At 44.7% G+C, this 144,179-nt stretch overlaps 7 protein-coding genes and 1 long non-coding RNA gene across 9 annotated transcripts; 4 read left to right on the top strand and 4 right to left on the bottom strand.

Annotated features, from left to right (window-relative positions):
- Positions 1-143: 143 nt before the first annotated feature.
- Positions 144-823, top strand: LOC311310401. Its single transcript, XR_014630497.1, has 3 exons — positions 144-223; positions 355-478; positions 620-823. It is a non-coding gene; the product is annotated as an uncharacterized lncRNA (long non-coding RNA).
- A 21,485-nt stretch (positions 824-22,308) lies between these two features.
- Positions 22,309-25,186, bottom strand: LOC311310553 (bifunctional protein GlmU-like; the record flags this gene model as incomplete). The annotated part of the gene is made up of 3 exons (XM_084440062.1): positions 22,309-22,578; positions 22,987-23,172; positions 25,136-25,186. 3 exons carry the CDS (start codon positions 25,184-25,186, stop codon positions 22,309-22,311), a joined length of 507 nt encoding a protein of 168 aa, XP_084296188.1.
- A 33,507-nt stretch (positions 25,187-58,693) lies between these two features.
- insm1a (insulinoma-associated 1a) lies at positions 58,694-60,064 on the bottom strand (the record flags this gene model as incomplete). The annotated part of the gene is made up of 1 exon (XM_084440429.1): positions 58,694-60,064. One exon carries the CDS (start codon positions 60,062-60,064, stop codon positions 58,694-58,696), a length of 1,371 nt encoding a protein of 456 aa, XP_084296555.1.
- A 2,996-nt stretch (positions 60,065-63,060) lies between these two features.
- Positions 63,061-79,048, bottom strand: cfap61 (cilia and flagella associated protein 61; the record flags this gene model as incomplete). The annotated part of the gene is given in 25 exon segments (XM_084440061.1): positions 63,061-63,261; positions 63,476-63,572; positions 64,121-64,326; positions 64,415-64,503; positions 65,148-65,475; positions 65,580-65,872; positions 67,126-67,300; positions 67,515-67,683; positions 67,881-67,973; positions 70,237-70,364; positions 72,707-72,835; positions 73,409-73,618; positions 73,707-73,784; positions 74,487-74,613; positions 74,996-75,135; positions 75,305-75,344; positions 75,918-76,024; positions 76,112-76,174; positions 76,298-76,504; positions 77,557-77,689; positions 77,898-78,016; positions 78,087-78,162; positions 78,471-78,547; positions 78,650-78,800; positions 78,906-79,048. Coding segments are annotated over 25 exon segments (3,579 nt in total).
- A 422-nt stretch (positions 79,049-79,470) lies between these two features.
- On the top strand, positions 79,471-83,841 carry crnkl1 (crooked neck pre-mRNA splicing factor 1). The gene is made up of 14 exons (XM_084439293.1): positions 79,471-79,634; positions 80,014-80,166; positions 80,283-80,374; positions 80,498-80,656; positions 80,778-80,944; positions 81,109-81,287; positions 81,404-81,574; positions 81,705-81,896; positions 81,999-82,058; positions 82,186-82,266; positions 82,359-82,598; positions 82,715-82,816; positions 82,934-83,182; positions 83,308-83,841. The coding sequence occupies exons 1-14, from the start codon at positions 79,587-79,589 to the stop codon at positions 83,776-83,778; spliced, it is 2,364 nt and encodes a 787-aa protein (XP_084295419.1). The 5' UTR covers positions 79,471-79,586; the 3' UTR covers positions 83,779-83,841.
- A 272-nt stretch (positions 83,842-84,113) lies between these two features.
- On the bottom strand, positions 84,114-85,674 carry naa20 (N-alpha-acetyltransferase 20, NatB catalytic subunit). The gene is made up of 6 exons (XM_084439490.1): positions 85,604-85,674; positions 85,319-85,343; positions 85,041-85,131; positions 84,805-84,940; positions 84,559-84,704; positions 84,114-84,458 (listed from the first exon to the last, which is right to left on the bottom strand). The coding sequence occupies exons 1-6, from the start codon at positions 85,654-85,656 to the stop codon at positions 84,373-84,375; spliced, it is 537 nt and encodes a 178-aa protein (XP_084295616.1). The 5' UTR covers positions 85,657-85,674; the 3' UTR covers positions 84,114-84,372.
- A 24,677-nt stretch (positions 85,675-110,351) lies between these two features.
- sptlc2b (serine palmitoyltransferase, long chain base subunit 2b) lies at positions 110,352-127,621 on the top strand. The gene is made up of 12 exons (XM_084439941.1): positions 110,352-110,525; positions 114,271-114,465; positions 115,438-115,592; positions 116,154-116,302; positions 117,124-117,248; positions 119,037-119,130; positions 119,518-119,623; positions 120,234-120,453; positions 120,892-121,018; positions 123,682-123,817; positions 124,033-124,162; positions 125,250-127,621. The coding sequence occupies exons 1-12, from the start codon at positions 110,382-110,384 to the stop codon at positions 125,364-125,366; spliced, it is 1,698 nt and encodes a 565-aa protein (XP_084296067.1). The 5' UTR covers positions 110,352-110,381; the 3' UTR covers positions 125,367-127,621.
- Positions 127,622-128,263: 642 nt separating this feature from the next.
- LOC311309984 (isthmin-2-like) lies at positions 128,264-140,309 on the top strand. 2 transcript variants are annotated; one of them, XM_084439363.1, is made up of 7 exons: positions 128,264-128,474; positions 128,622-128,691; positions 134,062-134,310; positions 134,883-135,213; positions 137,429-137,569; positions 137,805-137,873; positions 138,174-140,309. In XM_084439363.1, the coding sequence occupies exons 3-7, from the start codon at positions 134,107-134,109 to the stop codon at positions 138,689-138,691; spliced, it is 1,263 nt and encodes a 420-aa protein (XP_084295489.1). In that variant the 5' UTR covers positions 128,264-128,474; positions 128,622-128,691; positions 134,062-134,106; the 3' UTR covers positions 138,692-140,309. The 2 variants fall into 2 exon arrangements, with proteins under 2 accessions (XP_084295489.1, XP_084295488.1); XM_084439362.1 differs by having other exon boundaries at positions 128,264-128,691.
- The last annotated feature ends 3,870 nt before the right edge of the window (positions 140,310-144,179 follow it).

Genomic DNA, 144,179 nt, shown 5'->3' with positions numbered 1-144,179 from the left:
AAAACCCAATACTAGAAGGTTCAGTGAAATTTGACTCTGTAGCGGTACATACTAGGAATGTGGGAAATGGGGCTAGATGTCCAAAATAGCGAACTAACCCTTTAAATTTGATTTAATATCTCCTCTCAGTTGCCTCCCCACCAAAGCAACCAGAGAACATTATGCTCTTGGTATAGTGACACTGTTCCCTTCCCTCAAGGATCCATATTCAAAGAAAGGATATGTAAGTCATTATTGTTTGCATGACACTACTTGCATGATGTGACATGAAGCTGTGTGCATCACACTGGCGTTTGAATTATCTGACTTCTTATGAGCGAAGTTTAACAATGTATTAATTTATTTACATTTCAGGAACACTTCTATGATGCTGCAAGCCACACAGGATTCCTTTCTTGGCGTCTGAAAACCGTCAGCAGAAGGCAGAATCGTCAATCATCTGCACTGCCAAGCAGCTCTACTGACCTTCCTTCAGGAGGTATAAGAAGAAGAAAATCCATACACAATAGCTCCTTTCTCAATGTAATCTAGTGACATTTCAAGCCACTGCTCTTCGAACAATGTTTTTTTTTAATCCAGCACCTGCCTGTGCTAAACTTTTTACTCTTTCTTTATCCAGGAGGCCCAACTTCCCAGAGGGCTGGGAAGAGCAACTTGGAAGAGCAACTTGATGGAGATGCTTGCAAAGAGGCCATGTCTTTACTCAACCATACCGCTGACAACTCCCTGATTTTCCAGAAGATGAGAGAGACCTTTCAGCACCGCCAGAAGCTTGTTAATGACCCAGGCAAAGGTGTTGATGTCCTCTCCCTTTTCCCAAGATTCCTGGATACAAAAGGGCTGGTACGTTTGAAATGCGATCTTTAGAATACTGCTACATTTGAAAGTAGTTCCTATTATTTATTATAGCGTTTTTCATGATACGGAAAATGCTTAAAATAAAGTGAGGGGGGTACAGAGGGTGAGGGGGAAGGGAGCCAACCTCATCACAAACCGAAACTACTACACAGCAATTTAATGTCATCTTTCTTAAAGGTGGAGCAAGACTTCACTCTCCTGTTTGGAGATGAGACCGCCTCCCAGCTGTTACAGAAATGGGATGTACTCTTCAAGCCATGCATCATCAAAGAGGCGTCACAGCTCACTTCCACACCAGAGTTGCAGCGCTTGGTGCAGTCAGCAGAAAGTCCCCCAGGAAGTGACCTTGATGATGCAACAAGTAAGTTGTATTTATTTAGCTTGTTGTTAACCATCGAACAGAACCAAAAACATCACCTGCCCCCAGATTTAATACCTCTGTTCTATCTATTCTTGTGACTCTTGTCCTCAGCTTACGACCCAGAAATGGCCTCCCTGTTGTTGCTGTTGCATCTCCTTCCACCACCACCAGGGGGACCGAAGTCTCCAAAAGTCTCTGCCTCTGATGCATTTGAGAGACTTTTAGTCTTTCACAAGGTAATATTTATTATTTGGGATGACTGTTTAAATAATCACTTCTAATCTTTGCAAATCCAGAATGACGAGTGGATTGGTTAAACTCACTCCGCTTTGCCAAGGGAGCCAGCTCTCTTGGCACAGTTGGTAGAGTAGCTTGACCATTGACATGTCCGTGTCTGCATGCGTGTCTGACTCTGCCCCTGGGCAAGGCCTTTACAAGGGTTACAGCTGCACATTATTCTTGTCTAATGTTCATTTTCCTTATGTCAACCCTAGTCATGCTGCAGTTTGGACGAGCACCTCCAGAACCAGCCTGGTCGGCAGCCGTACCTCCTTGCGGTTGGGCGTCAGAAGAGCAAGATTGACTGCTTCTACATCGCCATGGATAAGCACCTCATCCCATGCCAGGCAAACCGCTCGCTCGGGGCATTTGATGAACTTTTCAAAGTTCACTTTGTGTTTAACGTGTCTTACGATGCTGCCCTTGTTAGCTTCTACACATTCTTGCAGACAACGGTGTACAACATAGATGTGGGAAAAATGAAGGAGACACCCAGAGTCAGGGAGCTGAGAGCCAGATTCCTTAACCAATATGTGCTTGCATCCTTTGACTAGACAATGCTGATTTGTTTCCTGTGTCAGAATGTGTATCCCAGCAGTCAGCAGTTGAATAAATTCAGTTAAACTCAGAGCAGTGTTGTGTCTAATCCTTTAACTCTGGTAAAGAGTAAATCATAACTCAGAGCAGTGTTATGTGTCTAATCCTGCAGTGTTATTTTAACTCTGGTAAAGAGTAAATCATAACTCAGAGCAGTGTTATGTGTCTAATCCTGTAGTGTTATTTTAACTCTGGTAAAGAGTAAATCATAACTCAGAGCAGTGTTATGTGTCTAATCCTGTAGTGTTATTTTAACTCTGGTAAAGAGTAAATCATAACTCAGAGCAGTGTTATGTGTCTAATCCTGTAGTGTTATTTTAACTCTGGTAAAGAGTAAATCATAACTCAGAGCAGTGTTATGTGTCTAATCCTGTAGTGTTATTTTAACTCTGGTAAAGAGTAAATCATAACTCAGAGCAGTGTTATGTGTCTACTCCTGTAGTGTTATTTTAACTCTGGTAAAGAGTAAATCATAACTCAGAGCAGTGTTATGTGTCTACTCCTGTAGTGTTATTTTAACTCTTACCCTGTAGTGTTATTTTAACTCTGGTAAAGAGTCAAACCTTTAACTCAGAGACACTGGCACTTTAACTCTGGTAAAGGGTGAAAGAAGGAACTCTTGACATGGTGTTAAATGTTTAACTATTTTGAAAGTGTTGATTTGACTCAGGTGAGTGTGGAGCTATATAAACCCTGAAAAAGTGTTGAAATTGACTCTGTAAGAGTTAATTCAACACTGGACTTTTTGCTGTGTACTGGTAGTAAGAAGTAGAAGTATGCGATTCGGAACGCAGCCCGAGTCTTCAGGGTCTGGCAAAACCTACTGGCCAATGACGACGAGTGGCTCATGAGCCGCTTCCGCTTCTTTGCTGCCACGTTTGCCGTCATGTTAGATTTGGGCTGTGTCGATTTCTGTGAATTGGAGGCATTTAAATGACCATTTATAGGCATTCATGGGCGTTAAGAGGGTGGGACAACACGCGCGCTCATGTGCGCCAAGTTTAGAGTTAATTGAGATTTATAATGGGGAACCGGTGTGGGACATGTGTGCGCACTTCGTTATAAATCAGAAAATCGTTGTGGGTACCTTTTGGAACTTGCGGGTGTCCGCAACCCTTGGTACACAAATCCTGAGCAAGGTTTTATAAATGAGGCCCCTGATAAGCCACTGTCTTTGTCTACTTACTTCACCACCTAAAGGGAAGTGCATAGGGCAGGTAATGACTTTTGTCTAGAAACTGAAGTTGAATCAACCGCAGCAAAATAGCTTACATTACAGGAATCAACATTGTAACTGCTTTTTGTGAGCTCATGAGCTAACTGGCTATCACAGTCTTATTGTGCAGGATTAGCACTGGAACTGGAACTGATATGTCCAGGTGACAAAAACTATCCTAATTTATCAGAAATTATTTCAAGTCATTTCAGTTCACAGCTATTTCGGTGGCATGGCTTGCTGATTCCCTCCTACTAACCACTCCTTAAGAGAAACAAGCCAGCCCCACCCAAAGCCAGGCTGGACCTGGCCTGGTTCATTGTGTTGTTGGTGAAAACCCACTTTGAGTCCCTATAGTGCATTCATGGACACACTTTTACAGGTATTGCAAAAGACAACCACTGTGTGAGACGTGCTGACCCCCTGCTCTTCACTACATTTTTCAGTTGTCACAGTACATGCTTTCCCACAAACAGAACAAATCAGTATGACAAATTTGTGGTGCACACCCAGTAATAGATAGATAGATAGATAGATAGATAGATAGATAGATTACTATTCCTTTACTGGAAATGTGTTTTATCGCCTCACATGAACACAGATATACATGTATATACAAATAAACGTGTACACTTATCACCATACCCATGGAGTTGAAACTTCCTTGCTTTCCTAGCCTCAGAAACCCACGTAACAATTTATCTGCTAATAGCTTATTTTAGACAAACTGTTATTCAATCCAGCCATGTTTCACACTGTGACATTCAAGCATAGCCCCTTGTCATTAGCCAGGGGAATGTTGGCTTAAACATGAAAGCTATCGCATCAGTGTAATAGCTGTGTCCTGTTAGTATCTGTCTCCCTGGGGGGTCTGCCATGTCCCTGCTGGAGGACTTGCATATTGGTACTGTGTGTTCTCTGCTGTTGTGGGTTCACAGCCAAATCAGAGGCTGTTTAGCACACTCCTCCTAATGACATGGGCAGGGCTTGTTAGGGCTCCCGTGGAGGCAGGCTAGCGAGAGACGCCAGAGAGGAGCCTGACTCTGCTCTGTCCACCAGCTCATTACACATGTGATGTGGCTCAGGGACCAAAGCTTCAGTGGGAGAAAGTCACTAATGAGAAAACATCAGCTAAAAGGGAGATCTTTGAACTGATTTGGTCCTGTAACTAGGGTTGCAAAATTCCGTGAATATTCAAAGTTGGAAACTTTCCATGGGAATTAACGGGAATTTATGGGAATTAACGGGAATTTATGGGAATTAACGGGAATTAACTGGGAATTTGGAGGTTGTTTATTCCAACTGTATTTATATTGTCATAAACAGACATAAATATAAACATTTTGCTTTGTCATAAGCAGACATGCAGGCAAACATTTCTAATACATTTTTTTTAATTAAATTTTTTACTTAATCTATTTGTGAGTAGAACTTTAATGGATTCTAAAGCCCTCTTAGTGTGCAGGATGCTAGGAATTAGCTGCACATGTGATGGATGGATGCACAGTATAGGGTTGAAATTCAAATGAATTTGCATTAAATCAGGTTGTTTTAACAAAGATCATGCTGCAAGATCTAGAATTGCATTTTATGTTTTTTCTCCAACTAGGCTACATTTAAGTTCCCTATTATAGGGGTGTGCGGTGGTATAGCGGCTAATGCATCTTGTTCTGGTGCAGCTGCCCACTGGGAACCAGTGGTCTCGCCAGATCTGAGTATGGCCCAATCCCAGAGGGAGTGGCCTATTGGGCCACCGCTCCCTAAGGGTGGTTAGTTTAATCTCTGTTTGGGAGTTCGTCACACAACAGCAACCCTGTCTGGTGTTGGAATCATGGTTGTGAGCTGAGATAGTCATGGAGTTGTCTCTCCCTTTCACATTGCCAACCGGCCGGGTTGTGTGATGAATCCTCAACAGTTATTAGGGGGTAATTGGACAGTAGGTCAGGGTCAATTGGCTACCAAATTGGATGAAAATGGGATAAAATCCTAAAATAAGTATATAAAATAAAATTTTAAAAAGCAGTTATAGGCTACAAAAAAGGTCAACATTTCCAAAATTCCTGAGCTTAACTTCCCATGGTAAATTTCCAGAACGTTTCAGGAAATTTACCAGAGATTTTCCACCCCTTTGCAACCCTACCTGTAACACGCACGCATGCACAAATGTAAACCCATACTGTACAAACACACACACGCATGCACACACACACACACAATCTGCTTTTCTACACAAGAACTCATTGCCTTGTTCAGGGAGTTACACTTCACCAGATTGCAATAGCAATGTAGCTATAGCTGTAGATTTCAATAGCAATGGTAACATACCATTCCAACATACCTTAATCAAGAATGAGAAATGTATATTTTCAAAAGATTTCTGATAGGCTATACCAAGGAGATAACAAACAACATAGACATAAAAGGCCTATACCACCTGATAACAATTTGTCAAAATCCAGTCAATGCATTGAACAGGACAGATATTTTTGATATAGCCTACACCTTCCAGTTGGAAGATACTTTATTGATCCCCTGGGGGACATTTGTCCAGCCAAATTATTCCAGTTCCCCTTACTCAGAGCCCTCAACTCTAATCATCTGCCCACACTGGGATAGACACAACTGCCTCTTAAAACATGGAACAGGAAAAAGGATTATTGCTGAGATTTTTTTTGCTACCCTGCTATGAATGTATGAGAGATCCTTCACATGTAATGACACTCTTAAATGATTCATTAGCATGACTGTGTATTCAGGAGGGAATAATTTTCCCTCACCCTTTTCATATCTGTTCACACATGAAATGGAGGACTCAGTGCATTATTAGTCCAGCATTGAATGATAGCACCTACACCCCTTGGTTTAATGATGTCAGTGAGGACAATTTATGCTGCAGTGACACAAATGAAGATTGTCTGCATTTTAATTTTTTTATTACAGCCACACAGTGAGACACATTGCGTGGCGATAAATGACTATTACTTTCCTCATTCACATTTAAATAAGACTGTATGCTACTGTATGCTATTGTTCAGTGTGTGAAGCAGTAACACTATTCTTTGTTCCCAGGAGAAAAGTCATTGTCTGGACAGGCGATTGTAATAGACAGCAGTTCCGGAAGAAATACATTTGATGGAAGGGAACGATACATCAACCACTGATGTGTTTGAAAAGTACAATGCCAGTACTGTTCAGTAGAAGGGGGAATTATCATTCTGAAAAAGTTCACTGCATGATATACTGACTACAATTAGAATCTGGTCTTCAATTAGGTCAAATAAATTATACATAGAAGAACTCTTGTTGTGAGGGAACAATAGCCTCTTCCACAATAACGCAGTCTCTCCCTGTGTGTGTGTCTGTGTGTGTGTATGTGTGTGTGTGTGTGTGTGAGAGAGAGAGAGAGAGAGAGAGAGAGAAAGTAAGAGGGCAGAGAGAGAAAGAAAGAACGAAAGAGAAAGAAAGAAAGAGAGATACACTGTTCTACATTTGAGATCAGTTACTACACAAAATCAAAAATAAGACACTGCTGAGTGGATTTTTGCAGAGAGGGAAAGATTTCAATTAATTCAATTGATCTAATCAATTCTGGTGATGACAGGTCATTCCATTGCTTATACTTGATGCACAAAAAAGATGGAAGATCTTTTGAAAGATGGACTGTCGAAAGATGGGCTGGACGTGGGTCCGATTACTGTAGTTCAATCTATCAGTGTTTTAGAAACGACAGTACTCATTTTGTGTCAATATTAACCCTCGCAGAGGAGAGCGAGAGTGGGAAAGAGCGCGGGAGAGTAGTTGGCATGTTAGGCTACTGGAGCTGCTTGTGAATTTCCAGCACAGATCCGTGATCCTCACGAATGGAGGTTAAAAACAGCAGAGAGGAGCTCCACCCAGGGCCACTTCAATCAGGGTATTTGCATATAAAAGTTAAACATGGCTGAGCTTATTTGCACTGATACAGAAATGCTGAAAAAAATGTATCACAACTTAAATCCTCCATATGCCCGCTCGATCCTATCGCCACCATTTTTTCTAAACTATAATATTTGTTTAGAAAATATTTCTAAACTATTAATATTTTTTAAACTATAATAAACTATAATAACTATACTATTTGATTCTGTGTCTTAGGACATTCTAGCCATTGTAAACGACTCCCTGTTTATAAATATCTTCCCACCAGCACTCAAAACTGCCTTGGTGAGACCTGTTCTGAAGAAAAGTAACCTAGACTCTTCAGTTCTTAGCAATTTTAGACCAATTCCCAACCTTCAATTTTTGAGTAAAATTCTGGAAAATATATTTTCAAGCAGATAAATGATTTCCTAGCTGTAGGTTGTGCCTTCGGAATCTTCCATTCTACTTCGTGCTCATCATAGCACTGGCTACAGAGACTGCATTGGTCAAAGTTGTAAATGACCTTAGAATGAACGCTAACTCCAAAGCAACCATTCTATGTTCTAACGTGGACACAAGGATCAGGCCAATTTACGAAACTGGACCCAGGAGTGGAGCTGCTCCATGGATGTATTAATAGAACTGGCTAGGGTCACTCCTGGGTCACTTCACTGACTGCTCGGTAAAGTGAAGCCCTATAGGACCGCGCCATCTTTGAAAAAAACGCGTCATTGGCGCCTTTGACATGCGCAGTCAAGGCAAGTCAAGGCGCCAATGACGCGTTTTTGTAATCCACGAACAGATGTGAAATGCAAATGCTCGAAAAACATATTTTTTTATCCAGGCATGTTAGTTTTAACAGTATAATTGTGACTGAACATGTTTTGTTTGTTAGTAGGTGGTATTCATTCTGTTCACAACAATGCGATGGGCAGCCAAGCGAAATAGCTTAAGGGGACCTGGTCCCAGGCGAGTTGAACAGCTGTCATGGATGTATTAATAGAACTGGATACAGCCACTCCATTCACTGAGCGCTATCACAAATGAAGCCCTATTGAACCGCGCCATCTTGGCAAATTTGTAGTCATTTGACTATTTCCGGTGACTTTTGTACTTGCGCAGTTGTGCTTTTCTGGCTTTCCGGTGACTTTTGTACTTGCGCAGTTGTGCTTTTCTGTCCTATGCGCGTCCACGAACAAGTTCACGAAATGTAGATGCACGTTCCCAGCTCTCTCCACTTTAATTTAGCAATGAAAACCGGCTTGCATATTAACCTGTTTTTGTCAAATATATCCATTGGAGACATTCTTTTTTAATCCAGGCATCTTAGTTTTAACAGGTTAATTATAGCTTAACATGTTTTGTTTGCTAGTAGATGGTATTCATTCCGTTCGCGATAACGTTATTGCAGCCAGGCTAAATTCCTCCAGGGAGCCAGTGACAGGCGAGTTGAAAAGCTTCACTCCCCGCTAGCAGGAGCTTTGGCCGCTGCTACCGCATCTCGGATAACCCGCTGAGTTCGTGGCTGCTATTTCACACTCGCCCTTGATCAATCCCAATACCGATCCATGGTATATGGATGCGAAATAAGACAATAAATGGCATATATAAGCTACACAACGGCCAATCACCGCGACAAACACCTATAATAGGCATATTATATTATAATGACCGGAATTTCTCCAGTTTGTCCGGAAAAGTCTAATCTTCCCGGACACATTGACCGGTACCAATTTTCTCTAACGTAAACCCTGCCTACCACCTACTAGCAAACAAAACATGTTCAGTCACAATTATAGGCTACTGTTAAAACTAAGATGCCTGGATAAAAAAAGATGTTTTCCAACGGATATATTTGACGAAAGTACATTAATAAGCAAGCCGATTTTCATTGCTAACTCAGAGCGGGGAGAGCCATGAACGCGCGTTTGCATTTCACATCTGTTTGACTACACAAACGCGTCATTGGTGCCTTTGACTGCGCACTTTAGATTTCGAATCCTGTGGGCTTGAGCTACTCGGACGGCGCTTAGTGGGTGCGCTCCGCATATCGCAATACCCCTGCGCGGGCACGCATGCCTGGAGGCATTGCTCAATGCTCGCTGCCCGAGGGCCTCCACGCATATAGACCCTATACGTTATTTGCATCACTTGTATGATGCCGTCTAGAAATGACATTTGGAGTTGTATGATGCAGTCTAGAAATGACATTTGGAGTTGTGTGACGAGGTCCATTTTTGTACTACCTGTATGTGTTTTTCGCTGTGCTGTGACCGTTTGTTTACTCCCAACCCTGATGATTAGAGCTGGGCAAAGGGGGCGGCAACCATCGTCGGTGAGTGAGAGGACAATCAGGACTGAACCGGGAACACCTGTGTCTCACAGCCTGCTATAAAGAGCACACTGCCCCGGCAGAACGGGGGTTGTGTGGGGGACGGAAATCGGAGCGTGTGCTTGCCTGGAGGACTATCCCGGTGCTACGGCGGCGAAAGAGAAACGCGCACGTGAATTGACTGTCAGCTAACGTTACCTAGTCACCAGCTACAGCGCCGGAGCCGAGGAAGACTGCGGCGATCAGCGGGACCTGTGAGAGCGGTGGACCAGAGGGAGTTGCTGCAGACGTGAGCCGTCAGGGAACCGGAGCGAGAGAGTGCTGCTCGCTGGATAGCCTACCCCGATCAGCGGCCGGCCTGACTACGCCCCGATCCTGAACCAACCTGTGCTGGGGAGCGCGTCATACTACAGTGGAGTGTCGGTGTCCCGACATCCTCTCCGAAGTTAAGTAGGCTACTGTGCTCTGACCTGTTTAATTATTCGTATGGACATTAAGAACCGCCTTGCTATTTTAGTATTTTATAAGAGACATTTAGAAACAGCCCTGGCATTTTAGTAATAGCCTACATGGACATTGACTGGGCCTATTATTTTATATTTTGTGCGAATAAGTGTACCATACAGCCAGCCATTGACTTAAATCTTTGACTTTTTAATTGCCGCTTGGCTGGCCCGGCTATCTGTTTACCAAGTGGATATTGGATAATTTTGTGGATTAACCGAACACTCCTGGAAGACCCTGCCCTCTCAATTGGATTGCCGTAGTTGCTGTGATAGTTTTGTAGTGTTGGTTTGCCGTGGACACCCCCTAGTGGTTAAAGGACTCAGTGGTCCCCTTTTTTCGTGTGAGAACTGTCACTTGTTTCCAATCCGCAGTATACGTGGCAGGGTGGAGCTCCACCAACCAGCTCTCCCGGTCCAGGAGGCCGTCGGGAGAAATCCCCTAAGACTATCGATCCAAGTCACCCTGGGCGGTGAAAACCTCCTTGTGCACAGTCCTACAGTATTGTAAAATAAGAATAAAACTTAACTCTGTTCATACTTTGCAACTGTTTCAGAATCTGTATACTCTGTTCAACCCTGAGATAAAGAACTATAAAGCCTGGTAATAGTGGAGTGCTAATACTCCCAGAAAGTATTTAGCTGGCGTTGTCGGAACCACCTTTGGATAGTCCACCTTGGGACATCCTTTTTTGGCAGTTGTTGGCAGGACTCAGGCTTTGAACAGAGTACAGATTTGTAACATTGTGAATTCTGAACATGATGATGATGCCTGTATTCCCAGGTGCACCATGGGTGCCAAAATTCGGAGGAATAGACCAAACAGATTGGAAAAATTCAGAGGTATGGAAATACGAAGATTGGAAAGAGCAGCTAAAAGGGCTGGTTGGAATCGAGGGACAAACAGAGACTCAGAAAGTTAGTATGATTATGGGAGCACTGACTGGAGAGGCCAAAAGACAGATTAACATCCTAACTGCAGATGAGCGTAACACTGCAGCAAAGATTTTTACTGCTCTAGATGCCATTTATGCTGAAAAGTCTTCAGGTCCATTGCTCAGAGTACAATTCTATGGGTGCCGTCAAAGACCAGATGAACCTGTTAAGTCTTATGCCCTCAGGTTGAGAGAACTCCGCAGCCGGTTACAACGGCTTGATGAAGACGCAGCACCCACTGACGTACACATGAAAGAGCAGTTCATGCTTGGGCTGGAGGAGGGACCTCTGGCGCAGGCCATGAGGAGACATGCACGCCAGAACCCTGACGGAACCTTCAATGATCTCCAACGAGAAGCGTTCCTCCTGGACGAGGATGGACATGGACGTAAGTGGCCAGAGCTATCTTGTACAGCCATGGGGGGAACAAATAACGTGCGCTCTCACCCACAGAAAACCGACTGGAAAGCAGAAATCAAGCAGGAGATCCTTGCAGAGTTAAAGGATCAGCTGAAAGATTGGACACGTGACCTCCTAGAAGAGCTCCGGCCAAGAGGCCCACCTCAGCAGACTAACCACGCCACTTCGCGCCGCGCGCCTATGCGCCGCCAGGAAGTCCCTGCATCATCTAATAAATGGGCACCAGATGGTAGGCCGATCTGTAGGCGTTGTGACCAAGTAGGTCACATGGCCCGCTTCTGTGGAGACAGTCACACCCCCTCACATTTAAACTAGCATCCCCCACTTCTGAGGCTCGGGCGGTGGGGCTAGGACAAGAGGAGGAGGTACAAGGGCCATCGGTTATGTTAGTTGGGCAGTGCCCCCAGGTTGAGGTGGGAGTGGGTGTAGTCAAGTTGAAAGGGCTCTTAGACACAGGTTCCCAAATATCAATCATCAGTCATAGCCTTTTGAGCCAACACTTCCCAGAAAGCGAAGTTAGAGAACCCCCTGCTATGGTCAGAATAAAAGCGGCCAACAACCTCCATATCCCCTATCTAGGATATGTACAGCTAGATTTTGACATCGAGGGCCATCAGATCGGTCCGCGAGGGGTTTTTGTAGTAGAGGACAGATCAGCATCAGACCCCCTCATTATTGGTATGAACATCATACAGCCTTGCTGGGACGCTGTGTTCCGTAATTCGGAAGGGCCAGCCCGGTTGTTCTGTAAAAACCCCAAGTCCCAAAGTGCCTGGAACGCAGCATTTGCGACGTGTCGTAGGACTGGAGTGACGACAGATGATGGACACCATGGCTACGTCTGGGCAGCGCACCGCCACGGAGTGACTATCCCAGCCCGGAGTGAGGTGGTTGTCTGGGGACGGGCTGCAGCTGGCAGGCGGGACTATCATGGTCTGGTAGAAGCACTCCCTGAGCCAGGCGCCATTTCCGTGGCCCGGTCTGTAGCTGTGGTCAAGAATGGACGGGTCCCCGTCCGGATCCGCAACCTACACGACTTCCCTGTCTCCTTGGACCGCTACCAGAAGCTCGGTCAAGTGACTCAGGTCGATAGCCTGGATGTTTATGGTGTGCAGGATGTCTGCCTAGAACAGGAGGAGGAAGGTACAGTCAAGGTCAGTGTAGTGGATGTATGCATGGGGGAGGAGCCTGATCAAGCATTCCAGGTCCTTAAGCTGGCCGAGCGGCCGGACCTCACCCAAGATGAGCAGAGACAACTGGCTGCCCTGCTGCACAAATGGGAGAAGGCTTTCGCGGCCCACGAGGAAGATTTCGGAAGGACAGATGTGGTAAAACACTCTATCCCTACAGGCGAGGCACCGCCCATACGGGAACGCTTCCGACCATTACCCCCCTTGCTGTACCAGGATATGAGAACCCTGTTGGAAGGTATGTTGCAAAATGGTGTCATTACTGAAAGCTCCAGCCCATGGGCAGCACCCATAGTCATGGTAAAGAAGAAAGATGGCAGCTGGAGATTCTGTGTAGACTACAGAAAGTTGAACTCTGTTACACACAAAGATGCTTTCCCACTTCCCAGGATCGAGGAGACCCTGACCTCCATGACCCGCGCAGAATGGTTCTCCACGTTGGACCTGGCCAGCGGATACTGGCAAGTGGAGGTAGACCCGCAGGACCGTGAAAAAACTGCTTTTACCACCCCTGTAGGTCTGTACGAGTTTCAACGCATGCCATTTGGCCTCTGCAACGCGCCAGCCACTTTCCAACGCCTTATGCAACAATGCTTAAATGGCCAAATTACTGACTCCCTCCTAGTCTATTTAGATGACATTATTGTGTACTCCTCCGATTTTGCTACGCACTTAAAGCACTTAGAGGAGGTGTTTGAGCGTCTCTCGAAACATGGCTTGAAGCTACGCCCTGACAAATGCAAACTCTTCCATCGGCAGGTTAAATTCCTGGGGCATGTAGTCGACCGTGAAGGCGTGAAACCGGACCCCGAGAAGATAGCTGCTGTTGTCGATTGGCCAGCCCCTACCACTGCTAAGGAACTCAAGGCCTTCCTCGGCCTGGCCGGATATTACAGACGTTTCGTCCCTGGGTTTGCAAAAATTGCACGCCCCCTAAACTCACTCCTGGTAGGAGTGCCGAATGACAAGCGTCTGGGTTCTCATCGCATATCCTGGTCAGTAGAAGCTCAAACAGCATTTGATGCTCTAAAGAAAGTGCTAACAGAGGCCCCTATCCTAGCTTACGCAGACTTCTCACAGCCATTTACCCTCTACACAGACGCCAGTCACCATGGGCTGGGAGCAGTACTCGCCCAAGTGCAGGGGGGTAAAGAGAGGGTGGTTGCCTATGCGAGCCGCAGTTTGCATCCTACAGAGCAGAATGACGCCAACTATAGCTCCTTCAAGCTTGAACTCCTCGCACTAAAGTGGGCAGTTACCGAAAAGTTCAAAGATTATTTGACTGGTGCCAAGTTTGTTGTTTACACCGATAATAATCCTGTGGCCCATTTGCAGACGGCGAAACTGGGTGCAGTGGAACAACGCTGGGCAGCCCAACTGGCATCCTTTGACTTTGAGGTGAAATATCGTGCTGGCAGAGAAAATGTGAATGCGGATGCTTTGTCGCGATTCCCCACACCTAAACACCCCCCACAGCAACTCAGTCCTAGAGACGTAACCGCATCAGCTGTGGTGACCCACCAGGATGGCGCCCCAGAAGGCCGCATCGACTGGGAACAGGAACAAGTAGCTGACCCTGAGATCCGCACTGTGAGAAGGTATGTGGAACAAGGGCATTGCCCTACGGGCCGACAACAGGAGATACACACCACTGGGACAGCAAGGTTGTTGAAACAATTCAGGCGGCTCAGCCTACGGGATGGGGTTTTGTGTCGCCGATTCACTGACCCTAACACCTCAGAGCAATTGTTTCAGGTTGTGTGTCCAGGCCCCCGGCGTCAGATGGTATGGGAACAACACCACAAGTCTGCGGCACATGCTGGAGCGGGAAGGACGCTGCTGACGCTGAGGCGCCGGTTCTTCTGGGTAGGCATGGAGACACAGGTGCGCCAATTCCAAGCAGAGTGTGTTACATGCAGTTTGCAACGTGATAAGGTAGAACCACGAGCCCCCTTGAACCCAGTAACCGTTACCTTCCCCCTTGAGGTAGTCGCTCTTGACTTTCTAACACTCGGTCGACCAAACGACTACTATCAAAACATACTAGTGATGACTGATATGTTTACGCGTTACACATGGGCCGTAGCTACCCGCGATCAGACAGCCAGGACCACTGTACGAGCAATCTATTCTGAGATCGTGCGGCACTTTGGGTGCCCCGTCCGTTTTCATTCAGACCAGGGCCCCAATTTCGAGTCTGACTTGATGCAGCAGCTATGCGAGATGTATGGAGTCACTAAGAGCAGGACAACACCTTACCACCCTGCCGGGAATGGGCGTGTCGAACGCATGAACCAAACACTCCTTAACATGCTCCGTACCATGGGGGCCGAGAAACAGAGCCGCTGGCCAGAGTATTTATCCGAACTCCTACAGGCCTACAATAACACCGTACACAGTGCCACCGGCTTCGCGCCATCCTATCTGCTGCAGGGCCGACACCTCAGGCTCCCAGTAGATGTTGTGCTAGGGGTAGAACGGGAACAGCCAAGCAAGGGACTGACTGACTGGGTCGGAGACCATCACAGGAAGCTGACATATGCGTATGAGCTAGCACGTGGTAGGATGGACAAGGCGGCCGAGCGGAGTAAGAGCCGCTACGACCAAAGAGCCAACGCGACTCCATTGTTAGCTGGGGAACGGGTGTGGGTGCGTGACCGGGGCCGACGAGGGTTGGGAAAGCTACATGGGGTATGGGACCCCGAGCCCTATCGTGTCGTCGAAGCCAAGGGAAACACGGGCGTAGTGTACAAAGTACAGCCGGAGAGGGGTGGGAGGGAGAAAGTCCTCCACCGGAATGCCCTGAAACTGTGCACGGTTCCCCCCTCGCAGAGGCCACCAGTGACTCTGCCAGAGAACCCTGTGAGACCTGCGAGCCCTACGCTCTTATATATCCCCGTCCCTGTCCGACATGTACCCGCGCCTGACGCCAACCCTGACGCGGCCGCCGAGCCAAGGCGCGCAGTCCCTGTCCCTGTCCGACATGTACCCGCCAATGACTACAACCCTGACGCAGCCGCTGAGCCAAGGCGCTCAACCCGGCCAAATATAGGCATCCCACCACCCCGCTATAGACTCTGAATGGCAGAGACTGCCAACATTTCACAATGGGGAGATGTGACGAGGTCCATTTTTGTACTACCTGTATGTGTTTTTCGCTGTGCTGTGACCGTTTGTTTACTCCCAACCCTGATGATTAGAGCTGGGCAAAGGGGGCGGCAACCATCGTCGGTGAGTGAGAGGACAATCAGGACTGAACCGGGAACACCTGTGTCTCACAGCCTGCTATAAAGAGCACACTGCCCCGGCAGAACGGGGGTTGTGTGGGGGACGGAAATCGGAGCGTGTGCTTGCCTGGAGGACTATCCCGGTGCTACGGCGGCGAAAGAGAAACGCGCACGTGAATTGACTGTCAGCTAACGTTACCTAGTCACCAGCTACAGCGCCGGAGCCGAGGAAGACTGCGGCGATCAGCGGGACCTGTGAGAGCGGTGGACCAGAGGGAGTTGCTGCAGACGTGAGCCGTCAGGGAACCGGAGCGAGAGAGTGCTGCTCGCTGGATAGCCTACCCCGATCAGCGGCCGGCCTGACTACGCCCCGATCCTGAACCAACCTGTGCTGGGGAGCGCGTCATACTACAGTGGAGTGTCGGTGTCCCGACATCCTCTCCGAAGTTAAGTAGGCTACTGTGCTCTGACCTGTTTAATTATTCGTATGGACATTAAGAACCGCCTTGCTATTTTAGTATTTTATAAGAGACATTTAGAAACAGCCCTGGCATTTTAGTAATAGCCTACATGGACATTGACTGGGCCTATTATTTTATATTTTGTGCGAATAAGTGTACCATACAGCCAGCCATTGACTTAAATCTTTGACTTTTTAATTGCCGCTTGGCTGGCCCGGCTATCTGTTTACCAAGTGGATATTGGATAATTTTGTGGATTAACCGAACACTCCTGGAAGACCCTGCCCTCTCAATTGGATTGCCGTAGTTGCTGTGATAGTTTTGTAGTGTTGGTTTGCCGTGGACACCCCCTAGTGGTTAAAGGACTCAGTGGTCCCCTTTTTTCGTGTGAGAACTGTCACTTGTTTCCAATCCGCAGTATACGTGGCAGGGTGGAGCTCCACCAACCAGCTCTCCCGGTCCAGGAGGCCGTCGGGAGAAATCCCCTAAGACTATCGATCCAAGTCACCCTGGGCGGTGAAAACCTCCTTGTGCACAGTCCTACAGTATTGTAAAATAAGAATAAAACTTAACTCTGTTCATACTTTGCAACTGTTTCAGAATCTGTATACTCTGTTCAACCCTGAGATAAAGAACTATAAAGCCTGGTAATAGTGGAGTGCTAATACTCCCAGAAAGTATTTAGCTGGCGTTGTCGGAACCACCTTGGGACAGTTGTATGATGCCGTCTAGAAAAGACGTTTGGAGGCGATGGACAAAGGTCGAATTCTGACGTCTGGGTGATACCAGGTTGCTCCAAAGAGCTCTCTGTTCTAGTCCTCCTGGACCTGATTGCAGTTTTCGATACCATAAATCATATGATCCTCATTGAAAGATAGAAGAAGAAGAAGTGGGCCTCTCTGGTCCAGTCCTAAATTGGTTTAGGACCTATCTAACTGGTCGGGAATTTTTCATCGCCCTTGGTGACCACAGCTCAGAAAAGATTTGTATGACCTGTGGGCAAACCTGTGGCAGTGTTATTGGGCATTGGGAGGCACAGTTGTGCAGATAACAACCAAATAAATATTTCTGTAACCAGTAATTAGCCTACAGCTCCATTGACTGCCTTGTAAATTGTATTATGATTAGCCTATAAATGTATGGGTATCACAACATTTCCTCCAGCTAAACCACGACAAAACAGAGGTACTGATTATTGGTGAAAAAGATTAAAGAGATAAACTATCTGCACATTTAAAAACACCTAGTCTGGCTTCGCCAGACCCAATTCGCAAAAATAAAATGCGAAACTCACAGTTGCTTTTCGATTCCCAAGGGGCATTACCAACGGGCGTAGATCAAAATGCCTCTGGACGCAATTGGATAAACCTACAACCAATCAGCGAAAATGCCTCTACAGCGCTCTTCTATTGGTTCCGTCATCTTATTAAACCCATCCCATATTAGATAAAACAGTTATGATTGGCACGAACAAATCTCTGTTTGAGCGGATTCAGTTAGAAAGGTTAGGGATTGCCAGACTGATCTGTGGAGTGAAATAGAATGTGAGCTCGCGAGATCAGGCTGGCAACACTTGACACCAAATTCCAGGTTAAAAACCTAGGTGTCATACTTGACTCAGATCTTAATTTCAAAACCCACATATGGATATAGAATATTACTAAGACATCTTTTTATCACTTAAGAAATTATTTCATCACAAGCAGGCTGGACTACTGCAATGCTCTAAGTAGCCTACTAAAGAAAGCTATGTCTAAACTACAAATGATAAGAACGCTGCAGCACAAGTCCTCACTAATACTAGATGGAGGGCACACACACCAGTCTTAAAATCACTGCACCGGTTACCTATTAAAATTATTTTACTATCTTTAAATCTCTACACAGTCATACATACTGTACTCCTGAATACATTTCAGACATGCTTGTTAGGTACACGCCCAGTAGATCCCTCGGGTACTGAGCACCTAATAGTTCCAAAAGCCATGATCAAGAGACACAGAGGCAACTTTCAGTGTCTATGCCCTCAACCTCTGGAACACCTTGACAGAGAACCTAAGAAGGGCTGAAACTGTGGACATTTTTAAACGAGATCTTAAGACATACCTATTAAATCTTGCTTATAATCACTAGCCAGGACCAAGAGACATGGACAGGCAGCCTCCAGCCTGCTAGTCCTTAGTGAATCATTCGTGTATATCCATTTTATGCATTGTGCGTATATCAAGATGTTGCTTAGCTACTGGCCTGATTGGTCGATGAGGAACTAGAATCTAGTTACTAGATCATGCTGTATGCAGTGTACATGATAGTATCCTATGAGAGTATATATCCGAGTGTATATTCGTGCACTGTGTGTATATGCGGCTACTAACCCGGTCTTCCTCTCTCCTCCCTAGTGTTTCTCCCTCATATACTCTAACCAGGTCCTGTGGATGACCCCTTGTCTCCGGCAGGCCACCCTGTGTCCAGTAGAAATCCCCCTGACCGCTGTAAAGACCGAGTGTGGCTACTAACCCTGTCTTCCTCTCTCCTCCCTAGTGTCCCTCCTTCTTGTACTATGCCCAAGTCCTGGAAAGTCTTCCGCTCCTCCCTATTCCTGATCAAGGTCGTCCTAAGGTCCCCATGGCTCCCGGAGAGGCCCCCTGCCATCCTCGTGTCCAGCTCCATCCCACTGTGTCGCCAGTTGTCCCTACCAACTCATCACCGCCCCCCCCCCCCCTCCCCGCTTTCTTGGCTCTCTGCATTTTGTTTGATGGCTAACACATAATGTCTCACTTACATCTCTTTTATGAACTATGTTGCCCATGTTTAGTGCTCTGTAAATGTTCATAGCCAATAGATCATAGAGCATAGAACATTCTCCAGGAGCTTGCTCGATTGTCTCGTTGAGAGAGGTCAAGGAAGAATTTTTACATCTCACCTATTTCGGCTCCTGAGTGAACTGTTTTTTTGCTTCCCTCTGGAAAATATAGGGGTAGGATCTATGTCCATCCCCCTTTTATCTCTGTAAAGTGCATTGTGTTGCCTCTGTGTATGAAATACACTATACAAATTAAGTTTGATTTGATTTGAAACATTGTAAAGAAGGGGCAAGGCTCTCTCTCTCAACACACACGCACACATGCACGCACACACACACACACACACACACACACACACACACACACACACACACACACACACACACACACCATTGCCTGCTCCCATCCCTCTCTCCCTCTGAGCGGAAAGATTGAAAGGGAAACGTAATTGCAGCACAGCAGTATGCTTGTGCCAGAGGACAGTCTGCAGCATTTGATGACAACATCCCTGCTCATGTCACTGATGCTTAATAAAGGCCAAGACCAAAAAATAAAATCATTAAAATTGAGATAAGCCAAAACAACCAACGCCCATGGACCACAAAGAGCAGGTTGGAAATGGTGGAGCACACCTAAGGTATGATGCACAAAATCCAAGTAGACAAGAAGTAGACAATGCAGATCAAAAGGTGTCTTTTGAAGCCACAACATCCGTTTTGGGTCACTGTGCTTGCCTTGTTGATTTGCCACAAAAGAGGACTGAGCTGCTTAGCAGTATATGTAAAACCACCCCCCCGGGAGGGATTGGGGCAGACCACCAACGCATTCGGCCACCATGCTGTGTAAACTGATGAAAACAAAAGCACAAAGATGCCGCGGGAACTCTTTATATCCCCTCTTGATGTACTGCTTCCATGCAGACTGTGGGTTGTGTTGTTGGCCTCTGAGCTGTAATACTGCACACAGTCCCAATTACCTTTTATGTCTGTTTTGGTTTACAAATTCTTGTTTACTGTACCGACTGATTCTCTTGCATCTTTTCCAGACTAGGAGGCTCAAATCTGGTTTTGGATACAACTTTGGCAATAATAATTTTTTTGAAAAATGAAATGAACTTGATTAAATTAGCCTGAAGTCTAGAACAATAGACACAAGTGACAACACCAAATCAATAAACCAATGGCATGTGGGGTGTTAAATATATAGGAGTGATACATGAACAGAATTAGCATTCCAACCCAGAGTGGGAGTTGGGGGGCAGAGGGGGGCACTGAGTGGCACTGCCACTCCACCATGCCCTCTCAGAGCTGAAAGCACTGGGAGCCCGAAGGTAAGTGATGCTCTGGCTCATTTCAATGGCCACTTACAGTCTCAGCTTCTTTTCCACATACTGTGAAAATGTATCTGTATGATGCCCTGTAAAGTAAGTGAGAGTGTGTGTGTGTTTTATGTGTCCGTAATCGTCAATGTCAAAACACTGCACTGCTGTTCGACGACAGGCATACTTATGCACACTCATTTTCAACATTAGCTAAGTACACACAAACCACTGCGTTCTTAGTCAGTGTTTAGAGCTGCACAGCGCCATGAAAAATCTAGTAGTTAAAAGCTTGATATCTGTCAGTTCCCACCATAAAGCTGCGCTGATGAACCAACCAACCCTTCTACGGTATAATCCTCCATAACGTGCACAGCACCACTTGGTCTTCTGCGCCATGCATCTGTCTTCCACGATCAGCAGCCTTCAGATACTTTAATATGATCCACAGACAGACAAATAGGCCATACAATTCACTGCTTAGCTGCCATGCTAACATGGAAAGCAATTATGACATAGTTTTTCTATACAGTCTTGGCGGCTCACTCTAATCTGACTGTTACAGTGTTCATGTCTGTTAAATGTCCTTTCTCACTTTTTTATTTTTTAGGGGGGTGGGGGGTGGGTCGTTAATAAAGCATTTTGAAACTTTTAGTCTGAACTTAATGACTTGCCGTTTGATGTAAAAAGGATTCTAGCAGACTTGCTGTGTGCCAATAACTTGAGCAGCTTGTTAATGTGCAATTATGCCCAGTGTACATGCAGCACCTCTAGGAGTCACCATTGACTCTCTAACCTATTGAATGCTTTAAGCTACTGTACACACTCAGACTACACACAGGCATGCTTTCGGTGTCACAGGCACAAAGGCAGAGTGGAAGGGAGGCAAGGAGAAAGGCACACATTCCACATTGAAAGACACTCATTCCAACTCCACATCCTTCTCTCCATCTCTCCCTGCTCTTAAGTTTCTCTCTCTCTCTCTCTCTCTCTCTCTCTCTCTCACACACACACACACACACATACACACAAACAGCTTGGATCAGTGATATAAGTAGCCTCTAACTGGCTCGTCCTCTGTCAGAGACGGCATGGGGCTCAATTAAAGCCCATGTATGTCAACCCTGCCCCATCAAAAGGTTGTTACCACTCCCCAGTCCCTCCCCCTGCTGTGTATCTCACTCCCTCTGTCCCGTACGACAGCGCTGTGGACGGCTCCTTTCTTTGGCGGTGGTGTCTGTGTGGAGGTCACGGCTAATCCTCTGGGAGTTCTCCCATTGTCTTGGCAACCATGGGGGTCAGAGCCTTTGAAAAGACAGGGTTTAGTTAAACATCTATTAGTGGAACACTGGCCGGCCCAGAGAGGTGCTCCCATTGGCTGCTGCTACGCACAGGGGGAGGTGTTTAATGGAAACTGTTTCTCCCACAGCTGTTCGGTGTTACATCATTAGTCATCTGCCCCATACACTGTGTTAGGGCACAAAGGCACTAGGCAGCCTAGTATTTGGGGGGCGTCTGTTCACATTAGCAGAGGAGGTTGAACAATAGGTGGTGGAATATCTATTTAATTACTGTGAAATGGGTGTGTTTTCCTTTCCTTTTCACAACCCCTTGTGACAGAGGGCCAAAGTTATGTCTAAATGTGCAAACCGAGAAGAGACGACAATATGGAGGAGTAGTTCTCTAGTTAGTTCTGTCAGCTGTTGATATGCACCATCAAACATCCTTATCCTCTTGTCAGCTCTTTCCAAGGCCCATGGTTAGTAAAGACACTGTTCACTGTTTTTGTATGTGTCTCTGTAAGTGCGTGTGCATGTATGTGTTTGTGTAGGGGAAAGCACACACTGGAGGCTAAGCGAGGCTAGATAATAAACACATTATGCAGTGTAGAAAATAATATTTCCATTTATTGTGTATTTGGTACAAATGTAATGTTGCTGCAGGGCTTGATGACCAGCTCCGGGAAGCCTGTGCGATCGTCCACTTCTCTATCAAACAGCAGATTCGAGGCTTCACCAATGACCACCTCGGCTGTGGTGAACACCTCCAGGCCTCCGAGCACGTGGCCCCCCAACGTCTTCCCCTCTTTGTCAGCCAGGCAGATGTGCAGGTGGGCCTCCTTGTTCAGTGTGCCGACCAGAGACACAATCTCAAAGCGCCCCTGGAGGCTGATCACCTGACAATAGGACGTCGGGAGGGATACAGAATATGGAATCACATTACTGTGTTGCACTGCAAAGACTGCAGTACTAGTAGACCTCGCAGATGGAGAAATCGTGTCTCTGCTGCTGCTTGCAAACTAAGCACTGAAACTGAAACCTACCTAGCCCTTTCTTTCAGACAGTTCTTTTTTTCCAATCGTAACCATGCACACGAAGCTCCAGAACCCCTGATGTGAGTGCCACATTACAAGTTCCTAAGTATTTTGGCTCACTGTCAGACATCCCCAACCCAGTACTGACCCAAACCCCTTTGAGGGGTCACGTGGATGCCCCACAATCATGGCCTTTTAGTTTACTGCAACTTACAGCAGCATTAGCGGAGACATATGACCGCTGCCAGGCTCAGCCCTGCCAACAAGTACCTCATTGGTATTCTCAGCGGTGGCGTTTGCCAGCCGGAGCGTTGCCTTGGTTAAGCTGCCCACGCAGGTGATGACGAACGGTGCTTTGAGGCCTCTCTCCTCCACGAATGCCAGCAGGCAGCCCAGCAGCTCTTGTCCCGGCCCCAGACGCAGTGCGTGGACCCTGAGGGCCGAACCTGAGGACGCCTGGGCACCAGGGAGAAAGGGAGAGAGAGATATTAAGAGTCTGCATCCAATACAGGCCTCGTAGTCCTACTGAACAGTGAGAGCAGGTACAATCAGAATCAGATTTATTTAGCCCGGTAGGTTTTCACACATACTAGGAATTTGTTTTGGACTGTTGTTTTGGATGGTGCATGACACTAAAAAGACAACAAGGTACAAGGACAAGACAGGACAGTGCAAATGACAGGACAGTGCAAAATATTATAGCGCAAGAAGCAATGGGGCAAGTAAAATAATATGATTCCTATACTGAATGGAACATGGAGAGATGGGATGTTTGCATATGCATGAACTATGACTACTATGACTAAAACCCAGCAGGGACTAGAGAGTGTGCTCCTTGAGTCTCTAACAGCATGTCCTTTATAATCCATTTGTCCCTCTCTTGCTTCACTTCAGAGGACTTGTCAATGCTTGTCTTGTACTGCGAGGGCTTCCAACACTGAAAAGGCCTGTGCTGTCTAGGCCACCTGGAAGGAGGCTTGGCTTTTCAGCCCTGGGTCTTGGGCTGGGGGCCAGCTGTAACATTGTAAGCCCTAAACTTTATTCAACCCCCTCCATTTCTCTCTGCCCCTCTGGGGCTGCTCTCTATTGGTCTCTAGGCTGGCTGGCTGGAGCCATGATGTTCGGAGAGTCACTGAGCCGCTGTAAGTCAATTAATCACAGTTCACATCCTGGGCAAAGAGGAAAAGAGGCAGAGGGGAAGGCAAGAGAGGGAGGAGGGCAGTGAGGTGGACTTGAGAGACACACTCACTAAGATGGTGGTCCATTCATTCATGATGGTTAACTAAATATGAGTCTGACCCCGTAACCTGCACTGAAGACATAATGTCCTCCCTGATACATGCATATAAGTGAACCACCTCACAGTTCTTGCCTCAACACAATCCATAGCTGTCTCAAATACCCTGATAGAGCAGCCATGTTAACAGTTGTTTCTGTCTTATGTCAAAGTGTGGACTGGCACATTCAAAACATTAATTATTACTTGCACTATTCCTGGGTTTTCCGCATACAGGTAATTGGTGAGCTCTTTGTTCAACAGTAACCACTCTAAAAATCCAAAAAGGTGGTTTTGTGAAACCACAACAGTAATTGTAACATGGGTTTGAACTGTCTTCATGCCTTACTATGGAGCAGTGTTAAGCAGAGAGTGCCCTGATGATTGCATGCTTTTATAGAACATAATTAGCACCCCTCTCTGAAGCCCTCTCTAGCGCCGTCTCCCTGTTCATACACCCCAAATCCCCTCTCATGTAACACCACAAATAAACACTTGTGTATCCAGGTGATCAAGGGAATTCAAATATTTAGGCTAACGTGAACAAATATTGAAGGGTGGCTGTAGTGTGCTTGATTATGCATGGATAACACATCTCAGAAAAACAAGCATAGCCTAACTTTTAAAGAAGTAGGCTAATAAATATCAAAACAGATTTCTCTGCAATCTCATCAAAAGAGGAAATCTTGAGAGTTGTAAGTAGAGGAAGTTTTCTTGATTAGCCTAATTCAGTGTCATTGTTTGAGTTACGGTGGCATCTCTAAGCACAGCAAAAGCTGGTCCTTGAACTTTTAAGTTCCAAGGCTTCTGCTCCCTTTCCACTGTGCTTAAACCATGGATGTATTAATAGAGGCTTCGCCAGGAACTCAATCCCCTACAAGCCTTCTCAAACGGTCAGGTAGGCTAATGTGAATGAATAAAGTGGATTAAGTTTTATGTCCATGTCATCATAAATAAAAGTGTCAAAACAACCGTGTCTTTGAGGTGAGGAGGCTGCTCTTGATATGAGAATCTAAATTTAAGATGGGCTATTTATTTCCCCCCCAAAAAACATTAGCCTATGGATAGGCCAACAAATAACATGGCTACTACTAGCAAACACATAAGAAAAGCGTTTAATACGCTTGGGAGCTGTAAACTCACCATAAAGAACGCGTCGATATCATGGAGGTATAATATAACTGGAGACGGCATTGAAAATGGCTGCCTATTCATTTCAATGAAAGTTGCTCACCGGCGCATGAAGCCATTTGACCATGGAGGTATAATATAACTGGAGACGGCATTGAAAATGGCTGCCTATTCATTTCAATGAAAGTTGCTCACCGGCGCATGAAGCCATTTGACGTAGTGGCCAAAGCCCGGTATTGCAAGGCATGCGGCCCAAGAACCCTTATTTCCCATGTTAGTGGATGATGATAGATAGGGCTAGAAAAGGAAAACAAAATTTTTCTGGGTATCATTCAGCATCAGAGACCAATCTTATCAATATAAACTTTTAATTCAATGGGGTTTTGGGGTTTTTGAAGCCACCAATACCTGTATCGAGCCATTTAAACATGTGCTGTGCACGAGCCTCGGGGACGCGCTGGTCGCGCGTTCGTGAGTCCTGCGAACTCGGGAAAGCACGTGACCATAGGAAGACCCGCCCTACTCTGCCTCTGATTGGATAGGAAGTCATGTAATGACGTCGCTAACATTTGCTATGCTTTAGCAATGAAGCTTATGATCATGCTAATCAGAACGTATGTCTATGATGCAAATGATCATGACATGTGGTTACTTTAGGACATTGTTGGAAAAGATCTAGAGGGTAAGTGGGTCAATGTTGAATAACTTAGCTAACATTATCTAATGTTACATTTCTTTATATTAACATCAACTATATTGATAGGCTAGGGAGCTATGCTAACGGTAGCTAATGCTAACGGCTTAGGGTTAACGTTAGTTAATGCTAACGTTACGTTCGGAGGTCTCAGATGTATTTCAATTTTAACAATGTTGAGCATGATCAATGTGACATTGTTCATACATTGATTACAGTCTGTAATCTTGTCTGGCATTATTTAGCTATAGTGGGCTGATGCTTGCTGCTGCTACTATAGCATTTGCCACATTATACATCAAATTAATCAAGCATAGTGTTATTACCTGAAGGCATTATTACCATTGCAAGTAAGCATGCCATGTATATGCCATGCCTGGAAATCAAATTAATAGTGTAATTATTCCCCATCATAGCTCATTGTACACTGATATAATCATTCTCCTTGCCTTTGCTAATACTCATCTCTTTTATCAAACTTTGTGCTAGGAAAGAAATCTGGCTGTGATTCGTCGCTAGTGCTCATCCAGGCTGTTGTCATCTCCCGCCTGGACTCCTGCAACTCCCTACTTGCTGCCATCCTGCAGCGTTGGCCATCAGACTCCTGGAGAAAGCTGCTGCTGACCTGGTGTTCAACGGCCCCATGCTCTTCCACAAAACTTCCCTACTCTGTTCTCTGCACTGGCTCCCTGCGCTGTCCCATCCAGTTTAGGACTGTGGTTCAAGCCTACAGGGCAAATGAACAGCTCCCTCCGACCTCCAGGCTGTGGTCAAGCTCTGCTGCCTTGAGGTGATTTGTTCCCCAGTTGCTCCAAGCCCCCCTACGGCAGATTGTAACGGCCATGGCTTTTTTCTGTCCTGGCCTCACAGTGGTGGAATGAACTGTGCACTGATGTCAGAACAGAGCCAATAATACACACTGTTCATAGTGAGCCTAGTTATTATTGATTAACTTGGACTGTTTCCTCTCTCCTTGTCAGTCATTAAAATATGTTCAGTGTTTCACAATACTGATGTATAACATTTCATTATTTTGTCTCAGACCATTTCTGAAACAATCATCAGTGTCAGTATACATTTCCCTCCAATGTTATTGCTTGCCCATTTTTAACCATTTAACTACTAGACTGTACAAACGAATTGCACAACTATAGTATTTTCTAGGTATAGCCTACTTCTCCACTTTCTCTTAATGTTGGTATGAAATGGCAGTCAAACTATGCAATGATGTTCCACACTGTTTCCACCCAAATTCCCAACAAATGTGGCCACCACACTGTTCAGGACATTCACAGGTCTTGCTCTCAGGGATCGGTAAAAGAAAGGGACATGGTTCCTCCATAATGTGCTAAGGCTCTGCTTAGATCAAAGGCTTGGTCATCAGAAAATATCACAAAGACAGTGATCACAAAACAATTAAAAACATGTCAAGAGTGTATGCCTTAACCCTAGTCAAATTTCTAGTATGTGTGAACCATATACATGGCAGTAAACAGATCTTGAGTCATACAAACTGGAGGATGCTTGACCCATACAAACTACTTTAACTCAATTTCAATAAACAACTCCAAAATATGGCAGACAGAAGAGCTGAGCAGACTTGGTAGATGACTGGATGATCTTACAGAGAACCAAGGGAAATTGACTGGTATTAATGCTAAGAGTAATGAGGGATGAGGTGCAGCTGGGCAGAGTGGAGACAGGTGGCAGGTGATGCAGGAGATGGGAAGGTGAGTAGGCAACAACCAAGCATGAACAGGAACTGGACCACTGGCTCCCCTTGACTGTCCAACCCATCCATCAGCGCCAGCAGAGTGGACACGATAGAGCCAGAGAGAGAGAGACAAATGCAACGCAAGGTTAGTTTAGTTCCAATCGCCCATGTGCAACATCAATCAAGTACGCAGCCAAGCTGAAGAACCGAGTTACATCAGAGGCGGAGCGAGGCGGTGGCTCCGTGACAGACAGGCCTCACCTGTGTATCTGGTCCTGTCTGCTGGAGCATACTGGGGCCAGCCGGTCTATCTTGTGGAAGAAGATGAAGGAGGGTCTCATTAGGTTGACCTTGGGAGAGACCAACAAACAGCCATCACAAGCTCTCAGTCAACACTGAGGATGATGGTCAGGTGTCCTGTCCAATAATTATACCCCCCTCCCCCCACCGCCACAGTTGCCCCATTGGCTAACCTGGTCAAAGAGAAGGCAGAGCTGATTATGTGTTCTGATTCACCAACCCACTTGCTAAGGCAGTCAGCTCCTTTCCTTATAGACACCTTTGTGTTTCCCTGCCTACACTCGTTAGTCTGCACCCGCGCCACTGGGGTCTTGCCTGTACTTGGGGGACTGTAGATCAGAGCACTACACATCTGTAGGTGGGGGGGGGGGTTGGGGGGAGTATGTGAAAAACAGGGACTTCACAAGACAGCTCAAATTAGACAAGACAGCTTAAATACGGCTGGGTCTTCATATGTTTACTGGAGCAACGTACTGTAGTGTGGTCTCACCTAGGAGGTTCTTCTATCAGGTGATCGAACACAGAGGGGTTGCTCTGCTTCCTGTTCACTGACTGAAAAAGCAATCACAGTGGGATTTAGTGACATCATTATGCACATCAGGAATTCATTATCTCATCTAGTCAGTCAAAAAATGATTTTGTCCTCACCAATAGGTGGCGCCTCATATCACTGCATTTATCTTTTAAAACAGCAAACACTATGTGTAAATAAGGTTTTAAACTTCATCAACATCATTATAAATAATCAGCCCCTATGGCTGGATACAGGCGCAGCAGAAGTCGAGGGTGACAGTACTAGGTTTTTTAGCTGGCAGGTGCCCGTCAGGCTCAGTGAATATCTGGTTGAACTGGTTTAAACTCTGTCCTCAGTATTAGTACTGCCCATGTGCACAATTGATTCGCTAGCTTTTCATTGGGATAGCTGGTGGCAGTGTTCTAGAAAGGTGGTCATGTGCGTTCCTAAGTCAGAGGACCCGGGTTTGAACCCAGTGTGGGCAAGTGTGGTGGAATCAATACACCTGTTACAATCGCAGGAATTTTATGGGAAGGAAGGGGCTTCTTTTTTCTTTCTTTTTTTAAAGGTTTTGTACCTTCAATATTAGACACTTAAGCAAACAGAAAAACACAAAACACAACTATAAAAGGCCTGGCTTGGTTTAAAGCCCACTCACCACGTCAAGGTGCAGGCCAAGAGTGGGGACACGACAATCACTAACAGACAAACCCTGACAAATACACATGTAAAGACATGTAAAGAAACACGTAAAAACATATAGACTATACATATAGGAGTAGGGAAGTTGTGTGGAAGAGCATGGGGCCGTTGAACACGGGATTAGCAGCAGCTTTCTCCAGGAGTCTGATGGCCAACGCTGCAGGATGGCAGCAAGTAGGGAGTTGCAGGAGTCCAGGCGGGAGATGACAACAGCCTGGATGAGCACTAGCGACGAATCACAGCCAGATTTCTTTCCTAGCACAAAGTTTGATAAAAGAGATGAGTATTAGCAAAGGCAAGGAGAATGATTATATCAGTGTACAATGAGCTATGATGGGGAATAATTACACTATTAATTTGATTTCCAGGCATGGCATATACATGGCATGCTTACTTGCAATGGTAATAATGCCTTCAGGTAATAACACTATGCTTGATTAATTTGATGTATAATGTGGCAAATGCTATAGTAGCAGCAGCAAGCATCAGCCCACTATAGCTAAATAATGCCAGACAAGATTACAGACTGTAATCAATGTATGAACAATGTCACATTGATCATGCTCAACATTGTTAAAATTGAAATACATCTGAGACCTCCGAACGTAACGTTAGCATTAACTAACGTTAACCCTAAGCCGTTAGCATTAGCTACCGTTAGCATAGCTCCCTAGCCTATCAATATAGTTGATGTTAATATAAAGAAATGTAACATTAGATAATGTTAGCTAAGTTATTCAACATTGACCCACTTACCTTCTAGATCTTTTCCAACGATGTCCTAAAGTAACCACATGTCATGATCATTTGCATCATAGACATACGTTCTGATTAGCATGATCATAAGCTTCATTGCTAAAGCATAGCAAATGTTAGCGACGTCATTACATGACTTCCTATCCAATCAGAGGCAGAGTAGGGCGGGTCTTCCTATGGTCACGTGCTTTCCCGAGTTCGCAGGACTCACGAACGCGCGACCAGCGCGTCCCCGAGGCTCGTGCACAGCACATGTTTAAATGGCTCGATACAGGTATTGGTGGCTTCAAAAACCCCAAAACCCCATTGAATTAAAAGTTTATATTGATAAGATTGGTCTCTGATGCTGAATGATACCCAGAAAAATTTTGTTTTCCTTTTCTAGCCCTATCTATCATCATCCACTAACATGGGAAATAAGGGTTCTTGGGCCGCATGCCTTGCAATACCGGGCTTGGCCTGAAAGCCCATGGTGGCTTCAATGCGCCAAGCTGATCCTGGGGGCTTGGTCGATATAGGGTGGTTGCCTGGCAGATGACACGTGAGTAAAAGTAACACTGCACGTGGCACCAATCCAAACAATCCACAGCTACACACAAACGGTTGAACTGTCGCTCTCAGGCTGTTTAGGGTAATAGCCTATTAGACTAAGCCACTAAAATTAATGATTAGAAAATTATTCCCAATTTAGTAGGGACATTAACAGAATACCGAGGAGTAGTCTAGTCAGGAAAGACAAAATTGAGTGTAGGGATTTTGTAAGCTCTGATTTATTGGCCTGTAGCCTACTGCCACCTGCTGCTGAATACCGGTAGTCACGTAAATGACATAGGCTAGACTAGGCTACTTCCCTGATTGAAATTATTTGGAAGAGTTCCATACCAACCCTCTTTGCCCATACTGCACCGTCCATGCTAGCCCACTCTCTTGAAGTCATCCTCCTCTCTACTGATTCTAGCCTACTGGATGGTAAACCTCATCTGAATGTGAAAACATTCCATTTCCAACAAAGGAGAAGTCCCTTCAGGCATCATTCAACTGACATCTTGTAGGATAGCCTAGGCAGTAGCCTAGGCTACATTAACCTTTGCAGGAGGTGTGCTTTGTTGGCAGACCTAACGATTTGATCTTCAGCACACAAACCAAGCCTGGGTGCATGGGTCCCTGAATTTTGAAGACCTACCCAAGAAAGGACACCAAACGTTTACAGGCCCGTAGCACTAACATCCCACATCATGAAGACCCTGGAAAGGCTGATCCTGGCCCATCTCAGATCTCCGCTCAGTCAGAATTGGACCCCCTGCAATTTGCTTACCAGGCTCACCGAGGAGAGGACGACGCCATCATCTAGCCTAGGCTACCTGTTGCGCAGGTCTCACTCCCGTCTGGACAGAGCTGGTAACACTGTGAGGGTAAGGCCTATTGTACTTGTAGTAGTTGAACTTTACACGAGGTGCGCTATGGCCAAAGGTAATAGATACAAATAAATAACGCGACCAAGGCACTCTAGTGATGGAAAAAGTTGGAAAGCCTTTATCCCATGGCTAATGCATGTAGCAACATCTTTAAAAGAGCGGCAGTCATCCTGATGAAGGCCTGTGTGCCGCAAATGTGTAGGTGCTAGATTTTACATGCACTAGCCTTGGAATAAAGTCTTTAAAGTCCCTAATCATTGATGGGAAGCTATTTCACAAGAGTAGGACACCATGCCAGACTGTTGTTGTTTTTCCATCACTAGAGTGCCTTGATCGCGTTATTTAGAAAGTCTTTCTTTGTACTGTGAGGGTTGTGTTCTGTGATTTCTCCTGTGCCTTCAACGCCATTAAGCCCCTAGACCTACTTTTAGGAGACAATGCAGGGAGATGACGCGAACGCAATTCTTACGGCACTGAATTTTGTTTTGGGGAATTCTGCTTTCAAAACCTAAACAACCCTAACCATAACCATAATCCATAATCATAACCAAAATATAATGTATTTAAGCCTATGGCTAAAATGCTTGGAATCCTGTGTTGTGGAGGTGTGAATGTATGTATGTATGTATGTATGTATGTATGTATGTATGTATGTATGTATGTATGTATGTGTATGTATGTATGTATGATTGGTGCATCTGTTGCTGATGAGTCTTCTACATTCTACTCCCCCCCCCCCTCGTGTGTGTGGTTCTATCGTGTAATGAGTCTCATGGGCCCTAGATGGCACTCTGGTTAAAGAAATCAAGCAATCAATCAATCAAGTAATATAGCTTGAATCCTTTTTCTCTTTTGGGCATTTATATAGCCTATGTACACCTTTTATAAAATAGAAACCTAATTGCATCTATTTCAAGTTGAAATAGCCACCCGCAGACCCATTTTGTCTAATAGCCTACACTTCATAAATCAAACTAAAAGACTTAGTTGGTGCCCTATTGAGCATCAACAGTTATAGACCCCATATCCCAAGTCATTCTCTCTGTCTCAAACAGGAATACCAATAAAGACCATCACCTGGGTGGATGTCATAGTGCCCCCCTTGTGTATGTAATTTGGAGTAAAAGGATAATGCCATAGCCCCCCAAAACAATGACAGTAAAATGACACTCTTAACGAAAGTTTGAAAATGGATTGTAATTATTAGATCACTTTTTACTACTACTACTGGGCTAATCTTAACAATAATAATAATAATAATAAGAAGATGAAGAATAAGAAAAAGAAAAAAAAGAAGAAATGCATAATTGAATCAGATTCAGGTTTTATTTGTCACATGTAACATACAGTGTACAATCACAGTGAAATTTTGTTGCCGGCTTTGTGAGGTGATCATAGCAAATAATTACAAATACACAATTTACAAATTACACAAAAGAAATACAAATCTATGCAATATAAGGATAAAGATACCAGATACCAACATACCAGGATATAAATAACCTGTGCGTGGGCGGGGTGTGTGGCATGGGTGTATTATGTACATGCTATAGCTATAAATAATCCCAGGGGTGAGATATACTGTCCTCTGCATTATACATACAGTATATTGTGATGGACCTGTTAACAACCTTTACCAAGTAATTTGTAAATAAGCACATTCTCTGGAAGCTGAATGTGCAACAGCTTTGTAGAATGTGTAAATATCTTTGCATGTACCACATACACATACATTGCACCTAAAGAGCTGGATGTGCAGAGTGTGATGCCTTTATGAACCAGCATGGTCAGAAATCTAATGAGAACGTGCTTTGTAGATGCCTATCAGGAGAGCTAATGCAGAATGTTTTCAGTTTGAGAGGTAGTGCTCATGAGAGTGGTTGACAAACAGAAAACGGTACAAAACGATGCCAGCCTCTCTCACCATCCCAAGGACATTTAAGCAGCCTCTCCTGACTCAATGCTACAAACCATTCAGTAGCAGGAGAATGTCACACAGTATCAAATAAGGACCGACCAATTGTTGTACCACATAGCATCAGGCTCATACTGAGGGGCAGCCAATCACTCCCACGCAGATAAAGACAATGCTTTGTCATCACGGTGTACCTTTGTTTCATACAACAGTGTACCTTTGTTTCATACAACAGCACTTCAATTGAACCTTTCCCAGCAGCCATTTTGACACGTCATTGCAGAGGTCAGGTGTCAATTTAGGATTTAGGTGGGCCAGGGCCCTACTATTGTGCATACTGGCTTACTGGAATGGTGTGACACATTAAACAGAGCGGGACCATAATACATTTTTATCAATTACACCCATGTTTACCCTGCTATTCATGTCAATAGCTTATGGGAAAAGGGTTGGTTGAGACAATTATAACCTTGGATTCAAAATGTTTATTTATATTTTTTCCCTTTTTCTCCCAATTTGGTAGCCAATTACACCGACTTAATGTCCAATTGCCCCATTCTTCCTGTTGAAGATTCACCGAACAACCCTGCCCGTCAGCGCAAAGGAGAGAGACAACTACTTGACTCTCTTGAGCCTGTGACCATGATTCCGAAGCCAGGCTGGGTCGCTGTAGTGTGACAAATCTTTGAGCTGATATAAACTAACTCCCCTCAGGGAGCAGCTGCCCAACGTGCTGCTCCCTCTGGGATCTGTCCGTACTGGGATCTGGCGAGACCAGGGCGCCAACCCCAGGACGATGCATTAGCCTGCTACACCACCATGGACTGTGGATCCCCATAATACAGCTACAGTAGTTTTTGTTGGAGAAATACTGCCAGTTGCTTAAGTAGAGGAGGGGTCTAGCCCCACAGGCCTTTTGGGTAGAATCGGTACACTAATGCACACCATGGAAATGGAGCTGAAAAATGAAAAAAGCTCACTTTTCAATTTTCACACAACAGCCTTTCCTTTCCTTGCCTCTATGCTGGTCCTTCCCTCCTTCTCTGTGTAACTGCAGTAAAAAAAAAGAGGTACAAAGATATAAAGTGATTTCTGCCAAAGCTGCTGTTTACAAAGAGTGCCTGTAGAATTGATTGGTTTTCCAGGTAGGGCGCAGCAGAACATGGCAGGTATTTACAGAGGAGAGCAGTAAAGCGGACCCTGTGTTTAAACAGCCTGATTTGTGCATATGGGTGCAGGCAGAGGCAGATGGGGCTGGCACCAGGCTGCAGGCTAGAGTGCAGAGGGTAGAGGCTGGAGGCTAGTGCGGAGGGTAGTGACTGGAGGGAAGAGGCTGAAGGCTAGTGCGGAGGGTAGAAGGTGGAGGGAAAAGGCTGGAGTCTAGAGGCTGGAAGGTGGTGGGAAGAGGCTGGGGCTCAGCACAAAGCAAGCAAAGATAAAAGCCATGGTTAGTTGGGAGCTTTATGACTCCCTGCCAAGTCTGTGATACCGTAATTCTCCTGATCTACTCTCAGTCTCCTCTCCACTCTCCCTGGGTCCTTTTCACTCTAAAATCTCCTCTCCACTCTCACCCCCACCCTAGTCTCCTCTCTGCTCCCCTAGTCTCCTCCCCACTCCCCTAGTGTCCTCCCCACTCCCCTAGTCTCCTCTCCACTTCTCTAGTCTCCTCTTCCCTCCCCTAGTCTCCTCCCCACTCCCCTAGTGTCCTCCCCACTCCCCTAGTCTCCTCTCCACTTCTCTAGTCTCCTCTTCACTCCCCTAGTCTCCTCTCCACTTCTCTAGTCTCCTCTTCACTCCCCTAGTCTCCTCTAGTCTCCTCTTCACTCTCTATCTCCTCTCCACTCCTCTAGTCCTCTCTCCACTCCTCTAATCTCTCTACTTCTCTAGTCTCCTCTCCACTCCTCTAGTCTCCTCTAGTCCTCTCTCCACTCCTCTAGTCTCCTCTCCACTCCCGTAGTCTCCTCTGCACTCCTCTAGTCTCCTCTCCACTCCCATAGTCTCCTCTCTACTCCCATAGTCTCCTCTCCACTCCCCTAGTCTCCTCTCCACTCCCATAGTCTCATCTCCACTCCCCGAGTCTCCTCTGCACTCCTCAAGTCTCCTCTCCACTCCCCTAGTCTCCTCTCCACTCCCATAGTCTCCTCTCCACACCCCTAGTCTCCTCTCCACTCCCATAGTTTCCTCTCCACTCCCCTAGTCTCCTCTCCACTCCCCTAGTTTCCTCTCCACTCCCATAGTCTCCTCTCCATTCCTCTAGTCCTCTCTCCACTCCCCTAGTCTCCTCTCCACTCCCCTAGTCTCCTCTCCACTCCCATAGTCTCCTCTCCATTCCTCTAGTCCTCTCTCCACTCCCCTAGTCTCCTCTCCACTCCCCGAGTCTCCTCTGCACTCCTCTAGTCTCCTCTCCACTCCCCTAGTCTCCTCTCCACTCCTCTAGTCTCCTCTCCACTCCCCTAGTTTCCTCTCCACTCCCATAGTCTCCTCTCCATTCCTCTAGTCCTCTCTCCACTCCCCTAGTCTCCTCTCCACTCCCCTAGTCTCCTCTCCACTCCCATAGTCTCCTCTCCATTCCTCTAGTCCTCTCTCCACTCCCCTAGTCTCCTCTCCACTCCCCGAGTCTCCTCTGCACTCCTCTAGTCTCCTCTCCACTCCCCTAGTCTCCTCTCCACTCCTCTAGTCTCCTCTCCACTCCCCTAGTTTCCATTCCCCTAGTCTCCACTCCTCTAGTCTATCCGTCCGTCCGTCCGTCCGTCTGTCTAAGTATATTGTATCTACATGTATGTCGTGTTTATGTGAGGCGCTGCACTAACGTGGCAACAGATTTGCTGAAAAGGACAGTAAAGAAATTTATCATTTATAAGCTTTTATAGCCTCAAGCAATTTATAAATTATTATGGTTTGTAAACAGTTAAATATTATGTAAAATGAGTATTACAGTATAATTAAATAAACAGAACAACAGTATGAGACTGATGTAGGAATCATACCCAAAACTCAAGTGGATCCTGACAACTGACCTCTTCTATTAGAGGGACATTCTCTACATCATAGCATAACTATAGGGCAAATTGGGATTAATTGAGTGTGATTTCAAGATTTCAACAAGTTATCTACAAGTTGTAAAATGTTACATATTAGAATAGATTGCCAGTTGATCACATACCCAGAAAAACTAAAACAAGACACAGGAACAAAATACTTGTTAGCACAAAAAGTTACATCTTATCTTATATTAGCAACTGCCATTTTCTTATGTATGGACCAGCCGCAGAGGCAGCTGGGTAAAAACAGCCTGATAATTGGGTTTTAATGAAGTGATGCCATGAGAGCAACTTCTAAAAGAACACTGATGGGAGCTCATCCACTCGGATGACAGCAGCTGCTCTCTCCTCATCCACACCCACACCATCACATCTTGGTGCAGCAGCTCCATACATACCAATCAATAGGCTCTGAGAGCTGCTAATTACCAGGGGCCGCCGAGGAACACCTTTCCCACTGTCCTCTCTGCTCCTGGGGATAATGTGCACCTGGTGACGTGAGATGCAAATTACTATGTAGCTAAACTGTATACATCTGTTGACATTCACACTAACAGTATCTTCTATGATCAGAATGGTGTTGTAAAATCACTCTGTGAGCCTGGTGGTCTATTTAATGATTTCATATGTGTACTATATAAAGTTCACTTTCTTGAATGACAATGTTTTTTTTAGTGTGTTGTTGTTTTTGTTGGGTGATGCTTCCTTCTTTGTTTTGTATTTGACAAAGCATTTCACCACATCCTTCTAAAAGCATTCTTTCCTGCGGTTTCTGTATATTTAATCCTCCACCCCGACCCCATGTTGCTTTTAGTCTATATTTTTCTTTCATCTGAGTTGTCGCACACACACACACACACCACACACACCCATACAACTGTCTTTCTCTCTCTCTCTGTCTCACACATACACATCTCTCTCTCTCACACACACCTCTCTCTCTCTCTTTCTTTCTCACCCTGATCCCCTATTCACTTTCTCACACTGGCCTATACGCACTGGCAGATTGATTTTTACTCTACCACCTTTACTGTGTACGCTGCAGAGATTCCTAGCAATGTTGTTCTTTCAGTTTTATTCTTCAGTGCATCCACAAGCTAGATTTAGATTCAATGAGTTCCCCCTGCCCATCGTCTATGGTTGGGGGTATTTTGAATAATATTGTTAGGAAGAAAACAGAAAAGTTGCCTCTTCTGTATGTGTGTGTGTGTGTGTTTGTGCGTGCGCGCATGCACACTGGGCCTCTGCGCACCAATGCTTTCTGAGATTACACCCTTTGTCTGGAACCAGAGACTCTCTGGGACACTGCAAAAGAGCAGGTTCCCTCAAAATATCTAGGACGACAGAGGGCAGACTCACTGCATCTGTCACTCCAAATGAAAAGATACGATGCTGAAAAGTGATGAATGAATAAAAGTTGGCCCTGATTTCCTCTCGTCAATACCTCACACACATGCCTGTTTTTTCCTCCTTGTTATGAGCAGCAGATTAAAATTTGAGGCGTTGGAGGCTGTGATAGTGCTGTGGCCCCAGGGACTGTGAACAAGGCTAGGATCTGGTGATTATGCCAGGTGGAGGTGCTTACGTGTTTTCCCACAGCGACATTGCAAGCCTGCTTTACTATCAGGTTACAGCATCCATGGCAACATAGAGCCTCTGGTTTTGGTTTGAAGCAACAGCACTCCCCTTTTCATGGATTCTCTGTTTCAAGTTAAATGCAATCACATGTGTGTCCTGTGAATTTAAATGATACGCAGGATCCAAAGCTTTCTTTATTTTGTGTGTGAGTGTGCGCGCGCGCGCGTGTGGACTAATTAGGACCAGCAATTACCCCAAACTGTGGCTGCGTCTTCCTTCAGTCGAGGGACAATAGGGTGTCTGTCAGTGCCAATGTTGCCCATGCATGACAGATGCATGTGGACACCCCAGACAATGGCACGGCTGGCCAAGTGGGTGCTTGAGTGTGGTGGTGGGGAGGAGTGGTGGAAGGGAGGGGGGGGCAAGGCGAGCAGCAGCTTGTGTCCGACACAGACGTGGAAGAGTACTGCTGGCTGGCCAGGCCCAGCGGGTCCACGGCACCAGTGGGTCCCAGCAGACCCCTGCAGACCCGTCCCTAATGCTCCCATGCGGACCTGTCAAAGCCCAAGCAGCCCCTGCAGCGCCAGGCCCAGCCTGCTAATGGATACTCGTCTCTGGCTCCAGAACCACTGGTGACTGAGGTCACATCCATACGCCGACGGCAGTGCCAGATCATGGGTGTGAATGTGGATCATGGAACTTATATATGATTTTTTTTATGAAACATGTTTATGTTTAAAGAAACATATAACATAGTACAGACATTCATAATGTGTGAAAAATATTTACACCAGGCCATTTTTCTGTACACATTACATTTTTCTAGATAAAAAAGTGTAATTTCTTAAATCCTAATGTAGATTTTAAAAAGTTAGCATTTTTATCCAGACAAATGTTATAAGTCGGGGGGGGGGGGGGGGGGGGTTCAGTGCCAGTAGATGTTCAATAACAGTAAGCAGCAGGGGGCTGATTTCAGGCCAAGTGCCTAAAGGCCTTGTTGAAGGACAAGCAAAATAAGTCAAGATGCTGCCTAGTAGTGCCTATTGTATAAGCCTTGATTAAAAAAAAAATCTTGTTTTGCATTTTATTTAAAATAAAATAAAATTCGGCAAGAGAAAAACAACCAAGCCATGTGACAACAATTTCTCTTAAGTACTGTAGATCCTGTCTTTCCCTGTGTCTGTAGTTGTAGTTTTTGTTGTGGGAGAATGTGTTGTGCTTTGTCTTACCTGCCAGAATCAGCAGCATGTTGGAATGACATGTATGAACATGCCACTGTCAATGGCAACTGCTTCTGTCAGGTTCTTGATGAGAACTGAACTGTCTGTTTTTCCTGTGTTTGTGTGTGTGTGTGTGTATGTGTGTGTGCGCATGTATGCAGTCTTGTGTGTTGGAGCGTGTATGTACAGCTTTCTATGTGCGTGCGTGCGTGTATGTGTGTGTATCTATGCTGCGTTTAATAAGAGGAATTCCCTGATGCATGGAGCTCTCATCATTCCCCTTTGTTTGTCCCCCCAGGCTGTGGCAATGCCAGGAGTGATGCCATCCCAGGGGATCTCCACTGAGCCCTGCCTGCTCTCTCCACCACCTACCTCATCTGCTCAGGCCAGCGCCATAATGAAAAAGTCTGAGCCATGCAACTTTGCTTTGTTCTCTCACTATAAGTGGGCTAGCACAACAGTAAAACTGAGAAATCTGTAATTTCACGCCAGAAAGAATTATTTCCCTTTTTTTTGGTGGTTCTCACGCCCGATGAATTCTTACAAAGTATAAACGGGTACTCTGTTCCTATTTTCAAATTGGTTTGGATATCAAGGGGTGTTGCACCTGAACGAACACGCCTATCTCCCTAGTGTGCTATTTAATCATTTACATGTATATGTTTGAATATCACCACTCATGTATCCCTTCCATCAGCAAGCCATTAGGCCCTGGCAGGCAGAGGTATAACAATATTCATCTCAAAGTTGTGTTTGGGCGTTCGCTCTTTTGTCGTGTAAGCGTTTAATTGACGCGCTACCCGTATCTTGTACATTATGACAAATAAAGATCATTGAATCCCTTTGTTTTTGTTTTCCCCAGTGGCATTAATGACTGTAATAGCCCCCTTTCACCAATATGGCATGTTGTTGATTTCTAATTACCGCAGTACAAATCAGAGAATTGGAGTCAATGGAGATTTATTTGCATCTTAATTGAGTAACGGAGATGGATGGTGGCCCTTTGCCAAAGTGGGAGAGGAAATGACCTCACATGACGCCGAGATACTGCGGTCGGAGGCCGAAAAAGCCTCGAGACAGATGGATAGAAGATTCTACTGAGCATGTGCGCTGCGAGACATTGTCACCAAATCTCTCAACTTCATAGAAGCAAGTGTAAGCTCTAAGCCAGTTGGACCAGTGGGAGCTTTTCTTCCTGCCCCTCAACAGGCCCCCTCAGCTCTCTGTTGTTGCTGGTGGGAATGAAGTGCAGGCAGCTGTCGCTCACAGGAAGCCAAGTGATTTATCAGTGGGTAAGCTAAGCACCCGGGCAGTGGGCTCAGTCCTGCACCCATCTCCCCAAAGGCCAAGGCTGAGGGCCTCTGCACACACCTGCGTGTCACCAGTCTGGAAGACCGGGCTCCTCCGGCCCTCTGTGTTCAGAGTAGATAAGCGTGGCAATGCCTCCGCGCTGGGACCCTCTGCCAGGATCCCCATCCGGATGACTGGCTCCACACAATCCCTCCTGTCTGGCTTCTCCAGGCATGAATTACCCCTCTGCACATTACATCTGCTTTTGAGAGGACCACTCTGTCTTCACACTCCAAATCTGTTCGAGAGCTGGAGCTGTATGTGTCTTATTATAAAGTAGTCTTGCACATGATTTAAAGTCTCAATTTAGGAAAGATGTCTGTTGTGTAAACTCAAGTCTGTAGATAGTTGTGGGGTGTGTGTGTTTGTGTGTTTGTGTGTGTGTGTGTGTGTATGTGTGTGTGTTTGTGTTTGTGTGTGTGTGTGTGTGTGTGTGTATGTGTGTGTAGATGCTACCCGTGTTCTGATGGAAGAGTGGGATTAAGTGTGTGACCTTTGTTGTCGTGGGGTTCAGGCCTTCCACCTTCAACACCATCTCCTGGCCAAGATCAATCACCACAATCACCACAGAAGCTCTCACTTGGAGTGCCTGCCTGGGGGCCTTTAGCTGGAATTATGGGGGGGGGATTTGCTGGTAGAGCTGGTGCTGTTCGGTGGTGGTGATGGTGGAGGTGATGGTGGAGGTGTATTAGACGACACACGATCCTCAGCCTGTGAGAAGTAATGCATGCACTTCAGGGCTCTCACATATACTGCTGAGATGTTGTTCATATTGAAGATGCCGCCGCAGATGCTGCTGCTGGAAGCACTCCTCTCATCGGCCGGCCACTGACTCAGTAAGTGAGATTGGTTGTGATAATACCCCCGAGCCCAGAGAGTGTGTTTTACCTGCTAGTGCTGTAAGGCCCATTATGTCCCAATGTGTTTGAACTCTGGAGGTTGCTGTGGGGGTGGGGTGAATTGTGGAGTCTCACTGGACTTAGTATTATCTATCTATCTATCTATCTATCTATCTATCTATCTATCTATCTATCTGTCCATCTATCTCTGTCTGTCTGTCTGTCTGTCTGTCTGTCTGTCTGTCTGTCTGTCTGTCTGTCTGTCTGTCTGTCTGTCTGTCTGTCTGTCTGTCTGTTCTGTCTGTCTGTCTGTCTGTCTGTCTGTCTGTCTGTCTGTCTGTCTGTTCTGTCTGTCTGTCTGTGTCTGATCTTCTCCCAACTGCTCCAGCACCATTCGCGTAACAACCCCCAACCTGACAGAATGTTTGAGGATTTGCCTGCAGAGGGCACTGTGGTGATCAGAGGGAGAGCAGAAGGGGATTGTCTGGGGAGGGTCTTGAGGGAGTGGTTAGGGTTGGGGGGGGGGGGTTCTGAGAGGGCCTCAATACTGACCCTTTGTTCTCGATGACTCTGACCCCTCACCCTAATCCGACCCAGTACTGTCTCTAAATAATCATGCAGGGAGCCCTCAATTTGGGAACCTTTGATCAACAAGATGCAGAAACAGGTATCCTTTTCTTTGACTTGATTTGTAAGAAGCATGTTGATAGCAAAGTACAAGTTGAAACGCTGTGGTGTTTTTTTGTGTGTGTGTTTTCTTATTGGGAGACAGACTTCCGCTAGCAACTAGATGCCTGAAAATGCCATTACGCTAATCTGGCATGAGCGATTTTTAAAAACTCATCTATTAAGATGACACCATCCCAAATGTCAGAACCCCCAGAGCTGAAGACTGACATGCCTACAGTCTTTCTATGACAGTGTACAGTTATGGTATGGATTTCGGGTTGGGATGGGAGGAGGGTTAAGGGGGTAGGGGAATATTGTTCTCCTTTACCCCCGTCCCCCGTGTCCCCCCCGTGTCTGCTTTCCCCGCTGCATGGCTTAAACTAATCCCATTACCACTCAGGCGGTCGGACGCTGATGGGGCCTGCTAACTGACCAGCTGCTCCTGAAGCCCAGTTCAAAGATTCACGACAAGACTAAACTGTTTTAGGACGGTTCTAAAAACAGTTCCGTCTGGTCGCAAATCTCTTGATCTGAACTGGACTTGAGTCTGGCATGGACAGAGACTGTGCCTTCAGAGAGAACCATCGCTTGAGCCTCAGTGTGCCACGGCAGTTGATCAGCCTTCCCGGCCTACCGGCGTTATCTGTGAGGAAGGTGTGGCATCTCATGCAAAGTGTCTCAGAGTTCCACAATGGCCCTGCAATAACGTAGTCACCCAAGACAATTACTTATCCAGTCTCTCAAACAAAAGAATGGTTTCACCGACCTCCAGGGGAAGCCTCTGTATGTGTAACAGCCTTCTGAAGGCATGAACATAGAGAGGAGCAAAGCTTTTGCACACCTGTAGATCGACACGTGCGTCTGGGGCCATTTGCTTTGCGTTTTACGTAGATCCGGTCTATGGTCTAGGTTGGGTCTAGGTTGGATCCGCCTGATATGCCTAGGAATCAGCGGAATACGGAAACTGTGCTCCGAAAAGTTACATTTGATTCTGATTAAGTCAATTAAATTAGCTGCAAAACCGCTGTATTGGCCTCAAAGTTGTAACCTTAAGGATCAGACAAGTTTCTTCAAGTACTTCTTGGAATACTTAGTTTGATATGTCCATGTTTTATTCTATCTCTTAGTGACAAACCAGATACAACCTGATACAAAACCAGATAGAAATTATAGTGTTAAGTGTACTGTAGCTTTTCTCACAGCAAATTGATTAAGTTGAGTGAACACAATCCTTTGTCCTCCATAGGAAGCGGCCATCAATAATCTCTGATCAAATACACAACAGCAATCTGGAAAACAATGTCACAGTTTATTGACCGTGACATTTGGACAAGCCTCCACAAAGCCCTGAGTGCTTCAACATGGATCCAATATTAATTACTCAAGTCCCTCGAGTATGTTAGTAGAAATCTAGATCAATTCTATCATATACTGTAGTATAGGCTTCTTATCTATAGGGACTGATCTTCTCCTCCTCTCCACCTCCTCTTCTTCCTACTCCGTCCTCTACAACAGGGCTACTTAAAGTCAAAGTGCCTGCAGTGATGATGTCACCCATCTGCCATGTTTACCCTGGTCAGAGGCTGATTAATAATTGATGGTCTCTCCCATTATGCCATTTGACACAGTTCAAAGGCTTTGGATCTGCATCCCTGGCTCTGTTTGTTCTCTCTGCTGTATAAGGCGCCTCTCAAACCCTTTGCATCAGCATGTTTCTTTCAGATGGAATTTTACATCATCTGTCTCTCTTTCTCTCTCTCTCTCCTCACATCAGTGAATAAAGAAGATTAAAGTGTGAACAGGATCCGGCATTTCCTCTCTTCTCTCCTTTCCTCGCTTATATCCAGAACACAGTCTGTGGGCTTTGATGTGTCTAATGATCCCTCTAAAGACAGAACATATGAATTAAGATTCGCTTACACCTGTTGAGGAAGAGACAGGCGATGTCACCCTGTAAAAGTATGAATGACAGGCATATGCATGGTGTGTGTTTATACCAGTCAGTGAATATACTATAGGATACCAGTGTAAAAGTGCAGTAGGCGGTTTGGATCAGAATAATTTTTTGTTATGTTTTTTTTGCAGTTCTCATTACATCCTGATGAGATGTAAGATGAGATGACTGATACAATCAGTAAATAAAGTGCTCTAACACAAAAATGAAATAAATCCATAATCTGTGGAAGTCGCAGAACTGTAAATAACTGTCCAATCATTTCTAGTTGCCAACTTGAAATGATTGGATGGCCCACATGTCTGTCAACCTACCTACTTGCTAGCAAGTGTCACCCCCCCCCCCCCAGTTTGGAGGAATGGCTTTGGAGGGAGGCCTAAATGTTGGTTGCATTTTTCAAAAAAGTCTAGCAAGAAATCACAAACTAAGAAAAATATTACAGTATGTTGATACATGGACATCAACAATCTGATGTTACATTTCAACCTGAATCCTAATTTGTAAGCTGACCATTTTCATCTGGTATCAAAATATCTCTGTTGACAGGTATAATATACTATATACTGACCTCAACCACATTTGCAAATGCCAATGCAACAGGCAGTGTGACAGGTTGCATAACGGGGGCTCTAAATGCTGTGCTGAAAGGAAAACAAGATGCATTGGTTCGCTGTGTACATATATCTTCATTAGTCATGTAATTGTGGTTACAAATAACTATTGATTGGAGTCCTCACAGTTTTGTCTATATGTCTTTATTTATTTTCATTGTCATTCAAGCTATTAGCTTTGTAATAAAGGACTGGCAGGAGACAACAAACAAACAAAAACAACACATGGACATACTGGCTGCTCTTCCTACTCCCACTGGTTGTTGTGCCTCTCTCTACATTGTATCCGGCCAGATATGTACAGTGCTTCGCTGTCTCATTTCAATTGGCCTCCATCTGTTTTGTGTGTCTATGAAAAGGTCTATTATGATCCTCTGCTGTCTGAAAAAAAAAAGAAGCAGACTGCTAAGCGGAGAGCGTGGCCCAAAATATTAGCCCACGGATTCCAAGGAGCCTCCCCTAGTTTAATTTTCTGGAGGGATCTTCATTTTAACAAGTTTTAAAAATGTGTTGTCTCCAGAGCTATAAAGAAGAGAGCCAGTGTGTTCTGTGGGTGAACAGGCTGGGGTGTGAGCAGATTGGGCTGGGGACAGGCTCTTTATTAACCCTAGAGTGACTAGCTAATGTGATTGAAGTGGAACCACCTGGCAGGGAGACTGTACAGTCAGCTGCCACTGAAGGCCACAAATGGGGAGGACCAGGTGCTGGGCTCTGGCCTCTTAATTGTTGCCATGTAATAGCTCGCTTGACTGCACAGTACGGCTTGGGGCTAGGATTAAAAAAGCTGTTGCTAGCTAGCGCAGAAGTCTCTCCAGACCACCCCCTGGCCCCCTCCCCCCCTTGTCCAGTGCCCATGAAAGGAAAGAAAAAGGAAAAGAGAGAATGGAGGAGGGCTGGAAGTAGTGTTTTTATTTTGCTGGAGGTGGTAATCTTAGGTGAACAGCCACTGTGGCTGGGGAAAGATCTCTGTCCATCTGCTCTAGCGCCACAAAGCTCTGGGTCTGCCTCCCAAACAGACCTCAATTATCCCTGGAGCAGCCTTTCTTTCATGCAATAGTCACAGCCACAAGAACACACCACATTGTTAGTGTAAACAAAACAACACTATATTTTTGTTTGTAAAATGGGTTGTAAACAAGATATATGTGATAGCGATGACTCAGACACTCCCACTCAGAACAAAGCTACCTTAATTAGCCCTGCCTGCATTTCGGCTAATATCTGAACTGCTTGTAGATGAACCGTAATGAGTGGTCCCAAGGGAACAGCTGCCTGTATGAATGTTTTTGCCCTGTATGAATTTCTATACAGAAATTCACCATGCTACATTGAGTCACCAGCAGTCTGTGTGTGTCTGTGTGTGTCCATTTTTTTGTTCACTCTAACCTCTGATGGTTTTCAGCTATTTATCATCCATGCAGTGATGAACAGCAAGGTGTTCACTCAGAGATGTGTTGTTGAAGGAGAGTGGAGAGTGAGCTGCTATTGTGTGTGTTGCATTGTGGGAGCTGGCCTCTCAGCACCACCGCACCCCTCCCTCCATCCCTCTCTCCCTCCCGTCCCTGCTGCTGTGGTAACCGGTGCACAGAGGCAGCAGCGTGCTCTGAGCTAGCTCTCTCCAGAGGAATGAGATGCAGGCAATCGGAGAAGCACAGGTATCCTGGTGATATCATATCAGGAACACGATTCTCCAAATACGGCGATAAAACCCTGCACCAAACTGTAAGGAAAATTAGGAAATTATTACAGTATAGCATTTGCCATTGCAGATAGAGAGGTATGGCATGTGAAAACACTGGAGTTATTCTTATAGCTCTCGTATGATTCACAGAAAAGGGTCTTATTGTTGGATTGGTTGATCCTCCATTTGGGCTTGTCAGTCAATACCGAGCTTTAAAGGAGTACTTCACCGCTGGGAATCTAAAAGTCAATTGAAATTGGGTCACCTATGTAGTAGAAATATGCAGTTGTTTGTGCAATTTGTGCTTTATGGCCAGAGAAAAGACCGAAAATGTATTTTTTGCTCAAACGGAAGAAACCTACAACTACCACAATACACTGTGCTCGCTGCCTTCCGTGGCCATGTCGAAGCCGTGAAAACAGGCTAGATGTGGACGCAGATGAGGAACCGGCTGCCGTCTTGATCGCAACCTCAAGCAAAACGCATTCCCATTATTTTAAAGTTAATAACTCCCAACTATAGTCATCTGCAGGCAAACCAACTCCACACATTTACTCCAAATGGTTCAAGAAGATCTTTCAATTTACTTTGGGCAACATTATGCAAAAAATCCTGAAGTAGGCTACTTTAGGTTTCATTTATATATTGGTAGTATACGGACATAAAACATATTTGCCATTTTGTGACAGAAGTTCAACATCTTACGTGTTTGTCCTCAACCTTTACCCCAAGTAGAAATAATTGGGCCTAATCCAGAAGTGCAGCGGCCCATTTCACCGCACACCACAAACGCTCACTTGCTTAGCTGTGGGGCATGAAGTCTTTACACACCTAGCGCCATTTATTTGCACAAGTAATTAGCAAATAATAAATTAACTCCCATGAATGAAGATGTACACATCAAATGCAAAGTTTCGTGGGGCAATAAAGCGGAGGAAATGTAATCGAAATAGTTTAGATTTTTGCGTTTATTCGCCATTGACAAAATCATTTTGACTAATGATATCGTTCATTGTATACAACATCATAATGAAACAACAGTGGTGGCAGTCATGACTAAAGAAAGTATATAATATAATATAGAATTATAAAATTATGAACGACAACGCTCGGATATTGGTCCTCTGCCTGCATATGAGGGGCTGTAGCCTATCACCAACAATGCCTCAAACTGTGTCTTGGAGCCATAATGTCTTTTTGTTTATTTTATTTAATCCATCTAAAGCCCTGTATAGGCTACATGCAGTTCAACCCGAGGTGGAGCATTATAACTGACGTTTGCGAGAAGCAGATGTGAATGAGAAACGCAAACAGTTTTGTCAATGGCAATTGAGGGTGACTTGCGTGCTTCAGTTGAATTTGGAATTTGCTGAGTGGAATATTGGAACTAGCAGCACAAATACAAGTAGGCCTATATATATGTCATTTGGGGAACGTTTTAGGGATTACAAATACTTAGACTGCTATTTTCAAAATCAGGTCAGAAAGCATACAGCTCAACATTTCAAACTTGCTTCAAGCGCTGAATTCAACCTGCCTACAGTAGGTTTATACTTCAATGTAACAGGAAGTTCCTTTCGCACAACACTTTGCTCAGCAAAGATGGGGATATGGGAATTCCTTAAAGGCTACTATCAAATTGTTTAGGGTGGGCTATGTAAACCAGTATGAATATTACCCTACTTGTATAAAAATGTGCCTATCAAATATCGCCAAATAACTAGGATTACGAATCATTCACTTGATCTGGTTCAAACAGACAGCACAACTAGGCCAAATAAGGCATATCAAAATACCAGATTTTTCCTGCATAGAGAATTACGAGGCGGCCGCCTCCGTCAAATTTCGTGCCGCCTCCAGCTCTCGACAAAAACCTTGAAATACAATTGGGAGCATTTGTGCGAGTGCACATAATTGTTACTGTGCAACCTTTTTTCCACAGACGATTCGCTAGTTACACACTCTTATGCTGTGCTATTCGCTACAGATAGCCATGAAGGTTCGTACAGATAGCCACGTATGTCAGATTCCAGAAGTAGACTTTCAAAATCCTCTTCATACATATCAGCTGGGAAATTGCCTTCTGCCATGGTCATAAGCGGATCCTGTCTGTTTTTGTCCACAGGGTGTTGTGGTATTCTTTCCGGAGTGTGGGTGCCGCCCCTCATTTTAGTTGTGGGCGGGCACAGAAAAATGCGGAACTAGAAGTTGTAGTTCTGTGCAGGAAGGACCAAATCTCTACAATTGACATCAAACATGTAATTTGACATCCTTTGTAGAGTTTTGGGGTTTTTTGAAAGTGAGAAAAATAGCCTCAGGAAACACTGAGGAAAGGAAACCCACATTAATTGTAAAATACTGCACATTTGGGAATGATACAAGGCTTAATGCTAATCAGTGAAGTGCCCCTTTAAGTCCTCAGCTGTGGGTGAGGAGGGTGTATCTATAAAACCTTTCAGGAAACAGTGTACCCATTTGACAGTCCTCAGGAGAACAAAGGCTTTCCACTAATGCAGGAGAGATCAAACCAATGTACCAAGGCGTACAGGCTTTTAATGTTAAACCAATCCAGCCCCCATCACAAGGGACATCTTCAAAGTTCAATGTGAAGTGAGTCATCCAACACCATTCTTATATTCACTTTCTCCTTAATTCAACCTCTTCCTGATGCTGGTTGGTTAATTGTTCTCTATTGTATTTTAACACATCTGAGCCTGCATCAGCGTTCAACAATTGAACGGTTGAAAGGGAGGCTTTCTAATGGGGAGCGGGCTAATTTGAATACACAGAGCAGCCACCCTTTGATAGCCCTGTCAAAGTGGGACAGTGCACAGAGCACAGCCATCTGTGCCCAGCGCGCATCGCACAACGTTGAAAACAAGCAGGTCCCATATGTCTGACAGGGGTCTGCTGGGGTGTCCCTCCTCTTGTTGCTGTTTGTTGTTGTTATTTATTTACGATACCAGTCAGATGAGATGAGTAAGGAGTGTCAGGCGCCCTGTGCCAGAAGCAAGGGGGCACGTTGGCACTGCCTGGCCTGGTCCTGCATCTAGCCGAGACCTGGGCAGGATTGCCCGGCCACTAGGCGGCTGAAGCAGGGTGGGCCATCTGTGTGGCAGACATGGTCGGCTCCCCCTGGTCGTCTCTCTGGTAATGCCAGGTTGAGATGACGTCATACCCACCAGGGCCTCAGAGGAGAGGACGTCGCTCTCGGTCATCCCTAACAGGGCTCCCAGTCATGACTTCATGTGCTGAGAAAGGCTATATTAACAATGAGAAACAATGCAGAATTAAAGGCAATAATTAATCAATGCACAGTAAAGGACATTGATATTGAATTTGATGACTGATAATCAAAATACATTGTAATCTGAAAATCATACTTTCCAACCATCACACTTCCCTCCAAGGACTGCATGCCTATAATTTAAATTACATTATTAAGCGTAAATTCTAAAGGTTGAGTGAGAGAATGTCCCAAAGGCTCAATTATACGTTTCTCTACAGGTCCTCCTTGTGTTCATTAGGGAGTGTATAGTACTAGTGCAGACAGTCTGTTCAGGAACTGTTGTGCTGCTCTGTGCTGCTGAAACCTCTGGGAAGCGGTTCCACTCAGATGACTTGCCCTCCAAGTCCCTGATGATGTGGACACACCTTTCCCAGAGCTGAGGTGTTGTTCTGTGCTGTTATTCGCTTAATTATACAGTGGGGAGGTGCTTCTGGGTCCCTCATTTTTACTGCTTACTCAGCATGTGGTGTCTCTTGGCCCCACCCAGGGAACAGGCTGGCTAACGAGACACCTGGGCCACGGCATGTAAAGACAGGGGCAGTGGTGATCAGCCCAATTAGGACAACTAAGTCACTAGAGTGGCTCATACAATCATGACGATGTTCTGTACTTTAGACTAAGTCAACTCTGCACATACTGAGGCACACTGAGAACGTAGCACCATATATTTTACGTAGCCTACTTCTCTTCTAATTTTTCTCTCAGGTTAACGCTGTCCATGATAAATGTATTTTAATGAGGCAAATCTTTTCTGTAAATAGAATTTCTGAGACCTGATGGCTGCGCTGAGGCCTCCACTGGACTCGTCAGTGGTAATCAAGCCTCATCTCTGTTACAGCGCCATCTTAATTAACCCAACACAAAATGCATATGAAAATTTAATCAGCTCCCTTATTTGGGTAATGGCGTTGAAATTGGATTATGCTTTCTGTGTGCGCCGGGCTGTCTGCGAGGAGGCTGATGCAGCCTGTGCATTGCCTAAGTCGCTTTTAGCACCTCGTTAGGACTTGGACGCTGATGAGGTTAATTGGATGCTTTCAGCCTCCATAATCACATTCAGGGGCTTTTGCTCGGGAAGAAGGATATGCGTGTAATGCCCGACAGTGCCGGTGTGCCGATAGCTATAGCTACCATCTCTGGCGACTGCGATTGGCTGCACTTTTACAGGCCAATTATCCCTCTCGGTGAGCGTTGGCATGACCGTGGGCCTCTCGAGTGCGTTATGGGTAGGTCAATGCAATTGACAGGGGTTAATTAACCAACCGTCGCTCAAGAGGCGGTCGAGTGTGAGCAGCCTCTGTTACCGCCATCAGGGAATGTTTCATCTCTATCATTCAAGGATAAATCTGCTCCCTATCGAAACGTCAAAATAGAGGTTCCTAGCATGTTTGCCATTCCTGGCAACTTTAAACTGTATGAGACCAGGCCAGGCCTGAAATGTAGGCCGAAAAGGTGTCTTCTGACTGATGTGAATGTGAGGAGTCTCAGTCACTTTGATAGCCTACATCTTGAAATACTACTACAATTGTCCAACAAGTGAAAGAAACATTGAACACAACTTGATTGCTGATTGGGACAATGCTTTTTCCATTGTCTCTTTTTTCCAACACTCCCCTTGGCGTTGAAAGAGTTCTCTCCCTGTGGACTTGGGTGTCTGAGCCGTCAGCAGCTCTTTAGGAAGCCTCAGCTGCAGCTATCCCAGCCCTCGACAGCTTCTGTCAGTTTATGGAGATTCCAGACGACCCCCTCCCCTTGACCTTTATTGATTTTGCTCCTCACCAAACAGACCCCCGCTGTCACCAAAGAGACCAAAACCCTCTGGTTGCATCGCCAGGGTACCGTAATGTTTCAATTACTGACCCCCATCACTGTCAGAGCGTGACAGCAGAGGTCCATCTCTAATTGCTGGCTGTACCTTTTGTGGTTCGGCCTGAGGAGAGAAGGAATATGATGCACAAGGAGATAAATCTGTGTTGGTGAACGATGGAGAGAGATTTGATAATTCACCGCTGAATTCAGACTGACCCTTGAACCTGACCTCTGACACCAGTGTGACCTCTACTTCTATAAATACTGCATTTAATTTAATTCAAGCGAGCCCTACACTTTAAAGGAACATCATACAGGTAATTTCCCTATAACCAATGATTTGCCACTGAACACTGGGGATGGATGCTCCCCACTGTGATGTGGCCCTGGTTGCCATGGCAGCTAAATGTGTGCCACGCTTTTTTGGGTGTCCTCATCCTGTAAAATCCAAAGAGACTCGATTAGGAAACCACTGAGGAGTGGATCCAGCTCTGGACAAACCAGAGCAAATAACTGCTCTGCAGTTGTAGAGTATGCCTCTATTGTCCAGCGTTGTCACTCTGTGCTTGAGCCTGTCGACCATCTCGGATCATAGCTCAGTTCTGTCTCTGCTGCTTTTCACTCATATTGGCATACTAATAGTGGCATAATGTGTGAATGTTTGCACCTTCTTTACCCGACACAAACTCCACGTATTAGACAGTAGTGTGTGTGTGTGTGTGTGTGTGTGTGTGTGTGTATGTGTGTGTGTGTATGACAAACATACCGGGGGAGTTGTCTTAAATACCAGGAAGGGCTTTCTGGAGGTGAACTGCAAAAGGCTTGTCCCCGCTGGACCAACTTGATCTGACAGACCACAGTCCCCCCTCTGTAACCGTCCAGGCCCCAGGCTCAGGTGCTCCTCAGCCTGGAGTTGTAGCGACCTCTTTCAGCGATTCGTCATGCCTTGGGCCCGGCCTGCTGCGCCGGCACGTGCCAGCTTAGCTCGGCTCCGCCTGTTTGCCAGACGGCCACTCGGGCCTGACAGCCTGCTGCTGTCACCCAGGGGCTGAGGAGGAGGAGTAGCAGGGCCCTGGCAACCGCCCAGCAGCGCCGCCCTGCCCAGGACAAGAATAGGCCTGAGCCCCGAAGGGCATGGAGGGTCCCCTCTGGAGGAGGGCCTTTTCAGGCTCCCCAACAGCTTTGTAGGCTATTCATTAGCCCAAGTCATCAGGAGTTCAGGCCTGAAGGAGACAAGGACAAGTGGAGGGACTCAAACACACACATGCGTGCATGCATACACATACGCACACACATAGGCGCGCACACACACACACACACACACACAGGCACACATGCACACACACACACACACACACACACACACACACACAGGCACACATGCACACAGGCACACACACACACACACACACACACTGCAGTGGCTGCTCGAGTCAAAGCTATGGATGGGGGAGTGTTAAACCATGCTCACTGGTGGTTAACGCTTAGCTCTGTTGGAGAGGTCATAGCATCATTCACAGGTCAGTCTGCTTGTTGAGTTGATTAACAAGGTAATCTGAACTCTGCATTGTTCAAGATAAGTACTACCAGTAGTGTAGTCAAGGTTATATATGGAGATATATGGAGTATATCCACTTTTTTATCCACCACTGATAAAATTGTCAATTTCACAATATTTGCTGTTATAATATACCCACTTCTTCAGTCAACACTACACCACTGGGTACTAGTAGGCCTACATTAGATACTCAAAGTCTTTTTCAAATCCTATTTGCTGCAGTAAGATCAAACAGTGCATTCATGCTTCAAATACCTTCTTTAACAATACATTATACAGTAGTAGCTCTTCATGATGCTTCCCCCAATATTCCTGGATCCCTGCAAGTTAGGATTTAGGCTGCAACACATTTCATCAAACTTGTGAGATATTTGATTGACTCTTGGCTGAACTGGGGTTGGTGTCAGCCCGTGGTGCGGGAGGCCCAGCTGGTCCTCTCGCGTTGCCCATGCCTGTTCCTCTGCCTGTCTGGCTCCATGCGTAGCACCTCCATGTTGTCCACTGCCTTTGTTCTGATTGTCAGTGATCTGACACCGTCACTCACTAAATTAAAGTCGCACAGAAACAGACGTTTGAGATCATCTAACTTCCGTAGTTTGACGTATTTCCGACACAAACAAGCTATGAGGGTGGGACATAATGTTTAGAGGAATTTGATTGGAACATTGACAAGTGGACGGGTTTTAAGAAGGATAGCGTTGATTGGCGGGTGGATGTCTTGAGATTATTGGCCTAAAATCTAAGGTACCTGTTGTCGTCATTGCACGTGACCTACCGTTTTCCAGGAAGTAAGAAATAATATACTTTGATATAAGATCACAACAAAAGTAGAATTTTGTAATTTTTACATCAATTTTTACAGCAATTTCATACATCGTTGAATAGGTGATCACTTTGACCAATTATGTGAACAAAATGGCACAGAATGCTTTTTTCATTTCTGTGCAACTTTAAGTACAAACCATCAGTCGCTAAGCACAAATTCACTGTTACAGTTAAATTAAATGATGACGTTTGATAAATCAGTTGACATACAAATCAGTAATACAACTCAGAAGTTTAAAATCATGGTCACACTTACATCCCCTATCACACTCAATCACAGACACCAAAAAAACTGACATGCAAAAGCCACAAAAGCGATTGAATTTGTTGTTGAGTTATTGAATTTGCCAGATTCAATCATCCAGTAATGAAATAAGTCTTTCTGCCTTCAAGGTACTCTGTCATATAATATGACGTGGATGTTTGTCTCTAGAAGGAGTGTGTGTGGGTGTGCACGTGCATGTGTGTGTGTGTGTGCATGTAAGCGAATCCTCTGCACAGACTCACAGAGGGTAGACCAGACCAACAGACTGGCAGGAGCAGAGGGGAGCCAGGCCATTTGCATAATTATGCCCCTGCTTCCTGGAGAGGCATTGAGAAACACTGCTCTAACCTCCATCGACCTTTCATGAGCTGGAATACTGAGCAGCCCAGGGACGGACAGACGGGGGGGGGGGGGGGGGCAGGGAAACGGAGGGCTCCAAAAACCCTACTCATTTATACTGTACATTGGTTGTGTGTGTGTGCGTGTGTGTATTTGTGTGTGTATGTATTGTATGGGTTATCATGTTTATGGATTCAACTTCCCAGACAACCCTCCAGGTAGGATTCCTTTGTAGGCAGGCACTTTTCAGAACGGCAGACTGGCTACATCCACACCAGTTAGTCCTAAAATAAACATTTCTCTGCATTGGGGGCTAAATGAGGATTTGTTTCACATTTGACCATAAAGCTGAACGTATCTGCAACATAATCAGGCGCTAATGCGAGGAGCCTCTCTTGCCTCATTGGGGATTCATTCTGAACAGCTTGTTATTATCTTGGCCTCTGGATCTGTGAATAGATTTACAAGCATTAGGACTGGCCCATTGTGCGGGGCATGTGTGGAGGAGGTCCTGGGCTTTTGTGTGTGCTGTGGTTGGAATCAGCTGTCCCTCGGCAAAAGCTGTCTGCGCGGAGAACGGTGCAGGGTTTCGCAGGGCTCTTCAGGACTCACAGGCACACGTGCGCTGGCTTTATGCAATGCCTCTCTAAAACAGGCCAGCTGTTAACACATACAGACATTCTATTATGTGAGACGTTGAGAGGTTTTTGTTGTTGTTGAGTTTTTTGTTGTTCTTAGGCACAGCCTGTGTCAACGTATCTGTTTTCTATAAAAAGGAACGGTTTCCTGCATTTTCTGCATAAAGTTTCCAGGTCCGTAGGTGTCTCTTGTCATCAATCTCCAAGTCTCTAGTTGGAAATAATTAGCCTTTCCCTTTCAGCCTGTGTCATGTCAACAGAGTGATTAAAGCTTTGTTTGAGCTGCGCTAATCACAGCTAGAGAGATGGGTATCAGAGCAACCTGTATCCTGTGCTGTGAAGAGGATCACTGGCCATCTGCGGGCCCAGGCTCTGGAGATGACTCAGGGATCCGTCACTAGGAGCCAGGGCACCAGGATGGGAGAGGGCAGGCATCATGGGCGAGGTGGATGCAGAGGTTGGATTGGTTGCTCTCACAACAGCTTTAAAAAAAAAAAAATGATAGAACAATGCAACAGTGAAACAAAGGGTACGGGGGAAATATGAAATGGACACAAATGGACACGTTCTCTGTAAAGCGCACTGTGTTGCCTCTGGGTATGAAATGCGCTATACAAATAAAGCTTTGATTGATTGATTGATTGATTGATTGACAAAACAAAACTAGAAATGGTGCTCGGAGAGCACAGACCTCCGCCCATTAATGCATTTCGTGGCTCTGTGCGCATGCACGTGTTTGGTATTTCTGCGAGAGCTTTATCCCAGCCCAAACCCTGTGTCTCTGTGACCTTCACATGTCAAGATATAGCAGTTTCAATACCCCCCCATTAACAATGAATGGAGGTGAATGGGCTGCCGTGTTTGGGCAGCTCGTGGACCTGCCCCGTGATTTGGATCCACTGTGCTCTTTCATGAAAATCGGACTGGTAGTTTTTGCGTCCTGCTAACGGACGGACGGACAAACACACATGCCACAGAAAACATGACCTCTCGCCCTGCGCTGTCGAGAGATGCGCTGTAGTGCTCTATGTATAGTACAAACAGAGCCAGGCGAAGCCAAACCCTACATTAACGGAATTAGCTGCAGGCGGTAAGCACTAATTACCAGAGGCAACACAAACAGCTCAGATGTACTCATAACAATGTTGCAAGTGTTTGTGTCTGTCCCTGCATTGACTCCAATCCACTGTCCCTTTCTTGTTGACTCTTCCATGCTTTTCTGGCCCTGACACCAGCACCTGCCATACTGGAAAATGCCTGCAGGTTTGTTTGACTTGCCACAGGCCTCCGAGGGGGAGTGAGGGGGAGCTTGTTTACTTTTCTCCTCTTTTCTTTGTCTCAGAGTGGTACAGATAAGAGCACATGCTGTGGTTTTAAGCTGAAAGACAGCCCATTCAGTTTTATTCATTAATTAATTTTTCCGGAGGGAGTGATGGAGGGAGGGCAGAGAGGATTTAGCAGAAGGATGTAAATATAAAAGCAAAGAGGCAGGAAATTGTAGGTGTGGGGGTAGCGGGCAGGTGTAACTTTTACTGTCCCATCTGTGTTTATACTCACTCAACCGAGCTCCATACGAAAACCTGTGCGCTGCTTTCAGTGACTTATATATATGTGAATGTACACACAAATGCAAATACGAATGCAAGCATGCATGCACGAGCACAACACATGCACGCACGCACGCCTCGCACCATGTAACAATACTCCCCAGGTCTGGCTAACTGCATTAGACAGTGATGGATGTCTGATTAAATCAGGTAAATTCAATAATTCTGTGTTGCTTTCATGTCAGATATCAAGTAGTCTCATATACGATGACTGTGGCTTTGAACATGGTGAAGAGCAGCCCTAAGTATAATCAGACACCTGCTGCCACACACACACACACACACACACACACACACACACACACACACACACACACACACACACACACACACACACACACACACACACACACGATGAGATAAGATGGAAAACCAAACTGAGGTTTGAATTCAGTGGTACTGAGTCTGATCCTCGTTGATTACAGACTGTAGATTCTCCTGCCCTACCCTCATCACACACGGATTCAGATTGGCTATCACATTTGAATAGCATACTATTCCAGACACTTATATTATTTGACAACACCATTTTTCCACACCATGGCTCCCCTCTCTCTCTGTCTGTGGTGTACCTTGAGTCAGACGGAGGCGGCAGTTCCATTATAGTGCTGCTGCAGTTGTATTTGTGTGAAAGCCTGCCTTTATCTGCAGCTCTTATCTCTGGCCCGCTCCCCAGCTGCCTTACACCTGCCAGAAGCGGGGGCTGGGGGGGGGGGGGGGGGGGGCTGGGGCTGGAGGTGAAGCTAGGGCTGGGGCTGGAGGGGTGGCTAGGTTGGAGGGCTGGGGCTGGAGGTGAGGCTAGGGCTAGGGCTGGGGCTGGGGTGCTGTTGGCCAGGGTACAGAACTACTGTAGGGACTGGGGGTTCAGGGGAAAGTGTGACTGATGGAATGTGTTAGTAGGGAGGATAGCTGCATACAGTATTATAGGTGACAGTCAGGGAACAACACCACATTCCCCGCATAATGCGTTGTGGCCTTGTGTGACGGGATGCAGTGAGAAGACAATGCCCCCCTTCTCTCACTCCCTCTCTCTCTCTCTCCCTCCTGAGCTTGTGCTGGTTCCATCTCTCCATCCAGTGTGTAGGCTATATGCCAGCCTATGTGAGGTTAATGCCTTAGCCTGCCTCTGGAGTGAAGATGATAGCCCGAGTCAGAGGGTCAGATGTGAGAGAGCTTTTGAGGGGAGCCGTGAAAACAAACTCAGACAAGTGTAAAGCCACCTGCTGTAAGACGCCATCACTGGCTCACCACAGGGACAACCTGGACAGAGGCCATGCCTAATCATTGGCAATAGAGAGGTGCTCATGCCAGCACTGAGAATATGCTATACTGTAAGTCAAGGTCACTGAAAATGTTTTATATTCTTGTGTCAATATCACTTATTTCAAGTAAGCAAGGTCAAACAATTTGGCATTGTTATATATTGTTTTGCTTTGTTTTTATTACTTGGACATTTAGCAAATACTGCAGATACATAAAAACAAGGTAAAAGCTAATAGTTACAAAACAGAACCAAAAGAATGATTGCATTTATGAGTATTAATTTATGAGTATTACTTTTAAGCAAGTTCATTGATTGCTACTTCACTTTTTTTACACACCATCCTCAGTATCTATGTAAATTCGATATAAGTAAGACAAAATGATAATTTAGCTATGGTATGAAAATACAAGAATACGTCACACAAAACAATAATTTATAGTTTAAATAAATACACGAAATAAATAAGAATTGTCACAAAGGCTTAAATATAAAGGGTACATCATGTGAAAATAACACAATATCTTACGAATGATAAATAATTCATCATAAAACAATCATGATTCAACATATCAATTAAGGCCGTTTTACAGCAGGTGTGTACAGTAGCTCTAATCCAAGGCATTGCTGGCTACACTAAGGAAAATCTTTCAACTTGTATTATGTTTAGAGACAAAGCTAGACATGTCCACAGATTCACAAGCTATATTAAAGCTAATAAAGTGATAGATACATTTTCAGCCTGCGAATTAGAAGGCAATTGATGACAACAGTACAGCTAGGATATCCCGGTCTTAGGTCTAGAAGCTAATAGCACTTGTGCAGAGATCCTAGAAAAATAAATGAACAGTCTAATGTTTTACTTTCTGTAGGTAAACTAAGATGAATCTGAAAATATAGAATTCAAGCCCCCAAACAGGATTGTATACCCCTTATTCGATGCAATGAACGGTTGAGGATCACCACTCGTGTGTGATCCCCATGCGCTCGTGACGTCCTGTCTCATGTAAAGGCACGGTATCGTCTTCAGCAGGCTGGGCGCACAGGCATTTGGAGGAGGATTACTTGTCTGTTTTCAGACGGGTGGCATTTGTTGATGTGCCGTGTAAGTCCCGGGGAACTGTAAAAGACTGCAGGGCAATATTTGCATGGGTACACCTGCGAGGAGTGGAGGAGACGGATGTGCCGCTCCTGGTTCACTCGGCTAGGAAAGTTCTCTCCACAAACGGGGCACAGGTGGCATCCAGTGGAACTTAGATTCAGTGGCGCGTGGCTTTGAGTTTGGTCACCCTGCTTCCCGTCGTTGTGCGCGTCCTGGTCCTCGCTGCTTGTATTTGGGGAGGCATGTTGAGATAAAACATGCTTTCGCAGATATGCTTGGCGTTTGAACTTTTTGCCACAGTGATTACAATCATAGAGTCCATCCTCTGAGCCGGACTCAGACAGGCCTGGGCTGGGCGTGTCTCTGTCGCTCGTGTCCTTCACTTCATCGGACACTGCCTTGTCAGGCGTAGGCACCTTATCGCTCTCCGGTTTGACGCTCTGCGCACCGGATGTACCGCTCTGTGGTTTCGGTTTGTGCCAGCGCCTATGAGAGGCTAGGTTCGCCGGGCAGCTGAAAACCTTATCACATTCCGGGCATCTGTATTCAACTCTCACTATTCTGGAACACTTGTGCTGGGCCAGTGCGAACGGGTCGGCATATGCTTCTCGGCACAGCTGACAGACAAACTCACCGAGGGGTTTGTCACCTCCCGCTGATTGGGGTCTGGGTTTTTGGTCGACTGGCGCTTCCTTAATTTTGAGACCAAGAACGGGTGATGTGGTGAAATCGTCCTCGAAATGCAGCTTCCTGATGGCTTTGGGTTTTTTGGACGAAGGCTTGCTTTTACGCTCGGTGTCACTTGAAGGCCTTTTGGTGCCATTTCCCGTAACAGCTGTGGGGATAGTGCTCGTAGTCCCGGTGCGGTTACTGTTGCTGGTGCCGATTTTTAAGTCCACTGGGGCAAACAGATGATCTAAAGTGGTAAGCGCTGCTGGTGTGGGAAATGATTCCGCAGATACCGGAGAGCCGAGATTGAAACGTCTCTCGAAATATGATCGCTCGTGTTCCTTACTGACGGGCCGGGTGGGGCTGTAGAGCACTTGGTACACTGCCTCCGGATTCCCAAACTGAACAGGTTTAGCATCCTGGTCGGAGGCTGCTGCTGCGACTGCTCCGCAGAACGGTGATGATGCGGGTGCGCGTTCCGGGCAGGATGCGAGAGATGGCGATATGAACAAATCTTTCTGATTCTGTAAAGCTGGTGTTTGCTCCTGCTCTTCTTCATCAGAACGAATCCTGTAAGATACAGGGTTTGTCTTCTTGTTCCTTTTTACCAAAAATCCACGAGGCATCTTTGCGGGGAAAAAACGAGTAAAAGGCACTTTGGACGAATAGATGATGCTGAAATAAAATCCAGTTTCAGGTGGTCACGCTTGCACAGTCACAGACACATCTGATACTTTGATGTTCAAAGTTCCTCTGCTATTGATCGTTCTCTTGCCGAGATGCTTTCACCTAGGCATAGCAGCACTCTTTTTAAGGAGAAATGATGACATTGTTCTCGCCCCTTGTTGCCTCATCCTCGACCAATCAGATGGAACTAAGATCCCTATGGATTTGCTTGTGGGAGGGAGGGAGGATATGGGCTTGGTTTCTGGTGAAAATGTAGGAGGATTTGCAGATTGCAAAGCAGATGTACCTGAGTTTTATTTATTTATTTATTTAAAATTATATTACTGTGCGCGTATTAACCCCCGCCCCCAGCCCCCGTCTCGAAGGAGGCACACGCCGGGACCCTCCTATTTCTACGGTCTGATGAGTTTGTATAGAAATGCACACGTGCCCCGGCTTTGTGTGTCTCCTTTGGGGGGCTCTGATCTGGCAAAGAGACGTCTGTCACTACTCACAACCATAACAATCTAAAATTAAAATTGGAAGGGGTGCCTGAACAACGAAAGAGGACAACAAAGATCTTTCGAATTTGGTCGTTCTTTTTCTTTATAAACAAGCAGACATTTGGAATACAGGCCACTACATTATAGATGGAAATAGGCCTACATATCGGGACAGGCTTCTTTTTATACCCTTGATTACAGACAAAATGAAATTCCAGCATTTCCACACCAAATAATTTACATGCAGATTACAAACATTTTAAAAGAATATGGAAGCAAAAAAGTTAATTCAAATGAGGGAATACGGGAATAAATTAAGCCAGGAAACGAAATAAAACACTAACATTAAAAGTAAAGCATCAATTGCGACAGTTGCGACATGTGTTCGACAGATAGTTAACTCTGGACATTCGAATCTGTCATTTTACGCATACATAATTAATAAAAGAGGGCTTGCTATTTTGCATTACAATGGCCGCGCTTGTGCAAGCTGTATACCGCTTGTGATTGAAAAGGAAATTGCACGGTAAAATGGGACCCAAAAGCAATCTGGCCACGAGATGCTGTCGGCGCGTGCTGTGCGTAATCAGTCTGCTTTTGGACAAAGCAGACCATCTCCAAATGGGCCAAACCATGATTATCTCTTAGTTAAAACAGTCAAACCCAATTCCTTCGGGTCAAATCATATCCCATCACTTGGATATCAACACGAGGAATGAGATGAGCTATCTAATCTACTTCAAGATGTAATGCTATTGTGTTATTGTCAACCACATGCCAGATGTCTAGCAAGTTATTGTGCGTCTATATATGCCATGGGACGCTACTCAACTTCGGGACAATTGCATCGAGCTATGCAGTATGGACAACTTCCACCCGATAATTGTATAGACTGTTTGTGTGTGTGTGTGTGTGTGTGTTTGTGTGTGTGTGTGTGTGCGTGCGTTTGTGCATGCGTGTGCATGCGTGTGAGTATTTGAGGGGGAGTGAAAGAATCGTTTTAATAGTTCCTTCACAAATCACTTAAATTATGTTTATTATCATTATCATTACCCAAAAAGTGTGGAAATTAGACGTTTTGGACCACATTAAAGTTGAACAATCTTGCAACAACCTGCCACATTTGAAAGAAAAAGCAGCTTCCAGTAGCATGTTTCAATTAAATTCATAACTCTCCGAAAGCCAAGCAAGTCTTCTGCCTAGTACATTGTGGCTCGCGTTGCGATATAGCTAGGAGGTTATATTATAATTAGCCCACCTGACCACAAAAACATAGGATACTAATTCAATGTGTCCCTCTATAGCCCACTAACCCTAATGTTGTGGTAAAATAATTAATGTGGTCACCGCTTGAAAGACTGCATACGTTTAGGCGCGTGTGCGGTTATTTGTTCAGTGGCGCGTGCTGAGCAAAGAGGGCCAGTGGAGATATTGCGCCTCATTAGCATACAGCTGTAGAATATCCCCTCCTCACGCTCACAAAATCTACTTTCATCTAAGGCTCATAGCCCTCGTCCTATCAGTCATGCTGCCAAGTAGACTAGCTTTCCAGTCACTACAAATACGTGTCATTATTACCGTTCATGGGGAATTTGTCAGATAAATTAAGCTATGATGATTTGAGAGATGCAAATAATGCAAACAATAATGCAAATAATAAACAAAATGTAATTTTAAAGCAGCCTTCTTAAAAATTAAAAAACTTTTGCTTAAGCTTAAAGGTACCCAATGTAACTTGAATAAAAAAATGTTTTGTTTGTTTTCCTAATTCTTCGATTAAATGGTTCCTTCTTGTCTAATAAACATGTTGAATCACTCAAATGTATGTCCTACCTTGTATTTTCTTCGCTAAATGATATTTAGCTAATGTTTTGTATACAATAAAGTTTACTTCCGCTGAGCGGGCGGTTCCTGCCAGTTGAGTTTGATTGACAGGAGGATGTTTATTCTCTTCTTTCTCTGATCCATTAGCCGTCGCCATTGGACATCCCTGTCCGGCTTCCTTTTCTTTCAGCCATTTCCTCCAGCAGACATACTGTAGCTAGCTAGCTAACTTGGTTGTCTCTCAAAATTCGTTCAAATATACCCATAGATCCCTTTCTTTTCCCGTGAAATTTAGCTAATCAGCGACGAACTCCTGGAAGATGTGGGTATAACGTCACTATTATGTGCTCGGCGTGTGTTCGTGCGCTTGATCGTGCATCCTCGTGCGTGTGCTAGAAATGATGTATACGCAATTTTCGGGGACCACCCTCTGAAATTTGCGTAAATTACATCCGGTACCTTTAAAATGTGAACAATCTTAAAACCAGGTTTGATATTTTTTACTCAAAGCACTTCAAAAACGTTGGTATGTACAGCAAGTTAATATATCTATTTTAGTTTATTGCTTAAAAAGGTAATATTTCAATTTAATCTCAAAGGCATTGAGGGAGGTTAACATGCAGACGCCATCACAGTAGTCCAGGCTGAGCGTACATAGTCAGGTGGTGTCTGTTGTACCTCAGGTAGTTGAGAGTGCTGGTTTTCAGAGTAGCCAGTCCCCCACTCTCCTCAAATATCCTTCTGAGGAACAGATATGGGTCTTCAGAAATGTCCAGATCCTCATCCACCAGCTGCTGAATGAGTTCCAGGATGGACACAGAGTTGTGGATCTGGAGCAAATAAAGAGAGGCTTGCTTGAAAATGTTGATTTGGCCATTTTAGTCCAATTCAGTGTTTCTAGACCCGTCATGCTGGTCTAATAATATGAAATATATGAAAGGTTGATTATCACACAACACAAATTGTAGCACAATGTTCTATCACACGTGACCTACAATTAACTTTATTCAATATGCTTGAACTTTAAGGGCAAAGGATTCTGACCTCCACATTTGTTAGATCCATGATCTGCCGCATTTCCTGTTCAAAGTCGGCAAAGCGATCGTGATATATCGCCAGGCACCATTTCTCCCTAAAATAGCTGTAGAAGATATTAAGTCAGATATTGAATTGTATGATTTACATACTCATATCAAGACACACACCATGATGAACAATGCATCTAATAACCTCAAACAGTCGCATGGTCAATCACTTATTTGAACAGTTAGCGATGCTCAGTCAGCTTCAACAATGACATTGAGATTGGCCTCATTCATAGCTCTGACAAGGCCCAGTTACGAAGCCATATTTGTGTTAGAAAGCTTTGTGACTACTGCAGGGTGGCGAAACCATTGTCTCCTCACAGACCAGAAAAGCAGATTGGGGACCTGCTTAAACAGATTAGACTCAGGGACAATGGCCCCCTATATGTGGGGGTCATTTGTGTTGAAACATCAGAAATAAGGTCACTGATCTCACACTCTTAACATTACTATTGATCAGAATACGCTGTCATACTCACAACAGAGAAATATAACCATACTAACAGTTTACACAACAGTTGTAATTATAATTCTATCCTCACAGAGACTTGGCTCCTCCCTCTCTGTTGTCTCTTTACACGTGATCAGTGTCTTTGCCACCTACCTGTAGAGGTCGTGAACCAGGCCCTCGTCGTAGCGGGAGCAGAGGTGGTTCAGCAGCAGCTGGTGTTTCCCGTAGAGACACAGGTAGTTGGAGACTGGGAGGGGCTTCAGTGAGAGGCAGGTGACGGTCTCCACCATTTCGTACTGATTGAGATGCAGGTGGAAGACATTCCCCGTCTCTATTCGGCCGGTAAAGATCTCTCTGCCCTGGGAGAGATGTGCCACATTACACCGATATTAACATAGAAATTCTACAGACGTGTTCCCCTGGAAAAGTTTTAAAATTGCTACATACCTGTTGGATCACAAGTGTCCCTGTTGGGGGAAGCTGAATGGCTGGTTTGGTGACATGGAGATAGCTGTATCCTCCTGGTAGTCTCCCGCCTTGGTAAACAGCAGTGCCCAATATGTAAAAATATGATAGGAAGGTCTTCTCGAATAAAGTAACTTAAGGCCAATATAGCTAAATAAAGGTATGATGTTCAATTTATTAAACTAAACGTTCTTTCTCCAACTGAAGATTTGTGCAGGGGCATACCATTTTTTTATTAAATGATTAATCTGCACATTCGGTGAGCATTAATTCTGGAATTGGAAAGGAAAATTATTTTGAGAACGCACTGAATTGCCATGTCTGGTGATATGGCATTTCATGTTAGCTCTTAACAAACCACTCTGAAAAGGTCATGGATATTTCATTATAAAGGGACAACGAGAAGTGGATTATATTGTTCATGTGCTACTTGACATGACCTTGGTTACCTGTGAATACACAAGACACTGTGATGATTCATCATTGGTTGATCATCAAACACAATCAAAAGTAAAGCAGCCCCAAAATTCCACTACCATTGCACAATAAAAAACTGCAGGAGCTGAATTAAATGATCCTATGTAGATAGAAAATGGACTGCTAGATGAGAAGGTTAGAGCACATGTACAGCACAAGGGCAGTATAATCCTGGACGAGCTTTCTGAACACATGGATGAACCGTATTGCTCAAGCCATGTCTGGGTCGGAAGCAGACCTTGAATCTTGGCCTGCTTGTACATGGGGATGAGGCGGTCGTGGTCGGCCGGAGGCTCGATGGCAGGATCCAGGGTGGGGTCGAAGAAGGGCAGCAGCACAGCGGCCAGCTCCTGGCCCACCTCCTTGGAATTGAAGCTGGAGTGGGACCACGGGTCGACGTGGTAACGCCGGGCGAACTTGGTGAGGGGCCCGGCAGCCCTGATGGTGGAGTCGTTGGTGTGGAAGGTGGTGTCTATGACCAGCCGGCCGTCGTACACCAGACAGGCATCGTTGATGCTCTTGAAGGCATCATAGTCCACCCCTCTGGAGGACAGGTTAATGAAAACCTACGGGGAGAAAATGGTGGACGTCGTTGGATTCGCTCAAGGACGCTACTTGTGACATTTACAGAGAAAATGAAAACCCAAAAACCTGTCAACTTGGAACTCACACAACACTGAAGCCGCAGGGGCTGTCTGTCAGTGGTGAAGGACACTGAGGAGAGAGGCTCTGGGTTCTGTCCATCATTCATCTGCGCCAGCAGGCAGTTGTGGTGGACCTGGACCTCGGCCTTCTCTAAGGCCTTCTGGATGGCCTTCTCCACGGTGGGGTTGCTAAAGCAGGGGCTGGAGCACTCAGAGGACAGGTGGACCAGATGGATGCGGGAGCCGTGGACTCCCAGGCATAACAGAGACTCCACACAGGTGTACACATCAATGCTGTTGCCATACACTACGGCATTACCTATAGAGCCATGGTGGAAAAAAAACGAATCACTCAGCAGGCAACAAAGTGTATGAACAGTAAGCGTGATGCAATTCAGATGTACAAAAGAAGGAATAGAAAAGATTAAAAACATTTGATTCTCAGTCCTTTCAGATTGCTCAGATGTTCTGTGACTGGAGGAGGTTACTTGGCAACAGGTTGCAAGGCAACTCAAATGACTCTCCGGTTTGCGGTGAAGAGCAGTAGTAGATGAGAGAGAGAGAGAGTACACTCAATAGACCCTCACATTCCTCCAGCACAGCCTCTTTGTAACAGAAAGCATGCCACGATCATGAGAATACAACAATGCTAATAATGTAAATGAAATCAGCCTAGGAGAAGCTATCCTTTCATGGTTGTATCGAAAGTGCCCTTCGTCTGTTCAAGCTACAGTATGTGCTCCTACTCTTGGGCTAACTATCTGAAATGGGAAAGCCAGAGCTATTAGCATTCCAGGCAATTGGGGGGAAGCAGGAGACGGAATACGAACAGTCTGTATGCTAGCTGCTTTGTAAGATTAACAATGATGCAGATTGAAAAGCAGTGTGACACTGTTCTCTTCAACTGCACATAGCTCAGGTACAGATACTGAACTATGAAATTCTCCAACTGCAGAATATATTATTGGGGCACTGTATTCTATCACTATGCTCATAATATCTTTTTATGCTGCACTATTTAACCAAGCAAATCAAGGAACCTCCTCATTGGACAGGGCTCTGTGGTTGCTCTGTCCATGGTGCTGAAACTGTGACTGGGGCTAGCTATGGCAGTAGACTACATTCGACATACAGTATAAGAATTGTATAATTTCTATACAACTTCCACTTCTATTGTCAGAACTCAGGGGCTAATGCATTTCTATGCAATTCTGAATTTCTTATGTTGATGCCTGCTTTCAGAATTTGCATTTACTAATTGTTTCCCCCATAATGAGCGGATCCCTTAATTAGTTACTATAATAGGCTTAATGTGGATCACTGCACATCTTATATTCCTTCAGAGAAAAAAGATTAATTTTGCGTAATGGCATCGGTCTTTTCATCAGCGGCAGAAACCCTGGCTTCTCATAAACGGACTTGATGCTGTAAATGGGTGCCGAATATTAAAGATGTCCTTTCTCTAATTAGGTGCTCATTATTCATAGGCAGTTGAGCACTGATTAGCTGAATAATGACATACTGGTGAGTAGAATGGTCTATGTAGCACTTCCATACAGTACATGTACGTACCATCCAACTCCACAAAGTTTCTCAGGAGCCAGTGATACGCTGTCGCACAGTCGTGGTGGTCGTTGAGGGTGAAGAGATTGGAGGGAACTGGCCCTGTGTATCTCCGGACAGACTGAACTGGGAGCTCACTGTTAGTGGTGGGCTGGCTTATATCCACTCCACTGGGACAAGGAACCTAGAGCAATAACACAAATTTAAATGTATTTTGTCCTATTTGACATTGCAAATAAGAAACTGTTCTTGACTGACTTACCCATAAAAAGGTTCAGGATAATAACTACATATAGCAATGAGCTGTAAATTCACTGGCTGGGATTAAAGGTTGACTGAATTAAAATGTAGATATACACAGACTACTCTTTGAACATTGTGTTGTGACTTTCACTAACCTGGTACTGCTGGCCAGTGCAGAGGATGAGGTGGTCATAGGGCACCTTTCTTCCCCCTGACACCAGCACGTGCTTGGCCGCTCGGTCGATGCCCATCATCTTGCCCGTCACTACGTTGATCCAGGAGCGCAGAGACAGCTGGGCGTGGTCTCTGTCACTGTAGCTGTGACTACGAACAGGAGATTGGATGGCGGTGCAATGAGAACAGACTTAACGACACATGCCCTTTTCTGAAGCCCGTTGAAAGATGGTTTGAATAGGTGGACACTGTATATCATGGGATCACACAGTATGTGATGTCTACTCAAGATGATTGAATTAGGTCGCCAGACCTACGCATAATGTCTTCAGAAGGGAGGGTCTTACCTTGTGGACAGAAACCTCATATTATCACTGTTGTCGGAGCCTGGGAAGCCATGTGTTGAGATCAAAGTCATGTTGTTGAACCTCAGATGCGGGCTGCAAAGAGAATAAGAGTAAATCATTCAGAGTAAACCTGATTTCCAGTATGTACATCCATAGCCCTCAGCCAAGAATGTCTGAAATTGTGCTGGTCTGGGTCATGTGGTGGACTCAGCCGTTTCCACAGCTTGAGTGCTCTCGCATACAGTAAAAGTTATTAGAGAAGAGAAATTGATTTTCGGAGAAACGATGATCTCATGGACTCTGAAGTACTACTGAACTAATGATCAAAGCAGTGTTCCACCAATGATCTCTCAGTTCCTGTTCCCATGTAGTCCAGGGAATCTGATTATACATCACTGGTTCCAGGAATACAGAAACAAGAATAGAACACACAGAAATGAGCAAAGGCTACTTTACATGGCACTGTGTTGCTATTCTCTGAGAGCTGGGGGGGAAGGCGGTGCGACTGAATGCTCTGGGCCTGAATTCCCTATTGCATTTCATCTACATCGGCATACATAAATCCTTTCTTTTCTAAAAGCCTCACAGTGAAAACCCTCCCTTTGTTAGGGCTGCTTTTTTCCCCTGCCCACAGCCTGTAGTGTCCCTCTTATGCGTTTACTCTCAGGAGTGTAAAAGGTCTCTTGTGATGTAAATGACCCCTTTTGTCAGCGCCAAAAGGACATTATCAGTCTCCATTGGTGATACAGCAGAGGAAAGTCCGATGTGCGCTGAAAAGAGGATGGTGTACACATCGACCAAAGCCTTGTCATGTCAAGCTTCAGATCACCTGCGGGTGAACCTTCCATTTTAGGAAGGAAGAGGGATTTATCTTCCTGTTTTTATGAATGCACTAGATTTGATTTGCGTATTAGGGTGTAGAAATACCTTTCAAACAAATACAGATGTCTCAGAACACAAATAAATAACCACTCAGTAATTAAAAAAATTATTCATGTCAACAATATTGTAAAAATGAAAAATGAATAGCTGTGCAATGAGTTAAGTCTGTTTGGGCCCTAATCTGCAATATGTTTTCTAGCAAACACAGAACACATCCTCATTTCAATCATTCAAACTTTCCTGGTTAATCTGAGCCAGAAGGTGGGTTTAAATCACAGCTCCTGGGCTGTTATCAGGCAGTGACAGACGGCTGTGGTGACCCTGCTCCCTGACCAAGAGCCCCCCCCCCCCCACGTGTCTTTATCTGTCTGCCCTGCTCTCTGCTTTGACCCTGTCCCACTGAGTAATGGAGGGGGCAGGGGCTGGCTCAATGAGCCCAGGGAAGCTGGGGGCCAGCCGTTTGGGCCAGCCTGATAAGGGGGCCCAGCAGGGCCCGGGCTGACCCATCACTCACCAGGCCACTGCTGCGCCTCCTCACCATTAGTTTAGTGGACACTAACTGCCTCATTAGTCAACTCATTAGTGACAGCAAACACAGATCGCTGCAGAAGAACCCTGACAGGAGAACAGTGGAGTAGCTAATTAAAGGGCCAGGGCCCAGCCCTCCTGAATGCCAGCCCCGGGCAGCTGTGTGCCCGCCGCGCCGCCCCAGCGCCTCCCTGCCACCCCCCCCCCCCCCCACCCCCTTTCCTGAGTTATGCATGCTCTCCGCTTTCACTCCTCCACACAATGACCCCGGTTGCCTGGCAGTTATCAGCCTCGTGGCGAATCGGCAGGCCTCACTTCCTCATTGTTTGGGGGAACAGTTAATCTCAAAGCTGGGACGAATGCAAACACGAAGCGCCTCTCCACTGTGCTCTGGTGACATTAGCAGAGATTGGATTCCAGGAATAAGACACTGGGGTGAGAAAAAAGCAACTCATTCTTTCGGTGAGGGGTATTGACATACACTTTGGACCAGAGCTGTGTACTCCAGCTCTTACTGTGTTCATAGTGCAGACTTATATCCGAGCCTGATGCTTTGATACCCAATTCAAGAAGTTGACTTATCATAAAGGCCTTGATTAGCTAAAATAGGTAATGTTGGGCAAAATAAAAGCTGACAACCAATGCATCCTTGGCTGAGAGTTCAAAAACAAAGTTTTGTAACACCAATCTGTTGCCTTGGTGGGAGCTGAAGATGGGGGATGGATTGTATTGTGTTCACACATGTTGCTCATGGTGTATGCTTATTAGCCCCTGCTCATATTTCTGGCACAAGCTGCTCCACTAATGCCTGCAGGTCGCTCCCGCTAATTATAATCATCCAAAGTGGGATCTGATTATATATATATATACATATATATGCACACACACACAAATACATACTGTAGATAGTACTGAAATAATGACATTTGTGATGCTGAATACTTACCAGAAAGCAAGCACCGCCAGGAAGGCTAGTCCTGTGTCTGATGCCCCCACTACCACGATTCTGGCATTGATGGTGACTTTGGGTTCCATTGTTAATTTTCTGTTGATGTGGTTGAGGGCATATGGAATCTAATGGGGAAAAAGACTGACATTCATAGTCCTATTCACCTGACTGAATAATTAAGGCAGTCTTTCAAGGTCTCTGTCTGTCATGAAAATCATGCAGATACGCCAGCCATTTTAGTAATTCAACAAATACTACATATGCCACACAATAATCAAATTCCTAAAAGTGCTAATAATAATGTGCTCAGAAATGTTCCATTTTCAGTGTCATTGAATGACAAATAGAATGTCTAAAGTGCAGAGATGGGCATCTCTCCCTTAGCTGAGCTCTTAGCTGTCTACGAGAGAGTGCCGGCTTTTAGCCAAATGTTGTACCGGTATGTCCAAATGCAAGTCATTGAATATATATAACATTCAAAATAAAAAATCAATGGAGAGAGTGTTGTGCTATTTTCCAACCCTGAATGCTACCACTAATCACTAATAATCTCTGTGATGCCTGTGTGCTGGTTGCTGCTTGAGTGTTCATAATTCGGTAGTTGGTTCCCCCAATACATCTTGTTGAATAGAAATGGTAGCAAATAACAAAGGACTGAGAAACATTGACAACTTTCTTACATACATAATTTCCAGCTGGGAAATCATGTACCCTGTCCTAAAAAAAATATCACACCTTATGAGGAAATATGACTGTATTGACACTAAAAATGATGACTCCACAAACAAATTAAGTAAATTACATTTGCTTTGTAGAGCAGCAAAATTGATGTGGAACACACCAGATAACCAGACAATCTAAGATAAGCTTCCCCTCTGCAGGTACTGCAGCATGGAGCAGGTGCAGCTGTCTCCATCCTCATGGAGAATGCCTAACCTATCTTGAACATAATGGCCTGGTGCTGTGACCACGGTCCTGTGTAATATGATCCCGTATTGACAGAAGAGGGAACAGGTGCTTAAAATCTGATTAACACGGCGCTGCTGGACCCTGGGTTTACATCAGGAGGATGAGACAAAGCTGCAAGGCGCGCTCTTATCTACATGGCAGCCTGGAAATGATGGTTGCCGTGTTACTAAATGGAGGTGCTAAATTGGATAGGCTGAAGCGCTGTATGCAGGTGTATCTGCTAATGCACTGTGAGGTGGGGGGGGGGGGGGGGGGCTGCACATATGACACATACATGATATTTTTTTGGGATTAAATACAAGAGATGAGAGGGAGAACATGGCAACGTGCTGCATAACATGTTGTGCACCAGAACTCCAGTGAAGCAGTGAAAATGGATCCTGAATAGAGAACAATATGTAGTACTCAGGCAATGTAAAAATAGACTACATTATATACATACGCATCTATGTATAAGCTTTGATTAGGGTTCCACGTTGGATTTTTTCAGCATATTAATGGATCGTACAGTCTACTGAACATTGAGAATGAAAAGATGCTGATTTACCTGTTAACCAGCAGTAGCAAACATGACCAACCATCTGTCGAAAGAACCATCTGCTGCCCTCTACATAGAAATAAGCTCTTTGAAAACAGCCTCAGGCTGTGGGTGGAAATGGACTGCGTGTAGAGACTAATGTGGAAAAGTGGGGCTGTCCCACTACGAAAACATGCTTTAACTAATCAATCAAATCACTCAATATTCAACGCATGCAAAACAAGTTTAACAGTACCATATTCATATTGTGGTGTAATGTGGAGTTGTTGTGTAAATGGACTGCACTTATATAGTGCTTATCAAAAGCATTTTACAATGGCCTCACATTTACCCATTCACACACCAATGGCGGCAGCTGCCATGCAAGGTGCTAGCCTGCTCATTGGGAGCAATTTGGGGTTCGGTGTCTTGCCCAAGGACACTTCGACATGTGGATTGGAGGAGGTGGGATTCGAACCACCGACCCTACGATCATTGGATGAACTGCTCTACCACTGAGCAACAGCCACCCCAAACATCCGCCCAATGTACCCACGATCTGAGTTAGCCGGTCACTGTAAGTGTGATGTATTGTAACTTACTCTTTTCAGGGGGGTTTTGCTCCTGACTCATAATTCATAACAGTCACTCTCCAACTATTCACACATCCCTGAGTTATTATGAGCAATCAGTCCATAGTTTGAACCCTTAGGAAGGGGCACATCAACATTAAAGCAGTGCCCTCCTGTGGACAAATCAATTACTACAGACTTTCTCAATGCTCTCACTCTCATATAAACTCTCGTCTCCCTCTCGCCCTTTCTCTCTCTGTCTCTCTCTCTCTCTCTCTCTCTCTCACTTTCTCTCTCTCTCTCTCTCTCTCTCTCCATGTCCTTTTCATCTTGTGAACGAGAGGCGTTTTTGCCCATCTGCATTCCCTGGCATGATTAAACCCTTTTCACCAGCTGCTGCAGTGCCCACCTGGTCCTTGGTGATCTGCTTGGACGGGGCATTGATGCCCAGCTCCTCCAGGGAGTAAACAATCTGGCGCCGTGGACGTACAGGGACCATGCAGTTCAGGACAGAGGTCAGGTAATGGGCACAGGAGTTCTGTGGGGAGGGACAGAAAAGGGCACAATGTTAGGTAAACTGCTCCCCCTCCCTTCTGGCCTATACCACTAACAGGGGTGGGGGGCAACTCACAGGTGCCAAAGCCAAGGTGATAATTAGCTCTTAAGAGGAGATTGGCGTACATCAACGTGCGTTTCCAGCACATAGAAGCCCCCCTTGATCACGACTGGCAAATCCCACCCTCGAAACGGGCTCGCCAAATGCTTCCGACGCTCTCCTTGCGTCCGTTATTCTATTTACACCTCATCGTCTCCCAATCTGGCATGTGTTTGCGGAAGGTAATTAGTGGAGCGGGTGAAGGCCTCTACACACAGTGAGGAAATGTCTTATTTATGGTCCAGAGAGGTGGAGCTGGCGTTCCTGTCAGCAGCACCTGCCTCCCTGACCCCAGGGAGACTCAGAGAGGCCTGAGCAGCAGACACGCAGGAACGCCACGCTAATGAATATCTGTAACTGAGCACACGCCACGGCATGCACAAACACACACTGTAGAGTGGGCACGGCGAGGACGAGCCCATCGGGTCTGGATGGCCCTCGGGCTGCTGCGCTCACCTTCTGGCTGCGGCACAAGGGGGGGTAGACGGGGTAGTACAGGCAGGATTTGTGGGCCAGACGCAGCGCCTCTTTGAGGAAGTGTTTGGCGTAGTGCTGGAAGACAGGGTTGAGGGCGAAGTGGCACAGCTGGCCGTGCTCCTCGTAGTGGTGGTGGCTGAAGTAGATGAAGTTCTCGATGTTGTAGTTGGCTCGGATGTAATTGATATCCTAAGAACGGGAAATTATTCATTGCAACGTGTCAAGCGAGCGTACCGGCTCATTCTGGTTGGGGTTCATCACAAGAAAATAGAACTACCTCCTCGTTTCTGATGATTACGATGCCGACGACTTGGTTGTGCACTTGGGCAACTAACGCCTGCACTGGAGTACCATCCTGGAGGACAAAGAGAGAAGAGAAAGGAGAAGCAGAGAGAGAGGGACTGAGAGGGATGAGTTCCCTTAGCCCATTGGGCACAGAGAGTATTCTCAAACACCAAATCCTTTCCAACTCTATGATTACACGAAAATGGTTCCCTACTCATTTCAGAACTCATTATCTGTGTTGGAGCTCTGTCATAGCTGACAGCTGGGCTGTCAATCACAACATAAATCAAGTTTAACACGAAATAGCTTCCTCACTTGCTCCAGCACGCATGCGCACAGCGTGCTGGAGCAACAATTGCACGCTGTGCGCATGCGTGCTGGAGCAAGTGAGGAAGCTATTTCGTTTCGAAAGACGTTTCTAAAGATCATATTACAGGGGCATGTGAAAAACCACAACAGGCCTATGCTCTATGTAAGCACAACTAGCGATTCATAAAGACAGATTGATGAAAACAACCGTTTCGCGGCAGAAAATAGATTTTTAGAAACTGCGTTCTAAGTGCCCCGACCACCGCCATTACATGGATATACTGGCTCGCGCTGGATTTTAAATTTCTTCTACATGCCTCCGAACTACACCAAAGTGATCTCGGTGAGTCAAACGTCTTATAATATGTCGTAAATAAGGTCCAGGTTGTCAAAAACGAGCAACAATCTGGATGACAGAGTTCCATCTCCAGGGCTATGTTCTGATCTCCAGGCTGTGACTGACCGGGTCTCTGCGAGCCTCATAGAACACGTCCAAGTCCTGCAGAAGAGACTCATGCAGGCTCAGCTCCTTCACCATGTTGCACACGGCAGGCCTGTCCGCAGTCACCGCAGTCCTCACCTCAAAGCTCCTAAGATTAGAAGACCACAGATCACAGGTACAGTAGCTCTCATAATAGCTGAAGTAGCCATCCTGAGTATTATTCTCTATTGGTTCCATCTTCGGTACTCCCTACAGTATGTGTTCCCTATTCATTGATCTATATACCAAGTGTTGAACCGGGTTCCGAAACAACAGCCGAGATGGTTTTAAGCTGTTTTGGAACCAAATTTACGGCATTGTTTATTTACTGCCTGGAATGTGGAATGTGAAAAGATCTAAAGCTGGAGTTTTCAGGATTCGACATGCCAAATCTTATGGAAAGACACAACGCCCAACAGGCATTTTAGAACCAGCCTCTCCTCTGTTGTCTCTGAACCTGTCCTCGGGCTAGGGAGATGAGAATAACCTACTTGAGCAGTCCGGAGCGGTGGAAGATGTAGAGCTCCTGGGGCAGACTGCTGGTGTGGCGTGGCACCACCCGGAGGAAGCTCTGGAGGAGGGGGAACTCAGGAGCAAGCTTCGGCACCGAGATGACACAGAAGTCCCGGTCCTGAGGGGAGCAAGGAGACGGGCTTTATCACCTTTTGTTATTTTATTAAACATTTACGTGTGCACTTCGGGTTAGAGGATGTCTATTACAGGATGTCTATTGCAATTGATATTGATATGTTTTGAAATGACGCAGAGTATTAGGGTTAAGAATTGTATGTGCTGCTTACAGGGAAAAGTTTGAATATGTTTGGGAGAAAGTCCACCGATCTGTTGGATGGAATGAGAAAAAGGAAGTTAAGTGAAAACAAGTCCCTGCCAAAGCCTGAATCAGAGCCAGCACAGAGATGACAGCAGTGGAACAACTGGCCAAACAATCTGCCCATTTGAACACAATGCCCATTGGTCTAAGCTCAACTTCTCTCCTTCAAGTTGCTGTCGCTTTAAGCACCACACTCATTAATTACATGCTCACTCTCGGTGGGGAGTGACTGGGTTCCATATTCTGTAACAGCTGGGCAGTAAGGCGACAGAGAGAGGGACCCAGCAGGAGCCAACTAACAATCAGTCTCTCTCCTTTAGACAACGCATGACTGATACACACTGGATGTATGCCATAAGAAGTGAATGGTTGTTTCTAACCATTCATAAAGTGGAAAAGCCTTGTTACCATTAGTAATATTACTTTAAATATGTGAATTAATTATGTGCCTTTGTATTATTTCAGCGAGTTTCTCATAAAATTAATGAAATGTGACAATATATAGTTGTCCTATATAATATGCAGCATCAATAAATAACTAGGTGAGTAATTATATGCTTGTGACCTCCCCTTGAACTTACCTCATTTCAAATTTCTTGTCAATGACAAACAGCTGAATACAGAAGGCGTTTGGTGTTTCTAGACAGTCATTAGGAATCGGGGAGGGTACAGCATCGGCATGGGTGGGCTGAAATGGGTGTAGGAATATTATATTCAATAACTGATATGAGAGATAACATACATAAAACTGTAACACAAGAAGTGTCTGGTTTACCTCAGAAATCTCACTGGGTGACTCTGTAATATCTTCCTTTAGCTCCTCAGTTTGGTCCATCTCCTGATGTAGGAACAAACATTACATTGGGCCTGAAATTGGTTCCATCTGTCAAAGTAGTATATATTGTGATGCTTGTGGTTTTGGATGGCTCAGTCCTCCTAGTTCATACCATTAGTACTGCACCTTTTTAGTGGACTCCTGTGGGCTGCCAGGTTTGGCTTCCTCCAAAGGTTGGTCCTCTCCCTCTGGGGGGTCAGGGACAGGCTCAGGCCGGTCCTCTGAGCGTGGCTTGTAGAGACCATTAAATGGCCCAAGTTCAAAACACTCATTCAACAGCTTCAAATTGATGTCACCACTCACGCTGATGAAGCCAACAGCCTTTTCCTCACTCTTTAAAAAAACACACACGCACACATGATTATTACTTAATGAACCAAAAACAAATGTAGATCACTGGATGGCAACTTTCAGTAGCACTGTGGAACAACAATTGAAGTTAGTTTCCAAATGGAGAATTTTCAAATAAATAATACCATTCGTCAAAATGAAAATACTGTGTGTGGAATAATTGACCTAAATGATCTTCCTGAGAGAAAGGGGGATGAATAGTACAATCCTCCAGGGCAATGTTGTGATGTTTGTTCTCTGAATGAAGAACACATTCATGACAAAAAAAAATCAAAATGCTACAGATGTCTGGACACAATATGTTCAGTGAGAGCATGTCTTGGCAGACGATCAACGTTCATCTACCATATGCTGCCATGAACACATGTCAGCTTGAGTTGCAGAGAGGGGAGGAAGGATCTGTCATCTTCTTAAAGTCCTGGGGGAATGCACCCCAGCAGGTTATGTGAATCAGGCAAAAGCATTTGCACCACTGCTATTAAATTTGAAATAGCCTTGCTGCTCTGACAGTGGATCAGAACAATAATGGCAAATAATTAAAGGTGGGATAGGTAGTTTGCTTTTGGCTTTATTTGGTAAAATTGGCATAATATCCTTTCAGCTATCAGTAACAGAAGTGCTCTGAGAATAAACTTGGATCTCCGTGTTTACCACTGCCTCTGTATTTTGGATTCAAAGAATGCACAGCGCCCGAATGTATTGACCAATCAGGGTCTCTATCTCGCCACACCTACCAGTCATGTTTGGAGGGAGGGACTACATAATGATTGACAAGAGGGAGGGGCGGGTTCTTTTGAAAAAGATGACCAATCGGAGGCCTTGTTGACGTCAAACTACCTACCCCACCTTTAAACCAACAGAGAGTACATCAACAAGCACCAAATAAAGGTAGCACACCTTATCCAAACTATATTCACAAACAGGCTTGACATTTTCTAAACTGTGGTTTTGGCCAAGGCTGAAATGCACTTGAAATTGAGACACATAGCCCAGATATTCATGACAACACTGAAATGGATCTGTAGCATACTGACCTCACAAATAGCTGCATGATTTTCCTCATCCTGAGCCTCAATGAGCTCAGCGAGAAAGTAAGGCCCATAGGAGTCTGTCAGAGCTTTTGTCTGCTCTGTAAATATGGGTGTGAGGTCGTCGTGATCCTCCATCCTGTAGCACAAGACCACACATTCATCTGTGTGCTGTGATCATAATAAAACAATGGATGTGGAATCTGTTTTAGGTTTAATTCCCCAAATCATCAAACATGATGGCAAGTACATATGATTCCTGAGAAAAACTGTCCCACTTCTTTATATAAAGCAATTTCCAACTTGGCACAGTTCACATATGTTGTGGGAGTATGGATTGTGAAGACCTTGCTCGGCGGACATGCAGTCTTGGACAGTAGTTGTGTCTGTGGCACACAAATGCGGAGCACTGGGGCCCAGGATCCTTAACGCTCTTCATAGGTTCAAATATCTCAACCAGTGCAGGCTCTAAAAATACACAGATTTCAGGTTCAATCCATCATGACAGCTTTTTGAAGAAAAGCAAGAGCAACACACTTCTCACCTATGCAACCGCTGTTTGGTGTCACCAGGTAGATGTACTGAAGCTCTGTGATAGCATTGAAGACAGCTCTGCAAGGAGACACATTTAGAAAGTCCATCAGTCTGGCAAGAAAAAGCCAAGAAATACATGCAACATCACATCAGGGGTATCTACGCTCATGTCTGTGATTCAAGATTTGATGGAATGGCTGTGGAACCAACTTGGACAAATATATAATCTATGGGAATGGTATTGTATCATCAGTTGCCACAAACAAGATTCCAACCGAGGTAATTTCATTATGTGAAGAACATGTTATCCAACGCTGGACTTGTTACAGGGTAATGAGAAGAACCAAAGCTCCAGTTAGTGTTGCTGTTCTATCTGGTATCTTTACCTTATTATCTCCTTAGCACTGCCAATAGAGAATATTGGTAGTCCCACAAAGAGGTGCAGGAAGAGTGTGTTCAAAGGCTGCCATAAAGAGAACTCACAATTACAATCACCAATTTCCGTAGTATAGGTAATAATGAAAATTTAAAATGTTGCAAAATGCAGTATAACTTTGATACAGACTGTGCATTTTTCAGCGTTGAAATTGTCATGCATCAGTGATTCCCAGGAGGCTTGATCCACAAGGCCTCCGATGGGGTGGTCAAAGAACGTGGCATGGGCTAGGACTTCACCCTTTGCATTGTTAAGGGTCACTGCCAGATTGGCTTTCTCTCTAAGAATTTGAAAATAGCAGATTTTGGTTAGGACATCATGCCCTCTTTGGTGTGCTATTATAGGCATACTTAATTGTGTGTTGCAATCTGTTGCTGATACTCACAGTAAGTAAATAACATTAATTCTCCCAAACACTGACACAGTGGCAGGACTGATGAGGCTGTTGATCTGTTGAGCATCAGCTGACTCCGTTCTTCTGATTGTCACTGTTTCAACTTTACCACCTGATGAAGTAATAGTCCTCATCTTTGTCCGATTTGAGACTAAATAAAGGAAGAAAACATAATAAACATATTGGCTAACTTACATGGCTGCTAATTTATTATTAATCAATTGAGACTAATCAATACACAAAATCTTCGATGCCTGATGATTTATCTAACGTTATGCTAGCAAGCTAACGTTAACAAGCTTGCCAACAGTCTCTTACCTATAAGTTTCATCAAAACCTTTCGACTATGAATGAAATTCTGTAGGCTTACATATGGTAGCCTACAAAGTAGGGATCCAAATAAATGCTGATGTTTCAAAACGTAGCTGGCAAAGTGTGAAGGTTATCAAGCCTAGCTAACATTAATTTGGAAGGGATGGGGTAACTATAGCAACAGAATGCCTGCTGACGTCGAAGTTCAAAGGTTACTTTCAATGCATGCTGGGTAAAAGTGTCATGGCGGGACATACTTTCATGTAGTGGCAAGCTAAACTTTTCGTCGGATAATCGTATTTTATTGGGGAAACCTCGATATTTAGTGTGGTGTTCTTATCCATTCTGTAAGACAGAAATATGGCGTCCACCGCGGCAGGCAAACAGAGGATACCGAAAGTGGCGAAGGTATTTGAAAATTGCAAAATAGCCAGCTAACGCTAGCTGGCTCATTAAACGCTACGTTATCTACCCGACATGGGCTTCGTCTAACGTTATTTGCTGGATGGGGCAATGCCAATAGACAAAACCCATACATTGACTTATTGTAGTTCTTAGTTTGGTTATCTTTCTAGCTGGCATGTTTTTCTAAAGTTAAACAGAACTTTGTTTTACTTCCTCCCCTGTTCTGGCTAGTTAGCCAGCTAGCTAACAATGGTGCAGTGATCTAATAGTTAACCAGCTTGCAAATAGATACAGTTGGAAGTTGAATCGCAATGTTTTTATTGTCCAGCTAGTTTGTTAGCTATTGATCACATATTCAGCCGTTTTTTTGCTTTGCACACAGGTGAAAAACAAAGCGCCGGCAGAGGTGCAGATCACTGCTGAGCAGCTTCTCAGGGAAGCTAAAGAGAGGGAATTGGAACTTTTGCCACCTCCACCAAAGCAGAAGATCACAGATGAAGAGGAGTTGAACGATTACAAATTAAAGAAACGGAAGGTAAGTTCTGAGACAACAGTGCAAAATATGTGAACTTTTTCCAAAAAGCAATATATCACTACCACCTCTCTGTCTCTACACCAATTTACCTTTCATCTTTCATTGCCTTTTTGTAGGGATTTGAGGACAACATAAGAAAGAATCGTACAGTCATCAGCAACTGGATAAAGTATGCACAATGGGAGGAAAGCCTGAAGGAAGTACAGAGGTAAGCCTATCACTTGGAATGGTATTCATGTGTTGATGACTGCTGTAGATTTCAATTTTGTTGCTATTGGGTGCTGTAGTAGTGCACTTACTGCCTAATTAACATTTCCCTCTCTTGTTCCAGGGCTCGCTCTATTTACGAGCGCGCTCTGGACGTAGACCATCGGAACATCGCTCTCTGGCTGAAATATGCGGAGATGGAGATGAAGAACAGGCAGGTGAACCATGCCCGCAACATCTGGGACAGAGCCATCACCATCCTGCCTCGTGTCAACCAGTTCTGGTATGTAACAAATGGCTTCATTTTAACTGGTCTTTTGATGAATTGGCTGTCTTGAATGCTATAAGTGGTGTTGTCGATGACTTATTCTAAAAAAAACTTCTGGTGCTGCTCTATTGCTCAGGTACAAGTACAGTTACATGGAGGAGATGCTGGGCAACATAGCTGGTTGCAGGCAGGTGTTTGAGCGCTGGATGGAATGGGAGCCAGAGGAACAAGCCTGGCACTCCTACATCAACTTTGAGCTGCGTTACAAGGAGGTGGACAAGGCCCGGTCCACCTATGAGAGATATATCCTTCTGTTTACTCTGACATTTGCCAGTGGACCTGGTTGTGTGCATGAAAACATGGTGATGCAGCATATTGCAGTGGTGGTAACTTTCGAATAATAGCCATCTCCAACGTGCAGTATGTAGTGTGTATTTTTGTTTTAAAGCTCCTTAATTCCAGTTCACTTGTGATTGTCCATCCTGATGTGAAGAATTGGATCAAGTATGCCCGCTTTGAAGAGAAGCATGGCTACATTGCACATGGCAGGAAGGTGTTCGAGAGGTCTGTGGAGTTTTTTGGCGAGGAGCATGTTGATGAGAACCTCTTTGTGGCCTTCGCTCGATTTGAGGAGAAACAAAAAGAGGTTTGCACAAAAAAAAATAACTTCCATGTTTTGCCACTCAAGGTCTTCTGATCTGGCCACCTTTGTAGAGAGAACCCAATTTAGCGAATTTCCCTCTCTTTATTGTCTTTCTCTAGTTTGAGCGGGTTCGAGTCATCTACAAGTATGCCCTGGACAGGATTCCCAAGCAGCAGGCACAGGAGCTTTTCAAGAACTACACTGTGTTCGAGAAGAAGTTTGGGGACAGGAGGGGAATCGAGGATGTCATTGTCAGCAAGAGGAGGTTTCAGTATGAGGAGGAGGTCAAGGTAAACCAACATTACCAGTGATGCACAGTCAGAGAAGTGGCGTTATCTACTTACTGTTTCATCTCTGCGACTTGACCAAAAGACATTTTTGCACCCATGATATGACAATTCTTTGTCTTTCCCTGCTCAGGCAAACCCACACAACTATGACGCGTGGTTTGATTACCTACGCCTGGTGGAGAGTGATGCTGATCCTGACACTGCCAGAGAGGTGTATGAGAGAGCCATCGCCAACATCCCGCCCATACAGGAGAAGAGGCACTGGAGGCGATACATTTACCTGTGGATAAACTATGCCCTGTATGAAGAACTGGAGGTCAAGGTAGGCCACTGTGTGCTCAATAACAATGTAATCCAAACACTGAAAAAATATATTTTCATGCAGTTCGCAATTAATCATGTGGATTATTTTTCTCATTGGCAGGATCCTGATAGAACGAGACAGGTGTATCAGGCATGTCTGGACCTCATTCCTCATAAAAAGGTATTAGTAGTGAAAGCGGTACTTCTTGTCTTACACTCTCTAAAACATGTTAATATGCTGTGCTCTGTGTTAATATGACATTTCCCCCCAATTGTCACAGTAATTTAGTGTGTTTGGTATCCATCAGTTCACATTTGCCAAGATGTGGCTACTCTACAGCCAGTTTGAGATCCGTCAGAAGAACCTCCAGGCTGCCAGAAGAGGCTTGGTATGATTGCACAGTTTTGCTCATTGATTGTTTCTGGTTGTTTTCTGCTACCTGCCGCTCAATTTAGTTCATGTGCCCTTCTATCTTCTCAGGGTGCAGCCATTGGAAAGTGTCCAAAGAACAAACTGTTCAAGGGCTACATCGAGCTGGAGCTGCAGCTTCGAGAGTTTGACAGGTGCCGGAAGCTGTATGAGAAGTACTTGGAATTTTCTCCAGAAAACTGCACCACCTGGATCAAATTCTCTGAGCTGGAGACCATCCTGGGAGATGTTGAGAGAGCCAGAGCCATCTTCGAACTTGCCATTGGACAGCCACGATTGGACATGCCAGAGGTCAGGTTCACAAATGTTGATTGGAGGATTTTCAAACACACCAACCTGCAATGGCATTCAAATGTCTCAAAAATTACCTTGATTAGGTGACTAATGATTGATTGTTTCATTTGCAGGTGTTGTGGAAATCCTACATTGACTTTGAGATTGAGCAGGAAGAGTATGACAACACAAGAGGCCTCTATAAGAGACTGCTGCAACGTACACAGCATGTCAAGGTAAGAGAGGCGCTTGGCCTGATGAATACGTTCAGTATTGAAACAATTATTTTGTTTCCAAGACCTATTCCACCGATATTACATTCTAATTATTTTCCCGCCATGCTTGTATTTCAGGTTTGGATCAGCCACGCCCAGTTCGAGCTGTCCATCGACAGTGCCGACCGGCTGCTGAGGTGCAGGCAGATATTCGAGGAGGCCAACAAGGGTCTGCGCGGTTGTGAGGAGAAGGAGGAACGCCTGATGCTGCTGGAGTCCTGGAAGGACTTTGAACAGGAGTTTGGGTCTGACAGCACCAGGGAACACGTGAGGGAACTGCTGCCCGAGAAGGTGAAGAAGAGAAGAAAGCTCACGGCTGAGGACGGGGTAAGCATCGGGCACCGAGGGACCCACAAAGGTGGTGGAGTTGAGAAAATTGACATGCTCTTGTGTGCCTTATTGTTACTTTCACATGGTTTGGATGTTCACTCAATTTTCATTTCGTCCCTCAGTCGGATGCAGGATGGGAAGAGTACTACGACTACATCTTCCCAGAGGATGCAGCCAACCAGCCCAACCTCAAGCTGCTTGCTATGGCCAAGATGTGGAAGAAGCAGCAAGTACAGGAAGATGAGGAGGAGGAGGAGAAGGAAGAAGAAGAAGAGGAGGAAGAGAAGGAGGAGGAAGAGAAGGAGGAGGAAGAGAAGGAGGAGGAAGAGAAGGAAGAGAAGGAGGAAGAGAAGGAGGAGGAAGAAGAGAAGGAGGAAGAAGAGAGGGGTAGAGACAAAGAGACAGAGGAGGGTAGATCATCAGAGAAGCCTACCAGCCATAACTCAGCTCCTAAGAAAGACCCCCAAGAGAGCACTTTTGATGACAGAGATGATGACGATGAAAGCAGCAGTGGCAGCAGCAGCAGTAGTGATAGTGAGAGTGAAAATGATGCTAGTGAGAATCAGCCCAAGAGTAAGAAGGATTCAGACTAAGATTGAATTTAGCATGTCTCTCTCAGTTATGGGTGGGTGTCTCATTGGTTACAATACTATTGCTTTTTTACAAAATAAATGTATTTGAGTATTATTTCATTCCCTTGTTTCAATTATGTTATTGTAAATACATCACCAAATGTACTTGTGTTTAATTGATGCATGGTTATTGCATTAGTGTCGACTGGTGGTAGAGCATCACCCAGGTCTGTGGATGAAGTGAGCTACACCCCCAAATCTCCCCTCTAATAACGCTTTAAACATATCTAAAGGTGCTATATAAATACAATTAAATATTTTTCAATGCACAATTTAAATACACATGGGTAGGAGTCGCACAGAAATTATTTATTGAATGAGATTTTCATTGCATCTCAATTTGTACACTTTGATAAATGAAACAGTGGCTCTGACTCACTGGCATAGAAAAGCACCATAGCACACCCATTAGTTGGGTGAATCATACGTATGTACAATGGAATTCTAAATATATAACAAAAGCAAGTCCTAATTGAATATTTCACATTTCAATCCTTCCACTCATTTGTTCATCCATTAAACGGAGGCCACAGGTATCGGAGAGCCAGTCTACTGTTATTCTATATCCTCTGGTCTGACGGGGTGCGGTAAGGGGATGATAGACTTCTTCTCTGTGTCTCTTGACAAAGCCTTCCTCATATCTGCAGAGTAGATGTAAGAGTGAAGTAGTTGCAATGCACTTTTGAGTTTATTTGCACACATACAGTACACAGTGTTTCAATTTCTGAGAATAGAGCTTACCATAGGCATCTTCGTCCGGTTCTCCATTGCTGGCAGAATAGTATTCTATTACGGTCCGGTAGACACTGTAGCCCAGCTGTTTGTACATGTTCACTGCCACTTGATTGGAGACTCTCACAAAGAGATCAACGAAGAAACCTCCCTTCCTGAAAAAAGGAAGACATTATAGAAGAGCAAGGTAAACAAAAACACAAGGCCTACGTATGTAACACACAAACGGCTTGGTCATTCAGAGATCAGATGCACCTTTCCGATATCTCCTCTAGCATCTCCATGAGTTTGGCAGCTAGTCCAAGCCTTCTGAACTCCGGAGCCACGGAGAGAGCTGTGACGTGCCCATGCCACTCTTCTCTCGCCACTGAACCCTCTGCCTTTCCCATGACTGCAAGGAGAGCACAGCCATGAACGACATGAACAATAATGACAATTCAAGGTGTATGCACTCGGGGAAAGGTGTTATGGCTTCATCGTCATGTACTTACTATAACCCATCAATTCCCCACCAGGAGCCTCTGCAACAATAAAGTACTCAGGCCAGTGGGCAAGGTACTGCAAGTAAAATGGGATCCCATACTGTAAAGGAAGGTTAAGGAACGCATGTCACTACAGTAGCTAATATAGAAGCTCATTGGCACTAGCTAACGTTATCTTAATTCACATGACCCTGACAGACGATAGCTAGCTAGCCTAGCTATGGCATTCAACTAGCAGCCAGGTAAGAGAGCAGGGGAGCTGCTGCTAGCCACTCCTGTAAGGATACAGTCTCCGTAAATGGATCCAAGTTTCTGTGGAGTGAGAAAGAAAAATGTTAACAATGCGACTTTTTTGTTGGAACTAAACATTCAGTTATTCAGCATGAAGTGGGATTCTTGGTGACCATGACCACTCATTCATCTCTGCTAGCATCTTAGCTAACAAGCTAGCTAAAACAAAATCACCAGGCATACGGGCTATAAAGTTATTATCAATGTAAAAGTCAAGCTTAATGGCAAGTACAACACATTTAACAACTTAAAGCTATTCGCTAAATTGGAAAATCACTCACATATTGTTGAATTTAAACAAATCGTCGCACGTGAAAGCTCGTAATGTTGTCATTTTCGCTGTGTACTGCAATGCAGTGACCTTTGAACTCCTACACGTCTGCCCTCTATCGTTGCGGAGGAAAATTAAACCATGTCACTCAAAACCTGTGAATCACTGCCACCTGCTGTTAGCTTCATGCATAGTTCGCACAACAATAAGAGGACGGGACGATTGGATTCCCTTATTTTCAGGATATCATCATGACTGACCGCCGCTGCAGCCTTGTCAAATTCAGTGCCTCCTGCTCTGTGGAGAGCATTGGCCAAAATGGTTGCCACAGTAGTTCATGGGCCCCACGTCCAAGCCCCCAGGAATCGAAATCTAAAGTGAAGGCCTATTGAACCGCGCCATCTTGGCTAGATTTGTAGTCACTTGGCTATTTCCGGTTACTTTTGACTTGCGCAGTTGAGCTTCTCTGGCCGACGCGCGTCCACGCGCGTTCCCAGCTCTCCCCGCTTTGATTTAGCAATGAAAACCGGCTTGCATATTAACCTGTTTTTGTCAAATATATCAATTGGAGAAATTATTTTTTGATCCTGGCATCTTAGTTTTAACAAGTTAAATATAATTGAACATGTTTTGTTTGCTAGTAGATGGTATTCATTCCGTTCGCGATAACGTTATTGCAGCCAGGCTAAATTCCTCCAGGGAGCCAGTGACAGGCGAGTTGAAAAGCTTCACTCCCCGCCAGCAGGAGCTCTGGCCGCGGCTACCGCATCTCGGAAAACCCGCTGAGTTCGTGGCTGCTATTTCACATTCGCCCTTGATCAATCCCAATACCGATCCATGGTAATAATGAATCAATCGTTCAGATCAGATCGGCAGTGCTGCATGCATGTTACAACATCATTGTTAGCTTTATTAACATAACCATAGCCTACATTTATCTCTCTAACGTTAGGCTATCCATCACACCAGTCGGCCATTCGATAGCTGGAAGCGGTCAACGCCAACGTTGACTGAAAACACCCAAACTCAGTGTATCGTTTCATCTTCATGCTACACATCAACTCCTTTACATTGTATGTGAATAAATTCCTGTTATTCTAAAAATATCCCATTTCTGTCCATTCCTGGAAAAGGCTAATAATTGCTGTCAAATGATCACTCCAGTTTATCACCGTATCCCACTACCATTTCAACTATGCACAGGAGGTTGTCTTGTGGTCATTTTCATTAAAAAATGATTAGCCTGATCAGTTTGTTGTATGTATTAAGCCCTTTTTGAGCGGTATGCTTGTATTAATAGCTTATAGCTTGCCATACTCACCAACCTTGGGACCTCAGAAATAGGGAGCATTTCCAAACCAAATTGCGGGGGGGGGGCATTAAAAGCATTACAAATTAGACATTAAAAGCATTAAAACGAAATGTGAAACATTATATATATATATATATATGTGTGTATGGAGCAATTGTTTTTAATGTCCGACTTTTGTCTGTGCTGTTCAGTAAATGTGCATCTGTCCTAATTTATTGTAGCCTATCTACTACACAACCTAGTTCAAATTTATGAATCTCCCGCGGAAGTCAGGAGGGTTGGCAAGTAGGCTATGGTCACTGCTCCCCAGTAAAATTGAATAATTGAGGGGTTACTTACAGTACAAAAAAGTACAGCATTTGTAGAACTCGGATGATACTACACAGCAAATTCAGGAGTGAATTTGGGTGTTGAAAATCCAGTGTTACAATAAAAAGTGTAAAAGTGTTACATTTCTGGAGTTTATATGCTGAACTACACACCAAAAAGAGTTCGGACCTCACCTAGTGTTGCAATTGCTGGTGTACAATTTAGGTGTTATTTTGAACAGAGTACATGTACACGCCTTAACACCAAAAACGTGTTAAAATATGTTGCACGCATGCGTAATCATTCTACTCGTTCCACGCGGCTGCTGTCGGTGCGAAGTGACTGAGACCGAGGATTGCCTATCATCAGGTGAATTTTACCATTTTGTTCAACATACCAAGCGAGCGTCATTTTATTCTATGCCAGTATTTAAATATGACATTATTTTTGACGTGTTTAATCAAAGTGAGCAACTAACATTATACTGTTTTGATATTGTAGTAAGGCAAGGCAAGGCAAGGCAAGTTTATTTATATAGCACATTTCAGCCACAGGGCAATTCAAGGTGCTTTACATGAGACATTAAAAGCATTAAAACAAAAAGCAAGACATTATAGACATTTAAAACAAAAGGCAGGACAAATTAAAAGCATTAAAACAGTTTCTACAATCATGTACTTCAAAGAAGGGAAAGAATCCAAAAATATGCTCAGATCAGAAGAGTCAACATGAAGTAAAAATAGTCATTCTCAGGATAGAATAGAATAAGAGGACATTTGTTTAGAAAAGAAAGAAAAGCAAATCGTCCCTTTTTTAGTAACGGTAAGACATTAACAGCCCACTGCAAATACTGTGACTCCAGCTGTGACTGTTCACTAACACACATGTGACTGATCACTAACGCACACACGTGACGGACTCATTCATTGCTAGTTTCCCCGGTTGCCCTCTAGTCTCTCAACTTCAAGTAAACTGACTGACTGAGTGCACGTCTAACCAGGAAGTCTAACCAGGAAGTCTAACCAGGAAGTCTAACCAGGATGTCTAACCAGGAAGTCTAACCAGGAAGTCTAACCAGGATGTCTAACCAGGAAGTCTAACCAGGAAGTCTAACCAGGAAGTCTAACCAGGAAGTCTAACCAGGAAGCCTAACCAGGACGTCTAACCAGGACGTCTAACCAGGACGTCTAACCAGGACGTCCAACCAGGAAGTCTAACCAGGAAGTCTAACCAGGACGTCTAACCAGGACGTCTAACCAGGACGTCTAACCAGGAAGTCCAACCAGGAAGTCTAACCAGGACGTCTAACCAGGACGTCTAACCAGGACGTCTAACCAGGACGTCCAACCAGGACGTCTAACCAGGAAGTCTAACCAGGACGTCTAACCAGGACGTCTAACCAGGAAGTCTAACAAAAAGCAAGTCATTATAGACATTTAAACAAAAAGCAGGACAAATAGAATACAGGAATAAAAGTTACAGTGCAGTATACTGATAAACATAGCTCCTCTTAGAAAGCAGTGGCAAAAATAAAAGTCTTAAGGCTTGTTTTAAAAGAACCAAGAGTTGCAGCAGACCTGCAGTTTTCTGGAAGTTTGTTCCAGATATGTGGGGCATAAAAACTGAATGCTGCTTCTCCATGTTTTGTTTTAACTCTGGGGACAGAAAGCAGACCTGTGCCAGATGACCTGAGGGGTCTGGATGGTTCATAGCATATGAGCAGATCAGAAATATATTTTGGCCCTAGACCATTCAGTGCTTTATAAACCAACAGCAGTATTTTAAAGTCAATTCTTTGACAGACAGGAAGCCAGTGTAAAGACCTTAGTACTGGTGTGATATGCTCCACTTTCTTAGTCTTAGTGAGGACTCGAGCAGCAGCGTTCTGAATCAGCTGCAGCTGTCTGATCGATTTTTTAGAGAGACCTGTATACATGCCGTTACAGTAGTCGAGTCTACTGAAGATAAACGCATGGACAAGTTTTTCCAAATCCTTCTGGGACATAAATCCTTTGATCCTTGATATATTCTTCAGGTGATAGTAGGCTGACTTTGTAATTGATTTAATGTGGCTGTTGAAATTCAGGTCTGAGTCCATGACTACACCAAGATTTCTGGCTTCGTTTGTGGTTTTTAGCATTACTGATTGAAGTTGAGCACTGACTTTTAATCGTTCTTCTTTGGCTCCAAAGACAATTACTTCAGTTTTATTTTTGTTTAGTTGGAGAAAGTTCTGGCACATCCAATCATTGATTTGTTGAATGCACTTACTCAGCGCTTGTATGGGATTATAGTCTCCTGGTGATATAGTGATATAAATTTGTGTGTCATCTGCATAGCTATGGTAACATATTTTGTTGTTTTCCATAATTTGAGTTAGTGGGAGCATGTAAATGTTGAACAGAAGAGGCCCCAGGATGGAGCCTTGGGGAACTCCACAGGTCATTTTTGTCAGCTCAGATTTGTAATTGCCTATAGACACAAAATAATCCCTGTCCTTTAAGTAGGATTCAAACCAATCTAACACTGTACCAGAAATTCCCAACCAATTTTCCAGTCGGCCTAGTAGTATGTTGTGGTCTACCGTGTCGAACGCAGCGCTGAGATCCAGTAATACTAAGACTGAGATTTTGCCATTATCTGTGTTTAAATGGATGTCATTAAATACCTTAATTAGAGCAGTCTCGGTGCTGTGATGTGGTCGAAATCCTGACTGGAAGACATCAAAGCCATTACTTAGTGCCAGGAAGTTATTCAGTTGTTGGAAAACAACCTTTTCAATTATTTTGCTTAGAAATGGGAGGTTTGATATGGGCCTATAATTGTTCATTTGTGAGCTGTCTAGATTATTCTTTTTTAAGAGTGGCTTGATGACTGCAGTTTTCAGGGTATGTGGGAACACACCTGAAAGAAGAGATGTGTTTACAATTTGTAGTAAATCAGAGGCCATGCAGTTGGATACAGTTTTGAAGAAGTCTGTAGGTAGAACATCAAGGCAACAGGTGGAGGATTTCAGATGTTGTATAGTGTCCCCCAGGGTTTTATGGTTGATCGGATTAAATTGTGTCATGGTACAATTATTGATTTTAAGTGGACACTGTGACGACACATGTCCTGTACCTGGAATGGAGGCACTAACTGCTTGTCTAATTTTCTGAATTTTGTCAGTGAAGAATGAGGCAAATTCATTGCAGGCCCTGGTGGATAGAAGTTCAGAGGCTACTGACACAGGAGGGTTTGTCAGCCTATCAACAGTGGCAAACAAAGCACGCGCATTGTTATGGTTTTTGGTGATGATGTCAGAAAAGAAGGTCTGTCGTGCATTTCTCAGCTCCATATTATAAATGCGAAGTCTGTCTTTATAGATGTCATAATGAACATGGAGATTTGTTTTTCGCCATCTGCGTTCAGATTTTCGACACTCCCTCTTTTCTATTCTGACCAGCATGGCGTTTCTCCATGGAGATCTTCTCTTACCAGAGACCACCTTCACCTTAGTGGGCGCAACGGCATCAATAATATTTGTAATTTTAACATTGAAATTATCTACAAGCTCGTTGACTGAGGCCATATAGAGGGCAGGTGTGGACGAGAAAGCCTGAGTAAATATCTCACTGGTGTTTTCAGTGATGTGCCGTTTTGAGATAACCACTGATTGAGAATTTGTGTGCATGGAGATAGTACTCTCAAAGAAAACACAGGAATGATCAGAGAGCGCAACATCAGACACCTGAACCTTAGAAATATTCAGACCTTTGGTGATGATTAAGTCCAGAGTGTGCCCCTTGTTGTGTGTGGGCTCCGTCACATGCTGAGTCAGTCCATAGTTATCAAGGACACAACCTAGCTCTTTTGTCCCTCTGCCCTGAGGGTTGTCAACATGGATGTTAAAATCACCAACAATAACCACACAGTCAAAGTCAATGCAGACAGTAGACAACAGTTCAGCAAAGTCATCAAAGAAGTTTGGACAGTATTTGGGTGGCCTGTAGATGTTTAGAAATAACGCTCGGGAAGAGGAATTCAACTGAAGAGCCACATATTCAAAGGAACCAAAATGTCCATAACACATCTGCTTACATTGGAGGGAGTCATTAAACAAGATGGCTACTCCACCTCCTTTCTTATGCACTCTAGCCTCGCTCATAAAGCTGAAGTTGGGAGGAGTTGACTCAATAAGAACAGCTGCACTGTTACCGTGGTCTAGCCAAGTTTCAGTTAAAAACATAAGATCAAGATTGTGGTTGGTGATAAAATCATTGATTAAAAATGTCTTTCCTGTTAAAGATCTGACATTTAATAAAGCTAAGTTTAGTGTGCTGAGGGTATTATCTGCACATTTCTTTGTGATAGTTTGTGGCTGACGAGGAATAGATACTAAATTTGATACATTTGTAGAGCCGGTTGAGTGTTTCCTGTTACTTAGCAGATTCACCATTGATTTTCTATTACCTATCAAGACAGGAATTGAGGAAGATACCATCACGTTGGGTCCTGGCTTGTCCTGGAAGGGGTCATGAGTGCCATTAGCCTTGTAGCCTGGACCCAGTACATATCAGTTAGAGCTTGCTGTATTTGGTAAACAAGTAACTGAATGTGCTGTGCCTTTATCAGGCTGGACCCGGCAGGGGGTAAGGGCGGTTGGGAGCGCGTAATACAGCGCGTGAAGGTGCTTGCTGGATGCCGGTGAGAGGAAGCAAGTGAGAGACTCCCCCTCTTGGGGGGGTGGATCCTCGCTGGTGAGTGCTAGTGGGAGGGGGGGAGTGAGAGACTCCCGCTCTTGGGGGGGTGGAGGGGGTGGATCCTCACTGGTGAGTGCTAGTGGGAGGGGGGGAGTGAGAGACTCCCGCTCTTGGGGGGGTGGATCCTCGCTGGTGAGTGCTAGTGGGAGGGGGGGAGTGAGAGACTTCCCCTCTTGCAGTAGCTCATCAATTTGGCTGAGCTTCAGTGTGGCAGCTTTGATGAGGCCCTTGATTGGTGAGCGTGGTGGAGGAGGGGAGGGGCATCGTTGGGTTGTTGTCGATGGGGTGTGGTGTGAAGATTCTTCTTCCTGGCGCGGGTGTCTCCCATAATCAGAGTTTTGTTGAAGCAACAGCTCTTCAAGGTTTCTGCCATGTTGTGATATGTCTTCCTTCTGTTTTGGTATTTCTTGTCTCTTGTCCTTGACCATGGCAGAGGGAGCAGATGGATGACGCAGAGAATAGAACAGATTGGAGATAAACAGTTTTACTCCTGACCTGTTAAGGCAGAGTCCATTTCTCTGAAAAAGATGGTATCGTTCCCAAAAAAATGGAAAATTGTCAATGTAGCGCACTGAGTGAGTGGTACAGGCAGTTGAGAGCCATGTGTTCAGTGCCAACAGTCTGCTGAATCTCTCAACCCCTCTTCTGACTGGTGGTAGAGGGCCGCTGATAAACACCTCCGCTTTCAGAGAGCTGACTGTGTTCAGCAGATCAATAAAGTCTCGTTTAAGAACTTCCGACTGCTGTTGCGCAACGTCATTTGTTCCGACGTGCACAATGATGTTTTCCACAGTTGGATGTGTAACCCCGATATGCAAGAGTTTTTTTGTCATGTCAGCAACCGTATCCTTGGGAAAGCAGAGTATTTTGGTGCTTTCACCGCACATGCTTCTTACATCTTTTACAGTAAAGTCACCTACAATCAGAGTTTGAGGCCCAGTCGGTAGCCTTTTACTTTCTGGTTTACTCTCAGTCCTTACCCTGCTGTGTGAAGAAGAGATGTGATCCAGGTCATCAGACAGTGGGGCAAATTTGTTCTCCAGTTGTATGGTTGATTGTCGGCGAGATCTGTTTCTGGTTCTCCCTTTTGCGGTTGTCCACGGCGGTGTCCTTCTAGGGACAGGGGTTGAAGAGGCACTCTGCCTGGATGATAATGCAGGCCAGTCAGTCTCATAGTTCTCCAGGGACGGGTCTCTGCCTTGTTCTCCCTTTTCCCTGGGAGGTGAATTTCTCTTAGGCTTTGCACCAAGAGAGTTCCAGGGAGGGTTTGTAGGTTTAGTGCCCAGTACATGGCTCTCCTGTTTCTTGGTAGTCTCCTTGGTGTTAATTAGTGGTGTGTTAGCATGCTCTTGTCTGGTACTCTTTTGAATCCATGGTAAGGTGGTGTCGTTCCCAGTTAGTCCATTGACGTCCACATTCATCTCTAACCGGTTCATTTTTGTTTCCAGCACTGTAATCTTCTGCAGAAGTTTGTGGAAGTCATCTGCAGTGAGAGGGGGCATCTTGCTGCCGTGCTCACGTTATCGTGAGGAGATGATAAAGACGTTGAAATATGGCAACTAAATCTTCTAAAAAAAATAAAATATATATAAGAGTCTTTAAAGGATCCAGGAGCCACTGCTCACAGTTTCTTATGGAAGAAAAGCAACAATATCAGCTGAAAAATGCAGAAAATGCAAACAAAGGCGAGAGCAAGCAGCAGAAGCGTCTGCACTGTCTGAAAGCAGGAAGCAGGAACCATAGTAGACCATGAGTCCAAATGACCAGCTAGCTAGCTAACAGTTACGTTACCAAGCTAGCTTGAAGAGAGACACGTTTTCATTTCACGTTGTTACTTCGACTGCTAGCACTAACATTATATGAGCTAAATGGACTGAATTATGCTGCTAGCCTTTGTGGACCAGTGAACTCCAGATAGCTAACGTTAGCTACGCGGCCGTACGGCTTTGAAGAGCTTTTTATTGTTTGATGATGTCTTACAGGTCAAAATGATCGTCACAGTCAAACACGGGGACACAAAAAAATACATAAAGCTCGATGAACCCTGCTTCGTTGAGCTTCTTTACGAAGGTAAGCTAACCTTGATGTGCTAGTGCTAGCTCTGTCGCCCTCGGCACAGCACTAACGGTAGTTTCTCGCAACTTGCTGCTGAACCTTTTTGCCAGCTAGCGTTAGGAGTTTAGACCAGTAACTTGTTGTAGGAGTGTCATGATTTCTAACTTCAAAAGCAAGTTCTCAGGATTCTGCTAGTACCCCCCCCCCCCTGCGCTGTGCTTGCGAGCCAGATCATGCGGTTGGTGGGGGAATGTCTAGCTCGGCCATCCAAAGGCGCTAAAGTTAGTGTGAACCAGTCGTGTTTGGGTGTAATCTCAATTGTCAATGTTCTTTCTTCAGTGAGGCGGAAATATCTACTGACCGAAGATACAGTGATAAGAGTCACAGATGACCAGGGCATAGATGTCGATGAAGATGTCTTTCCAGATCTGGCAACAGTCAGGGAAATGTGTTTTGTAATCTATACAGGGAGCTATGGTAAGTAGCCTAGGGATGCCACGGTTCTCGGTATAATATTGTATGGAACGGTTCAATGCGCACTTGTGAATTGCGGATTTTCCATGCGTTTCTTACTGCCGAATTGGAGAAAGCCTCTCCCCGCGAGTAAATAATCACACGGGATTTCCTCCCGCAGAAGACTGGTTGCAGTTGTAGCAACGAGCGGTCGACAACTTTGGTGCTGTCATTCCCTCCGCTTGGAACAGGCGCTCTTCGCGCGTGTGTGTGCAGGCAGACGGAGCAGGAGAGAGAGATGTCTCTTCCTGATAATTAGGACTAGCGAAAATGCTGAGACGAATATCTTAATCTTATTGCAAGTTAGAAACGGGGTTGGATAGATAAAAAGTGCGAGACAACATTTATATAACCTACATAGAAAATCAATTTTCTTAATTTCTCCAATAGGCCTACTCTTAGTTTTGACCGGGCGCAGCCAGCCTCATGCGTTGAGGCACGTTTTGCAAATCGACTACTATACCAGTAGTCAAGGCTGAGGCACTTTTATATTTTAAAGTGTTTATCATTTATTTATTTTTTAACATTGGATGTGTTTTTTATAGGCCTATCTTTATTTATATTTTTTTATATTATACAATACACCAGGCATATTATGGAATGTGTCTGAATGGAAAAGTTCCATAAGTAATAAGCAAAATAAATAAAGACTTTTTGAAATGGTAGCTTTTTTTTTCTCCTTACACAAAAACCGCATACCGAAAACTAACCGAAACCGTGACCCAAATACCAAGGTACCGTGGCATCCCTAATGGTAAGCATGACTTAGAAGTGTAGGTGATGGTAGAGTAGCTATGAATGGCCAAGGAAAGAGCTAAGAACGGCAAAGGAATAGAAAATGATGTAACTGAGTGTAGCAAGAAAGGGAGTATTCTTTTATTGGCTGGTGTCTATGTTGGGCAGCAGCAGTTTTGCATATTAACAAGATATACATGATAATGTATGTTTCAGCTCCCTCACAGTCGCCGATGCCATCTTCCATGTACCTGCCTGTGCGAGAGTACTCTAACCTGGATGGAATATTGACATTAACACCTTGTGGTAAGCATGGTATCTGTAGACTAGTAAAACCTCACTTATCCAAACCCTTTATGAATGGAGGAATACAGAAATATGTTGGAAATATAGGCTTGTTTGATCAAGTCCTATGCATTGCTTTTGAATTCCCCATTGTATTTTGCATGTTTTAGATCTCCCACTGGAGCTGCCCCAGTCATCCCTAAAGCGGACTGTCTCCCCAAGTCTGACAGACACATTGTCACTCACCCCTTCCAGCAGCATTGACAGCAATGTTACTGATGACCTAGGATCAGAGAGGGCAAACCTGGATTCTACCAATGCAAAAAATGCAAGTATATATTGTTTACTTTATCTATGGTACTCTGCCATGGCTTACTGTTAAGAGTTTTCACATTGCCTGATTTCATTAACAATTACTGTATCTTAATTGTCATTCTATACTGTATAATGCCTGTGTTTTAGATGGTGGAGCAAATTCTAATCAACAAACCAGCAGGTTTGAGTGTCCTCAAAGAGTACGCAGATACAGGGACTCTGAAGGATTCCACCAGACGACTAATGGTGAACATCATAGTTGCTCACATGACTGAAAAGGAAGGGTGAGCATACTTTATTATTTTCATGAATACTGTAGTCATGAATATCCTGTTTGAGGAAAAAATTCTCATAACAAACGTATCTGTTACAGAAGAGCTATAAGAAAGGCCACAAAGGAGCTCCATGCCCTTGGAATTGTAACATTGTTTCCTGCTTTGAAAGATCCATACTCTGAAAAGGGTTATGTAAGTTTGAGATCTTGAGATCTAGATAAGCTTGTAGGCCTAGCTATCATGATGATCAAGCTGTACAGTACCAGCTTATGTACAATACCAAGTCCCATCCTTACAATTTATAATTATCGTTATCGATAGCCTGGCCGGAGGCATTATGGATTCGTGTTGTCCGTACTTCTATTTCTAGTTCCCTTCTTGTTCTTCTCCTACAGGAACATTTCTATGACAGCCAGAGCAACAAGGGCTTTTTTGAATGGCGTGTTAAGACTGTTCAACGTAAATCCAATCCCAAGACTGCGGTACCCAGGTTAGAGGACAAGGGAGGTCCTACGTCTAAAAGAAATATCAGCCATCTAGCCAACCAGCGAGAGGGAGACGATTACATGGAGGCCATTTCGCTTCTCAACCACACCACTGATCGAGAGTTGGTTCTCCAGAAGATGAGGGAGACATTTGAGTATCGTCAACAAATGATCCATGACCCACAGCAGTCTTCAAATCTGTTCAAACTGTTCCCTCGATTCCTGGACACCAAAGGCCTGGTAAGAAGCTAGAGGTTGACCATTTGAATGCTTTCTCCCCAGGTTTTGTATGCTGATTAGACACTAAATAGCTACATTTGTTGTCCTATACTTTTGATTAGATCCTGCAAGATTTCTCAATGCTTTTCGGTGTAGAGACTGCATCAAGATTTCTGGAGAAATGGAACACCAGCTTCAAAGAGAAAGTTATACAGGAGGCGAAGACGCTGAGTAAAACACCTCTACTCAAAACGCTGCTGAAATCTGCACTCAATGAAAACACAGGCACTGATGATGATGATGAGCCAGGTAGTGTTTTAACAATGTTTCCTACATGTGTGCACATGGAATGTCTAATGTTGTTGTTTACTCTGTTGTTGTTTACTCATGCATTTCACATCCAAACATCTCTAGTGCAAGCCACAGGGAATTTTGTTTTTGATATCACACTATTGAGTCTACCTAGTTTAAAATATGACTGTTGTGTTCACTGTACAGAATTAGACACAGCAGAGAAATTATTAATGTGATGTCTGATGTTTGCAGAGTGGGACAGCGACTTGGCTTCCTTGCTTCTCTTGCTGCATCTTCTGAACCCCCAGCCAGCTGGAAGGAAGCGACCGAAGAAGATCAGTGTCCGTGAGGCTGTGGATCACCTGGTGATATTTCACAAGGTCTGTCTAAAATGACATTACACCTAAGATGCCAACACACTGTTTGAAAGTAAGATATCCATATGAAGTTGTATTGACAACTAGTATATCTTTCATTGTGCTTCAGTCATGCAGAAGCCTTGATGATTATCTCAAGAACATCGAAGGAAACTCCCAGCCGTACCTCCTGGCCTCAGGAACAACCAAAGCGGAGATCCAAAGCTTCTACATCATCACTGAAAGAAACCTCATTCCCTGTCAGGCGAGCACATCCCTAGGTGCATTTGATGAGCTTTTTAAGTGCCACTTTGTATTTGGTATGCATTACGACAATGCACTTTCAAGCTTGTATACATTTGTGCAGACCACGGTGTATAATATTGACATAGGTAGCACTGAAACCCCAAAGGTCAGGGAACTGAGGGCCAAACTGCTAAACAAAGCATAGAACACTGACAACAGATGTCTAGTAGTCGAACATATGTACAACTGTTTTATTTGTAAATCCCAATTTGATACAAGTTTGCTGTTGATTAGACACTTAAAATTGAACCATGGTATGTATCCAGGGAAGAATTTGAGACTGAAATGTGGTCAAGTTGGATGTAACTTAGAGTTCTGTACTTATTCTGGTTTTAGGAAACATCTTAATAAGATACATGAAACCACTGAAGGTAATAATGCTCCACATGATATTCACCCGCCTGACATTGTCCTAGAGGGGCCAACAACCTCAGATCAGTGCCTTAATGATGTAGGAGGGCCTGTAGATTCAGATCAGTGCCATAGTGATGATTTTAGTACAGCTCAAAGACAAGAAATGTGTGCCTCCATTGTAGCTAATCTTTTGGCAAGCGGTGTACCAAATAATGTGGTTAGTTCTACAGTTGAACATTTAGAGGAATATGTGAATGATTTACAATCCAATCTTAAGGACCAGGTTTTGAGTTTAATACCACCTATCTCCAGATCACCTTTTGAGGACTTGTTTAGAAACCTAGACAATCCCTTCAGCAATTTTAAGTCTGAGAGTAAATGGAAGAAGTATTTTGATGAAAAATGGGGTGTAGTACAACCTGTTGAGCTCCGCCTGGGAGAAAGGTTTGACACCAGGAGAAATAGACATTCCGGAACCTATGAGCAAGTCCCAGTCAGTGATAAATTCATTTATGTTCCTATATTGAAAACCTTGAAATTCATGTTTAAGAATGCTGACATATGTGAGTTAATGCAGACCAATGCTCAGAGTGACAAATATGATGATTTTTGTGATGGAAGCTACTTTAAAAGCCATCCTTTATTTTCCAATCACAAGTTTGCTTTACAAGTCCAGCTGTACTACGATGATTTTGAGTCTGCTAATCCTCTGGGATCGAAGCATGGTATACATAAAGTTGGCTGTCTGTATTTCATCCTTAGGAACCTTCCCCCTAGAGTGAATTCTAGTTTGATGAATATTCATTTAATATCTTTGTTTCACTCATCTGATGCTAAGAAGTATGGGATTGACACAATACTAAAACCTTTAGTCAATGATCTAAAAATACTAGAAACTACTGGAATAGAAGTTCCTTTTTCAGAATTGCCTATATTTGGTACACTCGCTCAAATTACTGGTGACAATTTGGGAATGCATGGGATTCTTGGCTTCATGGAGTCATTTAGCGCCACCTACTTCTGTAGACTGTGTTTAATAGACAAGACATCAGCTCAGTCTGTGTTTTCAGAGGATGATGTATGTTTAAGGTCACAACAGTCAAATGCACAGCATTGTGCTAACTTAGTAGATGATCCTACATTGATGTCATCATTTGGTATCAAGCGAAACAGTATACTGAATTCATTGTCCTTTTTTAATGTATCAGGGAATTATGCTGTAGATATCATGCATGATATATTGGAAGGTGTGGCTCAGTATGAAATCAAACTCCTCTTTGAATATTTGACTAAGAACTTCATCTCAAAAGAAAGCTTGCTCAGTAGAATATATGCCTTTAACTACGGCTATTTGGAGAAGAAGAATAGACCAACCAATCTAAATCTGGACCAGGCAGGAAATGGGATAGGTTTGAATGCAACTCAGACGTTATGTTTAATCACAAACATTCCATTGATAGTTGGTGACATTGTCCCTGATGATGACCAACATTGGCATTTATTACTGTTGTTACTGAACATAATCAATATTGTGTTCTCGCCTTCAGTCACAAAAGGTATGACTGTTTATTTAAAGCACCTTATTATGGAGCACCATCGCTTATTCAAAGAGTTGTATCCGTCTAAGAGCTTGATACCTAAACATCATTTTATGATCCATTATCCCAGGTGCATACGGAAGATTGGTCCTTTGCTCCATGTATGGACAATGAGATTCGAGGCGAAACACAAATTTTTCAAAGGTTGTGTAAAGAATTATAAGAATGTAACTGTATCACTTGCAAAAAAACATCAGTTTGCAGTAGCCTATCATTGGGAATGCTTGACTTTGAAGTCATTTGAGTGTGGTCCAATCAAGATGTCTTTACTTGGATTCCTTGACTTTTCTGAAGACATTTCCGAAAAGCTTCAGATTGAACCTCTGGCCAGAGTCAGTCACACCAACTGGGTGAAATGTTCTGGAGTAGAATACCGTATTGGCCTCTATGTTTGCACGGATATTGATGAGAATATGCCTGTGTTCTGCAAAATAACCTCTATTGTTCTACATAGTGGGCAGGTTTTCTTTGTTTTAGTTGAAAACGAAACTTGTTTCCATGACCACTTTCATGCATTCCAAATCTGTGAAAAAAGACCCAGGAAAGTACTTGTTTTAGAGAAGGAGAAAGTAAGATATTTTAAACCATTTGATGTCCAAATGTCATATGGATGTGACTCATTGATTTATATTGTGATGGAGGGCTGTCTCCTTTAGGCCTACATTTTTTTTATGGCCGTACTGTACAGGCACTTTATAATTTTTTAAGTAGGCTATTTTTTGTTTATGCTTGATGGCAGTGGCATGATTAAAATGTGTCTTGGAACTTATGTAATCTGTGTTTATTGATTATTAACAGGTAAACAAGTATTCTATTTACAAGTTTGAAGTAGCCCTTTTACACCATTAGTGTTCATTATACAGTAGCCTATAACATTTTGCATTTTAACACCCTAAAGTGTTAAAAGTCAACACAATCAAAGTGTTCATATTGTGATATATATAACACCCTAAAGTGTTAAAAGTCAACACAATTGAAGTGTTCATATTGTGATATATATAACACCCTAAAGTGTTAAGTCAACACAATCAAAGTGTTCATATTGTGATATAAACAATTTTACAAGTGTTACGTTTTAACACTCAGAAGTGTTCACCACCAACACTCTAAAAGTGTTAATGTCTTAACACTCCAAAAAGTGTTAATTTAACTCAGATTTTGAGTCTACTCGATGGACCTATATGTACACTTAAATTGAGTTGATTTTAACTCCCACAGAGTTAAATTCACTATTGAGAATTTGCTGTGTACATAAATTGCCATGCAAAGCCAGAGACTGTTGCTTGTAGACGACAAGACTGCTGTAACCATTCAAATGTGGAGGCTACACTGCATTGAAGGTGGGTTGGCTTACTTGACACAGAACACAGAAAACGGACACCACAAAAAAGGGCTTAAAGCAGGTCCTAAACAGCAGCAGGTCTGGTTGAGGTGTGAACTGGTCTCCTAAAAATGGCTTGAGCTGTGAGGATAAGAGGAGGCACACTGTTTCTGTTATTACATTTCAATAATAGAATATGACACACAAAACACAAACCACATACATACACACATACACATACAAAGGCCCGTCTTGGTTTAAAGCCCACTCACCAACGTCAAGGTGCAAGCCTATCGAGTGGGAACACGAGACCAATCACGAACAGGACAAACTCAGACGGGACAACACAGCATACAAATAATCGAGGAATATACACAACATCTAAATATAAGACCAAATTTTCTTAAACTATTGGAGACTTGGAAATAACAACTAGGCCTACATGAAGACTTTCACAGTTTCAGACTGCTGTAACCATTAAAGTTTGGAGTAGGCTGCATAAGCTTACACTTAACAATGCACACACACAAAACGCTCAAAAAGGGCTTAATACATACAACAAACTGATCAGGCTAATCATTTTTTAATGAAAATGACCACAAGACAACCTCCTGTGCATAGTTGAAATGGTAGTGGGATACGGTGATAAACTGGAGTGATCTTTTGACAGCAATTATTAGCCTTTTCCAAGAATGGACAGAAATGGGATATTTTTAGAATAACAGGAATTTATTCACATACAATGTAAAGGAGTTGATGTGTAGCATGAAGATGAAACGATACACTGAGTTTGGGTGTTTTCAGTCAACGTTGGCGTTCACCGCTTCCAGCTATCGAATGGCCGACTGGTGTGATGGATAGCCTAACGTTAGAGAGATAAATGTAGGCTATGGTTATGTTAATAAAGCTAACAATGATGTTGTAACATGCATGCAGCACTGCCGATCTGATCTGAACGATTGATTCATTATTACCATGGATCGGTATTGGGATTGATCAAGGGCGAATGTGAAATAGCAGCCACGAACTCAGCGGGTTTTCCGAGATGCGGTAGCCGCGGCCAGAGCTCCTGCTGGCGGGGAGTGAAGCTCTTCAACTCGCCGGTCACTGACTCCCTGGAGGAATTTAGCCTGGCTGCAATAACGTTATCGCGAACGGAATGAATACCATCTACTAGCAAACAAAACATGTTAAATTATATTTAACCTGTTAAAACTAAGATGCCAGGATCAAAAAATAATTTCTCCAATTGATATATTTGACAAAAACAGGTTAATATGCAAGCCGGTTTTCATTGCTAAATCAAAGCGGGGAGAGCCGGGAACGCGCGTCTACATTTCAGAGAAATGTGAACTTTTTCGTGGACGCGCGTCGGCCAGAGAAGCTCAACTGCGCAAGTCAAAAGTAACCGGAAGGCCAGAAAAGCACAACTGCGCAAGTCAAAAGTAACCGGAAATAGTCAAATGACTACAAATTTTGCCAAGATGGCGCGGTTCAATAGGGCTTCATTGTTGATAGCGGCCAGTGAATGGAGTGGCTGTATCCAGTTTATATAATACATCCATGCCCACGTCCCTGCTGAGTGGACGCTTTGGATAAATGTGTAGGCCTATAGGCTAGACAAATTGACAGTTGGCATTACTCTCCAGCCTGCTATCCCTTAATCCCTGATTCTCCACACCCTTGCTTCTTTATCAATCATTGCTGGCCTATTTTAAACATTCTAAACATTCCTTCTAAAACGTTAATATTGTGTCGGAGTGCAGTGCGTAAGAGGCCTAACGTGGTTGGATTGCACATAACCACACGCTGATAGTGTAGGCATTTTGCATTAGCCTATAGTAGGCCTACATACTAATGGGCTAAATTTTAGCATTACACTTTTGAATATTAAAAAATAAAGCATTCAATTTCTAATATTAGAGATAGCTACTTCATTCTACTGCAGGCCTATGGCAGTGACTGCTGGTTCCCTAGAGTGCCCTCTAGAGTGCCCTCTCTCCCCAGGTGGCTCACAATGAGTTTGTATGAGGCTGGCCTTCGTCCCTCTCATAGATGGTGATCTATAGAATAGATAGATAGAAGAATAAGCTGCAGGTTACTAAAAAATAATATAATTTGTTATTTACTAAATGCTCCTCCAAGAACTCACATCGGTAACGAATTTAAGAGGGTCTGCTGCCAGTGCAGCTCAGGATAGACCAGCTGAAACCCCACCACATGTACAACATTATTAATTGTGACACCTAGGCTCAACGATAGTCATGGTCCACACTCAGCACAGTCACAACACTAGGGCGAGTGTGCGCTCCTGTGGGGTGCCACGAATGTGTGGTGTGGCTCGTGGTTCCTTTTTTTTATAGCCTACAGGAGCATTGCTGTGGAACAGCCTTCCACTTAATATAAAACAGGCATAAACTAGAAGGGCTTTTAGAGGACAGTTTAGAGCTTATCTCTGGACTAAGGTGACCAGATAAGAAAGCCTAAATCTAGCCTACTTTATCCTGTTTTGTTTTTTTCCTTAAATTATCTTAATCTTTGGGGGGTTAATACATGTTTTGCGTTATTGTCTTGTATGTAAATATCAAAGGACTGTGTTTTTTTTTTTTACTCAATCCATAAATAAACTCAATCAATCAATCAATCAATCAATCAACAGATAGACAAATTCTAGTCTGAAGATTTACCCACAGACGCTTCCATTCCAGACCTAGACCCTGCCCACATCGCTTGTTGGTGGGCATTCATGCTGATCTTAACTTTTTGTGTTCAAGGCAAGCTCCGGTACCATCAATACCACCAAATGTGAAAAAGAGATCAGATTCATAAAAAAAAAAAAGTATTGAATCGGAATCGAAGTATCAGGGTTTTTACGACATCCGTATTTGACATAGCCTATGCAATAGAAAGCTGATCAGTTAATATGCCTTTTGTGTTGGATTATTGGTGCTGATTATACTGTATTGGGTGTTGATTCTGTTTTATGGATGTTCTAAAGCTTGTCCTGTAAAGAAAGAGAGGGAGAATAAAAGACTGACCACCGCAGGATTGGTTTGCACCGTCAGAAAACAAAATAACAAGTTAGAAAACACATCAAGTCAGAAAACACAATTTAAATCAGAAAACACAACAGCAAGTTAGAAAACAACAGCAAGTCAGAAAACACAACAGGGGTGTATTGCAGAAAGCGGTTTTAGTGAAAACTCTGAGTTTGTCAAGCCTGCAATGAGGGCAATGCGTTTTCTATTCCAGAAATAGTGGTAACACAAACTGTGGGTCAATTACACGTATCTCACACAAAATTTTACAGACAATGTTACACTAATTTATTATGCATTTTAGAGTGAAGAGAAGTGTCCTGAAGGACCAGAAAAATCTACATAGAAATTATCACAGGTTACTTCAATAAGAAGGCATAATACTGTACAGTACCAAGTGGTGTTAGCATCAGCATGCACTTTATTTGTCAATCCATGTAAAGCTAAGATGTTTACACATACAATTTAGCCCTTGATCAAATCACTAAAAAACAATACATGTTGCTAGCATTCTTTCACGGCCACTAGTGCCTAAATCTCTGGTCCATGTGCCAGAAACACAAAGAGCTTCTGTGATGTTTAAGTGAGAACAGGGACAGGGCGTGGGGAGGATGAAATGTAAAAGATATCATCATTGGTGAGACCACTTTAAAGTGAGTCTGAGTCAGTACCTAGCATCTTACCCTGGCTCCCACACTCCTAGTGGCTAGAGTGACTGAGAATCACACAGGAGGAAGACACTTTTGACTTGAACCACATTAGCTCTCCAGTCCTCAGATCCTCACAGCCGGAACAGGAGCTAGAGGACAAGGCTGGGATGTCAGTGGAACCAAGCCAGGGTCTGACACTCACCTGCTTTTGGGCGGATCCTCCGTGTGTGGAAGGGCTGGTGGAACACAGCTACTATGACAACCATGATGGTCAGAAGCACAAACAGCACTAAGTGCCTGAAGGGAAACTCCTCAGTGGAAGAGGAACCTGACCAATGAAACAAGTGGAGAAAATTACAATCCACTCACTATTTAAATGCTTAATCTCCAATGTATCCACATGCCATTGCCACTGTTTAGATAGTTGAGTAGTTGAATACAGTATTGCTTTTCTAAAGTCTTCTTGAGTACTACCATGTCAAACTCCTCTGTAATCATGCACATCAAGAGACACATTTTCATTCAGAAACTGATGAGCAAGGCTCTTCTGATCAACATGTTTCCCTAAATAATCACCTGAGGGCGCTGTAGACCACTACGATCTGACAACACAGCATTTCCAGATAATACACATTAACACATTACTATATTCATTGTTAAGAACATGTTGTAATATCATAAGTAGGAAAATGACTAAACAAGCCTACCCTTTGTGTCTGGGAGAGTGGTGTTTATCATCACAGAGGGAGCACCTGTTGAATCTGAAAAGTGCAGAAAAGTGCAGCTTGTATGTATGTCATACTGCATGTACAAGCAAGACATTAGAATGTGTTCAGTGTGGATGTATAGGCCCTGTATATAGAGACCATAATATAGGAATGACATCACCAAACATTGCTATTCTATGTAAAATGCTGCTTTTTATTATGACTGTCCTGAAACACTATGGGATTTCACGTTCAAGGTAACAAGAATGCTGAAACTATACATAAAGAAATGACTCCAGCTTCCCTATTCTTTACAAAGTCTTCTGACCTGTATTGTGATGCTACTACTTCAACATGATGGGGTTTTGGGCTATGCCATAGTTGAGCAGAATCCTGGGTAACATATGCTCACAACCATGGTCCATACTGTTCACTCATATACTGAATGTACAACTGGAACTGGAAATAGAGTGAGATAACATACCAGTTGATGTGGACACTGAAGTGACAGACGGACATTATGTACCAAAGCAGGAAGTGAACAGTCACCATTGCAGATTTATGGTTCATTGAGGAAGCCCCAGGCACACTCTTCTCACTCATCTCTTCTGACAGACCAGCAGTTCATCATTACTTTATACCGCTATTCATATTTGTCAGTTATCTGGCTAGCATCTATATTATTCAGATAATATAGTCAGTAACACCACATTCTTAATTCTATAACATTTAGTCACTACTAGTATGTTTTTAACTGGCAACAGAGTTATACTGCCAGTGATATAATTCAGGTCACAAGTCAGTTTCAAGCCCTGTTATTCCCACCAGAGGACCCTAATCCACCAATACAAATGATGGATGATACTATCAATTATACATCAATGTCAGTAATAGCCATGTGCATCCTTCTATAACCCCACTGTGTTGCAATTAATGATCTCTATTACCAATTTACAAACTCTAATAGCATTAACCATTAAATAACCAAATTATATCAAATTCTCTCCAGGTGTCAGTGGAGACTCTTTCTCTCTCTGTACTACGAAGTAACTTTAGGAGAAAATGTCAGTCTGCAGTGTAACAACGTGGTTAATCCAGACTGTTCCTCTAATGGGATCTACACCAAGGATGAATCTAAGTGTGTTGAGGAGGTCGCTTGTGGAAAGGTTAAAGGAGAGTAGAGAAAGAGAGTAGAGAAACTGAGTCTGGGGTCTAACTGCTCTCTCATGTGCATCCTTCTATAAGCCAACTGAGTATAAACAGAGATACTCACTGGTTAGAACTACAGTCGTACATGATGTCAGACATGAGGACAGTGCATTGGTTTATCTGTCAGTTCTAGTGAGTATCTCTGTTTCAACTCAGTGGGCTTATAGTTATTACTCACATTGATTTATGATTGATAGTATCATCTATTCTCTCTCACCGTGTCCTCATTACCACTAGTGATCAAGAGCACTGAAAGACCAGTGAACCTGAGCTGCTCTCTGTCCAGCTATGATGGATCTGCAGGGCGCAACGCCCTCCGTACTCTGAGCTGGGTCTGGGTGGGCGAGGCAGGGACAGAGCAGCAGGTAGACCCCGGGTACCAAGTCAGCACAAAACCTTTGCTTTGACATCACTCTGACAATGACTATCAAGATGCATGCAAGCACACACAAAGGTCAGTCTAATATCTTCCCCCAGATTTCATCAGGCAGGGGACAGTTAAGTTCTTGCTCCGCAGGATATTGAATGTATAGTGTATGCGTTTCTATACTTGTTATTGTGTGTAATAAGTCATCACATAGGCCTCATGAGAGGGTTGCAGTGTGTCTCACGTAAGGTGACTGACTTCGAGTGTGCGTAACAACCATATATTGTTCTTCCTGATTTAAATACATTCACATAAATGGCAGAGAAAACAAAATTAATCTTTCCAGATGAAATATCACCCTAATAATCTAATATATTTTTTAACAGTAGGCTACTGGTTCAATAGGCTACTACAACAGAATTCACACTCTCTTCCCACTTCTCCGTGGGCTTGATCCTACTGAAGTTGGAGGTCGTATCTCCTCTATCAGGTGAAAGTAGATCTGGCCCTGTTTACCTTGTCAGGCGCAGGCCTGATCATCCATTGTCACAGAGGGGTAGCGACTTCCAGCCACACAGAACGAGTAACTGCCTTGACAGACGAACTCCTTTAGCCAATCAGCGTAACAAAACATTAGATCAAACTTTTGCCAAATCCAGTCGGAAGAACGGCGAATTTTCCTAGTGTCTGCCTACCTCCATGGTATCTAATCTTGTTCTTCTTTAATTGTTGTTCTTTTTCTGCAATAACTTCTAACGCTTACGTTACCGCTCGTTGCTTTTTTTTGTTTAATTTCGTGAGCCAAAAATAACATTTATTACCGCCACAACCTACTAGATGATCAAGCGGTTGAATGATGCTATCAGAAGTGTTTTAATCACAGATTTTACACCACAAGAACATCGTTGGCCAATTCCGTACCACAATTCCGTCGAGAACCAACAGCGTAAATATTGAAGTTTCTCTGCTGTGGAGCAACAACGCTCTAGAAGGCTCGGGGAAGAGGTATCTCTCATCTGTTCAACGATCAGTATTTCCAGGCAACCCGTAACTCGTGTTTTTCCGACCTTCTACACGTGAAAATGCACTGGAATGGCAGTCTAACCCGTAACTTCCCACCCGTGAACTCGTACAGATCGATGTACTCCCAGTCTCTCTGACATCACACAGCCCTCTAATGCCGCGTTCCAGATGGGATTTTGAGCTCGTAAGTTACGACTTCAATTCACGACTCACGACTTCATAGCGTTCCAGGCAAACTGTCTGAATGCGTGGCATTCTGGATAAATGTAAACAAGCCGATATGGTAAAAGCTTGAGATTTGGCACATTGTCAGAGCTGACAAGCTAAACATTGAATGCCTAATTTCGCTATGCTAAGAAATCGTACGTTACATTTTATTTATTGACATCATCGACTTTTCGCCGTTTGCATGGTCACGTTCAGGTTTACCTTAATGTTAGCTAGCTGGCACTAGCTATCTCTTGTCAACATATTTGGGCATCATTACATACACATAGCAGGTTGTAGTGCATAATCGTTTGTATTATTTTGATTACAACGTACACATTTACTTTACGTTGCCCTAAAGTTATCTTTGTCGCCATACCCATGGGGGCTGCCATCTTGCTTAGAGGGCTGTGTGACGTCAGAGAGCGCAACTGGGAGTACATCGATCTGGTACGAGTTCACGGGTGGGAAGTTACGGGTTTTACTGCCATTCCAGCGCATTTTCTCATATAGGAGGTCGGAAAAACACGAGTTACGGGTTGCCTGGAACGCGCCATAAGCAAGATGGCAGCCTCCATGGGTATGGCGACAAAGATAACTTTAGGGCAACGTAAATGTGTACGTTGTAATCAAAATTATGCACTACAATCTGCTATGTGTGTAATGATGCCCAACTATGTTGACAAGAGATAGCTAGTGCTAGCTAGCTAACATTAAGGTAAACCTGAACGTGACCATGCAAACGGCGAAAAGTCTATGAATAAGTCAATAAATAAAATGTAACGTACGATTTCTTAGCATAGCGAAATTAGGCATACAATGTTTAGCTTGCCAGCTCTGACAATGTGCCAAATCTCAAGCTTTTACCATATCGGCTTGTTTACATTTATCCAGAATGCCACGCATTCAGACAGTTTGCGTGGAACGCTTTTAAGTCGTGAGTCCTTTCTTTCTTTTTCATCTTCACACACACACGCACTCATGATTGATTGTTTTCACCTATCAGTCAGTATACAGAGGGCCTTTATGTTACTGTTTATGTTTACAGACTATTAATTAAGTAGCTTGCATGCAGGCGCAGGCGCACGCACACACAAGACAGTCTGAAGGGATTGAAATGAGACCGGGATCTGATTGCAGGAAAAGACTCCATTGTTGTTCTGTCTCGGTGTACCTCTGAACACCATTCCTCAGAGGTGTTCCCTCGTTCTCTCAGTGGCATTCCTCTGACCAGAAGTGCTCCCTCTACGTTCTCTCGGTGACATTCCTCTGACCAGAGGTGTTCCCTCTACGTTCTCTCAGTGTCATTCCTCTGACTAGATCGAGAACGTGTTCGCTCCGCGTTCCCCAACCAATGTCTTAGCCGGCAGGTGAGCAAACCAGACACGTGCTCCCTGTTCAGAACTTGTACCACTTTGTACACAGCGTTAACTCTTAAGAAATGACAAAAAGCACTTGCGCTGAGGCTTGGGTGAAGGGAACGATATGGTTGGGGATATAGGAGCACTGATAGCAGGGCAGATAGGATCATGTTGCAGGTTACAGTTTCAGGTCACGACCATGTCACAATGTCAAAACCTTGGATGATTCACACGTCATTTTATTCCAAATAGAAACGTATATTTTAATGTAATTTACAATTCTTCATACCGCTTTAGATGAAGATGCATCTATCTTAAAAAGGTGTTCATAGATGAGCCAGGAATGGGTAATTGAATAAGAGTAAAGATTGCCCTGGAATAAATCAAACATGAATGTATCACTGATTCTCCTTGTTGTGAGGCCTGTAGCCTACTGGTGAGGAGCTAATAAGCACAAGTCCAGGGTCATCACGGTTTCGCTATACAATTTGCACCCACCCATAAAGGTTATTATGGGTTATTTCCATGGGACGGCATGGGGTGGCCCCCGAAGTAATTTATTCCGTTTTTGCTGACGTCAGAACACGCCATTGGTCGCTGGAAGTTAACGGGGGCGTAGATTTCCTGTAATGTTGCAGTGGGCGTCTCGTCTCCCGCAGGCAGCCCTGTTGAAAGACCATACATGACTTCACGATTAGACAAGTTATAGGCTGCTACAAATCCTAATACACGGGCGCTATTATCAGACAAATATGACAGAAAGCTCAGCGACTAAGCTGCTAAATGGGGACGTTTGCCATCGGACTTCAAACGGCAAAAAATCGGGGAGGAACGGTTTCATGAAGAACCACTGTCTCTTCCAACAGCAACAGAAGTATCGTCAGCCGAGAGAGAAGGTGAGGCCCAACAGTCAGATAGGGAAGGGCCAGAAGGCATCGACAATAACATAAACTTTATCTAGCGTTGAACTTCTCTATAGAATTATTGTAAAGTTGACGACAGACGTTTTGCTACGCATTGTAACCCGTTTCCTCCGAGCTCTGCTGGGTTACAGGCCATTTCTCCTGGCTGGTTGTAACACTCGCAACAAATGTATCATTACATTAGGCTACATTACAGTCGTTTAGCAGACGCTTTTATCCAAAGCGTCTAACAATAATTGTATAACGTATGAAAAGACAATGTAGTCTACTACTACTTCCCAGAACTCACAAGTGCATCTCCTTTCTAAAACAAGTGACTAAGAGCACAATCTAGTGATGAAGGCAAAGTGCAAGAATAGCAATCTAAAATACAATATGTGCTTAAGAGGGAAGATCTTTGACGCAACAAATGTATCACAACTGCTAATCACAACTGTTAATTAACTGCCTAGCTACATGCAGTTTTGTGAATGTTCTTAGCACTAGCTACAATGTTACAAAAGTTCGACGGTTTGGTTATTTTGTAACGCATTGCTGTGGCGTGATCAGTCAGGTGTGGCCAAGTTACCGCCTGCTGTTTGAATACAAGCGACTGGGAGAATCCAGGATGAGCGAGTCACATACTTGACTCAGTCATTCTGTAATGTTGTCAACTTTCAGATGACCAACATTTACTTTCTGAGCATTATGACCCCCTAAACTGCAACCACTCTCAGCTAGCAGGTGGCCACATGATCAGGCTGATGGCAGAGATAGGGTAGTTAGCAGTAACTCTACACTGCCCGTTATTGTGTTGCTGTGTGGGTGTGTGTGTGGTGTAGAGGGGCTTGCCTCTGTTTACACTGACACTACCATGGAGAATACCAGTGCCGTTGTGGAGGTAACCGGAGAGGAGCACTTTTGTATCTCAGGAAGGCTTTCCAGAGAGCTGCCTCTCCCTGCTGCCTTCAAATTCTCCCTGCCTCATGTCTCTCCCTCCCTCCAGCCTCTCCCTGTCCCCTCAGCTACTCCCTCTCTCTTTGGGGGAGAAATGTCAATCACTTTAGGGAGTGGCCCCTGGGATGGAATGTCACTCAGTACTATCGAGAGCTGCCTTGACAACAACAGGCTTTCATGTTTTGGGAGAGAGCTTGGGGTCAGACTTTCCACCCTCCCCCCTTCCACACACACACATGTGCACTTGCGCACACACACGTTGCTGCTACTGAGATGCAAGTTTACCTCTTGAGCCCCCTTCCTCAAGCACCTCATGCGGATTTGAAGTTAGAGGACAGCTAGGCCATCAGATCAGATAGGTAGCAGGGTTCCTGGTAGGTTGTCTGAGATAAGAATGGGGATAGCTTATATATTATATATGAGATGCGCGCAACCTCCACCATTAAGCTCAACACAAGGGCTGCGGGATCAGTAGGGTTGTTAGAAATGTTCTTGCTTGGAATCAGACACTGTTTGTGTTTGTTCCTGTGTGTGTCTGTTTTAGTGTGAAAGCGTAGCCTATGTACTGTATGTGAGAGATTTTGAATTATATAGGAGTGTGTGTGGGTGTGTGTACTACAGTAGGATATTGTTTGGGAAACACAGGATCAACTAAAAGGAATAACCAGTCACTGTTAACCATTCCCAGCCGTGACCTTTTTTTTTTTTTTTTATTTATTCCAGTGATACTACAGATGATGCTACAGTGCCCAACGTGCATAGTGATAATGCAGGTGTATTTTATTGATAGCCAAATTTCCTCCTACGGGGATCATTAAAGTTCATATCTATTTGTTTGCTCAGTAACCATAATGCCATTCTGCCAGCATTGAATAGGGGCAGTTCAGTTCTGTTTTGCCTCCATTTTTTTAAAATCTGGCTCTCTGCCAAACATTACTCCAAGCTACTCTCCATGGATACCGGGATAGGAAAGACACACACTATTTGGAGGGATGAAACATTTCCACCTGAACTCGAAAACAGAGTGTATGTGTGTGTTCTTGTTTCCTGTCTGACTAGGACCATTGTTTTCATTAAGCTATAAAAAACATGAATCTATAAAAGACAAATATGAACAAACTGCTTCTAGCCTGGGGTAAACCTTATGACATCGGCGAAGTGCTGAATTAGAATAAGCTAGTAGACTTTGAACGTGATGTTTGTAAGAGTTGGCTTTTCTCACATGATCCCTGCACAGCCCGACCTGGAAACCTGTCTGACTTGCTCTGAGCGGGTTTTCGACAAACACACACACTCATGACAGAGAAACACACATTAAAGGCAGCCCCCTACACTCACACACTGTACGCACGCGCACACACACCAAACGCACTTCTCTCTGGCTCCCCACTCCACCAAGGTATGTCAGAGAGGAGCATGACTGGGTCACATGTGGTTGCTAGGCAGCCGTGGGCCTTAATGAGTGACAAGCTCGACTGGCTTTGGCTCGTTTGGTTGGAGGACAATCAGGCCACAGAGAGAGGAGCTTCTGTAGAACAGACATGTGGATGGTAGGGCCCCATGAGGTGATCTGGTGCTTTTATGATCACTAAACAGCCATTTGCATGTCCACATAGACACAGGGCCCAGTTAGGTTTTTCATGTAGCTTACTTAGAGATGCATCCATTATTGATCCCCCTGGTTGTTGGCCAATCCCTTGGCAGATCCGCAATCCCCGGATTCAAGCGTTTATTCTGTTCAGGGCGGCATGTGTTTGTGCAGGTTTGCGTACTTGTGTGTGTGGTTGCCTGTGTTTGCGTGTGTGACACAATCAGCCCTACCTGCATCCTCTCCCATTCAGATGTCAGTGCTTTAATGAGTAAATAGATTAGCCAAACGATAATCCATTAAACATTACCATTACTGTCCAGTATCTCTAATCTAGAATGTTGTGTCTGCTAAGTGTGTTCGGACCCTCAGAGGTAGGCTAACCCCAGGGTCTGCTGCCTCTTTTGATAAGTGAGCTGTGACGCCGTTATGTGAACTCTCCAGGAAATCATTGACTTTATCGGTGTCAAAGTGTCAAAGAGCAGCAGAAAGCAGCAGGCCTGCAGCCTCGAGCAACAAGGGGTCACACCCCTACCCTTTATCTATACCTTCATATTAAAGGATAAGGACACTGAATTTCATGTTTAGCCCTATTCATGGCTTCCCTAGCATGTATCTGATTAGTACAGGTTAAAATATTTCTGTTTTGTGCAGTACAGAGTTCTGTGTGAATAACGTTGGTGCGCGCACCGACATCCGAATCCGAATTTCGCGGAGGTTTACAGCGTGAAGGGATGGCTGATGTATGTTCGGTGAAATTAGTACTGTTTACAAGTTACTGTTGTTTCGAAATGCAGAGGCGAAAGGACCTATGGTGTTTACAGGACGACTTCAGAGCTTGGTAAGCATAAACCATGTAATTCCTGAATTTGAAATCCACGTATATCATACTTTTTAGAGTTTTTCGATTGTGCCCATAGCTAGCAACGAGCCAGGGTACGCGCGCCAACGTTATTGACACAGAACTCTGTACTGCACAAAACAGAAATATTTTAACCTGTACTCGTCAGATACATGCCAGGGAAGCCAGGAAACATGAAATTCAGTGTCCTTATCCTTTAAGGCCCCAATTGGCTTTCCATACCATCCCATCACCTTTCTAGGAGAATCTACAGAAATAACCCTTGGCATACGACGTCTAAAATAGGCGATTTATATCCAAGGATCTAAATATGTTTTGCCCCTCTCCCTCAGAACCACCATGCGGTGCGCAACGCCAGCCTGTACAACAAGCCCTTCGCCGAGTCGTTCGAGGAGACGCCGCTGCTCGTGGCAGTCCTCACCTATATGGGCTACGGCATCCTCACCGTCTTCGGCTACCTGCGTGACTTCCTGCGCGACTGGAAGCTGGAGAAGTGCCACGTGGCCAGAGAGAGGGAGGAGCAGAAGGTAGGGGGCGGCTCCGTGGCATCCATGTCCTGTACATAAACCTTTCTAGCTTTCCTATGTTCAGCAGGAAGAGAATTGTTCAAGCTGTCGTCTTATCAGTATTAGACTATGGTGACACAATCTATAGACATGCTTCTTTGACTACCCTGAAACCCCTAGACTCTGTCTACCATTACGGGTGATAGTTATGACACCCACCACTGTGTTCTTTATGATAAGGTAGGCTGGTCTCCTCTCTCTTTAAGGCATAAATATCACTGGTATTTGTTTATTTCCAAAGCCATTATTGATAAACTTCCACCATACATCTCGTCTCTGTTGGACTGGAGCCTTGGTACCTACCAGACCCGATCAAACGATCGGCTTGTTTTTAGGGTTCCTCGAGTGCATTCTGAACTTGTTGAGCTGGTTTTTTCCATGATGCTCCTTATACCTGGAATACTTTACAACAGACTCTTGAGCTGCTGCTCAAGCAGCTTGAGGTACTTCCTTCAATCGCAGAGTTTAAATCCATATCTCAAATACATTTGTACTTCGACCTCTAACTGTTTTTAATAATAATAATAATTGTATATTGTATTTGTTCTGTTGTTATTTATGTACTTGTGTGAGCCCGTCAACACTGTTAATGAGGGAAACCTCAGTGCTTTACGAGTATAAATAATGGTTTGAAATGGAATGAAACGTCCAGCTAGCTACAGGACCGTCCCGCTGCTGTCACTGTAGCGCACATTTTCAGGGCTGGGATTTACAATGGCCCTGTGTGCGAAGGGTGTATCAGAAACATACCATATAAATATGCTTTATATAGTATAAGGCAAAGTCCACAAACACTGCTCATGGCTCAAACATGTTTGTTTTTTTCCAACTTCAATGCAAAACTATCATGTCACTTTTGAAATGATGCCTGGGTGTTGCCGCCTTCTTATTGGCTAATCTGTCTAAACTGACAGTGGCGTCTTTCTGCTCCAGGACTTTGTCCCCCTGTACCAGGACTTTGAGAACTTCTACACCAGGAATCTGTACATGAGGATCAGGGACAACTGGAACCGGCCCATCTGCAGCGTACCCGGGGCCAAGATGGACCTGGTAGACAGAGTCTCCCACGACTACAACTGGACCTGCCAGTGAGTGGCCCACCCCTGTGTGTGTGTGTGTGTGTGTGTGTCTGTCTGTCTGTCTGTCTGTCTGTTTGTGTCTCTCTCTCTCTGTCTATCTAAGACAACTACACCAGGTTAGTTTTCATACCTCATCATGGATGATTCCCTTGCCTCTGAGGTCATTGACCTGCTAGTCATGACGAGGCAGAAACATGGCCTGATTTACTAGAATCGGCCAGCATCTATCACATGCTGCTGTGTTGTAATGGCCCAGGCAGTGGCTGTTGTCTAAATGCGATTGTATTATTCACTGTTCACAGCCAACCGGTAATGAGCTGGAGAGCCCACTCATACCCACATGTCAAAAACCCCAACCTGTGAAAGCACATTTGTCCGCAAGATACCTCACTTGAGTGGCATGGAAATGAAGAGTAGTAATGGAGCAAGACATTTCTCTGTCATGTTCCACCGAGTTTTTCTGTTTTGGTCCATGTCAGAATAACTCAGTATTCTCTTCAGGAATGTCTGAAGAAGTGCTGCAATGTCTCTGGTGCGTCCTCTCTACATCCCAGTGTCTCTGTCCCCCAGGCACACGGGTAGGGTGGTGAAGGACGTCATCAACATGGGTTCCTATAACTACCTGGGCTTCGCCGAGAACACGGGAACCTGCGCCGACGCCGCCACCGATGCCACGAACAAGTACGGGGTGGGCGTGGCTGGTACCCGCCGTGAGATGGGTAAGCCTGTCCTTCTGCTGGCTAAAGCCATTCAAATCAATCTTTCTAACTTTTTATATAGCACATTTCATACACAAAGGCAGTGCAATGCACTTCACAGAAAGAAAGGGAGGGAGAATATTATACCTATAAGGATCCTACCCCTAATTTTCCAGAGGAAAGAAAAAAAAAAAACATTCACCCATTTGAGCCAATGTAGGAGAACTGTAAAAATTCTTCCCTGACCTCTCTCAACGAGGCGATCAAGCAAGCTCCTGGAAAGTGTTTAACTGTATTAGCTATATCATAGGAACACGTTACAGAGCACATATGCATGACATATAACATTATAAGACATGTCAAACTATCAAAAATAGATGAGTGAGAGAATGGATACAAATATTTTACCTGAATGGTAGGCAACGACAGCTGTATGTTAGCTATATCCCAGTAACCCATTATAGGATACATACCACATAATAAAACACTATGAACATTTAGCAGCAAGCTCCTAGAACATAGAGTTAACTAGATATACAGTAACAATCAGACAATCAAAGTGCAGAGAGCAATATATTGAAATAAGAGAAACTGGTGAAATAAATTCGGGACTCAGTGTATTACTCAACTTAAATACAAAGTAAACTTGGGTTTACAACAGTATGTAAATTTACTACAAAGTAGTATTTGAGTGCGACATAAAACATAAAATCATAGTACAGCATAGTCATAATGGTTACATGCTTCGCTGACATACAGGTCAAGTCTAGTCATGTATTGTTTTAATATAATATAGTATTGTACTAACATGCTGTTGTTGTTGTTGTTGTTTGGTCCTGCAGGTAACTTGGATATCCACGAGGAGCTGGAGCAGTTGGTTGCCAGGTTCCTGGGGGTTGAGTCATCGATGGCGTTCGGGATGGGCTTCGCTACTAATTCCATGAACATTCCTGCTCTCGCTGGAAAGGTAGGATACCCCTCTCTTGTTCTTACTCACTCTCTCTCTCTCTCTCTCTCTCTCTCTCTCGTTCGCTCTCTCTATAACATTCTGGACAGTACAGGACACCAAACAGCCCCTTGCATCCAGTCTGTAGCCATACCTGGTGTTCTCCCTGGGAAATGGACCTCACCCCACTTCCTCTTTGAGGAAAACATTGTGGTGTTTTCGTGTACAGTTGGGACTGTGCATTTGAAAAGTTCAGCCTGTCCCAGAATCTATCTCACTTCCCGCTTGCCTTTCCCAAACATTCTGTGTTCAGGGGGTCGCCAAGGGAGCTCTCTAACCCCTGTTGAGTCACGCTACCTCCTCAATCCTCCACTTCCTCCTCCCGGCCGTCTACGTGCTGTTTTGACAGGAAGTCGAAATCACAGACAGACTCATGTACAGACTCCATTTCCTGACACATGTCAGAGAGAGAGAGGGTGTGTGAGAGAGAGAGATAAAGAGAGAAAGAGATGAGAGGCCAGTCACATGTTACAGGCTAGAGATCATGACTTCTTCCCTTCTCAGCCACTCCTCCTCTTATCTGCGTGTCACTGTGATTACATAATGTTCTCAATCACTCATTCACCAGATGTTCTCACTCACTCACAATGGCCTTGACTCTTACACACCTTCTTTTTTTTTTACTGTATTATATTGCAGTGTTTTTTATTTCTTGAATTTTATCCTGTTGCTGCAAGGCTGAGGAAGCCAAGAATTATTATACTTATTTGATGATGGGTGTAACCAACAAAGGATCTTGGATCTTGCATCCTCCCCTTTAAAGTCATTATTGACTGCTCTAGGCAGCTCTTGTATGCTGCATGGAAAAATACCTTTTAAAAAATACCCAATATTTTTCAAACTTTTAGTGCCCAAGGCACACCAAATAAAAAGCCAAAATCTCACAGGCACACATGTGTTCATATCCGTGCAACAGAGAGGGTGTTTTATATGCTCCTCCTCGGGTGGAGGAAGTTCAGTGAACTGTGATTCAGTGGTTTGCAGCATTATCAAGTTCAGAGGCATTTTGACAGGTTTTTGAACCTTTTTAAATTTTGTTAAACATTTTCATTGGAAGAAAGTGCTGATTAGTTTTTAGAGGTTTTTTTTATTTGCTTGCCTGTGTAAAATTTACATTCCTTTCCTTTTGAAGCCTTTAAATCATCATTGAGATCAATTTAAAAGTAGGCTTTCTTGCTCTTTTTTCAGTAACATCACATTGCACTTTTGTTCTCTCAGTTTCAACATGATGCATATCATACATTTTCAACAAATGCGTAGTGTTGCTTTAAGAAAAGAAGCCTCAACATGAATGCTGCGTTATGTTGAGGGCTGCGTAAGGGCTGTGCACTTGAGTTTGTCCAAATCTAATCTCTTTCTTTCAATTTGCATGAATTCATAGAAAGGTTGAAATACTTCTCACTGCTGACATGAATATTCTACAGGTAGCCTATTAACTGTCATGCTCATGCTAGCCTACTACTGTTGTTATAACATCACGCTGCACGCATCCGATCGGATCTTCTTTTTTTTTTCCCGTCAGATCTCTAATCCAGCATTCTGGGCCAGTATCGGCCTGATACCAATGACGTGGATCGGATAATTCATTCTTAACTTTTTGTCTAGTTGTATATTGCAATAATAATGCATGGTTGTCACAAAGTCCCACGGCACCAGTATGCTGCATCACACCATCAGAACCACTTTTATAGAGTAACATAACGAAAATTCCCTATAGGAATAACACATCCTGTTTGTTGTTGTTTGTAGGGGTGTCTGATCCTGAGTGACGAGCTTAACCACGCCTCCTTGGTGCTGGGGGCCAGGTTGTCGGGTTCTACCATCCGCGTCTTCAAACACAACAGTGAGTAGCGGCAGCACACGCGCTCTGTAGCACTTCTCTACTTGACAGTATCTTCAACACACACGTTAACGCAGCACACGTCCCGAGTAGTCTTGTCAGTGTAGCAGCTATGCGGAGTGTCTGCTTCTCTCTCTCTCTCTCTCTCTCTCTCTCTCCTCTCCCTCTCTCTCCCTCTCTCTCCCTCTCCCTCTCTCTCCCTCTCCCTCTCCCTCTCCCTCTCCCTCTCCCTCTCCCTCTCCCTCTCCCACTCCCTTTCTCCCTCTCTCTCTCTCTCTCTCTCTCTCTCTCTCTCTCTCTCTCTCTCTCTCTCTCTCTCTCTCAACCAACCGACTAGTGGACCTAACAGTTTAACCTAAAAGTGTTCGCTCATCTTTCTGTCCCCTCCAGACATGCAGAGCCTGGAGAAGCTGTTAAGGGATGCCATCGTCCATGGCCAGCCCCGGACACACCGCCCCTGGAAGAAGATCCTCATTCTGGTGGAGGGCATCTATAGGTACGCACACGCACGCGCACTCACACGCTGACGCAGCCCGTTCAAATAGCATCCGTTACAGCTGGTCATGTGATCTCACTGAGGTAAGACTCCCTGCTGATCTTCCCTCAGTCAGGTCACACTGTGCATCATCAGCATCATGACTCTCTCTGTCTCTGTCTCTCTCTCTCTCTGTCTCTCTGTCTCTCACTGTCACTGTGCCCAGCTGTGCACCCAGCGAGTCATGCCATAGATTCCACACAGCGGGCTGTCTTTGGATACTGTGTGATGATGCACTTCCAATAAGAAGTCAACCAATCCATGTGATCAATATGGTTCCCCGGAGGCGGTCCCTGCCTCTCGGTGTGGCTCACTAATGTGCCGTTAATGGGCTGGAACATCCTGTGGGATCTGGAGAGAAACACTTCAGCTGCTAAATATAAACCCAAATGCACGGCTCCGACAGCTGCTCGCTACGTTGATAGACATCCACTCAGTCTTTGCACTGATTGGTTGAGTACATGGTCTCTCTGAAGTGTGTGTGTGTGTGTGTGTGTGTGTGTGTGTGTGTGTGTGTGTGTGTGTGTGTGTGTGGGGGCCATCTCACCACGTCTCTCTCTTTCTGTCGCAGCATGGAGGGCTCCATCGTACGTCTGCCCGAGGTCATCGCCCTGAAGAAGCGCTACAAGGCCTACCTGTATCTGGACGAGGCCCACAGCATCGGGGCCCTGGGGCCACGTGGCGGGGGGGTGGTCGACTACTTTGGACTGGACCCCAACGACGTGGACATCATGATGGGAACCTTCACCAAGAGCTTTGGCGCCGCCGGGGGCTACATCGGGGGGAGGAGGGTGAGCCACCAGACCCTTCTCCAAAATCAGCCCCCTAGTTCGCTGTGTCAGACCCCCTCTGATATCCACTGCTTCAGCTTCTAGTGACCTTATATTTGTGTGCGTGTGTGTTTGTGTTGTTCATTGGCAGCTCAGTGACTCCATCGATTCTGATCGGCTGATGTAGGCGTGGTGGGCTAGTCATCACGAACGGCCTTGTGTTTGTCCCTGGCCAGGAAATAGCCTGGGCCTTAGTCATCACCTGGGACTGAACAACACCCCCTTAGCCCCTCCTATCAGCTCCCAGTGTTGGGAGGAAATAACTTTATGGTACTATGTAGGTCATAAAGATAACAGCTTCTGACTAAAAATGGTTCTCTTTCTCTCTCTCTCTCTCTCTCTCTCTCTCTCTCTCCACCTTCTCTACCTCCTATCCTCCCACCCTCCCCCTCCTCCCAGGAGCTGATCGACTACCTGCGGAGCCACTCCCACAGCGCCGTCTACGCCACCTCTATGTCTCCCCCAGTGGTCCAGCAGATCATCACCTCCATGAAGGTCATCATGGGGGAGGACGGCACCATGCTGGGTCAGTGACTTATCACACTCTTAATTCATGTTTCTATAAGCACTTTCTCACCGCCGTACTGCGAGGTAGTACTCTTGCTGGGGGACAGTACTTTGTGACTTCCTAGTTCAATATTGTTGTAACTAAGACAGATATTTTTTCCATATACAGATGAGGTTTATAAGTCTGAGTTCGATCACAAGCAAAACACCTCTGTGTTTACTGAACGCGATCTACATGGGGAGTTCTAGCAATGGAGGATTTTCCTCTGTGGGAAAAGTATGGGGGGCTTTCTGGGTCTGAAAGTGCCTTATAAAGACACTGGCCTTGGCCTTAGCCAGAAGGATCAGTTTTAATATGCACTTAGGGTTGGTCACACGCAAAATACATCCAAGGTTTTGGAACAACTGTGCCAGTCAGCATCTGGTACCACACACTCACCCACTAGGTGGCAGCACTGACCTGCCAGTCTCTAAACCCAGCTGGTTTGTCCTGCTGGAAAGCCCCTGACCCTGAACCCTAAACTGTTAACAGCTTGGAGAGATTGTTGTCAGGACATCGTACACCCTTCAGACTCACCTTGACATGTGATAAGGTCTGTGTTCAGACTCTAGAGGTTGGAGTATTTACCTTGGCTAATTCTGAAAACCTGGCAGGCCTACAGAGACAAACACAGGAGTGACAAGCCAGCCAACCATAGGCACATTGTGGCACATGTCAGATATAAAATATAATTCTACTGCCCCCCCCCATCCAAACATCCACACATTCCCTAACTGGACTGTGGAGGACATTGAAAGACTCAATTTCCTGTTCAATAACAGCCATTTCCTGTTTTTATGGGATTGTCTGTAGCTTTTGTTTTCTTTTCTGAGCTGCCCCAATGCTCCAAGCTGGATATTACAGGCTGTGGGACAATATAAATAACATTTCTGGGAAGCTAACACTGTACTGTGAGCAGTGTATGGATATTTGTCTCCTCTATGGGCGGAATATTGTTATCTAACCTCTTCACAGAGCCACTACCTCCCTGAGAGGACCCAGAGCGTTTGAAGCTCTTGAAGTGGTAGTGTGGACTTCCCCACACAGAACTTTATGGCTTTCAGATGTGTGTGTGTGTGTGTGTGTGTGTGTGTGTGTGTGTGTGTGTGTGTGTGTGTGTGTGTGTGTGTGTGTGTGTGTGTGTGTGTGTGTGTGTGTGTGTGTGTGTGTGTGTGTGTGTGTGTGTGTGTGTGTGTTCGTTCGTTCGTTCGTTCGTGTTCGTGTTCCCACCAGCTGGGTACAAAGCGGTCCTGACGCTGGGGGCCAGAGCCTGGGGTGGATCTGATGCTTGAGAGCCCAACACACACACGCGCACACACACAGAGTGAGCCCAGTGAGGGTCCAGGTCGACCTTAAAGTTGTGTTGCTCTAACGGGGCGGTTCCCCCTGCCTACAAACAATCCCTAAACCTCCCATCATAGGCGATCAGCACATATCTGACCCAACATCAGTCGTCATGGCCGACGTTTACCTTCTCCTCCCCTGACTCCCGCCTGGCTAGACCACATGTCAGCAACGCGGTAGGTTCTCAGCGGCATCTCCGTGGAGGAGGGTTGAGCGGGCTGATCTAGATCTGCCTCAAAAGAGAGTAACACCAAAAGTCTGATGGGTTGCAGCCCCATGCATGCGTTTGAACGTCAAGCCTTTGAAGTTCCACTACCAGCACGGGAGAGTGAGTGGACGTGACAGGGTAGTGGCGAACGTTTTAGCTTGGCCTACAGGTTGCCAGAATGACCACGTACCATGTATGGCATGTACGTCCAGATGTCTGTCCCTTGTTTAAAGCTTACATCAAATATGCGGATTTGACGGGGGGGCAGGGGGGGTTGTCGATGGGAGCCCCTTAATATGAAAGGAATGTGAAAGAACAAGAGAAAAGCAATCCGCCTGAATCTCCCTCACTCCCCCCCCCCCTCCCCAACTAATCACTCTGCAGCGCTCAGAACAGCTTTTCATTCTTGGACCTGAGATAAAGAGTGCTGTGTGAATTTCTTTTTTTTTTACGTTGTGTCTGGGTTTGGCCTTTTGAAGCTGGAGTTTTTCTACTGTGCTTTTCAACACAGCCAGACAGACGTAGGTTGTGTTTGGCACTAGGAGCTGGGATGGTTTATGTGGAGGTGGTAGACTGTCTGAAGGCCATGCTAAATAAAAAAGGGTGGCTACCCACGGTAGCTCCACACAGGAGACTCTGCAAGAATGCAATCAGAAGACGGAGGATCAGTTCCATTTAGCTTGCGTTCCGTTTACTTGCCTCCTTCCCTAGTCCCTATCCAGTTCCCTAGTCCCTGATCAATTATAATCAGGGGTGTGGGATTGGTTTGAGAAGTGTGTTTTACCAAACGTGCACTTTTCCAGTACAGTTGCTTCACCTTTGTCTCTAGATTATTCAAAACTGGGGGTGGGGTACATAATCTGAGTTTCAAAATGTGAGTTTACACCTCTGCTCTGTGTAGTGGATAAGCTCCATACGCTAGGCTGCAGTGGGCATGGAATCAGGAGATGGAGGCTTGGTTCCATTTCATTCACTTGCCCTTTTCCGTAGTCCCTAACCCTTGTCATTTCTCTGTGTACTCGCTGGATAATTGAAAAGGGGTGTGCGACCAGTCAGGTAACGGATCGCTCTCCTCTTTCTGGTTCTCCAGGCGGGGAGCGCCTGAGGCAGCTGTCTGAGAACACCACGTACTTCCGCAGGAACCTCCACGAGAGGGGCTTCATCATCTATGGCAACAACGACTCCCCCGTGGTACCCATGATGCTCTACATGCCAGCCAAAATAGGGTGGGTCTCAACTCTGCATTTATCTAACCTTTATATTCAGGAACTCCCTTTGACTTGACATGGCCTCTTCTACAAGGGACACGTGATCTTTAGAACTAGATGGCAACTCTTGTTTGTTTATTATGAAGAGGGTGAAACGTTGGTCGTGGGTGAGGGTATTTCTGACATCCATCTGTCTGTCTGTCTGTCCATCTGTCCTTGTTGTGGCGTTGCAGAGCATTCGGGAGGGAGATGCTGAAGAGGAACATCGGCACAGTGGTGGTGGGATTCCCGGCCACACCCATCATCGAGTCCAGGGCACGTTTCTGCGTGTCAGCCGCCCACACCAGAGAAATGCTTGACGCGGTGAGACACCAGTGGGACACCGACACGTCATGGTCAAAACAGGCCATGCGCCTACCCTCTCATAACCCCGTCTGTCTGCCGGCCTGGCTCTCAATGGTGCAGAGATAGGGGTCATATATTTCAAACTACCGATACATATACAGTATCCAACCCAAAGTCTCATAGCTGGAACGATCAAGGACGGAGATATGGTTACATTTTGAAATACGGTACAGTGCCCTAGATCCTCTATCAAAAGGCATCTGCTTATGACTAGTGACTTCCCTTCAAAGAAGGGAGAGTGTTTCCCTACAGTGAGTTAGTGAGGCCTGGCTCTAGACCGCAATGATGAGTAGCAGGTCTGTGCGTGTGTGGTGTGTGCGCGTTTGTGTAGTGCAAGCTGTTGAAAGATCTGGATCTTCCGAGAAAGGATAGCGACCGTGATGACAAAGCACGTGTGTGTGTGTGTGTGTGTGCGCGCGCGGATAAAGGCATCTCAATATGACCTTTATTAGAGCTAACTGGGGAGAGAGGAGCAAAACTGGATCTGTGGTAGGGAAGCTTTTATTTGGGGTGTGCTGTCTCTCTCCCGAGACACTTCATTCGTCTCTCTGAGGAGCATGTCAACACCATGTCTCTATAGACCATTTAAAGCACATCAGCTCCGATTTGTTGAACGCAAGAAACCACTTTTTCCATCTTTGGGAAGACCCCTCTCTCTCGCTCAAGTTCTTGAATCAGGATAAGAGAGAGGGAGAGAGCATAGCGAAGGTAAATTGTTTCCAGGTGCCCCTACAGTGGTGCAACACAGATAAAGTCTGCCGTGGAGGATTATGGAGTTTCTCTCAGCCGTGGTGTGGCTGTGAGCTCTCTGTGCACCTTTTACTCACAGAGTGAAACAGGATTCATCACAACATGTCTTGTTTTCTCGCTCACACTTTTGATAACTTCACCTTGTGATGTTTGAGTTGAGTACAGAGACAGACACAAAAGTAATAGAAAAGATCTAAAGTATTTAAAATAGTTTGTCGAGTGCGCCTGACTATTCTCACAGTTTTGATTTCATGTTTCGCACAAGTAACCGGTCTTCTCCTCGTGTCTCCTTCAGGCTCTGGAGGTCATCAGTGAGGTGGGAGACCTTCTGCAGATCAAATACTCCAGACAGAAGCAGCAGCAGCTGCCTTCCCTGGGGTGGTCATCTGAGGAGAGCCTGTCCCATGAATGAACCGACCCTAACCCCGACCCCCCCCTCTTTACACCCACACAACTACAACTCCCTCTAACTCCTCCCCGACCCACACACACATTTCAACACGGCACTAACACAGCCACCCCCAGACCCCAACCCACCCTGCACCGGACCCCAGTCAGACCCCTGACCCCCCCAGTGTTGTAAGCATTCTCCTAAACCAAAGCCACAATTGGTCTTCCCCGCCTTGCCTCTGATGAGCCCCAGCAACAGGTCTACCCCTGGGAAGAACCCCTGACGCCTTGGCGTTGTGATGCCTTCTGGGACATATCAAATTAATCCACCTACAGGGGAGTAGGGCTGAAAGTTGTCCATGTCTTACGTCTGTGTCATTCTGAAGTGTGTGTGTATGTGTGTATGTGACTGAGTTAGTGAAGAGTGAAGCCTACTTTACCTTAACTTATAATGTATGTCATTTGTATCGGACGTAACGTTAAGTCTTATTAGTGTGTTCACACTGCATCACTGGGTCTTATTGTGCAATAACACCAAAGTAGAGATTCTTGGTGAAAGAAACCAGGCCTACATGGACCTGGTTGTCATCAGAGCATATAAATATACCACTTATCTGCTCAAACTGTCTAAATATACGAGATGTTTTACTGTATACAAGAGCAAAGAAAGGATGTGTATATAATATTTATGGTGATGAATTCGGTAGAGCACTGCCTATGTGTACCACCCCCCAGTCCTGCAGAATTATGGCTTTATCCCAGGTCTGCTACATCATCAATTGTAGCTTCTTTGAATTTAACTTAAAGCTTCTGTTCTCTAATCACTGTGTTACTTGAATACTGTATAGTCTGTGTATGGGGTTGTTTCCCTAACCAAAGTATATACTGTACATGTTCAGCTGTCATGTCTCTGCATGTTTCATATCAGGTCAGGGAAGGCAGATCCAGAACAGAGAGAGAAGGAACCTCAAAGAGCAAACATGCTCCGAATTTATTTTTTACAGCTTATTTACGTTTTCTATGAATATTCTTTTCCGGCCTTATTTGTGTTTACAACTGCACTCTGAACTTGAGCCCAGCGTCCTTAATATTTCTACAAGCTAAAGAGCAACATGTGATCTGTGTCTCACTGTATATCCTTGTCAGTAAGATGTGTTGATGTCCTGCAGCTAACACGATGACACGCTATAACCTATGTGACCTGACTGAACGTATGACGAGGCTGCTCTGATGTTCAGTTGGCTTTATTGATTGCTTATGTCTTTGTTCTTTTCAATGATTTTGTCTGAATTTTGTGGATGAAGTTCATTATCCCAAAGGCAGCTTTACATGTTTATCCAGTGTACCATGATGTGTGGAGAGCAGACTCCGGGTCTTCAGTGCTCGTACTACTGACAGGCATAGTAAATGCACAGATGATGTAGTCACGTAAACGATGGCAGGCGTTGACCTGATTGGTGCTCCTAACAGAAGTGTCTGATTGGACACTCTGTATCACTATGATCTTATCCAATGGCATTCCAGATTGAGCTGTTTTTTTTAAAAGTTTTTTTATTTTATTTGTCTTGTGTGTTTGGCTATGTTTGATTTTCCAATCCCAGATCATTTCATATATGACTGACAAGTCATTGTCAAGAACGGTTTGTGATGTGCAAGAACAGTTTGTGGTGTGCATATCTTTTCTTTCACTTTAGTAATATGAATTGAAAATACATATATATTTACTGTATATATTTGTTACAGATTTTATCACTTCTTAGCCAGGCCAATAACTGGTATGAAGTTGGAGATGTGACCATTCCTGTAAATGATCATATTTCAACTACAACTGAGCTGCGGATTCTTATTTTTTATGGCTTCAGCATTTCAGCTCAGTCACAAAGTCGGCATCGTCTACTCATCAGACATGCACGCCTTGTCCAATGAGATTGACACTCATTCCGAAGTGGTCGCTGTCTTATCTGTTCAGGAACAGGTTCAGAGAACAATGTGATTGCAGATGGCAACATGACCATTAATCTCAGGAAGTCTGTATGGGTTGAAACAGAACTGTTCAGAACAGATGGAAGTTTGATTAAATGACTAAATCTTGAAAGAGTCCTTATTCTGATGTAAAGTGACATTGTTCAACCTGTTGCAAACAGATATGTGAATTTACCTGTAACTGTTGGAGACATTTTATCAGTTGCTTTTACCCTTGGCAAGTTCAATGTATTTGGGTTGAAGATTAAACCACTTAGAGGTTTTTGCGAAGCAATGATGGCCATACTGTTGAAACACGGCAAAGAATAAATCAGTCTTTATTTGTATCAAACTATGGGATGTGTCAGTTTGTACGCACACATGCACACACACACACACACACACTCAATGTTGTGCTGTGGATATACCCATATTAACGAGAGTGAATGATGAATACATTTAGAATGTTTCATTTGTAACTAGAAATGTACAATTTATATGTTTAGCTATCAGTTATTCAATTGGCAGTGTTAACTGAGATCACGTCATGCAGGTTAGCTGCATCCGAGGTGACCCCTCTCGCTCTAGGTGTCATGAGCAACCACCCCCACCCTCCTCTAAAGCAGTCCGCCTAGGAGACGGCAGTGCGTAAAGCTGTGAGTCCTGATCCAGAGAGACGACTGACTCCGAACCCACGACCGGCGTGGATAAAGGCCTTTAATTGGATACTGGATTAGCGCGTCAGAGATAAAAACGCATACGGGGTAGTCTGAAATCCAGATGTTACTGTATTAGAAGAAAGCACCCATCCACGGTGAAATGAGACGAATTCCAAAGTAGTTGAATAAACGTTCAATGGTAATTTGAGTGCTTTGGTAGTTGTTATTATCGGCTTATCTGAGGAAGCTTCGAGCGCGACCGACAGTGACCTAAACGCGGCACAGCCTACGGGCAGACAGAAGGAAATTGTTCGCTTTTTATATTCGTGGAGAGAATTGCGCTCTGGGTATGGATAGTGCGTCGGGCGCCGTAGGACATTTGAGCGCATCTTCATAAGTGCGAGTATCTCTGGGTGAATACTTCACTTGCCCTGAAACAAGTTCCCAGCGAAGAAGCAAGAGAGATGAGCGAATAATAACAACGTTCATCCCAAAAGAAAAGAACGAAAGTGAGATAATAAGTTGGATAGTTCTGAAGACCCACAGATAACTCAAACTATTGCCATTTGAATGATGATCTCTTCCATGGAAAAGATGTGTACTGTCTGTGGGCGCTTCTTGACGCTTTTGCTCATTTTTCTAATACTTTTCGTCAGTTTATTGACGGGGTTTCCCACAAAGCACAAGAATGTTGCAAGTAAGCTGAAAAATGGCGTGTCTTTAGAGGTAAGCTGACTCACTTACAAAATGTTTTATAAATTAAATTACAGAAGCAAGAAGCAAATTGAATTCAGCAGTTAAATGAACTGATTTATTGAATGCAATTATGAATAGACGTAGCCTATACATGACCACTTCCAGATAATGTATTAATTTTGTTTTTTATTATTGTGGTAATTTAACTTTTATAACTTCGCATACAATGCCAAACTATCACAGATTCACGATGTCACGACTAATACCCCAAAAATGCCAAATTCAGTTTGTAAACTGGGCTACTAAGTCAAAGGACATCAGACTCATATACTCTATGTGCAGAGTGCAAGGTACAGTAATGTGTTGTTCTCTTTCTCTCCATTTATAGTAAGGTATCTGGACAGACAGGTTACGCATTAAACAGTCCTTAAACAGTCCTCGTTTACAACATCTATCATGAATTCACAATATATTTCCCTCTTAACACACACATACACGCACACACACGCGCGCGCACACACGCACACACACACACACACACACACAATTCTGGAAACCCTATACACCATATTTGGATGTCAAATTCAAGTGTGAGTATTTGTTCCCATTGGAGATCGGTGTGTGTGTGTGTGTGTGTGTGTGTGTGTGTGTGTGTGTGTGTGTGTGTGTGTGTGTGTGCGTGTGTGTGTGAGCGTGTGTTTTGAAAGTCCAAATTAGAATGGGAGAAGAAACAAGGTATGAGAAGACACATTCCAGTCCTTGGTCTTTGAACTTTGGCTTCCTGTGTGACTGAATCCCTTCTGATGTTCTCTCCAATAGCCTGACTGATAGATGTCAGAGAGAAAAAGACAGAGGAGGGAAGAGAGAGAGAGAGAGAGAGAGAGAGAGAGAGAGAGCAAGAGAGAGGGAAGGGCTCTGAGAGGAGAGAAAGAAAGATAGAGAGAGAGAGAAAAAAGAAAGAGAGAGAGGAGAGGGGGATCTGAGAGGAGTATGTAAGAGAGAGTGAGAACATGATGTGGTGGATTGTGCGCTTTGGTTTCAAATCAGGATGCCATGGTGACTGTGCACCTTTCTCAGTGACCTGCTCCATGCTCCATGAAGGGGGGGGACTGTCTGTACAACAGTACAGTAGAGCAGCACAATAGCGAGGGCCTTATGTAACGTAAGGCGCTCTGCAGCTCTCACACCAGAATGAGGTCAAAGGTCATCTCTCTGATTGTTTGTGTTGGCCCTTTTCTGTGTTAATGTGGAATTTCCTGTTTTTGGCTTCCCCTCGCTCGTCCCCTCAAGTTTTTTGGGGTGTGTGTGTGTGTGTGTGGGGGGGGGGGGGGTGCGTGGCCTCTTTCACAAATATTGAGACCTGTTTACCCTATCTGTTTTCTCCCCCCCGAGCTCTTACATTTCTTTTTTCCATTTTTCTCTCTCCACATTTTCAAATGTGAGGAGGGGTGGGGGTGGGATCAAAGGGGCCCCCATAGTTTATTGTTTTTCTGTAATGGTTTGGAAACGGCCAAGTGCAGAGGCCTTTGATATCTGTGGCCACATAAATCAGGGCTGCCACGCCACCTAGCCTGACTCCCCCTCCTCCCCATGCGCCTAGCTAAGTTACTATACAGCACTGTAGCCTGTGTGACTATGTCGACCTCCTCTCTCATCTGAATGTGTGTCACCGCCAGCCCTTAATGGATCCAGTGTCTCCCAGCCGCCCCCACTGCCCGGGACACAAGGCTTTGTTTCACATGGGGGGGGGCTCAATAGTGCTGTGAGTGCTGCTGGGAATGGCCAGGCCTCCCACAGCATCCATACTGGCCCATAAAGACAGACCACATGCCATCAGCCAATAGCCCCTTTGATCAGAGGAAGCCCTCTGAGGAGGAGGAAGAGAGAGAGAGAGAGAGAGAGGAGAGAAGAAGGGGATCTGAGAGGAGAGTAAGGGAGCGGCTTGGAGGAAGAGAGTGATATACAGGGCGACTGAACACAGGATCCAGATGTGTAAGAAGACGAGATGAAGAAGGTGTGAAAGTATGCGGCCTTCATGACCGTAGTCTTCACCACTATGCTGTCCATGGCGAAACTGCTGGAAAATACTATTTCTAATGACTCTGATAAGAGAAACACAGATCAGCAGGCATGCACAAACAAAAGCTTCACAGGTTTGCTGTGCATGCGTGCTGGATTGTTTAACACCATGACGTGACCCCTCGTATCTGCATGTGTGTGTACAAGGATACACTCTGACGAAGAGGGACGGTGACGGCAGACACCAAGGAAGCCATCGGGACTCTTCTTCTGGCCGTCTGCTCCTCATCATGTTTGACAGGCGTCTCCTCTAAGCGGCCACTGCCGCCAGCACGTGTCCTCACGGCTCAGATCCGACCGCCGTCTGAATCTTTGCAGGATAACGGTGGGGCCCGCCACTGAGTCAGTACACTCTGTTCCGGATGGAGCCCTGTAAACCTTAACTCCTCAACCGTTCTGTCAGCTGTCCAGACCCCCCATCTTCATTGTTTTAAACTGCCCCCGCAGTGCAGACCGTAGGCTGGCGGACGTCCAGGCCGGAGCTCCCGTCGCATGGTGGGGGTGCAGTGCTTTGTTGTACAGGGTATGCAGTACAGTAATGGGGGAGGGGGGCTTTGATGGATGAGTGGCTAGTCTATGATTGGCACTCTGGGTTGGATTTGACTATAACTACAACTGGTTTGAACTTGCTTTACCCTCAAATCTAACATCGGCCATTAGGGGGATATCAGACCCTGGATCAGCAGTTAGGAGTGACCCCTGCCCACCTTAGTAGTAGTAGTATTAGAAGAAGTAGTAGTAGTAGTAGTAGTAATAGTAGCAGTGGTAGTAATAGTAGTAGTAATAGTAGCAGTAGTAGTAGTTGTAGTAGTGGGTACTTTATTGATCCCTGGGGGGATTGCAATGTTAAAGCATCAAAAGACAACAAAGTAACAGAAATTTACGATACAAAATACCAAATACCAAATATACAAGAGTGCAAATAAACACATGTACAACAGTAAGGTTCCTTAGCATGTCTAGATTGTGCAAACATGCCTAAGGTGTGCAAGATTCAAGTGTCAACCAAGTAGGTACAGTGAGAATGCCACACCTTCACCAGTCAGAGAGAGGACGCCATGACAGAGGGGCGTGAATGGTCGCATGACAGCACCCGTTTGTGAAATGGCGTCCTAGTAGCCGGTGACCGGTCTGGACTGGTAGCATTATGGCTTCAGACACATTGAGGACAGCCTGCTCAAGAATCCCATGTCTCCCCCAACCTCACCCACATCTCCCCGGTCTACTCACTCCCCCTATAGCCTCCCACAGTCTCCCCATGTCCTCCCCCAGGTCTCCCCCAGCCTCCCCCATGTCCGCCCCCAGGCTTTCTCATTAGAATGTGAGAATCTGGCACAGGCTCTTCTTTCACAAAGGCCTGGATTCCATAGCTGCTGTGGGAACGAGGGTTGGTCAGTTGGTCTGTTGCTCCAATAGTTTTCAGGAGCCCAGTCTGCAAATGTGAAAAAGCTTTAGAGGTTCTCCAGTACCAAAGTTATTTTGGGATTCATTAGGACGGTCATTACACTGACTGTTAAATGGGTTAGTACTGTGTTATGCCACTCAGTTTACCTGTCAGTAGCTATGTTACCATGATTCATCATGAGCTGCTAATGTATTATGTGCTGTTTTTGACACAAATACGATCAGGCTCTAACGTGACTCGGCATATTAGACTAGATTAGATTAAAGGAGAAGTAAAGCGGAAATGCATGTTAAGCCCTGTTTTAAGGTTACTTATGATCATATACAATGGTTCAGATCAAAACGTTGACAAAACTAGCACTTTTGAGAAAGTCTGATAATTGCTCTACCACCATTTTGGTCATACAATGGATGTGGATGGGCACCTTGAAAAATCTTTCAAAAACATGTTAAACTCTCAATTTCAAAGACAAGAAGCTCACCGAGGGGGTAATTGGTGTCCGTTGGTGTTCTGACATAAAATTCGCCGCAAAGTATGAATCCTGTAGGGTTTTATTGATCATTTTATGAAATCCATTGACTTGTATTGATGTGACCGTTGTAGATGTGTAGATCAATCCGCAGAGGGGATTCAGGAAGCGGAACTACTTACGGTAGCTATTGTTATTGTTTATGTTGCTAGGCTACCTAGTTTGCGGAAGTTTACACATGTATGTGCTGCGACTAAATAGTTCTATGCTAAATATTTAAAAAAGCTTTTCCAGATTAACTAGAATCTTACTTTATGGCAAATTATATGTCAGAACGCCAACTAACACCTCGGCGAGTTTCTTGTCTTTGAAATCGAGAGTTTAACATGTTTTTGAAAGATTTTTCAAGATGCCCACCCACATCCATTGTATGACCAAAACGGTGGTAGAGCAATTATCAGACTTTCTCAAAAGTGCTAGTTTTGTCAACGTTTTTATCTGAACCATTGTATATGATCATAAGTAACCTTAAAACAGGGCTAAACAATGCATTTTCCTTTTACTACTCCTTTAAACTTTATTGCCATTGTGCAGAGTCCAAAGCCAATGAAATGCAGTTAGCAACTTAGCATCTAACCAGAAGTGGAAAAGTCAGTACTACAGCATAAGTGTTGCTATATCTTAATATGTACAGTGATGGACAGTGTACACTTACAATATACAAATAGTATACATGTACATTTGTTTAAATATGCATAATACAGAGGGGAAGGGGACAGAGTATGAACAGCATGATGTACATATTGGTAAGTATGCAGAGTATAAACAACATATGTACAGGTGTACAGTAACAATATTTGAACAGTGTAGGTGATTCAGTCTGTGCAAAATAGCATGTTGGTTAAAGTACTGTAAACAGAGCAGTAATGAGTGCATTGGGACTATTAGAGTGGTGGTGTGGAGTTCAGCAGGATCACCGACTCAGGGAAGAAGCTCTTCCTTAGCCTGCTGGTGCAGGAGTGGAGGCTCCTGTAACACCTTCCGAGTGGGAGGAGGGTGAGAAGTCCATGGTTAGTGGGGGGAGGCATCCTTGATGACGTTTCTCGCCCTACCCTGGCAGCACTTGTGACAAATGTTCTCGATGGTGGGTTACTGGGTACCGCAGTTTTCACCACCCGCTGGAGTGCTTTGCGGTCTGATGCAGAGCAGCTGCCATACCCCCGCTAGGATGCAGCTCGTGAGTCTCGGTACAGCGGTAGAAGTCCACCAGTATCCTGGGACACAGGTGAGCTTTCTTAAGGCTCCATAGGAAGTAAAGGCACTGTTGCGCCTTTTTGACCAGGATCGAGGAGTTTAGGGACCAGGTGAGATGTGGATGCAAGAACTTAAATATATTAGAGAGCCATTGATTCATTTTGTTCTTGATTATATATTTTTTATCCCTCAGGCACGTGGCCAGCCACCCCACAGCGGCGCCCAACATGATGCGCAGATGCTGGAGCAGCAGAACCAGGTCCAAAGCCTCCTCCCTGAGGCCCACGGCCCTCAGAGACGCTGGTCTCACTCACAGCACCGCTCCTTGGGGGTCCTGCCCCAGCCCCAGCCCGAGGAGGAGACCAAACCCTTCGTCCTGGACCTCAAGAACTTCCCGGATCTAGCCAACGCTGACATCAGCTCCCAGAACCCCAACATACAGGTGAAGGAGGGGAGGTGTCAGCAGGATGTGGTCCGCAGTTTCCACTTGGTCTCAGTACTAGATGGAGGAAAGGTCTCATTCATGTTATATGCATCAACCAGCACTGAGTGTTGACCAGTTTGAAAATACTGTCTCAGCGCCATTCTCCATTTCCTCAAGACTATTGTTGTCATTCTCTCCAGCTTATAGACTGTCTGTGTTCATGTAATTCAGCTAAAGCTACCTCTATGCAGTTCGGGATGTGTCCGGCTAGGCACACAGGAATGAGAGCCATTAGTATCAGTACTGCGAGAAATCCCTGGCGCTGGTAGCTGGGAACATTACTGGGTCCCTCTAGTGCCCTCTTTAGTGGGAGGCAGTTAAGCAGAATAAACATTCATATGTCCCCCCACTGAGATGGAAACAGGGAGTGAAGGAGGGACGGATCGGTGGTTGTCCATGCTCAAGATGCTCATGTCCGTCTGGTTAGCTCGGCTAGCACACTATTTTGTCTCATCTTGTCATGGCTGTCTATAGTTGTGTTCAATAGCACACCAAGGACACTAACTCCACATTTCTCCACCCCCTCACAGGTGACCATCGAGGTGGTGGATGACCCTGAGATGGAGGTGGAGATGGACTTGGCCAAAGATAAAGAATGGCTCCCCTCCTCTTCCTCCTCTCCGTCCTCCACAGTAGACTGGCTGGGGGGGAAGAAGCTGTTCTGGCCTCTGTTCTGGGGCTACACCGACACCGACTCAAGCGAGGACGGAACAGGCCGCTCGGGTCTGGAGGACACAGGGGAAGAAGAGGAGGAAGACTACGCTCTGGAGTACGGCAGCGAGGAGCCCCTCCCCAGTGGGGTGGGCGTGGACTGGGACAGTCACTGGAACGAGGGGTGGGACCCAACACAGACCTACCATGGTGAGCCTGGCTATCTGGTACAGACACACCGGCCGTCTTAACATAGCTGACATAGCTATCTAACTTGGACTTGGACTTAATACAGGCAATTGGAAAGCTTACTGGATACACTTTTTGTATAGAGGTCTTCAAAAATGCCCTTGAGAATTTAGCTTTGGTAATGTTGGCGATATTAACAAGAGAGAAAGTAGTATGGTTAGATGAATATGGCATGCATATATGTGTTTGTGTGTGAGAGAGAGAAACAGTGAGAGTGAGTGTGAGAGACAGAGACAACGACAGAGAGTGAGCATGTCAGAGAGAGAGAGAGAACAACTGAGGATCGCATGTCTGTACTGACTGGTTGAGTGACAGAGGGGGGCAAGGGAAGGGGGTAAGGGAAGGGAACGAGGGAAGGGAGTGCGAGCGCTCGACCGTCAGAGCATTATGGGCTCGGGTGCCTTTGAAGTGGACACTGGTCCTGCTCACTGGAGAGGCCGGCCTTTTGAAGACGGGACCGATGCGCTCGCTAATGGCGAGGCCGAAGTTGAGGCTGTTCCCTGGGACAAAACACCCACTGCCTGTGGACAATTAGAGGGCAGATTGGGAACAGGGGATGACAGGGGCCATTCGGCTGCTCCTTTCATCTCCGCCTGGGCCCCAGTCCCTGCCGGCACTCGGCCCTCTATAGCCGCCCCTTTTGAGCCAGTTCAAGAATTTCGGGGAGCTTTCAGGGCCGTGCATAACATTGCGCCTCTATTGTTTTTTTTTGTTTTCTCTTAATTCTCCTTTCCTTTGGTGGGAAAAAGAGCAGCGCGCTTTCAGTTCTGGCTTTCAGAGGGGAGAAGGGAGAGTGGGGCAGAGGGCTGGACTGGGCAGTGCCAGTGGAAGAGCGGACATGGTTCAAATCAGGTTTTCATTTACACTTCCTGTGACGCTCCATTTCCCGAAATCCCTATCTTGAACATCTAAATGCAGTGTTGAGTCAGCTAGCTAGCAATTAGCAACAATGTCCCATCACGAAGTGGTCAGATCTGAAGCCCCGTTCACCTCTCCTGTAATTAAGACTCTCCCCTGAGCCCCTATTCCCGTGTGTCGCCCGAGTCTGGCACAGCTGGCACAGCCACAGAGGCTCCACCAAGGTTGCAGTTCCTGCACCCACCTCCCTTGTCTGTAATTGAGGACGGACATGGTTTGGGTATCATTAACACCAAGTGGAGAGCTGTCAGAAGACAGATAGCTGCTCAGCTTGGCTCCTCTCTAATTTAATTTGATAGAAAACCTACATTACAGGACCACAGGACTGGGGAAATAGAGACCAGAGAGAAATTACACTGTGTACTGTGTCATAGAACCGATTCTGTATTAAATATTATTATGGGACGTTGGGTTTGTTGCTTAATTTGAAAAGATAGACTAGTATTGCCTTTCCAGGTTAAGTTCTGTGGGACCACAGCAGTCAGTTCAGCAAAACATGTTGAGTTATTCATTTCCAATCTGTCTCATTCTTCAATTGGATCTCATGTTGTTTTCAACCATTCTTCAGTAAAGGCGAGTAGGCTAATTGCTAGTAGTAGCTTAATTGCTTTGGAGGACTTTCCCTTATGTTTTTTTCCGAACCAGCCCTTTGAAGATGTGGTTTTCCTCTTCCTGGAAAGCTTGTTAAATACATATTGGAAACAAGTCCAACATTTCTTATGCAGATCTGTGGCCACACAGATATGATGAAGTGCCCCTGTTACTGGCAGAGGAATTCAGCTCTGCAATTACGCAGTGGAGAATATGTCTGTTACTTTAGGAGATGGTGAATGCAGTATAAGGTAAGCCTTTGAGAATCAATGTTTCTCAGGCCTAGTGGCTCATAGGGCAGGAGCCTATCTCCTGTTTCTGTAGCGTGAGGCAGCTTGATATACAGGTACACCCCCTGGACATGATGCTAGTATGTCGCAAGGACTTACCCCCAATCCAACTGTTGATGCTGAGTGCCAAACAGGGAGGCATCGGGTACCTTTTTTTTTTAATAGCGTTGGTATGACTCACAACCTCCCAGTCTCAGTCTCTAACTGCAAGGCCACTAAGCTGGTAATGCATTACCTAGTATAAAAAACAACCAAAAAACAAAACAGCGACCACCATTGCTGAGAGGACAATCATGGTTCGATGACAGGAAACAAAACTGTTGAAATGTGAATTTAATGGTTATCATTTTGTGTCCCTCATCCCCCCACACACACAGAGAAGGAGGAGACTGAGGAGTGGACCGCCTGGTCTCCCTGCTCCGCCACCTGTGGTCATGGTGAGAGAAAGAGAACGCGACCTTGTGGTTACTCCTGCACTCTGACTGAGGCCTCCAGGTGTGACATGGAACCCTGTCCAGGTGAGAACCTGTCCACCTGTCTGCTGCAACTTCTATAGAAGTGCTCACCAAAAGGGGTCTTCAGTTGTCCTTGTAGGGAAACCCCTTGATAAACACTTCCAATAACTTTTTTTGGTTCCTGGATTAACCTTTTATTGACAAAATGGTTCTAGATGGAACTTTGGCTTGATGAAATAGTTCTAAAAGACATAGTATGATAAAACAGTAAGGTTGGTTTCTTCTCTCCTGTCTGCAGATGATGTGAATAAGTTGGTGGAACCCTTACCCTTCGAGATGGAGAACGGAACCGAACCTTTTGGAACAGGTAAACACATTCATTTTTATATTTAACCTTTATTTAACCAGCTTGGTTTCATTTAGATGAAAAATGTATTTTCCAAGCGAGATCTGCCCAAGGAAATCTGCACACAGTTCCACATAAGCTGCAACATAAAATATAAAAAACATTACAAAGAAAACATGAAAAAAACAAACACAATGTTTCGCAAACACAATCCAAAGACGTATCTAAATGGTCTTGTTGTGACCCAGACATTTGACCCAGTACTTACTTTTACCTTTTACCCCTCTTACCTTAACTTACCTTCCCAACTTACCTTCCCAGATGTGGACAGCTGTGAGAAGTGGGTGAACTGTAAGAGCGAGTTCCTCCAGAGGTACCTCCACCAGGTTCTGTCCGAGCTACCCAGCTGCCCCTGTGCCTACCCATCAGCCGCCGCTTACACCGTAGTCAGTGTTTTCGACGAGCAGCAGGGCCGGCCCTTCCGGTGGCGGGACGCCAGCGGCCCCAAGGAGCGCATGGACATCTACAAGCCGTCGGCGAGGAGCTGCATCCGCTCGGCGCTCTCCAGTGATGTGGCGACGCTGGCTGCCCAGCACTGTTGCTATGACGAACGCGGGCGGCTGATCACGCGAGGGAAGGGCGCGGGCACGCCCAACCTGATCAGCACGGAGTTCTCGCCGGAGCTACACTTCAAGGTGGACGTCCTGCCTTGGATCCTATGTAAAGGGGACTGGAGCCGATTCCACATAGTGCGACCCCCCAACAAGGGTCTGGGCTGCCCCGAGAACCCCCACCAAGAAGTATTCATGAATGAGCTGGAGGAGGCCCGGGAGTACTGAGCAGCCAAAACTAGCCGCCACCGCCACCACTACCACCAACACCCAGAGGAACGGACCTCAGAGGGCTGAGCCCAATCCTACCTTGAGACGGGAGTTTTCAGACATGTCAAACGCATACTCCACTCACTGCATGTGTGCTGTGGTGTATGCGAGATCCTGTGTTGATGCCAATGGGAGACTTGGGTGAAGGTTGGTTTTTCTCAAGTTAGGATTTGGCACAGTGTTCTGCTACATGGCGTAACAGAATTGAACTGTACTGAACAATGAGAACAAAAAAGATGCAGTCCTGTCACAATGCTTGCTGCCTCCAGCATGGAATCAAACTCTTCCTCTCTCACACATACCGGTCTGAGTGCACGTACGCATGGTGATGTCTAGTTGCTGGCTTTTTGTTGATGTTTTGGAACTCACCCATATTATTTTGCAGTGTGAGAGGTATGGTGATGTGGCATAAATGATAGAGGAAGGGTTAGAGACGAGGGGAATATCATAATATAATAATTACAATGCTGCTAAGAGGAAATGAGGACTCTCTAGGTCTTCTATTCTAGATACTTTAGAACCCAGGTTTAAGGGGCATCTAGGATTGAAACAACCAATTGAACCAACCAACCAATAGGCCAGGGTGCTGTCATTTCAATCAAAACCAACCGCCATTTCAAATTGAGAAAGAAAAGACTGTTGGTCCTCAGTGTTATTGTCTGGCGGAGAGCCATTTTGGGGTGTGTTTCTACAGTTAATCTCAGGGGCACTCACATTGATAGAGATTAGTCCTTTTACCTCATCTGTGGAGCACCAGTGGATCCACCGCCTCATTCAGTACATTAATTCCCATTGAGAATGGAACACGGAGCAGAGGTGATCCACCGTGGAACTGGGAAAGACGTGGGTGAATGAATACACTAGTACTTAGGATTATGAAATTAAGCTCTATTTTTGCAGTTCTTGGCAAGCAATTGAAAATGTCGATATGAAATGTAATCACGATTGAATAGCTGATCTTGTTATGATATGTTGCATTTGCTGAAAGACGTCACAGCTGTGGGAACAATATTAATGTTCGTGCTCCAAACCTCTTTCAGGAATTCTTTTTTGAAATGTACAGCAAACATGCGTTACATTTTGAAATCACAGTTTTCAAAGGAAGGCACTTTATTTAAAGTATATATATATATACAAATGATATGCATATTAATATCAAATATACCCATGTTATATCATTTGTTTATACATATTAGTGTTAATTAGTGTTATTGTGAAGGGATACACTTGCCAGAAATGCTGCATTGTTTTTTGTTTAAGCACGTATCTCAAGTGTTCTGTTAAAGGCATGATCTTTTGTGATTTCTGATAACTAGTATTACATATCATATTGTACAGTATTTATTTGTCCGTTTTTTTAAAGTTTGCTGAACCTTTGAAATCTCTGTATTCCACATGGTGCACTACTTGGACTGAGAAACACAGACGCCTGCCGTCAAAAGGGAAACCACTTGCCTCACACCACTCCAACAGCAGAATCAAGTGTCTCTTTATCAATTGATCTTGTACTTCAGTGCTCTATGAATATGTTGTGACAATTGCAATGAGGAATATAAAACATGTTACATTCATTGTCTCTCGTTTGGAGGCGTCCTTATTCTGGACTTGTTAACATGTGTCACACCGCCTAGCTGTTTCCCTTAGTTGAAGTACAAAACAGGAAACCCGTCATTCAATCACCCCACACAACTGAAGACCTAGACGTCCTTTAGACGGGCCTGCTTTGAACTTGGTGTCGTCACACAGGTGAACGTTTTGACATGGAGAGGATGGCGCGGCTTCATGGGTTCTGCTGTCTGCATTGTGGTCTAACAGTAGATCCAGGGACACCCAGACATCATGGTCCACTGATCTGTCAGGGCACAAGCCCTCAGCACATGTCTATCAATCTGGTTTCAATCTCCAACCAAAGGCCTAGGACCTTCACACAAGCAAGGACAGAGTGTTTGATTTTACTACATGTTGTTTACTCCCAGACAGAGAGCGCCAAACTGCGATCCACGTTGGATGCAAACAAAGAGAGAGATGAAAGAATCTTTCATGTGTTGATAGCAGTATTGGTGGGAGAGTAAGCGGACTGAGAGAGAAAGAGAGAGAGAGAGAGAGAGAGAGAGAGAGAGAGAGAGAGAGAGAGAGATCATGACAGTTGAGCAATCTCTATAAGATCCATGAGCAACACTGTATCATATTCTGGCCCTTTCTCATGTATTTAATACTCTCAATGAACAGAAAATTAACACAGATCCACATCGACTAAGCATCACGGAAACCAAGCAGCTTTGCAGGGTTCTCTTTTTAGATACTTCACCTCAGAATGAAGTATAACAGTCCCAAGCCCCTGTAATCTCAACTGCCCATACGTACACCAGTCTAGGTTTGCTGGGAGTTGCTACAGACGTTTTATAGAATCACCCATCAAAGTAAGGACGTCATCACTGCATCTCTGTGTATCCTAAATAAACTGTGTAATCAGATGGAGTTTGTGTCTCTTGTTAAGTGTGGTGTGGAGATATAACACGTCAACAGCCCCCCCATACATCTCTACTGACATTGAATCCCAGCTGCCATGTTACCCATCCAATTCTGCTTTGTTCTAGGTTGTTCTGTACAAAATCATCAGTCTGTCTGTGTACTCTTCCACAGGGATTAAAATAACACAGATTACATGGTCAGAGGTCAGCCTCATGCAAATCCACTGGATTAGGTAGCCTAATCCACATACACTTTTTTGTATACTCTAATTCCTGTAGGTCTCAGAACATGACGATTGATTTTGCTCTCTTTGACCTGCTTGAAGAGAAAGAAAGAAACAGAACATACTAGAGAATAAGTAATATGTTACCAAAGGCACATTAGGTCTGCCCCAGAGCAAAGATACCAAAAGAGACCCAGGGAAAGCTTTAGAAACAACCAGTATCGATCCATTCACACAAGCTGGTTGATAAACGCTGGCTGTGTGTGTGTGTGTGTGTGTCTCTACTACAGCATTGTGATGATTCATAAGTTGAAGTACAGATGAGGACCCAGTGGAATTCAACCAGACAGATGTTGACCACATTTTCACTGGAGGATAGCAGATAAATATCCACAGATGTGTTGACAGCACCAAAAAGCATAGAGGAAGGCGGAAAGAAAGAACATGAAAAGACAAGAGACATTATAGGACTGCTTAAATGTTATCTCAGATCTGGCCTGAGGGAAGAGGTGTTTTTCCAGTGCGCTGAATTCATCTGCCGACATGCGCTCAGATCTGGGCATTTAAGTCAATTCGTATCACGGCATATCTCGATCATTTCCACATTTCACTTAAATAGAGATATCCATCATGGATGAGACAAATTCATGAAAAAGAGATAGTATCAGCCAGTCAACTGACACTTATAAGACATCACATGACACACAGGTTTCTATGGGCATGCAGAGATAGATGTGAAACAAAAGCCACGGTGAGAATTGAGAGAAATGCTGTCAGAGGTCATCAAAAGCATCTGACGGGGAGACCTGTGGTTGTGTGGCAGTGACGTACCTTCCCTGCTGCCCGGTAGGCCTCTGTCATGGCCACCCAGTGCCAGGTCCTGGTGGTAACTAAACTGTTTATTCTTCCTGGCTGAGAGGAACATGACATTTCCTCTGAGTGCACCACAGCGAACCAGTAAACAGCCTTTTTAGTGTCTCACTGCTTCTCGTACCGACCACAGTGCCCCCTACAGTATCTCCATGGAAAACATGAGTGATACACACACACACACACACACACACACACACACACACACACACACACACACACACACACACACACACACACTCGACCAAAGAACGGATCACCATCTTCAGCAGTGACATCTCTGACTGCCCCGCAGACCGAGAGTGCTGAGAGTGACCACAGGCACAAGCCCTCAGCAGTCAGCACATCTATCAATCTGGTATCAATCTCCAACCAAAGGCCTAGGAATTTCACACAAGCGAGGACAGAGTGTTTGATTTTAGGCTACTACATGTTTTTTTTTAACTGGTTTACAGACCTGGGGCATAAATAAATAAATTACTGCCCCCTTTTTGGGTCTCTGACTTCAGATGAGACAACCGTTGTATTGAGAGCAACACACATTTTCAATCCCTCACATCTCTGATTGGACATGTTCATCTGCATGGCTTGAACTTGCGTCGCTTCATATATGCTGGTGCTGAACTGGAAGAGTGTAATTGTGTTCCTAGAAATGCCCGTTCCCTCCACAGCCGAGCAGTAGGTCAAGTGGAGGATATGTGGGGCCGGGGCAGTTCTACTTAAAGGGCAATGCTCGTTTTTGACAACCTGGACCTTATTTACGACATATTATAAGAAGTTTGACTCACCGAGATCAGTTTTGTGTAGTTCGGAGGCCTGAAGAAGAAATTTAAAATCCAGCGCGAGCCAGTATATACATGAAATGACGGTGATCGGGGCACCGAGAATGCAGTTTCTCAAAATCCATTTTCGGACGCTAAACGGTTGTTTTCATCAATCAGATTGGATGAATCGACAGTTGAGATTCCTCAACGCGAGCCATTGTTGTGGTTTTCAAATACGGGGTCTTTAGCCTCTGTAATATGATCTTTACACGCCTTTCCCCACTTGCTCCAGCACGCATGCGCACAGGCCAGCGCGCAGACTGGCTATTCTCTGCGCTACGATCGTTGTTGGTGCCGAGAATATTGTCGTCGTCATTCGTCAGCAACAATCCGATCGTAGCGCAGAGAATGTGAGCCGGAGAATAGCCAGTCTGCGCGCTGGCCTGTGCGCATGCGTGCTCCAAAGAGGTGACGGCGATGGCGACTGCACCCACATAAGGGCACCATCAGTGAATGAATACGTCTATGTGAATCGCTAAAATCTGCACACTATAAATACCCAAATCATATGTGACCCCGACATGCTCATCACAAGTGTAGTGGTGGCCTGGCTCCACGCATGACTCATTCATCCTGGCGCACAGCAGGGTAGGGGCTAGACTGGAGGCAGGCGCTGCGCGTGACGGCTGGCTTGTTGGTGTGTGCATAGCCAAGATACATTCTTTGTCTTATTCACTTTAATCTTTATTAGCATTCTCCATCCATACAACGACAATACAATAAAACATAAAAACTTACAATAACAGCTTATGGATACTTCCATCCATGCAGCTTTTTTTTCTTACTCAAATATGACAATTTTAATATAAGTGGTATCATCACACTTCCTTCTATAATCCATCCATTTTTCCCATCTCCCTTCAAACTTTCCTTCCTGCATCCTCAATGCATAAATAAATCTCATAAATCTCCTCCACAACACCCACCACTGCTCCTTGGTTGGGGGTTCCACCTTATACCAAGCCCTCATTATTGTCTTTTTACTAGCAACCAATAGTACTTTCACTAGGTATCTGTCCCCTCCTTGTACATCATTCTGTTATGTTTGCCAAGATGT

The sequence above is a fragment of the Borostomias antarcticus genome (assembly GCF_949987555.1).
Source record: "Borostomias antarcticus genome assembly, chromosome: 6".
NCBI classification, from domain to species: domain Eukaryota; kingdom Metazoa; phylum Chordata; class Actinopteri; order Stomiiformes; family Stomiidae; genus Borostomias; species Borostomias antarcticus.
The sequence above is the reverse complement of the archived record's forward strand: the minus strand, read 5'-3'. Positions and strand labels throughout refer to the sequence as shown.

What these genes read in the sequence shown, in the direction of transcription:
- sptlc2b (XM_084439941.1), top strand. Translation starts at nt 110,382, where the DNA reads ATGACAGAAAGCTCAGCGACTAAGCTGCTAAATGGGGACGTTTGCCAT. An exon ending in GAGAGAGGGAGGAGCAGAAG is followed by an intron (nt 114,466 to 115,437) that starts GTAGGGGGCGGC and finishes TTTCTGCTCCAG; the next exon opens with GACTTTGTCCCCCTGTACCA. An exon ending in CCGCGTCTTCAAACACAACA is followed by an intron (nt 119,131 to 119,517) that starts GTGAGTAGCGGC and finishes TGTCCCCTCCAG; the next exon opens with ACATGCAGAGCCTGGAGAAG.
- crnkl1 (XM_084439293.1), top strand. Translation starts at nt 79,587, where the DNA reads ATGGCGTCCACCGCGGCAGGCAAACAGAGGATACCGAAAGTGGCGAAG. An exon ending in ACAAATTAAAGAAACGGAAG is followed by an intron (nt 80,167 to 80,282) that starts GTAAGTTCTGAG and finishes GCCTTTTTGTAG; the next exon opens with GGATTTGAGGACAACATAAG. An exon ending in CCGGTCCACCTATGAGAGAT is followed by an intron (nt 80,945 to 81,108) that starts ATATCCTTCTGT and finishes ATTCCAGTTCAC; the next exon opens with TTGTGATTGTCCATCCTGAT.
- naa20 (XM_084439490.1), bottom strand. Translation starts at nt 85,656, where the DNA reads ATGACAACATTACGAGCTTTCACGTGCGACGATTTGTTTAAATTCAAC. An exon ending in TGGGGAATTGATGGGTTATA is followed by an intron (nt 84,941 to 85,040) that starts GTAAGTACATGA and finishes CTCTCCTTGCAG; the next exon opens with TCATGGGAAAGGCAGAGGGT. An exon ending in ACCGGACGAAGATGCCTATG is followed by an intron (nt 84,459 to 84,558) that starts GTAAGCTCTATT and finishes TCTACTCTGCAG; the next exon opens with ATATGAGGAAGGCTTTGTCA.
- LOC311309984 (XM_084439362.1), top strand. Translation starts at nt 128,536, where the DNA reads ATGATGATCTCTTCCATGGAAAAGATGTGTACTGTCTGTGGGCGCTTC. An exon ending in AAAATGGCGTGTCTTTAGAG is followed by an intron (nt 128,692 to 134,061) that starts GTAAGCTGACTC and finishes TTTATCCCTCAG; the next exon opens with GCACGTGGCCAGCCACCCCA. An exon ending in CCCAACACAGACCTACCATG is followed by an intron (nt 135,214 to 137,428) that starts GTGAGCCTGGCT and finishes CCACACACACAG; the next exon opens with AGAAGGAGGAGACTGAGGAG.